Below are 144,179 nucleotides of genomic sequence, written 5' to 3'. Positions count from 1 at the left end.
CCTCGTAGGGGACATAAGCTTTCTCCATATTTATAGCACTATTTTATTTGACATTATTTTTTAAAGTAACCAGAAGATCACATTTTAATCCTACTAGCTAAATGATTTAAAATATTTATAAGGGCCATTTGCAGCCTTTGTTCTAAAAATGGGAGGTGAGGTGGGGAGCCGACTAGAGAAGCCATACATGAGTTAGAATTAGCAGAGCTGATGATCTGAAGGACCATCAAAAGCTGCCACTCTGCCCACTTGAAAGATGTTTCTCAAAATAAAAGACATGCCACTGACACTTGCATAGTCTTGAAACCATGCGTGTTCAGCCTCGTGCCAAAAGAGTTTGGGAGTAGAAGGAGCGGCTGCTCCTAGCTCTGTAGGCAGCCGCTTCTGAAGCTGCCATAGCAACAAGTATAGACTAAAAGCGATCCTTCCATATTAGGTGTGAACTGACTCCAGACAAGGAAAATAGCTTGCAGAGAAGAAGCCAACTTCTCTGGGAAACTCCTAGGAAGTAATTTTCAGGTGACCCACTCCCCTATTGTCTCCTTCCCTAGTTACCCTACAAGTAATAGCATGGAAGAATTAAAAAGCAACAAACAAACAAACAAACAAAAAACTTTTCGCTCCTTCAGACACCCAGACATACAACCTCGCTTGATAAAATTGCACTGGAGTCCTTCCCCACCCCCAAAATCCCAGCACTCTCCTCTCTTGTTCTGATTCTCAGCTGCCTCCGTAGCTCATCCATCTGTCAGTGCACATATGGGTAAAAGAGGCAAGCCAGGAAGCAGAGAAGAGAAGAGGATTTGTATTTCATAAGCATGTTCTTAGCAGATGAGTAGAAAATGCCTTCCACCAAAACTGAGAAGAGGGTGGTAGGACTAGGGTAGTATCTATTCAACTTGGAATGACCCTTCAAATATAGAGGCTACTCTGTCATTTGGTTTCCAGTGGCAGAAACTTTTTCCCTTCTCACTATATCTCTCTACTCTGAGAACTCAACCACTTTCAATTACTCATCCACTCCCACCCAATAAGAAGACTCTGTGTGGCACATTGAGTCCCAATCTTCTAGGTGTCCATGTCTGCCCTTTTCCAGGTTGTCCTCAAATCTGAACTCTGACACAGAGTGCCAGTGCAACCTTGAGCAAGCCCTTAATAACTGAACATAGCCTTCCTTGGTTATAAAACAGGGCTAATCACATTGTCAAACTTACATATAAACTATGAGGATTAAATGAGATAATGCATGTAAACCTCTTAGTACAGTCTGGCTCATAAAGAAGGATCAGTAAATGTTAGTTTTTTTCCACCCACACACTTTACCTTCCAGCTCACCTTGGAACTGCCCACAATATCTAGTCTTGAGAGATTTTGTCCTCAGGGCAAGGACCATGTTGCCTTATTCATCTTTGTCTCAATGATTTGCCTATAATCCTAGATACCTAATACATAGTGTCTGGCACAGTATAGGTATTTAGCACGTTACTAAAATGTACAAATTGATGAATGGGTGGATAGGCGGATGGGTAGGTGGGTGAATGCATGAATAATAAAGGGGGGAAATGCACCTTTCTCTTACCACATTGAATCAAAGACAATATGATGCTCTGACAAGCCACTCAACAGAGACAGGTTGCCAAGGTGGATTCACAGAATTGCCTATTCTTCAGGTCTTTTCTGACCAGAGGCTGCTGCATGGAGTTGGCTCCATGTTTCTTCTCTATCCATATGGGAACTGGGGAATTTGGCTAAAGTTCTGGTATTTTGTTTTGTTTCTCTTTCTTATCTTGACACTGAGGTTCCTTTTCCTTTTCTCCTTGAGTGCCAGCACAGATGCCAGCTGGCCCATTGGCTCAGTTAACCCCTTCCAACCTGCCCTTGGATGGCTTTGCCAATGCTCCATATTGCTTGGCTTTGCTGTGAACCCACATGGCTCTCTGCCTCATGATATTTACACTGCTAACCTGCCTCTCTCTCAGTTCCCCCATCCTGGCTTCTTCCATTGCACAAAGCCACATCAGAAGAGATCTGGAACTAAGCATAGATTTGGAAGGAAGGCAACACCTAAGGCTGTCAGGTGCTTTCCTTTGTGCCCATGGCATAGCTAATGTTACAAATAAGGAAGCTGATGCTCAAAGAAGTATAGCTGGAAATATGGAGCCAGAACTCAAACACAGGCTTTCTGACCATGGAGCCAGTGCGCATTTCACCATACCAAAAATGTTCTCACTGTCTTTACAGTAAGATGGCAGGGTTTTTTCCTATCCTTCTTTCTGTCCCTCTATATCCTACCCTAGGTTTGCCTCTAATTTCATGGAGGGGTAAACTAAGGCTTAGAAGTAATAAGTGATCTATGCAACTATGAAGTCTCATCATTGGAAAGAAAACTGAAGGATAATGGGATCTCTCCAGATGATGAAATCCTGGCCAACATTCATAAACAAAAGTAGCAAAAGTAATCCAATTTCTGACTCCTTGGGGTCTATGCTAACTCCATAGTATCCTCTGCTTACACTGCAGTGGCATTCACTACATTTACTGAAGTCACCTGTTCATACATCTGCCTCCCATTCTCTGACTGAAACTTTCTTTATGACAACATTCCAGATATTTATTGCCATGTAACAAACCACCTCAACATTTGCAAGCCTAAAACAATTTTTTTTTATTATCTCTTCACAGTGCTGTGGTTAACTGGGCTCAGCCAGAGAGTTCTTCCATGAGATCTTTCATGTGGTTACTTTAGTGACTGAAGCCAGGATCACTTAAAGGCTCATTTGGGGTGGATGCTCAAGATGGCTCATTCATATGGCTGGTAGCTGATGCTGGTCCCTGGTTGGGAACTCAATGGGGGCTGTCAATCAGAGCATCTATTCATGGGCCTGGAGCTTTTCTCAGCATAGCAGCTAGGTTCCAAGAGCAAGTGTTTCAAGAAGCCCAAACAATAACTGTAAGGCTTCTTATGCGAGCCTCATAAGTTCTACTATGTCACCTGCTACATTCTATTGGTCAAGAAAGTCACTAAAGTCAGTCAAAATTTGAAGGACTAGTACAGAGCTTGCTGCCTTCTTTAATGTATCCAGAAAGAGAAAGTCTGTTAGTTGTCTCTGTTGTCTAAACACCTTGAATAAAATCTGGCATATACAAAGAATAAATATTTGTTGACCATGCTCAAACTGACAATTTGTATGGGATATAAGAGATTATACCAAAAACAACATCAATGGCCTCTACTTACTCCCTTGGGATCTCTTGTTAACTTGTACTCTAAATAACATACATGAATTAAATACAGTATGTCTTTCAGCTCATCTTTAGGTTCTATCTGGATCTCTTTAGTAACTGGGAAGACACTCGCACAGTAGTATTATAAAATGGAGAATTTTCCAGTCTGACTGGTTATATATATGGACTCTGAAGTCAGACTGCTTAAAGATTCCTGTCTTTACCCCTGTCTAGCATATATGTTTAGGCTAAACTTCTTATGTTTTCTTAACTCATCCATATTATAGGATAATAAAAAGCATCTATCTTTAGGGTTGTTATGAAAAGTTCATCATTTAGTATAGTGCCTGATGTATGAGTGCCTAATAAATATTAGCTATTATTTCCAGGCTTTCCCTCCTTTTTTGCTGCTGCATTGAAAAAACATCTCCTTAGCTTTTGAAATCCACTTTCCCATATCTTTCTCTTTTCAGCTACTGGTTTCTACTTTTTCTAGGTATCAGCTTTGTGCATGGATTTGTATAGAAATTCACACTTTCCAAAGTACTCTTGCATTAATTTAGTGTATCCCCTTAGCATCTTTAATAAAGGTAACAGTGTTGTTTCAATCATTCCCGTGTTATAGATTGTTGAATAGAAGCTAAATAATGTAAAATGTCCTGCTCACAATCATCAACAAAGCAAATTATCAAGGCAGGAACAGAATATCTCAGTATTGTGGTTTAGATTCTAATCATTTTCCCTAAAAACCACATGATCTCTTGTGATGTCACTGAGAGTCCAATGGCACATGACTTTAAATTCTGAGGGAAATCATTAGAACTTGAGTTTTCATGGGCTTGAGATTAAAAGTGAATGTTTACCCCTACTGAATAACCAAAATGGATTTAAGCTTCTAGAACAATTTGAAAGGCAATTAATTTTCCTAAAATAAGAGCAGCTGTTCTTGCCAGTGGATATTAAATAGAAGTCTTGTGATGATTTTGAATTTGCTAAGGATACTTGGAAGCCAGACCATGATTACTTTGTAGCTAATTCATGGAGGCAGGTGCCCTCTCAGTCCTAGATCTAATTCATGGATTATGTGAATTCTCTGGTTTGGAGAGAATATATGCCAAAGGCAGTATGACAAACCATCTTGATATGAATCCAGTATACTCAAAAGATGACCCAAAGCACACTAAGTAACTAAGTAATCCCTACAAATGTGTGGCATTGGCAAATGAAAGCATTCATAATGACAGCCAATAAAAATTTCCCAATAAGTTAAAGACAACACAATATGGGAAGAGGGCACTGAACCAGGAATAAAAAAAGAACTCACATTCTTTAAGTCCCTATCATGTTCAGTTCAAAATAAATAACATTAAGCATCCACCTGGTGAAATGTATTGTGCTAGAGACTATGGCACATGGCCTCTTCTTCCAAAGAGCTAATAGTCTAGGAGGTCAGAGACACCAAAAAATTCATGATAAGTAGTAGGTGTCTTGATAGAGAGATATGTAAAATGATAAGCACAGAGTGACATAAGAGGACCTGGAAAGGACAGCTAATCCATATTGGAGGAGGAACAAAGAAGGGCAGAGGAGACTTTCTAGAAGAGATGTTAGCTGATCTGAATTGTGAGCAAGTTTGAATGTTATAAAGGCAGAGAAGAACTTGTAATAGTAAAGTGGCATGGTGTGGGGTAGGGGAACCATAAATTATACCATATTATTAAGGCACATGTTAGGCAGGAAGCATCAGGAGTTAAGCGTAGAGAAGGCATGAGACAGAGAGTGTGCTAAGGACTTAAGACACATTATCTAATCTATATGTCACAGTAGTTGTCTAAAAAATTTGGTCTTTCTCAATTCCACAGATGAGGAAAATGAGGGTCATGAAGATTAAATAATTTTCTTTGCTTGACTCTGAAACTCCAAATACGTGTCCGGAGAAGCTGTATTCTGATCTCACAAGAGATGTATACCATCCTTAGCTAAATAACTCTTCATTTCTGTGTCCTTGTTTTTTTGTTTTTGTTTTTGTTTTTCCCACTGAAATAAAAGGAACTAGACAGGATACTTTCTCAGGCCACTGCCTGCTGCTGTATGTTAGGATCCTATGTCAGGATCCTAAGCAGCTACTGCAGAGCTAGAACCGCGTGCTTGTTTTCAGCACCATGGAGAAGTGCCACAGTGCTGAGAGCAGCAGACACAAGGGTCAGCCAATGTAGAGGAAACCAGGAGATCTACAAATCTTCCTTTAAACAAGACATCAGCAAAGACAGAAGGGCAAGAAGAAGGAATATCAGGAGAGGAGAGAAAAAGAGAAATTGTCCATCACCATTGTTTTCTTGAACAGCCGCTGAGTGATATGCTGAGTGAGACAAAATGAACTAAATAAAGGGAATAAATTGTAGCAGCAACATGTCCTCGACATCATAATATGGATGCTGTAATCTACAAGGCTAATAGTCTGAGTCACTCCACAGCCAGTGCAAACAAAAAATTGATGGGACATGCCTTGCAGCTGCTCACAAAAACCAATAAATTAAACTTGCTGACCATGGCCTGAAGACAGGGGAAGCATAGCAAAATTATGTAACTGGTGGTTTATTTCCTGAATCACACAGCTTTCTTTTCCCTTTCTTTTTCTTACTTTTCTGTTGCCTCATGTATCTCCCTATCACAACCAAACCTTCCTCTCCAGAAAGGATCCACTATCTAATTTATACTAAGGTGTAAGTGGCCACCAAAATGTAAAGAGCTATCTCTCATAGGAAAATCAGAAGCTGAGAGATTGATTCACTATATTTTAAGTTCCATGAGAACAGGATAAGTTTCATTCTTGTTCACAGCGCCTATAATGGCATCCAGTATATGATCAATAACAACAGCAATAACATTAATATTTATTGAGTGTTTACTATGCAATGAGTGCTTTTGTGTGTGTTCTTTTAATCTTCATTAAAGCTGTATGTGATAAGTAGTATTATTATCTCATTTTCATATGGAGAACCTGGAACACAGAGAGGCTATTAACTTCCCAAAATCACATAGCTAGGAAATGCAAGGCCAAGAAATTTGAAATCAAAATCCATATTCTTAAACACTCATTATAAAATTATGAGAGGAAAAGGTGGAGAGATGCACAGAGAAAACCAGAAAGAGACATAGTGAGAGTCTAGTCAAAACTTTAAGATATTATGAAGGCCTATGAGGCTATTAAGAAAGAAAAATAACTCATCAATTCCATTAAACACATAGGCACTTTGCTGAGCACTGAAGATACAGAAATAAAAAATAACCTGCCCTCAAAGTATTGATAACTGGTTAGGGGCAAAGACAAGTAAAAAGACAAGAGCATAAGATAGTATGATGGGTGTTTAGATAGAGGTTAACTCTGCCACTACAGAAATTCAGAGAAAAGGTACTTCTCAGGATTGGGGAGTTGGAGTATTGCCTATGATATGAGATCTTAGCATAAATTCTAAGAGGCTAATGGGACACACACACACACACAGTTCAAGAGGTGGAAAAAATTCTCAAGTGTGGACCTGAGAAGATTACTGGATCATGTTGGAATATGAGAGGTCATATGGTGTAACCTAATGCACTCTATAATCTGTTTATTCAACAAATAGTCTGGGGGGGAGGAGCAAGATGGCGGAAGAGCAGGGTCTCCAAATCACCTGTCTCCACCAAACTACCTAGAAAACCTTCCAATCATCCTGAAAATCTATGAATTCGGCCTGAGAATTAAAGAGAGAACACCTGGAATGCAACAGTGAGAAGAGTTCGCGCTTCTATCAAGGTAGGAAGACGGGGAAAAAGAAATAAAGGAACAAAGGCCTCCGAGGGGGAGGGGCCCCGCGAGGAGCCGGGCTGAGGCCGGGGCGAGTGTCCCCAGGACAGGAGAGCCCCGTCCCGGAGGAGCAGGAGCTGCACCGACCTTCCCGGGTGCAAAGGGGCTCGCAGGGAGTTGGAGCAGGACCCAGGAGGGAGGGGATGCCCTCGGGCTCCCGGGGACAGTAACAGCAACTGCGCGCCCAGGAGAGTGCGCCGAGCTCCCTAAGGGCTGCAGCGCGCACGGCGGGACCCGGCGGGACCCGGAGCAGCTCGGAGGGGCTCGGGCGGCGGCTCCGCCGAGGGGGCTGCGCGGCCCCGGGAGCAGCTCGGAGGGGCTCGGGCAGAGGAAGAGGCTCCGTGCGGAGGGGCCTGCGCGGTTCCAGGAGCAGCTCGGAGGGGCTCGGGCGGCGGCTCCGCGGAGGGGGCTGCGCGGCCCGGGAGCGCGAATCCAACAGCGCAGGCTCCGGAGCACAGGGCGCCGGGACACAGCCCAGGATCCGGCCTCCTCCGGGACAGGCAGAGGCCGGGAGGGCCCAGGACAGCAAGGACGCTCCTGCCCCAGCTGAGCAGATCAGCGGCCCCGCCCCGGAGCCTCCAGGCCCTGCAGACGGAGTTCCTGCCGGAGCTGAATCCAGGTTTCCAGAGCTGCCCCGCCACTGGGGCTGTTCCTCCTGCGGCCTCACGGGGTAAACAACCCCCACTGAGCCCTGCACCAGGAGGGGCACAGCAGCTCCCCCAACTGCTAACACCTGAAAATCAGCACAACAGGCCCCTCCCCCAGAACACCAGCTAGACGGACAACCTCCAGGAGAAGCCAAGGGACTTAAAGTACACAGAATCAGAAGATACTCCCCGGTGGTTCTTTTTTTGTTTGTTTGTTTTTGTTTTTGTTTTTGTTTTTGTTTTGTTTTGCTTTTTGATTTGTTTCCTTCCCCCACCCCCTTTTTTTTTTCTCCTTTCTTTTTCTTTCTCTTTTTCTTCTTTTTTTTTTTTTTTTCGTTTTTTTTTTTTCTTTTTCTTCCGTTTTTTTTTTCTCTTTCTCTTTTCTTTCCTTCTTTCTCTCCTCTCTTTTTCTCTTTTTCCCAATACAACTTGCTTTTGGCCACTCTGCACTGAGCAAAATGACTAGAAGGAAAACCTCACCTCAAAAGAAAGAATCAGAAACAGTCCTCTCTCCCACAGAGTTACAAAATCTGGATTACAATTCAATGTCAGAAAGCCAATTCAGAAGCACTATTATACAGCTACTGGTGGCTCTAGAAAAAAGTATAAAGGACTCAAGAGACTTCATGACTGCAGAATTTAGAGCTAATCAGGCAGAAATTAAAAATCAATTGAATGAGATGCAATCCAAACTAGAAGTCCTAACGACGAGGGTTAACGAGGTGGAAGAACGAGTGAGTGACCTAGAAGACAAGTTGATAGCAAAGAGGGAAACTGAGGAAAAAAGAGACAAACAATTAAAAGACCATGAAGATAGATTAAGGGAAATAAACGACAGCCTGAGGAAGAAAAACCTACGTTTAATTGGGGTTCCCGAGGGCGCCGAAAGGGACAGAGGGCCAGAATATGTATTTGAACAAATTCTAGCTGAAAACTTTCCTAATCTGGGAAGGGAAACAGGCATTCACATCCAGGAAATAGAGAGATCCCCCCCTAAAATCAATAAAAACCGTTCAACACCTCGACATTTAATTGTGAAGCTTGCAAATTCCAAAGATAAGGAGAAGATCCTTAAAGCAGCAAGAGACAAGAAATCCCTGACTTTTATGGGGAGGAGTATTAGGGTAACAGCAGACCTCTCCACAGAGACCTGGCAGGCCAGAAAGGGCTGGCAGGATATATTCAGGGCCCTAAATGAGAAGAACATGCAACCAAGAATACTTTATCCAGCAAGGCTCTCATTCAAAATGGAAGGAGAGATAAAGAGCTTCCAAGACAGGCAGCAACTAAAAGAATATGTGACCTCCAAACCAGCTCTGCAAGAAATTTTAAGGGGGCCTCTTAAAATTCCCCTTTAAGAAGAAGTTCAGTGGAACAGTCCACAAAAACAAAGACTGAATAGATATCATGATGACACTAAACTCATATCTCTCAATAGTAACTCTGAATGTGAACGGGCTTAATGACCCCATCAAAAGGCGCAGGGTTTCAGACTGGATAAAAAAGCAGGACCCATCTATTTGCTGTCTACAAGAGACTCATTTTAGACAGAAGGACACCTACAGCCTGAAAATAAAAGGTTGGAGAACCATTTACCATTCGAATGGTCCTCAAAAGAAAGCAGGGGTAGCCATCCTTATATCAGATAAACTAAAATTTACCCCAAAGACTGTAGTGAGAGATGAAGAGGGACACTATATCATACTTAAAGGATCTATTCAACAAGAGGACTTAACAATCCTCAATATATATGCTCCGAATGTGGGAGCTGCCAAATATATAAATCAATTATTAACCAAAGTGAAGAAATACTTAGATAATAATACACTTATACTTGGTGACTTCAATCTAGCTCTTTCTATACTCGATAGGTCTTCTAAGCAAAACATCTCCAAAGAAACAAGAGCTTTAAATGATACACTGGACCAGATGGATTTCACAGATATCTACAGAACTTTACATCCAAACTCAACTGAATACACATTCTTCTCAAGCGCACATGGAACTTTCTCCAGAATAGACCACATATTGGGTCACAAATCGGGTCTGAACCGATACCAAAAGATTGGGATTGTCCCCTGCATATTCTCGGACCATAATGCCTTGAAATTAGAACTAAATCACAACAAGAAGTTTGGAAGGACCTCAAACACATGGAGGTTAAGGACCATCCTGCTAAAAGATAAAAGGGTCAACCAGGAAATTAAGGAAGAATTAAAAAGATTCATGGAAACTAATGAGAATGAAGATACAACCGTTCAAAATCTTTGGGATGCAGCAAAAGCAGTCCTAAGGGGGAAATACATCGCAATACAAGCATCCATTCAAAAACTGGAAAGAACTCAAATACAAAAGCTAACCTTACACATAAAGGAGCTAGAGAAAAAACAGCAAATAGATCCTACACCCAAGAGAAGAAGGGAGTTAATAAAGATTCGAGCAGAACTCAACGAAATCGAGACCAGAAGAACTGTGGAACAGATCAACAGAACCAGGAGTTGGTTCTTTGAAAGAATTAATAAGATAGATAAACCATTAGCCAGCCTTATTAAAAAGAAGAGAGAGAAGACTCAAATTAATAAAATCATGAATGAGAAAGGAGAGATCACTACCAACACCAAGGAAATACAAACGATTTTAAAAACATATTATGAACAGCTATACGCCAATAAATTAGGCAATCTAGGAGAAATGGACGCATTCCTGGAAAGCCACAAACTACCAAAACTGGAACAGGAAGAAATAGAAAACCTGAACAGGCCAATAACCAGGGAGGAAATTGAAGCAGTCATCAAAAACCTCCCAAGACACAAGAGTCCAGGGCCAGATGGCTTCCCAGGAGAATTTTATCAAACGTTTAAAGAAGAAATCATACCTATTCTCCTAAAGCTGTTTGGAAAGATAGAAAGGGATGGAGTACTTCCAAATTCGTTCTATGAAGCCAGCATCACCTTAATTCCAAAGCCAGACAAAGACCCCGCCAAAAAGGAGAATTACAGACCAATATCCCTGATGAACATGGATGCAAAAATTCTCAACAAGATACTGGCCAATAGGATCCAACAGTACATTAAGAAAATTATTCACCATGACCAAGTAGGATTTATCCCTGGGACACAAGGCTGGTTCAACACCCGTAAAACAATCAATGTGATTCATCATATCAGCAAGAGAAAAACCAAGAACCATATGATCCTCTCATTGGATGCAGAGAAAGCATTTGACAAAATACAGCATCCATTCCTGATTAAAACTCTTCAGAGTGTAGGGATAGAGGGAACATTCCTCGACATCTTAAAAGCCATCTATGAAAAGCCCACAGCAAATATCATTCTCAATGGGGAAGCACTGGGAGCCTTTCCCCTAAGATCAGGAACAAGACAGGGATGTCCACTCTCACCACTGCTGTTCAACATAGTACTGGAAGTCCTAGCCTCAGCAATCAGACAACAAAAAGACATTAAAGGCATTCAAATTGGCAAAGAAGAAGTCAAACTCTCTCTCTTCGCCGATGACATGATACTCTACATAGAAAACCCAAAAGTCTCCACCCCAAGATTGCTAGAACTCATACAGCAATTCGGTAGCGTGGCAGGATACAAAATCAATGCCCAGAAGTCAGTGGCATTTCTATACACTAACAATGAGACTGAAGAAAGAGAAATTAAGGAGTCAATCCCATTTACAATTGCACCCAAAAGCATAAGATACCTAGGAATAAACCTCACCAAAGATGTAAAGGATCTATACCCTCAAAACTATAGAACACTTCTGAAAGAAATTGAGGAAGACACAAAGAGATGGAAAAATATTCCATGCTCATGGATTGGCAGAATTAATATTGTGAAAATGTCAATGTTACCCAGGGCAATATACACGTTTAATGCAATCCCTATCAAAATACCATGGACTTTCTTCAGAGAGTTAGAACAAATTATTTTAAGATTTGTGTGGAATCAGAAAAGACCCCGAATAGCCAGGGGAATTTTAAAAAAGAAAACCATATCTGGGGGCATCACAATGCCAGATTTCAGGTTGTACTACAAAGCTGTGGTCATCAAGACAGTGTGGTACTGGCACAAAAACAGACACATACATCAGTGGAACAGAATAGAGAATCCAGAAGTGGACCCTGAACTTTATGGGCAACTAATATTCGATAAAGGAGGAAAGACTATCCATTGGAAGAAAGACAGTCTCTTCAATAAATGGTGCTGGGAAAATTGGACATCCACATGCAGAAGAATGAAACTAGACCACTCTCTTTCACCATACACAAAGATAAACTCAAAATGGATGAAAGATCTAAATGTGAGACAAGATTCCATCAAAATCCTAGAGAAGAACACAGGCAACACCCTTTTTGAACTCGGCCATAGTAACTTCTTGCAAGATACATCCACAAAGGCAAAAGAAACAAAAGCAAAAATGAACTATTGGGACTTCATCAAGATAAGAAGCTTTTGCACAGCAAAGGATACAGTCAACAAAACTCAAAGACAACCTACAGAATGGGAGAAGATATTTGCAAATGACATATCAGATAAAGGGCTAGTTTCCAAGATCTATAAAGAACTTATTAAACTCAACACCAAAGAAACAAACAATCCAATCATGAAATGGGCAAAAGACATGAACAGAAATCTCACAGAGGAAGACATAGACATGGCCAACATGCATATGAGAAAATGCTCTGCATCACTTGCCATCAGGGAAATACAAATCAAAACTACAATGAGATACCACCTCACACCAGTGAGAATGGGGAAAATTAACAAGGCAGGAAACAACAAATGTTGGAGAGGATGCGGAGAAAAGGGAACCCTCTTACACTGTTGGTGGGAATGTGAACTGGTGCAGCCACTCTGGAAAACTGTGTGGAGGTTCCTCAAACAGTTAAAAATATACCTGCCCTACGACCCAGCAATTGCACTGTTGGGGATTTACCCCAAAGATACAAATGCAATGAAACGCCGGGACACCTGCACCCCGATGTTTCTAGCAGCAATGGCCACTATAGCCAAACTGTGGAAGGAGCCTCGGTGTCCAACGAAAGATGAATGGATAAAGAAGATGTGGTTTATGTATACAATGGAATATTACTCAGCTATTAGAAATGACAAATACCCACCATTTGCTTCAACGTGGATGGAACTGGAGGGTATTATGCTGAGTGAAGTAAGTCAGTCGGAGAAGGACAAACATTATATGTTCTCATTCATTTGGGGAATATAAATAATAGTGAAAGGGAAAATAAGGGAAGGGAGAAGAAATGTGTGGGAAATATCAGAAAGGGAGACAGAACGTAAAGACTGCTAACTCTGGGAAACGAACTAGGGGTGGTAGAAGGGGAGGAGGGCGGGGGGTGGGAGTGAATGGGTGACGGGCACTGGGTGTTATTCTGTATGTTAGTAAATTGAACACCAATAAAAAAAAAAATTTAAAAAAAAAAAAATAAAATAAAAAAAAAAAAAAAAAAAAAAAACAAATAGTCTGAGTACCCAATGGGTGTCAGGCCTCATGCTTGGCACTAGGAACACAAAAATGAACAAGCAGGCATGTATCCTTCCTTTATTGAAATCACTTTCCAAAATCTATGCTTGAGAATAGTGAAATAGAGGCCCAGAGAGGTAGAGTACCCTCTATAAAATTGCACAATGAGGTGATGGTAAAGCATAGATTAAAAGCCAAGGCTCTGGTCCATTACTATCTCCCAGGAAATGTTTATTGAACGAATGAGTGAGTTCTTAACAAGGGTGTATTTTAAAACTCCTTGGTAGGCAAAGAAAAAATGTCACTTAGTTTAGCAATTCAGCAGAAGTCATGGCTTGAGTCTGAATGAACTACATGGATACTGTCAGGATATCAGCTGGTGATCCGAGGAGCCTGGAACACCTGAGTCTCTAACATTCATCTTGGACATCGGTTTTCCCACTCCAACTCTTCAGCAATTCCCTATATTCTACTGAATCTGTACATTTTGTTTCCATTGTTGTTTGTATGTTTGTTTCTGCAAATCTGCAGCCATGCCAATGAAAATCAAAATCAAAAGTATAACTTACTGAGACAGCCTCAGAAAGCCCCAGGAGAGACAGCAGCCATCATAAGAGGAACAAATAAACCAGCAGAGCATAAACAAAGCCTGCAAAGCAATAAAGAGGCTGATTCGCATATCTCTTCCCCACTCACCCCTGGAAAACCACAGGAGACCCTAATACTGCAGAATAATGTTTAGATGACCCAGATGCTAGCATGCCCTAGCTCTCTAGTATCCAGCATGTCCCAGCACCTAGAGTTTGAGTCTGATATAAAGAAGGGGAATTTGAAAGTGCCAGGTAGCCCAATAGGTAGAAGCCATAAGCACCACTGCCTCATTTTCTCCCAAGGGGGTCAGAATTAGTAAAGTTCAAAATAAAACATTTCAGGAATGCCCCAGTGTAAAGTAATCAATGGGTATTTTGATAACATTTGTTCAGGAGAACTCCTTAGGGCAGAACTGACCCCTCAAAGCACTCCTTGAGCTCATGGTTATTTGAGCCCTTACGGTACAACTTTGTGACAACAGAGCTCTTGCTCATAGGTCCTTGGGCCCCTTATAAGTGGTGGCTTATTTCCTGAATCATTCAGCCTTCCTTCTTTCTCTTTCTCACTCATAGCTGAGTCCTTTAATGTTTTCTATCTCATTAGATGCCAGGATCTAGTCTAAACCCAGTAGACTCAAGCAGCTGACAGCCTCCTAATTTACTCAAGATCTACTGATAGATAAATGATATCATACTAAAGAGATGAGATGGAACTTCATCAGATATTTCTTAACCATCTTTGACTATGGATAAACTTCCCAGCTGCCTGAAGCAATTTGAAAGTCTGGAAAAATAACCCATCTGTATAAATCCTATAAAAATTAATTCTTAAAATATCCATTCATAGCATTTTAAGCAGTAACTGGCTGAAGAGAAATTTTGATTCAATCCTTGCATGCTATAGATCCACTCAACTCAATTAAATTTGAGCAAAGAAATATTTATTAATCACCTACTTTGTATCAGGTACTGTACGTGGTCTTAAGCATACAGAGGTGAAGGGAACACGGGTTCATCTTGGAGGAGTTTATCATCTAGTTAGGATGTCACAGAAAACATAAATCCAATTCCAGAAAGAATGTACCATGGGCATGATATAGACTGCAATGAGAGCTTAGAAGAGAGAGAGGTTAATTAAAAGTAGAACAAAGCAAGGAAGTCTTTCAGAAAACACAAGATTAGCTATGATAGACAGGATTGGGTAGCCACACATAAGGAGAATGCATTCTAGGTAGATGATACAGCAAAAGCAAAAGCTGACATGTTGGATGTGCATTGTTTTAAAGAGTGAAATGGCATGCTTTGCCCAGAACATTGTGCATGTGAATGTGTGTGTGTGCACACATGCGCATGCACATGTGTAATGAATGATGATAAGAAAGATGTAAGGCTAAGTGAAGACCCATGTTGGATCTCCTAGTGATTAGTGAAGCATTTTACAGCACTTGGGTGCTCAGAGATCACATTCTTTGAAAAGCTCTCCCTGACCACCTGTTGCTGGCTTAAGTGCCTCTTCTGCACGACTGAGATTTGGCATTGTGATTTTTCCATTGCCCATGCCTTCTCTAGACTGTGAGCACTTGAGGGTGATGGCTGCCTTATTCACTGAACTTTCATGCCAACAGATTTCCTGGCACACAGCAGGCACTAGAATTATTTTTTAAATTAATGTATCATTCTTTGCCTCTGCCAAAACTTCTTTGTGCTTTTGCCACAACGTCTCACGCAGGTGCGGATTCTGAGGCATGGAGAAATTAGACAATTGGCTTTAGTCACAGAGACAGTGATAGGAAAATTTATTTCTACATCTACTTGTTTCAAAGGATGGGAGGTGGGGGCAGGGAACAGTAGTGGATGAGTGAGGAGAGCATGTTTGTAACCATCTGTCAACTCTAGAACTAGAGAGACATGTAGTTTTTGGAGTCATTGATCAAAATCTCCCAGGTGGTCTTTCTTGATCACTTCCACTCTCCTCATTCTCTATTTCCTCAAGCTATGTTTTCTCTATGACTTATATATTCATTGTTTTCCACTTACTACACTTCTTCCTCCCTAAGAGGAGAGTATAGGAGAATTTTTTTTTTATTTATTGCTGTATGCCCAGCACTAAGGTCATGGCTGGCCTACAGTAATGTTGAATGACTAAGAGAACAAACACCAGGGGATGCAAGGGGCAGAGGTGCTACAGAGAGGAATGTAAATATCAAAAGAAGTGAGACAGTCAACAAATCCTTGCAGTGTGTCCACCATGATACAGGGTCCTTTAGCAAGCATGCAGCCAGAGAGCAATGGTTGGTGTGGTCCCCCCACCAAAGGACCTGGTAATATGATCATCCAGAAGAGGCTATGCACAGAAACACCAAATGGCACAGAATGTCTTGTGGAGGTAGGCAGCTGCAGGGGTAGTGAGGAGTGGGTCAAGGACAGCTGGGAGGCAAAGCACACCCCAGGTAGCTTCCAAGAAGGCCAGACACCAGGAATGTAGCAGAAAGTGTGAGAAAAGGGAACTGCAAACATTAATAACTAAGAGCTTCAGTGGTATGTCCTGTCAAACACTCACATCTACTTGGCTGTCTCCTGCCTCTGTGCTTTTGCTAATGCTATTTCTTTCACTTGATACACAGTTGTTCTCAAGTGCTTGCTTCTTAGCACCCACTTAAACCTCACAACTGTGCTTAGGCTATTCTTTCATGGGAAGCCTTTCCTTCTAGCTTATTTCTCCTCTAGGTCCCCATGGTACTGTGAACACATCTTTATAGTAACACTTGCTATGTTGGATTGCAGCCTTAATACAAGCCAGAACTGCTGAATGTTTAAAAACTCAGGATACAGCCAGACTACCTGGGTCCAAATTGCAATTTCCCTCCATTTATCCATTGACCTCGGGCACATTACTGAATTCTGTTTCATCTACCAATAATTAGTACTTACTTCATATGGTTGTCCAGAAAAGGGAATTAGTTAATTAAATATTTGAAGTACTTTGGACTGTACTTGACAAATAGTAAGAATTCAATAGAATATTAGCTCCTGGAGAGTGAAAACTACAATTCCAAAGCATATTCTCTGGGTCAAGTAGTATGATAAGACATTTCACATATGGTATTTCATTGTTCTTAACAACCATGCAAGGTAAGTATTACTATCTAAATAGTTTTTCACTTGATGAAATTGAAGTTTAATAGGATGAAAAAAGGTGAGTACTTAAGCTTCTTTATTTGAAAATAGGGTTAATAATGACTAACTCAGAGTTGTTATGATAATTAGGAAAAGAAATAAAAACTAGGATGAGTGTTTCAAATGATCTGTCATTTTGCTATTGGGATAGGTTGCTTCAAGTTCAAATAAACACCAGGCTGTAAAGGTGCAATCATGAGTATAAATACTTCCTGCTCTTGAGCAGCCCATCATTCAGCAGGCTATTTTAGGGACTTGAGGACAATGAGCAGGTCTTTCCCATCTCAGTAACCACTCCCCTCCCTGCCAACCCTGCAACTCAACAGTACAATGCCTGGTACAGAGCTAGTAGTGCTCAATGGACAGATCTTGCATTGTTTCCAGGCTCTAGTTCCAAGTGGCTTTTGCTCCACTTCTCTTTGGGTATAGGAGAGAGAGAAAGTCATGGGAAATGGACAGGACAGACATATCTAATAGATATGCTCATCTATGCCCTGGGTCAAGTTGGATTATAATAAATGTTAAAACAGGAATCCCAGCAGAGTCATATAGATGCATGAGGAGGAGGAAAGTAAATCTGACTGGTTGGAGCAGAGAAGCCTTCCTGAGAAGGCTTTCTGAGATCTGAACTGGGACTTGAAAGATAGCATGACCTCATAAGGAAGGTGTTTGAGAAAATAGAAGATTGAACAAAAGTTTTAGGGCTCAGCCAATGCCAGACTATTTGGAAAGACTCAAGTGTGGTTGGATAGGGTTCCCCGGGGGACAGGGTAGAGAAGAGAAGAAGGAATATTGCAATAGTGAGAAATTGGAAGGAAGGCTACCATCAGTCAATGCAGAGTTCTCTCCACTGTCAGATAGAATAGATGACCCTCAAAGCACCTTCAGGTAAAAGAGTTTGATAAAGCCAATATTATACATTGAAAGAATATTGAATAATTATATGGAATACTAATTACTGCAAGGATGTTGAGGCTATCATTCACTCTCTTGTACATTAGATGCTTTACATCTTCAGTCCTAAGAAAAGTTTTACTTTTCCTTGGCAACAGTTCGACTCACTCAAATAGATGCCATGAATATTATAAAACTAATAGTTGTTTCCCTGTTGGTGCTGTCTACTAAGAAGCTCAAAGCCAAATGTTGGCCACTTGAAACAGCTGGGCAGGACCATATGTTAAATAGCTTGTTTACTGATTCTACTGATGTCTTCATCTTATTTTCTTGCCAGTATTATTTCTTTGCCCACCTTTGCTCATTTATCTTATCTTTTGACATGTGTTATTTTTAACCATTGAGGACACTTCAAATCCTGTTTTGGAATAATATAAGGGTGTAAATAAATTACCAACACTAAACTCTTTGTTGTAGCTCATGGCTTTCCATAGAGCAACAATGTGCATGGCCTATGGAAGGAACCTATGCCTTTTCAGCACTTCTGTCATTACTCCAAGCCTACAGCAACTGATAGAATAGGCATTCTGTAAATCTGGATGAGATTTGTCACTACACCATACTAGGGGTGGTAAGGGAGGCTGGTAAAAGAAGGAAGACTCAGAGGACTAGGGCTGAACCAAATATTTTGAGATTGGACATGGTCCAAGCCAATGCCTGACCTCTAAAAGTGAGATAAGTCTGAAATAGGCAAGAACCATGCCTTGTACCACTTTCTCCAGGCAGCTGCCCATTCTGAAGCAGGTACCCCTCCTGTAGGCTCCCAGACACATCAGAGTTATCCCTTTTTATAGCATTTCTTATTACTTTGCATGATGCTGTGTCACAACATCTATTTACCACTCTGATTACCACTCTCACTTTTATGTACATATGAATCACAGGAAATGTATAAAATGCATACTCTCTGGTTCCATTTCAAGAGATTTTGATTTTGTGTCTAAAGTGAGGGTCAGGAATCAGTACCTTCTATTAGCATCCCAAGTTATCTAAAGTTAGTCGCTGCAAATTCTTGGAAATTTTGTCTGGATTGAACTCCTGAAAAAGGGGCCTGTACCTTATGTGTAAATTCATAGCATCCAGGACAGAGTCTGGCTCAGAGTATCACACCTCATTTTATGGACAAGTAAACTAATGCCCAAGACATTATGTCACTTATCCAAAATCCAATAGCCATAGATGGGGGAAGATAGGATCAGAACTCAGATTGGACTGATTTCAAAGTGTATGTACTTCTCACAGTCCCGAGCAAGGAGGTGATATGGTTTTCCTGGGCAAGATCTAAGTAGGCTGTACTTACCAGAAGGTGTGCAGGATAATCAACTGGGGTGTGGGAAGAGCATACTAGAACTTCTATTCATATTTATTTTAATAATCCTTTCTTGTTTTTATTTTCATATGACATCTGAGCACTAGTACAAATGGTATGAATGCATAAATAAACGTGTTTGTGGGCTACTTGCTCAAAAAGACCTTACTGATAAGGATGTACAGTCAAAATCTTGGGAGGTCACTGGTTTAACTGCCTTTACTCTGATAGAGTAACACAGTGGTACCTAAACCCATGTACCTTAAAGATGCTACACACAGCATGTGACACCCCCTGCTGAGACTTCTTGGGGACAGAACAAGAGATGGATGAGCATAATTACTGCATGGGGATTAAGCACCACTGCTTAGAATTTCTAAGGACTGTGCATTTGTCTTCTTGCCTACCAAAGGCTGATTGTCATGTATGGGGCTTGCTGGGATTGCCTTCCTCTGCCATATAACCAGGATCTGTCCAGTCATGTGCTTCTGGGAGGCAAAAGCAAGCAGCTCTCTGCAAGGAAGTGGGACATGGGGCTATAGGCTCAAGGATGAGATAAAAAACATACCTGCTTCTCCCCTGCATTCTGCATCATTTGTGGCTCAACTCTAAGAGGTTGCTGGAAGAAAGAGCCATATTTAGAAATGAAATTTACTCAGCAGAAAAGGCTAGGTTTAAGGAAAGAAGTGACTTCTCTGATGACTTATGATAATGTAAAAATAATGGGTAGAAATGGACCCTGCTTTAGAAGTAAGAGGGGGCTCTGAAATATGTTTTTCAAGGTCTTGTGCATGGTGAGAAATCTTACCTTGTTGGAACTGAGCTTTTGGAAGGTGCTGCTGCTTTAATGGACTAGCAGGGAGAAAAAGCAAGGAAGTTGGGTTGGAGTCGAGATGGCAGAGGTGGGACTAATGCATACAGTTCTGAACACAGTGCCCTGCATAAGGGCCAGGAGTGGGGACAAAAATCCAGCCCACTTGCACTCTGCCTCCCAAGCTAGGGTCTTGGTGTGGTCCTATGCTAGCTTAGAGGGGGCAGATTTTGCATGCCTAGAGGGGACCATTTTCTAATTGGTCCCAGGGATGGTAGGGGAGGACTTTTTCTAATTTGTCCAAAGATGCAGTATGGACACCAGGTGGCCATGAATAGAGAGCTTTGCCCATTGTGATGTGACTCCACATATTATGACTCAAAAATATTCAGGAAAATTCTGATGGACTTTTCGCTTAGTATAATACTCTCTAGCTCCATCCACATCATTCCAAATGACAAGATTTCATTATTTTTTTATGGCTGAGTAACATTCCATTGTTATGTATATATCTATACATATACTTCTTTATTTATTTATCAGTTGATGGACATTCGGGCTGTTTCCATAATTTGACTTGTAGATAATGCTACTGGGGTACACTGGGGTGTATTATACTCTCTAGCATTGTACAAGCCATTGAAGATGGCAAGATTTAACTCTTTTTAATGGCTGAATAACATTCATATATATATATGTGTGTGTATATATATATATGTATATATATATATATGAATCCATTTATCCATTCAGCAGTCAATAGGCATTTGGACTCTTTTTGTAATTTGGCTATTGTTGATAATGTTTCTATAAACATCAGGGTGCATGTATCCCTTTGAATTAGTATTTTTGCATTCTTTGGGTAAATACCTAATAGTGTAATTTCTGGATCATAAGGTAGTTCTATTTTTAACTTCTTAAGGAAATTCCATACTGTTTTCATGGCTGCACCAGTTTGTATTCCCACCAACACTGCAAGAAGGTTCCTCTTTCTCTATATCTAACACCTATTGTTTCTTGTATTATTGATTTTAGACAAATACCATACGATTTCACTCATAAGTATAATTTAAGAAATGAAACAAATTATCATGGGGGAAAAGAGAAAGAGAGTCAAACCAAGAAACAGACTCTTACCTATGGAGAACAAACTGATGGTTACCAGATGGAGGTGAGTAGGAAGTTGGGTTAAATGGTTGGTAGGGATTAAGGAGTACACTTGTGATGAGTACTGGGTGTTGTGTGTAAGTGTTGAATCACTAAACTGTACACCTGAAACTAATATTACACTCTATGTTAACTAAGTGAAATTTTTTTAAAAACTTTAAAAAAGTAAAAACTAAAAATATGATGTGCTAGGAACTACTGAAACATCTCCAGAAGCCTGAAAAGGATAGAGTTTTGAGTGCTGATTGACATACACCAGTTTCAAGATGAACAGAAGAGCAGAGACAGAGAAACCATGAAATAAATTAAGTCAGGAAGTCACAGAAGTTCCTGGAAAAGGACTAGACTCATATAAGACTGGTAGGTTTGAGCCAAGTTTACCTCAATCTCTGAGAAGAAGGGAAGGTCCATAAGACTTCTGGGGCATGAGACTGTAGGGACATTTTTCTTCCCCTCCTCTGTATATCACTGGAGCCTAAATTGCTGATATAAAAGTTTAAAATATAAAGAGCACACACAAGGTAACTGAGGCCCAGAGAGCCTACTATATCATTTTGACTCAGGACCCAGATGCCTTAAGTTCAGATTCTGACTCTGCCACTTAATAGTCCTGTAACTTTGGGCAAAATAATTAATCTGATTATGTCTGAGGTTCCTCATCTGTAAAATGAGGATAATAATACCACCTACTCAATAGGGTTGTGGTAAGTGAATTCAGTGTAGATGCCTGACAAATAGTAAGCAATATAGAGATGTTAGCTTTATTATTATTATTATTATTATTATTATTATTATTATTATTATTCCTTCTATTACCTCATTTAATCCTCACCATTACCTTGAAATCTAGGAAGAGTCTGGACTCCCCATTTTATAGCTCAGGATATTGTAGCTTAAGAGCGAGAAATGAGGGCTGGGGTATGAGGGAATTTGGCTCCCCTGAAACTAAGGGACAGTTTTGAGATTGATGCATACTTAGGCCTTTGATGACTGCAGATGGCATTGAAAATGTCACAAAATTAATCCTTCTCATTAAAAACGTTGCACTAAGACACAGCAATAACAAGAGACTAACACATTCTCATTAGTCAAGGAAAATCCATTTTCTCAAGAACGTTGTCTATGTGAAGGGGAAGAATGGCCATGAAATGTCAAAGACAAACAATGGATGGTAGTTATGAACCTTAATGAGGCCTGGTCCAGGAACTAGGACCTTAAGAAAGACAAGGGAGGGATAGAAGGTAAAAAGAGGAACCTCAATCAGATCTGACCTAGAACACAGCTCACACATTTTCCCTTTCCAAGGGTGGGGAGAAATAATTTAAGCATAGAAATTCCAATGTAGTTTTAATGTCATCTATGTGCCAGACATTGTATTCACAGTCTATATGCATTACATAATTTAATATTACAATAGCTCAGTAAAATAAGTAATATCATTAGTTTTTCTAAAGTAAGGAATTAACAAAGAAATGGTAAGAATTCTGCAAAGTCGAACAGCTATTAGTTAAGCTACTGGTTACCTAGACTTCACACCTAGATAGGAAAGCATGGCTAAACACATGTGCTGTTAAGCTGCCTATGTTCAGTTATGGACTTGGCCATATTCTAGTTATGCAACCCAGAGAAAATAACTTAGCTTCTCTGAAACTCCACTTTCTCATCTGTAAAGTGAAATGATAAAAATAGAGAGAACTTCATAGGGCTATTGTGAAATTAATTAAATTTGTATATGTAAATTATTTAGAACAGAAAGTGACTAATAAATATTAGCTCTTGTTATTTTTATTACTGTTGTTATTATTATTTTTATCCTTGCCCTAGAAGGCTTCGGTTTCATCTTACCAATGAATGATCTTACCAATACCAGATTGGTAAGTTTTGAATGATCTTACCAATACCAGATTTTTAGTTGTACCAGGCATGTTGCCTGCTGGTATCCAGATCTGTTCTCCCACTTACCATGTTCTGCTCTTATCACTGAGGGATGATTCCTGCAAATTACACACACAAGGATCCTTTACTAACTGGCTTTCAGCTGAATTTAAACAGTAAATAAAGGCTGGGGACTGGAGGGCAGGTAAAGCTGGTCCGACCTCCTCCAGGATTCTATCACCTGACATCTCCTCCCTCTGTGGTCCCACCTCCCTTCAAACAGCTTCCATTCTGTATTCCAGTTCCCATTTTATGGTCCCTCTCCTGGGCTCTGGTATGGTACCTATTTGTCCTTTCATCAACCAGCATAAGGATGGTAGCTCCTTCTGCTGTTGCTAATTCTTGGGTACCTCACTTGGCCTTACTTGACTTGTCAATTCTTCCAATACTTTTGTAAAGTTTATCATATTGAATTCCTACCGTGATGGTCCTATTCAAAGGCTGGCTGACGCACTTATAGTATATGGGGATGAGCAGAACAGGTAAGAACAAAATTAGGCCTGGTCCTAAGAGATTATTATCAGGACAGGGCCTCAGGCTCTCCAGAGGCCAGCAGAGGAGCCCAGTCAACGGAACTGAAACCCAAAAGGTGAAGTCCAAACCAGAGTAAGGTGGCATGGCACCTACATATGGAATACAGATGGAGTCACATACCACTCCTTCATGAAGGGAGGTCCATGCTCAAATCCCAGGGCAGGGGACACCTGGGTGGCTCAGTGATTGGTATCTACCTTTGGCTCAGGGTGTGATCCCGGTCTGGGGATTGAGTCACATATCTGGCTCCCTGCAGAATCTACTTCTCCCTCTGCCTCTCTCTGTCTTGAATAAATAAATAAATAAATAAATAAATAAATAAATAAATAAATAAAATCTTTAAAAAAAAATTCCTAGGGAAGGACTTAGCTTTCAGGCAGAGGTCAAGGGTTTAGTCTAGGAGAAGAGAGAACTCAGCAAAGCTTGAGAGAAAGACTACAGGAGGGTTAGATGTTAACCAGATTTTGGTTAATTTAACTACACTGTAATGCATAGGAGAGCTCACAGTTTAAAGGAGCCTTGTGGGGAATATTTTTTGTTCTGCAAATAATTATCCACCTAATTTATTTGCTTATGTTTGGATTTTCATATATTGTGTTTGTTTATTTATTTATTTATTTATTTATTTTTACCCAGGAACAATAAGGCCCAACTCATCTGGGGATGAGCAGTTGCTTTGAATTAGGCACTGTTTGGAATAAACCACAATCAGTTTAGCAAACTTTTGATTATATTAGCCTTGCAAATAGCCTTGCCTAGAATAACTAGAAATATGTAATGGGTAAGTGGTGGGACGGTGGGGTGGATCATGATTCCAGATATATCTGGTCTGGAAAGACTCTAGAGATGTTAAGAATCATCTCCAATATCTGAGATCTCAAGCCTTGTTTAAAACATCTTGGCCAAGTTTACGCCAAGTATGGCTTTGAAATCCATCATTTGTCTAATAGAAATTTCTGTTCACTGGTCCTGGTTTTTACCTGCTGAGATCTTGGGAAACAAATTTCTCCCCAAGATTTACTCTATTTTCAGATTCCTTTGCTCTTAAAGTGAAAATATCTCATTTCTTCAGCCATTCCTCCTGTGATACTTCTTCCAGAGCAGAGGAGTGGATAATGAGTTAAAGTATATATACCAGGTTGAATAATATGTAACAACTAAAATAATTGTTATGAAGTAAGAAGAGAAACTCTTAATGCTAAAAGACAAGCAAGACTAGATTACAAAATTGGAAGGAAGCCATTTCCATACTGCTGAATACTTAAAATCATACGTGCTTTTGTATTTTCTATTGTAAAAATAATTTGCCAACAACATATAGATATACATATAGATATAAATATAGATACCCAAGTCCCCAAATGACAGTAGCTATCCAATGTTGTACTATGGATAAATTGTATTAGAATCATTCACTCAGTTATAAAGATACTGTTCACTCAATTTTGGACATGAAGTTTTTATGACATTGAAAAGTAAGTGTTCTTTGAACTGAAATGTTTGCTTAATGTAAAAATGCAGAAAAGTCAAGAGAAGAATACACCTCCCATAATCATAGCACCTTAAATCAACCACCATTAACATTTTGATATAAAATTCTTATGTTTTTTCTAGGCATTATTTATTTTATTTATTTTTATTGATATGACTGAATTGAACACATGTATAATAATACATGAAATCTATATTTTCACTGAAAATTGTGATAACACAATTTTTTCCCTATTATAAACTCTCTATAAGCTTTGACCACTGCTCTGTTGTTAGCCACCATTTCACTTACAAATAATTTGGTGACAAACATTTCTGTATGTAAGGTATTTTATATTGGATTGGTGTATTTCTTTATAGTACATGCCAAGAAGTAAAGTTATTGAATCAAAGCATATGAATTTTAAGACTTCCTTTTTTGGGCACCAGGATGGCTCAGTTGGTTAAGCATCTGCCTTTAACTCAGGTCATGATCTCAGGGTCCTGGAATCAAGCCCTGAACCCAGCTCTCTGCTAGGCAGAGTCTGCTGCCCCCTCTCCCCCTGCCCCCTCCCCCCTCACTTGTGCTTGCTCTCTCTCTCTCTCTTTCTCAAATAAACAAATAAAATCTTTAAAAAGTCTTCCTTTTTCAAAAAAGATCAAGTCATCATTATTACCTAAAAAGTTCCGTCAAGTAGGTCAGCCCACTCTCTAAGCATTTCTGTTCCCAGAATATTTCATTCTATACCACAAAACTAAAGCTGATTTTGTTAGGGGAAACATCTCAAAGATGCAAAGAATTCCTGGAATAAGCTACAGAGAAATTTTATTATAAAGCTGAATCTAAGATGTCTCGGGCATGGAACTAATATGCAGGGGAAAGCTTCATAATTAAATCTTTCCAGATATCCAGATCTTTCAAGTAGAGATGGTCTATTCTAGGAGCACCCCCACTGTAGTCCTCTTTCTGTAGAGGAAAGAATAAGCCCTCCCACGGTGCTCACACATTGGCTGGAGCTTGCCTGTGTTAGGTGATGGGGTAATAAAAGAGGAGCTGGCTCTTGACAGAAAAAACTCTGAATGAGCACTCATTATTAGAGGCCTCAGATTCTCCTGTAGAAATAATGAGGATTCTAGTGCTCTGTGGATTCCTCAAGGACCCTTCAGGAGCAAACAAGCTGGGTTTGATTAGGCTAATTCAACAATCATACACCAGAGGGAGGCAATAACACCAGCTAATGTCCCAGGGACAATCTTCAACCGATTGAGAATGAAGATAATGGAGCAATACCCCTAGCTTATCTCCAGATACAGTTTTGAGGCACATTCTACAGGGTTTCTCCAGAACATCCCCAGCAGAACTGGGCTCACCTTGTCCACTGTAGCAACCCAACATCAATGCAGATGTTATTTATCCCTCTTCCCTATCTCACCTTCCCTACTCTCTTTTGTGCTTCCCCAATAAACCTCCCAAATAAATGATACAGCCCAAGTCCTTCTAATAGAACCTACTTATGACAGAACTAAACTAAGAGTAGAGAATTTTTATATCCATTTAACAGGTTAAAATATTGAGCTTCGAAGAGCCCCACTGACTTTCCTAAAGTCACTAGTTGCCATATAGCAACATCAGAACTAAAAACTGACTCCTCTGCTATAGGGTTCTCTTGACTCTGTAAGGTAGTTTATTTTCCAAATCAAATGATAAACTATATGTTGAGTATATATTAGGCACCATGAGGGATACTGGAAGCTCCAATCAGTAAAAAAGAGAGAAAATTATTTACTATACCTAATATCTTAAAATTAACAATCATCTAGCTCAATTTTTTTATTTATTAGTATTTATGTAGAGTTTGCTGCATGCCAGGCACTTTTCTAGACAATGAAAGCTTAAAGGTGAATGAAATCCAGCCCTGGCCCTTGAGAAAGTTAGAATCTAATGGTGGGGAGGGGTGGAGAAGCTAGACATAGACAGACACTTTTTCCAATATAAAGTGGTAACTGCAAAAATTAGCATGGCATGATCAAGGAGCAGAGAGGACTGACACCCAGCTCAGACTGGGGGGATGAGCATCAGAAAAAATATTTCTTGGAAAAGATTCATTCATTCATGCATGTAACTAGTATTCCCTACATTTCTACAATTCAGGTGGCATGCTAGCAGCTCGGGTTACACTGGTGAATCATAAAATTGCGGTCCCTGTCTCTGGTCAGAGCAAAATCTTGGAAGATGCCTGGAAGTTAGCCAGGAAGAGAACGGAGTGGGGAAAAGCCTTCCAGATGGATGCAGCAGAGCACCAGGCACATAGCCGGGGAACCATGAAACAGCATTCTGGGGACAGGTACTTCTGTCATTTGTATGTGGGAGGGGAAGAATAGCATGATTAGAGCATAAAGGAGAGGAAAGTTGCCAAGAATGGAGCTGCAGAGTTGGCCAGGAACCACATCAGGATGGGACCTGAGCAAACAATACATGACAGGAAAAAAGAAAGGAAAAGGATGGTTAGTTCTACGGAGATGGAATAGGCCAACAGGGAAAGCTTCACAGAGACAGAGGCATTCAAACTGGGTCTTGAACAGTACAAGGGATTTAGCCCCATATGAAAGGAGAAAAGGAAACTCTAGGAAGTGGCTTATTCTGCTATGCAAATCCCATTCACTATGCATATAGAGTGACAATCCAGTGAATTTTTCAGGAACACATTCCTTCGGGGTGAGATTCAAAGATGCCATATATATTTGTGTAGAGCCCAACCTACAAAGCTAAAAGTGATAGCCTCAGTATGGTTTGCTGGGGAGGCCTGATATCACAAGGGATCTCCCTCATCCTTTTACTCAAGTATCTGAAAAGCATCCAATTAGATATTAATTCATTTGGATGGAACTAGTTGTTCTTCAATGAACCTCACTAAATGCAAATATGCTGAGCAGAAGGGAAGCCATGACACATGAGACCACAATACTACCTGGGTTAATCAGAAGCCGTGAGCTGCTGGGAGACCAATTTCCTAATGTTCTACTCTATCCTTCCACAGTTGAAGCATCTGACTAGCCTTCTCTGCCCTACCCCCCACCAAGTTTAGGTATATTCCCAGTTCCTAGAATGCATCTGAGTCTCATTCAGGAGAGATCTGGGCAGATGCGTACAGCCCCTTTCACAGCTTCTGAGGATTTCTTTTTTATATAACCGTTTTGGATAACCAGGCTTCAAATACCTCAAACAACCCCTTACTGAGTTCAGCAACCTGCTAATTAGTCCTAGAGCACTGTTGCTGCCACTTTGCCCTCCCTCTGTGCAGAAATCTCTAGACCACATGGCTATGGATCTTTCCCAAGGGGAAGTATCATCCTTTACCACCAATAGCTAGATAAGGATCTACTTCTTAGAGTGAGTTCCAGCCATTCCCCACATTCCAAGGTCTACCTGATAAAGTCCCCAGATGGAAAGACAGATTTAGTCCCTCAATTAATTGATAAGCCTTGTAGGGGGCCTACTATGTGCACAGCCTCAAAGAGGCCTCAGGGGTCAGGAAGTGAATGAGTAATTGCCACACAGAGTGACGTGGGAGACACTGGCATTGAACTGAAGAAGGGTGATAACAGGGAAAAGTTTAAGCTTAGAGTCTCTTTGAACACTAGTTTTCTTCTTTAAAAAAAAAGATTTATTTATTTATTTGAGAAAGAGAGAGTGGGGGGAAAGGGCCGAAGGAGATAGAGAATCTCAAGCAGACTGCTCGCTGGGTACAGAGCCCAGGGCTCGAGCTCACAACCCTGAGATCTTGACCTCAGTCAAAACCAAGAGGTGGATGTCCAACCAGTTGAGCAATCCAGGCACTCCGAGCATTACTTTTTTAGCTATAAAGTGGAGATGACCATTTCATTGCAGGGTTGCTGTGAGGAGTTAAGATAATGTTATATGAAGCATGTAGCAAATATAGATGTCCCATACACACTTGATCTTATGTTGTACCTAGCTAGGATGAGACTGCTGAAGAGCCTGTATAAACTATAAAAGCTTCACTTTGGGGGCCTGAAATGTTTGGTATTTAGCATATCACACCTTCCATAGGAGGCAAGTATTTTAATAGAGAAACTCTTCCCAACCAGTGTTGCCATAAATGCATTATAGGTGTTCCCAGATAAGGAGACCATCATTCCTATAGGTGACTGGAAGAGGTAGGAGTTGGAGTTGGGTGATAAGCCTTACTCCCAATCCTTCTTTGGCTTTTATTAAAGAGGGAACTAAGGCACAAGCAGGTCCACTAATGTGTCCGGGTTATATAGCTGCTAAGAGCTATGGCATATATTCAAACACAGGTCTTCCAGATACAAATCTACTTCTTTCTTGCTTTCCCTTGCTACATTCCTTATTCAATGCAGGTCCATGTATTAATCTTGGAATGGTGTGAAGTGAGCATTACTCTGCAGTGGGCTTCTTTCCCAATGGTAGTAAAGGCCCTATAATGGACCTGGAACCATGAATGACTGCTTCAATAAATGCCCCAAACATCTTCATAAGTCTGTATGCAGATGGACAGAAGCAGACATGAAACTGCCTAGAGAGGTAGTATACTTCAAAAAGGTAAGGAAAGGGAAGCTCATCCTAGAGACTAATGAATGAAGTAAGTAGGTTGTTGAATTGGAAGACAACTGAAGACATTTGAATCTTGATGATTCTTGTCTAGATTTTACTTAATTATTTCTAATACAATGATTTCAAAAATAATGTGTTCCCCCTCCACTCCAGGACAATTTTGATCAAGGCAATTAGTCAAATGACTATTTGGCTGATCATTATCTGTCTATTCACACACATATACACACACACACACACACACACACACACACACACATAGAATCCAAAGAGAGTGTAGCATGGGGCTGGGGCCAGGAGTTTAGAGTCCAGTTTCTGATTCTTCTAGGGACTTATTCTCTGACCTTGGGAAAGACCTGTGCTCTCTCTGAATATCTATTTCTCCATATAAATTGAGAGTAGATATAAAAAAAACTTTTTTTCATATAACTTGATATGGAAAAGTATTCAGAATAAAGCTGAGTGTAATGGATATCCTTCAAAGAAATTTGTGGAAATTAAGATGGTCCTCAAAGACAACATTATAGAAAGGTACAATGTATGTAGATTTTTCAATATTCAGAATTATTTGCTGAAAAGAAGTTAAATTTAGAAGGGAAGAATTTGGAAGTTAGAGTGAAGTTAGTGATTGTTTACTTAGGGCTTGGCACTGTGCTGAGGACTTTACATACTTTAATAGCTATGCTAAAGGTACAACACTTCCTAGCAGCTGTAACCAAAGACTGAGCACAATGGAATACTAAGTTTCTACCCAATGCAAAAATCATCTATGGGCAATCTTGGTGTCAGAGATCCCTATCAGCCTTGCCAAGATTAACTCAGAGCTGAGCCATAGTCTGGGATTCTTTCTACCCAACCTTGCTTCCTTCTCCCAACCTTACATAGATGTCAGACCTGCATCATTGTCAGTAGGCTCTCACTGATGACTCCTGCTCTCTTTCCCCTTTATCTTTCACAGGTATTACTCCCCCAAAGTATCTTGCATTTCAACTCTGTGCTATCATTCACTTTTTTGGTAGTTCTGAAATGATAATGATTGTATACATTATCTTATGTAGTCCACACAACAACCTTATGAAGTGGATGCTACTATTATAACCACTTTATAGATAAAGAAATTGAGACACACAGATGTTAAGCAATCCATGCACAAATGACAAAACAAGTATTCAAATCCAGGTATGACTTACTGAAATAAAAACATTGGCATCTAACTAGTTCTATAACCAATATGAGATAAAGAAAGCAAGCAAATGGTCCAGTAAGAACTTGTGATCACCAGGTAAGAAAGCTAGTGGACTTGCAGAAAAATCAAGGTGCTACCAAGCAAGCATAATCCCTGTTCTGTGTACAGATCTAAGAAAAGAGAGAAAGCTTTCCCAAGAGAGCTGGGAGATGCCAAAAGGCAGTTCTGATGCTACCACAGGAATGGGTTCCAAAAAAAGAAGAGTATATAAAGAAAATAATATGTTTTTTTCTGGATACCCTCCAATAAGATCTGAATTTTAAAGCATATGTCAAAACCATTCATTCATTCATTTATTCAGTAAGTGTTTATCACGTTAGTACCATGAAATAGGCACTTGAGTATGGCAGTGAAAAAAGACAGATGCTGTGCCTGCCATAAAAAACTTCAAGGTTATGAGATAGAATAGAAAAGTTCAGGAAGTAAGCCAGTCGGAGAAGGACAAACATTATATGTTCTCATTCCTTTGGGGAATATAAATAATAGTGAAAGGGAATATAAGGGAAGGGGGAAGAAATGTGTGGGAAAAATCAGAAAGGGAGACAGAACGTAAAGACTGCTAACTCTGGGAAACGAACTAGGGGTGTTGGAAGGGGAGGAGGGTGGGAGGTGGGAGTGAATGGGTGACGGGCACTGGGGGTTATTCTGTATGTTAGTAAATTGAACACCAATAAAAAAAAAAAACCTTAAAAAAAAAAAAAAGAAAAGTTCAGGAAGAATTGAGTATAAGGTCAGTCTCCACCATCCTCTTGCTGTGGAACTCTGAGCTGGATGTTTTAGTATTTTGATGAATATAAACACCCTGGAACCCATAAAAAGTAAATCAGAAATGTGAGGTTCAAAATGTGTTAAAGCTTACTAAAATACTAAAGTCAATGCAAAGTGTATTATTAGCAATCTTCAGACTATGAACAAAAACAAGGAAGGGATAGGCCCAGTACTTGGAACTGCATAATGAATATTTATGCAATGGAGGATTCACAATTAGGACCATTGACTCTGGAATGGCACTATCTGCAGTTAGATCCCAGCTAAAACTACTTACTAGTTGTGTGATCTCAGGCAAGTTACTTGACCTTTTTGCCCTCACTTTGTAAAATGATGGCAACAGCACTACCAACTCAATAGCATTGCTATGGGGATTAAAGGAGTTCACAAATATACTGCACTTAGAGGAGTGCCTGGTATAGAGTAAGTGCTATGTTAAATATTGTCCATTTCCCAACCCATGGGATCTATTCTTGTTAACACCCAAGACCCTAGCATGTCTACTTACAAATCCTGACTCTAGTCTGCTTTACCCTGTACTGTGATTCTGCCCAATACTGTCTCTCTAAATTAGGCTGACCCACCCTGTTTAACCAAACTGAACCCAATAAGACAGAGTTTTGGACTTAAGTCCTGGAGCTTCTAGTCAGGATCCCAGAAGAAAACAGATGGTACACATCCAAACGCAACTGAATACACATTCTTCTCAAGTGCACATGGAACTTTCTCCAGAATAGACCACATATTGGGTCACAAATCAGGTCTGAACCGATACCAAAAGATTGGGATCGTCCCCTGCATATTCTCAGATCATAATGCCTTGAAATTAGAACTAAATTACAAGAAGAAGTTTGGAAGGATTTCAAACACGTAGAGGTTAAGGACCATCCTGCTAAAAGATGAAAGGGTCAACCAGGAAATTAAGGAAGAATTAAAAAGATTCATGGAAACTAATGAGAATGAAGATACAGCCATTCAAAATCTTTGGGATACAGCAAAAGCAGTCCTGAGGGGAAAATACATTGCAATAAAGCATCCCTCCAAAAACTGGAAAGAACTCAAATACAAAAGCTAACCTTACACCTAAAGGAGCTAGAGAAAAAAACAGCAAATAGATCCTACACCCAGGAGAAGAAGAGAGTTAATAAAGATTCGAGCAGAACTCAACGAAATCGAGACCAGAAGAACTGTGGAACAGATCAACAAAACCAGGAGTTGGTTCTTTGAAAGAATTAATAAGATAGATAAACCATTAGCCAGCCTTATTAAAAAGAAGAGTGAGAAGACTCAAATTAATAAAATCATGAATGAGAAAGGAGAGATCACTATCAACACCAAGGAAATACAAACGATTTTAAAAACATATTATGAACAGCTATACGCCAATAAATTAGGCAATCTAGAAGAAATGGACGCATTTCTGGAAAGCCACAAACTACCAAAACTGAAACTGGAAGAAATAAAAAACCTGAACAGGCCAATAACCAGGAGGAAATTGAAGCAGTCATCAAAAACCTCCCAAGACACAAAAGTCTAGGGTCAGATGGCTTCCCTGGGGAATTCTATCAAACGTTTAAAGAAGAAACCATACTTATTCTACTAAAGCTGTTTGGAAAGATAGAAAGAGATGGAGTACTTCCAAACTCGTTCTATGAGGCCAGCATCACCTTAATTCCAAAACCAGACAAAGACCCCACCAAAAAGGAATTATAGACCAATATCCCTGATGAACATGGATGCAAAAATTCTCACCAAGATACTAGCCAATAGGATACAACAATACATTAAGAAGATTATTCACCATGACCAAGTAGGATTTATCCCCAGGATGCAAGGCTGATTCAACACTTGTAAAACGATCAGTGTGATTCATCATATCAGCAAGAGAAAAAACAAGAACAATATGATCCTCTCAATAGATGCAGAGAAAGCATTTGACAAAATACAGCATCCATTCCTGATCAAAACTCTTCAGAGTTTAGGGATAGAGGGAACATTCCTAAGCCTCTTAAAAGCCATCTACCAAAAGCCCACAGCAAATATCATTCTCAATGGGGAAGCACTGGGAGCCTTTCCCCTAAGATCAGAAACAAGACAGGGATGTCTACTCTCACCACTGCTATTCAACATAGTTGAATAGCCTCAGCAATCAGACAACAAAAAGAAATAAAAGGCATTCAAATTGGCAAAGAAGAAGTCAAACTCTCCCTCTTCACTGATGACATGATACTCTACATAGAAAACCCAAAAGACTCCACCCCAAGATTGTTAGAACTCATACAGCAATTTGGCAGTGTGGCAGGATACAAAATCAATGCCCAGAAGTCAGTGGCATTTCTATACACTAACAGTAAGACTGAAGAAAGAGAAATTAAGGAGTCAATCCCATTTACAATTGAACCCAAAAGCATAAGATACCTAGGAATAAACCTAACCAAAGAGGTAAAGGATCTATACCCTAAAAACTACAGAACACTTCTGAAAGAAATTGAGGAAGACACAAAGAGATGGAAAAATATTCCATGCTCATGGATTGGAAGAATTAATATTGTGAAAATGTCCATGTTACCCAGGGCAATTTACACATTTAATGCAATCCCTATCAAAATACCATGGACGTTCTTCAGAGAGTTAGAACAAATTATTTTAAGATTTGTGTGGAATCAGAAAAGACCCCGAATAGTCAGGGGAATTTTAAAAAAGAAAACCATAGCTGGGGGCATCACAATGCCAGATTTCAGGTTGTACTACGAAGCTGTGGTCATCAAGACAGTGTGGTACTGGCACAAAAACAGACACATAGATCAATGGAACAGAATAGAATCCAGAGTCCAGAATTGGACCCTCAACTTTATGGTTAAGTAATATTCGACAAAGCAGGAAAGACTATCCACTGGAAAAAAAGACAGTCTCTTCAATAAATGGTGCTGGGAAAATTGGACTTCCACATGCAGAAGAAGGAAACTAGACCACTCTCTTGCACCATACACAAAGATAAACTAAAAATGGATGAAAGATCTTAATGTGAGACAAGATTCCATCAAAATCCTAGAGGAGAACATAGGCAACACCCTTTTTGAACTTGGCCACAGTAACTTCTTGCAAGATTCATCCATGAAGGTAAGAGAAACAAAAGCAAAAATGAACTATTGGGACTTCATCAAGATATCCTTTGCACAGCAAAGGATACAGTCAACAAAACTAAAAGACAACCTACAGAATGGGAGAAGATATTTGTAAATGACGTATCAGATAAAGGGCTAGTTTCCAAGATCTATAAAGAACTTATTAAACTCAACAGCAAAGAAACAAACAATCCAATCATGAAATGGGCAAAAGACATGAACAGAAATCTCACAGAGGAAGACATAGACATGGCCAACAAGCACATGAGAAAATGCTCTGCATCACTGGCCATCAGGGAAATACAAATCAAAACCACAATGAGATACCACCTCACACCAGTGAGAATGGGGAAAATTAACAAAGCAGGAAACCACAAATGTTGGAGAGGATGTGGAGAAAGGGGAACCCTCTTGCACTGTTGCTGGGAATGTGAACTGGTGCAGCCACTCTGGAAAACTGTGTGGAAATTCCTCAAAGAGTTAAAAATAGTTCTGCCCAACGACCCAGCAATTCCACTGCTGGGGATTTACCCCAAAGATACAGATGAAATGAAATGCCAGGACACCTGCACCCCGATGTTTATAGCAGCAATGTCCACAATAGCCAAAGTGTGGAAGGACCCTCAGTGTCCATCGAAAGATGAATGGATAAAGAAGATGTGGTCTATGTATACAATGGAATATTCCTCAGCCATTAGAAACGACAAATACCCACCATTTGCTTCGATGTGGATGGAACTGGAGGGTATTATGCTGAGTGAAATAAGTCAATCGGAGAAGGACAAACATTATATAGTCTCATTCATTTGGGGAATATAAAAAAATAGTGAAAGGTAATAAAGGGGAAAAGAGAGAAATGAGTGGGAAATATCAGAAAGGGAGACAGTACATGAAAGACTCCTAACTCTGGGGAAGGAACTAGGGGTGGTGGAAGGGGAGGTGGGCGGGGAGTGGGGGTGACTGGGTGACAGGCACTGAGGTGGGCACTTGATGGGATGAGCACTGGGTGTTATGCTATATGTTGGCAAATTGAACACCAATAAAAAATAAATTTATAATAAAAAATAATAATAAATTTAAAAAAGAAAAAGAAAAAGAAAACAGATGGTACACTTGATTAGGATAATAAGATTATTTACAAAGTTGTTGGGAGGGTGTAGGGAAGCTACAGGGGAATACTGTGGCACCCTGGGGCAAGTAAGAGATGGGACTTCCTGAGGTCTCTAGGTCTGAAGGGGTAAAGGGAAGGAGTGGTTAACAGAACCCAGAGAGCAAAACAGGTATAAAGACGTGATTGAGGGATGGAAACATCCTACAATGGTCTAAAGAGAGAAACCTGAGGAACAAATCCCTTGACCTCCCATCCCTCCCTCCCAGCCTCCCTTTAGTACCTTGTCTGTCTTCCCCATCAGCAGAACTCATTGAGAAACCAAATGATAAGAGATCTGTTGACTCTCAATGTCAGTCTGCTTCCTGGGGCACAGAACAGGATGAAGAATGGTAGAGAGTAGATCTGAAAGGGCTTATGGAAGTCACCTAGCATAAATTTTAGCCTCAAAGTGTAATTTGTTCTTTGCTTCATGCTCCTTTCTTAAGTTTTCATTGTTCATGGACTGTTGGTTTTATCTTCCAGTTGCAGCTTTATTTTTTTATTTTATTTATTTTTTATTGGTGTTCAATTTACCAACATACAGAATAACCCCCAGTGCCCGTCACCCATTCACTCCCACCCCCTGCCCTCCTCCCCTTCTACCACCCCTAGTTCATTTCCCAGAGTTAGCAGTCTTTACGTTCTGTCTCCCTTTCTGATATTTCCCACACATTTCTTCTCCCTTCCCTTATATTCCCTTCCACTATTATTTATATTCCCCTAATGAATGAGAACATATAATGTTTGTCCTTCTCCGACTCACTTACTTCACTCAGCATAATACCCTCCAGCCAGTTGAAGCTTTAATCCCACTCCATGAACCTGACTATAGACTGAGCCCTCTAGTTATATTCTTGGTAATATCTCTCGGATGTGGTGTTGGTTCTAACTCATCCCTTTAAGCTTGGCTTCATGCCCATTCAACATGTCCAAATAAACACTTATAGAAAGCTGTAAGCTGTTTATTCTGTTCTGGTTATCTGCCTGATTCCAAAATTCTGGTTCTATGCTTTGGCCTTGACAGTTTTAGTCCTTTTGATGTGTGTTCTTCCTTTTGTTCAGTTGGCCATGCCATTGGCTTCTCATCTGGTTCCTGAGGCTTTCAACTTTTGTGGCCCCCTTTGGTCATGTAAAAGCTCCCCACTACCTTGAATTTCCCAACTGCTGGGATAGTGCACAGCTTTGAGCCTCAAGATCCAGAAACATAATATTTTGCACTTAACTTTGAGTTGTACTTACTATCACAGCAAGTGACCACCTCTCTGATCTCACTGGATCTTCAAAACAATCATATGAGGTCTGTGTTATTTTTGCTCTATTTTTAGTAGACTTGGTCTTGGTAAAGTGACCTGTCAAATGACACATGGCTGGTAACTACTAGGCACTAGGCTACTTTCTCCGTGTAGATTATCTCACCACAATCTAAGCTCCATGACAACAGGGGTTTTGTTTGGTTTGTTCACTACTTTTTCTCCAGTGCTAAAGGGAGTTTTGTCATAATAGAAACTCAATGAATACTTAATGAATGATTGATTGCATTGGATCCTCATTACAACCCCATTAGACAGGTATTGCTCTTTTCCTCATTTTATAGGTGAGAAAACTTTGCAGGTTGAGAGAAGTTAAGTAACTTTTCCCAAATCACATACACCTAGTTAGTAGGACTCTAACCTAACTGTGAGTCCAAGCCCATACTCTAAAGAGTGCTATTCTCAAGGTGATCAGAGACCAGGGCTGGACTATAAGTGGTTTGTTTCTGGTTTCAATGAGTTAAGTATAAAAATCAAGGGTGAGTGTCAGAAATTTTTTAGCAATTTGACATTGCTGTGCTTTCCCAATATGAGATTAGTACCTTGTCTCATCATATAGGATACCAAGTAGGGTGCTGTTGAATTTAGAGAGATAAGTTGCTGGTGGTGCAAAGCACCTACTAGTAGTAAGGCCATGTATCACTCCACAGTTAATTAGGGATAAAAGATGAGTGTTGGCCTTCCCCACAAATAGTTTGAGAGGCACTGCTCTAATTTACTCCATGTGTGCCAAATTTCAATACACTATGATTTTACACTCACCTCCATTGCTAAGCACAAGGGCAATGCTTTAACTTTTTTGGTTCTCTTCTTCATTCATACAACAAACATTCACTGAGCAATTTCTATGTGCCAGGCCCTGCGTTGGGTACTGGGGAACAGAATGGATAAAACAGGGCCTTGCTTGATTAGGTAACCCCTGGAGTTTATATGTACTTCATATAGCTGTGTGTTCATAGTCTTCTCTTGGGTAAAAAAGAAATGATTTGAGGAAAATTCTTATCAATGGAAAGTAAGCTGATAAAGTCACTCCAGCTCTCTGTGGTACCCTGGAAATGTACTATCCCTTTTATTGTCACAATAACAGGATGGCAGCCCTGAGATGGGCAACTGAGAAGACATAGGGCAGGAACTGATTTACACATAGGAACCAATCTTTTATTCTGATAGATCATGGCAACATCATTGTGAACTGGTTTATACTATTTGCATCCATAACATAATAACAAGATTCAGACTTTCTCCTGAATGTTTTTAAAGCATATCAAAGACAGTGATTCCATGACTGCTAAAAAAGTCAGTCATTACAAAAGAAAAGGAATGATCAGCTGAATGAAAACAACTGGTCAACGCAATAAATCCTCCCTTCAAAGAGCCCAGGTTTAGAATAAAACAGATCGTATAAGTCTTGGGCCCACTGCATGCTGGCCTGTGGTCACATGCAAATGACCTCACATCTCTGAGAGGCAGAATTTTTATCTCTAAAATAAAGGTAATAATTCTTACTCTCTAGTGTTGTTGTAGGAATTTGTCCTACAAATCCAATACAGGAACTGTGCAGCAATACTTCGAACATGGTTGTGGTGATTGTTTTTATCTGTTGTCATTATTGTTGCTGTTACTCATAGTAGGTATGAAGCTTGGCATGAAGATCTGAAGGTGCACACCTACCTCTGTGCAGCAGACTAAGTGTGAATCGTGGTTCTGCTGCTTACTTACTGGCACATAACAGGTGCTATGCAAATGTTTATTAAAACTAACCTAAACTAAAATGGTAAGTTTGATCCAAAGAAGAAACCAGAGTCTAAGCTAAGAGCCCATTGATTCAACGCTCATTTTCTGAGGGCTAGCCAGGGTGGTGCTGGGCACTGGGGACACAAAATGAAGAGACTACAGTCTCTGTCCTGTGGTGCTCAAATGCAGGGAAGAAAGTAGACAGGACAATAGGAAATTAATTGAGAGGGGGAGGGAGAGGAGGGAGAGACAGCACAGTACAATGAGGAAGGCTGAGGACTGGAGGGGGATGTCAACCTGAGGAGGATGCTTGTGCTCAGTCATTAGGCAAGCAAGAAGGAAACAACCTTCCAAAGATCAGACTTGTGAACAGAGTTAGCACCTGACCATTGAAGCATTTGCCACACTCGCACTTGCCACACTTTGCAGCTGCCCCTATACTAACATAAATAGTAAACTCAGTGGGGTCAGGATCATCTGCTTTGCTCTCCACAGTCTTCCCAGCACCTCACACTGGCATTTAGTTTGTTCTTAATCAGTGTTTGTTAAATGAGTGAATAAATGTTCCAGATCTATTTGTAAAAGTTTTCCTGTCTTGACTTATAGGATAATTAATAATTGTATGATAATAAATATAAACATGTAGTTTGTTTCAAGCATTGTTCTAAGTACTCTCTGAGTATTATCTTATTTAATAATTATAGTGACCTATAACCAGTTAGTTATTTGTCAAGAAAATGTTGCAAAGTCTTACATGCTCAACACTGGGTTAGATTCTGGGGAGGAAAGAGAGTACTGAGCTTTCTGTAGTGCTCTTCCCTCCATTTTTTCAAAGCACCTCCTTCACTCTTCTTCTCTCGCTATTTAACTCTAAGTCATCCTTAGAAAATCTAGTCAGACAACTTCTGCCAAGAGGCTTGCCCGTGATTTATTTCATGGGAGTTGGGGTATTTGCTCCTACCTGCTCTATGCCCCCTAAAATCCTCTACACACTTATGGCAGGCAGAATTTCTAGGGAAGACCCGGACAATCCCACATGCTAAGCCCTGGAATCTGTGAATGTGACAAGATATCATTCTCATGACTGTGTTATGTTATAAGGCACGGCTGAGCTTTAAAAAGGAAGAGTAACCAGATGAGCTAGATTTAATCACAAGAGCCCTTAAAAGTATGGTAATTTCTCAGGTTGGTGGTTGAAGGAAAAGGCAGAAGAGGAAGCAGAGAAAGTCAAAGCATGAGAAAGACTCCACTCCTGCATTGCTGGTTTGAAGACAGAAGAAAGAAGCCATATGAGAAAGAATGCCATTGACCTCTAGAACAGTGAACGGACCCTGGCTTGACAGCCAGCAAGGAAACAAGAACCTTAGACCGACAACTTCAAGGAACTGGGTTTTGCCACTGATTTTATTGAGTTTGGAAGTGAATTGTTCTCTTGAGCCTGCAGATAAAAGCTCAGCCCAGCCAACACCCTGATTTTGGTCTTGTGAGACTCTGTTCAGAAGGTCTGAACCCATCTGGATACTGACCTACAGAACTGTGAGCTAGTCAATGGGTGTTATTTTTAGCTGCTAAATTTGTGGTGATTTGTCACACAATAATAGGAAACAAATATATCCCTCCATCTTGACATCCTCTGTGTAAACATCTGTTTGTCTATATCCCTCCCCAGACAGTGAGTTCTTCAAAGGCAGGGACTGTGCTGGTCTCTTTACCGTTATGCATGACAGAGAAGCTTCCCTATAAATATGTGCCCTTGAAGTTAAAATAAATTCAAGCAAAGTTAGGGATCTGAAATGAGCACACATGAAAAATGTGAGAACAATTCAAGAGATAATGTGATCTACTACCTGATTATGTGGTTCAGACCACAGCTGTTGGTCTGCGGTGAGCACTGGTTGGAACACACAGGGAAGGCTTTAGCTTGTTCCCTGTTAAGTAAATGCCACCTCACGTCACACTGCATGCTAGCCATACCTTATTCCTACTAATGCAAATTGAACCTGAGCCAGTGGAGGAGATGGATGCTCCTGTAAGTTCCAGATGGACTCTTGAGGCATTACTCCTATGCCTTTGCTGAGGTTATATGCTGGGTAAATAACCCATTGACATGTAGCCTTCAGTGACTGTGATGAGGCCTGGGACTACTTCAGGGCAGTCTATAAGCCTGGTCTAAGGAGCTGTCCAACAAGTGATCCATCCTCAGAGAGTGCAACCCAGACCCAAAGCCATGTTCCTTGCCTATGAGAATCCAAGAATTCAGACCAACAGAATCACCAAATGTGAGACCTCTGTTGACTAATGCCTGTATTTTACAGGTGAGGAAACTGAGGGCAGAGAGGGGAAATAAATAGCCTATGCCTAAAAAGCAAATTAGTATGAGAGCAGGGTAGCCTAGGGTTTCTGATTCCCTAATCCACCTGTCACTGCCTCCCAGCATCCATTTGATTAATGGCCTCAAGCTCTTATTCCTCTCCAGGGAATCTAGATCTTTACTCACCTCAAAATGTAAGACCAGAAAGGCAGAAAGAATGAATTTTTTTTTAGCTAATCCAAGCATGCATTGTAAATCTTTGTCTTCTTTCTGACGTGCTGAATATAACCCTCTCTGCAGCTAACGGACATTTGGCATCTTTCCATAGTGATAGTATTAGTTCTAGAAGGACAATTCTCTCACAGCCAGAGAACAGATCACTGGAAAAATAAATTTGCAAGAAAGGAAGGTTGTGGAGTCCAGGAAAAGTATCATGGGCATTCATGTGGGTCAGAGGCATTTGTGGGGGAATATGGAAGAACACATTTCTGAGATTAGTTAGTGATTAGTGCTTTTAAGCTGCAGAGGCGACAGGGAGAGAGATACACACTTTGTTTAGGTGTCAACCAGGGCCTTTTCATTTAATACAGACCATTTCATTTTACCTCCTTCCTCAAACACTTGCAAAGGCTGCACATTGCCTACAGAATAAAATCCAAAAGTTGTATTTTGGCATTCACGGCTACTGATATTTTAGTCTCAAATTATTTTTCTGCTTCATATTCCATTTTCACACTTTTTTGGATTAAGATGTGTTTGTTGCAGATAACAGAAACCAAACTTGAACTACCCTAAACAAAAAAAAATGCAGCTTTATATAAAACTTTTGTATGATTCATAGAATCCATAGGCAGAAATGTGACAAGGACAATTTGAAGTGGGACACAAACACTCTTAGATTTCCTCTCCCCTCCCCCCATAAGTTTTTTATTATTTTCTCTAAGCAGGATGACTTCTCTTTACATCACAAGGAGAAAAGCATGGCTGACAAATGCTTCTGAGTATTATATCTTACATCTTCAGTCACTGGTTAAGTTATTGATTTCTCTGTATAGGTATCCCTTCTAAAATTCAAAGGGATTAGAACTTATTGGCCCTATTTGGGTCTCATACCTTCCATGAAGGTAATAAACTAAGAAGAGTGTTTGGGGGCTCTTTATACATGCATGGAAGCTCTGATGGTGGCTCTTTCTAGAAAAGAATATTCATCTGACTTCCAATAGATGTCCACTATCTTTCTCCCAACTGGCTCTGGCTAACTCTTATACTTTCCTCATTCTTCTCCAATCTCCTGTTCTCTGGGTGATCATAGACTCACTGTGCTGTTCAGGATTATCTCAGAAACCAGGTAAAGACCCACATAATAAAGAAGGAAGGAGGCAGATTACCATAGTTGGGGAAAATTGTTCATCTTACTTTTAGTGAGTAAATAATAGAAACTGTTTATTTATTCATTCAAAAAGCATTTGCTAAGCTCCTACTCTATGCCAAGAACAATGCTAGATATGATGTGGAAAGAACAATCTATACTTTCCTGCATGGAAGAAGCTTACATTTTAATGAAGAAAATAGAGTGTCAACAGATAATTCTTTTTTAAAATAATTTTTAAAGATTTTTATTTATTTATTTTAGAGAGAAAGAGAGCTCATGAGTGGAAGGGGCAGAGGGAGAGGGAGAAAGAGAGAATCCTGAGGCAGACTCCCTACTGAGAGTGGATCCCAGTGCAGGGCCTGATCCCAGGACCCTGAAATCATGGCCTGAGCCAAAATCAAGAGTCAGCAACTTAACCAGTTAAGCCACCCAGCTGCCCCAACAGATAATTCTACAATGGCATGCAATGTGCCTAATAGAGGCATATCCAGAGTACATTGAGGACACAGGAAGGACATCTTGGAAAGGCCTTATGGGGGTGGTGTCACTTCAATTGAAAGAGGAGTAGGTTTCACTAAAAACAGCAATCATGAGGGTAAAGTCATCGCCAACTACTGATAATAATTTCAGACTAGCCAGGAGCTCAGCTTCTCCTATATGTCAGACACTGTCATGTATTTAATATTAATTTTCTCGTTTTACCTTCACAAAAATCTCTGTGAGGTAGGTACTATCATTACTATTTTAGAGATGGAGACATCGAGGCTCAGAGAAGTGAAGTAACTTGCTCAAGTTCTTGATGTAGCTTAAGCGGCAGTGCTGGGATTAAATCTAAATCTGTTTCAACAAAATCGTATTCTCAAAACTTTTATATTAGCAGAAGCTCAAAGTATTTTCTATGAACAAGATTGTGGGAGAAAAAAAAAGATACCAGTTTCTCTAGAATCCTTACAATGTTCATGATTCCAGATCTGACCAAGTTGAACATAAATGTGCCAGATTCCTATTTGCTCCTGTGCCAGTGCCAGTCCTGAGTCCTCTACCCTCAAATCCATCTTTACTTTTCCTCTCCTCACTGTTCTATCTCAGAGGTACTGGGACCTGAGACTGTTTCTCAGATTCCTATATCAGCTGATTTCAAATGAGTTCAGATAATGGGAGATAAGAGATTAGAGAGTGAGGAAAGGGAAAAGCCAGTTTTTTCTCTATCTCCCTTTCTCCTCAGGGCGGTGTCTCTGGCAGTGGTTGCATCCTCCCACCCCCTGGCCACCTGGCATGACATGCTATGGCTCCAGCTCCTCGCAAGTGACCCTAGTTCTAGCAATACCACCACTTCCTCCCTCTAGTTCAAAGCTGTTGTGGCTTCCTGGTGTTGCTAATCTCTGAGTTCTCTCACCATCCCCTTTTACCTTTTTAGATCCTCCTATGGAGCTAATTCCCTATGTTAAATTTCTTCCAATTTCCATAAAAAGGCTTCCCTTAGGCAATAATAACACTCTATCTTGAATAACCTTTCCCATCTTCCAAATCCCCATAAGCCAATATATTGATGGAATAAATTCAACAAACTCTCTGTTATTATACATCTAGTATGTGCCATGCACTCTACCAAGTGACCGATATTTTAAGATAAATTAAGACTCAGTCATTGTCCTCAGGAAGCTGAGCATCCAAGTTCTTTTGAAAGTTAGTAATAGCAAGCAGTTTACATTTCCAAGTGTTCTTATTGTATCTGGTAGTGTAAACATGCATCCATCATGGTCTCTATTTTGCCCTGTCTGTCAGGAAACTCAGATCTAATCTTAATTCTCAACCATAGAAACTACTTAGTCTATATGGTTAGTGATTTTTGCCTCTGCCTTCTTCCACAGATATTGTCTAATTCTATTTTAATGGTGTGTGTGTGTGTGTGCGTGTATGATGATAGGCCCCCTAAAATGCCTTCTATATGTAGATTGAATACACATTATAAATAATACATAATCTTCTTTGTAGGAATACCTAGTATTAGATATACAGTAGATGCTCAGTAAAGAATTGATTGAGTTATAGCCAAAATCAGATGGTAATTCAAATCATAATCTAATGCATTCACTAATCTATTCATAACAATTGCTTGTGCCAATATCCTCAGGCCTCAGCACTGAGTTTTTCCTCATCATATTTAACAAAAAAAAGTTCTCATTTCCTGGTGCCAATTATGCCATCTTCATAGCTTCTTGAGAAGACTAATTGTCTCACTTTTTATGTCCAACATAGTACTCAGCAATTGGACCCCCATCAGGCCATCTCTAGTTGAGTGAGTATAATTTGAATCACCCTCATCATGCTTGGAAAAGCAGCCACTCTCTGGCCTCTTAATATTCAATCTGGGGGAAAAAAATCAACCCAAAGGGTTTTATTTTTCTTGCTGTGCTCTTCTGTTCCAAGACACCTGCCTGTTGGTTAACATGTCTAAATGTTAAAATCAAACATCTCAAAGTCCCTTGAGGAAATGGGACATGGTTAACTAGTGAGTGTGTTGTATAAGCATGCTGGAGGCTCCTATAGAATTCAGCTGTTTTGACTCCAGGCTCAGGAGAATTTAATTCCTATATATATTCACTGGACAAAGAGAAACTAGAGGAGCAACGGCAATCGTCAGAATGTAAGACAGGCATAGCCAATACCTGGAATGTATGTCATCATTCCACTGTGCTGTGGCCACCACAGATATCACTAGCCAATTTGTCCCTCTTTCCTACTGATCCCTAATGGGCCTCAGAATCTTTCTCACCCCAACACCCTAGGCAGCACTACCAGTGGGTCAGATTCAGCATTATGAGGGATGCTTGTACGTTGTCCTCTCCCTGGTTGTAGCTCAAGCTAGAGTCTCTATTACAGTAGAGATAGAATTCTAGATTCACTGAGATAGGAGAGCAGACTGCAGACGTTGAACTTTGACCAAGTCTCCTGTTTGAGGAGGACTGTTCACCCGAGGGGAAGAGTTCACACCGCGTTGGTGTGCTTTTTGGATTTTATGATTTTTTAATCAGGGCTAATATTTCTCTGTAATTATTTTCTCTGTTCTCATTTTTACCTTTCTCTAGACATATGACATGTCCACATAGTACCTGGTGAATTTGGGTGAACTTACTCTCTAAGCCAGGGTGCCCCCACCTCTAAGAATATACCATCTTCCATAGGCTTTTCAAGATGAATTAAACAATACAATTCAGCAAAGCAGTACAGCATAGGAGGAGCAGTACCAACTCTGGAGCCAGAAACATATTAATTTATAATACACAATATACTCTGATTTGCCAGTTTCTATCTATAAGGCTTTAGGAAAGTCCTTAACCTCTCTGAGCCTTGGTTTTGAAAGAGAGAGAGAGAGAGAAGGAGGGAGGAAGGAAGGAAAAGGAACAAAGGAAAGAAAGAAAGAAAGAAAGAAAGAAAGAAAGAAAGAAAGAAAGAAAGAAAGGACCTCATAGGGCCATTCTTAGGATTAAACTGGTGCTGGGTTTAAACATAATCACAGGAAAGGTACTCCATGAATATTTGTTGCTTTTGGTTATTCTGATACCAGGCTCCAAGCACGCATGTACCAAATTTTAGTTCCCCTTTGTTTAATTCCTTTCTGAAATAATCTCATCACTTCTTTTGCCTCTTATAATTAAAGTAAGAGGTAAAGCTTTGTTGATTTACGGAGAAGTGAAAAACTTCTGTCAGAGAGGAGGTGGGACCTGTCAGAAAGGAGGCTGCTCATCTCCTGCCCTGGGAGGTCCCTGCATTGGCGGCAGGTTTCAGGTACGGACTCTGCCACACCCCTACCCCACCCTTCTCTCTGGCTGGTGGCAGGCCCCTTTTGCCTAGGGAATCTGCTCCTTCCTCAGTCTCCAGGAGACAATGTATTCAGCTTCATAATTGCGTGCTTCTCCCCAATCACATAGCATTATACACCACATCACCGCACTGCCGAAAAAAGCCCCAAATGCTAATTAGTCCTCAAATTATCATTGATTTGATTTGATGTTGAATAAGCTTTGCCGTTTATATTTAGGCAAGAACTTCAGATTCAAGATGCTCTCTCTCAGATCAGGGTTTTAAATAACTCAGTGGGGCCTGTCTTGCTTATTCAGTGTGTTTATGTCAAGAAATCAGACTGGCTGCTCTCCCTGGCTGCAGATGAATGCCAGGTTGATTGAGTGCAAGGGAGGAATTATCCTCTCGGCCAATGCTCAAAGCCCAGGGCTCCCGGGAGCCCCTGAATGCAGAAATCCCCATTTTGCAGGAGGTCTAGAGAAGGAAAAAGATAAGAGGAGAAGAGGAAGTGTCTCAAATCTTAAATGCCTGAAGATGAAGGAAACGTGTTTCTGATTCACATTCAGCGATGCCTCTTAGTACCTATGGGGAGTCAGGCTCTCTCCCAGGCACCATCTCCTTTAATTCTGACAACAACTCACCACAGGAGCATATTTCATTTGTGGAAACTGAGGCTCAGAAACATGAAGAGACTTCACCCATCACAAAGCAAGTATGTGAGGGGAAGTGAACGTCCTCTGATCAAGGACCATGTTGTCCCTTCTTTCATCACTATTTGTCTCTTGGGTTGCCACATTCCCACAGCCCACTTCCAAACCCCTCAGCACTTTTTCCCCATTCCAGATACTTTGCCAGCTCCTCATTAAGTGAGAATATTATAAAAATCACTCAAAGCCTTTGTCTTAGAAAATATCAAATTACGTTTGTGTACTTTAAATTTTTCCCCATGTGAACCGTGCATATCACTTTGAAAAAAGGGAAACAACAATCTTAAAAACCTAAGCATTAAGTGGCAACCTAAGAACACAAAAATTTGCCATTGCTAACTAGTATCTATTCTTGTCATTTGATAAAAATTATTCATAACTCCTGTGGATAATCTTTTTGAAACATGGCTTCAAAAGCAAGTGCTTAGGGCACAATTTCACCGAAGTCTGTGTTTATTTTATTAATCCCCATGCTGAACTTTGTTTAATAAATCAATGTGTACTTTATTAAATTTCACTTCCCTTCCTATGATAATAAATAGTATATGAGGAAAAAAAAGAGGGAGGGAAGGAGGAAGAGGAGAGGTAGAGAGGGAGGGCAGAGGGAAGATTAGAAGGCAGAAAACATCACAATCATCAGGCTGTTGTGTTACAGAAGAACCGCAGAACTGTCAGAAAAAGAAAAAGAAAAAAAAAAGAACTATCAGGCCCAGTCCAATCAGGCCACTAGTCCCTTCCCCCCACCCCCAACATACACACACACATTCAGTGATAGGCAGTGTAGGCCAGTGGTTAAGGACATACGTGCTAAAGCCAAATTCTAGAGGTTTTAACTTAACTCTATCACATACTAGCTGAATGATCTTGGGCAAATTTACTGGTTTCTTTGTGCATCTTCCATTTATAAAATGGGGATGATAGCAGTGGCTTCTTCATAGAGTGGAGTGAAGCTGAAATCAGCACTGTAATAGCACAGTTGTTAGCTTTCACAGATGCAGAGATATGCCACTCAGACCTCCCTTCAAGGAGAGCCTTGTTTCCTGGACTCCAGCTCCTTTGGGGGTCTGCCTGCAAAGAGCCACCTCACCTATGGTCACACCCTTCCTGGGGTTGCCATAACTCATGACTGAATGAGGTGGGGGTATAAAGGCTTGGCCATTTGGGCCCTATGTAATTCATCTCTGATGGGCAATACTGGCTCCTGAGTGCTATGTTGGCCAAAGCTTTGTCAGGCCTGCATTGTAGTCAGACTTCTCCTTCTGGCCAGCCCTGCTTTGTATCCCTTCCATTCACATGTGGATCCCTAAAAAAATCTTGTGCCTAAAAGTCCATCTCAAAGGTCTGCTTCCAGAGGACCCAGCCTGCAACAGCTATCATTGCTGTTACCAAACCCTATAGATTTCTCTTCATAAGAAACTCTAACATGCAGCCCTGCTTCTCCAGCCCTTCTGCCATTTCCCTAGCTCAGTTCTCACTCTTTCACACCATGATGTATAGCCTCCTTGCTGACCTCATCAACCTCCACTACAGCCTCTCTATCTGCATCTGAGCAATGGTTGTTATATACACACCTGCTTAACTCCCTGCTTTTTCTCCATCAACTCACTACAGAATAATGTCCTCATCCTTAATGGACATCAGAGGCTGTTTGCCCTAGCAGCCACCTTTCCTCTTGCTCCTGCCCTTCTGCCCTCAGATTGCTCAAAATTCTTTGAGCACTTGATGGACTTACCTAGTTTATGCTTGTTTCTTTGCATTCCTTTAAGCCAGACCAATTCTTGCTCATGTGTCAAGTCCTGCATGAAACGTCACTTCTTCTGAGACGTCTGCTAGCTGCAGTAGGCAGATATAATTATTCTCCATTCATATAAGCACTTGGCTTTAGATTTCACAGGTAGCACTGAGTGCATTTGATTGGTTCATCTACTGGGTCTTCTATTATGGGTGACCAACTTCAGGGTAAAAATAAATATGTACTTATTTTTATATATACAAATACATTGTCTTTGTCTATTTTTCTTACTATACATGTAGTATAGTTTAACATAGAAACTCTAGAAAATACAGATAAGCAAAGGAATAAAATGAAAGTTACTCATAAATCTCAACACCACTACTTAACTTTTTTCTGTGTATTCTTGCAGCTTTTTTTCTATGTATACATATCTACTGTGATGTATACATGAAAAGATTGGACTATATCTACATGCTGGTGTATCTACATGCACGTATATCTACATGCTGGTATAATTTAATCTGATTTTTTAACTTAATATTCCAACAGATTTTATCATTTAAATAGTCCTGTTATAACATCATTTTTAGGGCTGCTACTTTTTCATTTTATGGCTGCACCATAATTTATTTAATCTTGCCTGTGTTTTACTCACCTTTTATTTTCAACACATAACACAGTATCTGAAATATAATATGTGGTCAGTAAATGCTTACTGACCATATCTCTTCATATTTAGAGAGGGATAAAAGTAAAAATCTTCCTCAAAAGAGTGCCCTATACTGATGCTGAACTTTTTTCTTCCTATCTCTTGACTGTCAGATCTCTGAATGCTCTTTTTACTCACAGTCTTAACTTCTTTGGCTCCCATTTGCTCTCTAATCCATGTTACCTAACTTCTGCACCCACTATTCCTCGGTATATGCTTTATACTGAGGTCATCAATGAACTCCTTATGACTAAATCCAATATCTTTTGGTCCCCATCTTGCCAGCTTTCTCAGAAGTGTGTGTGACTACTATAGAGTATGTCTTCTTTCTCAAAACTCTCCTCTCTACGTCATCTATGACCCCACTTCCTCCTGGTTTTTCTTTGGCTTCTCTGTCAGCGCTCCCTTCCCCAGTCTATCCCTGAAATATTTATGTTCTCCTTCAGTCCTCTTTTCTCCAAAGACTGTTTTTAAAGTGCCATTATACTCTAACAAATGACCTGTTTGCAGGAAGCAGAAATACAACTTAAATTATCTTTTCCCAAAAAGGAGGAGGGGGAATGAATTATTCACAGGATCCAAGAAAGGAATGAATAATCAAATACACAGAACAGAAATATGGCTGGACATCAACAACAATTGGACATGGGACTTAAAAACTATGCATAATGCCATGTGCTAGTGTCTTTTCTCTGATTCTTTCAGTGCATTAGCTTTATTTCTCTTTTCAGGCTATCTTCCTTCACAAGGGAGAAACTGTGGAGGCCTAAACTTTCTTAGGCTCACATCAACCATTTCTCCCCCTTGTGGAAAGGGGGATACATTCTCTTAATTCTAATTCTACAAACATAAAGCAAGAGCTCCTATTGGTCAAGTTTAGACCAGACGACTACCAATGAACCAATCATAAGTGGTCAGAGGAAGAGCCATGGAGAAGTCAATGGTTCTCATAGACTGTATAACTGTAGTGGGCGAAACGGGAAGAACAGTTCTCAGACGGAAAAAGAAAAGGTGATCTATTCCCAGAAAAGTGAGAGGGATATTGCTAAATAAATAAAATTATAGTTGTCCACTAAAGCCTTGATAAAGGATGTTAACTGAAGAGTTAAACACAAAGTCTAGGAGAAAAGATGCAAAAGAGTGTGAATATTCCAAGGCATCTCTAAGGCTGTGTGTGTGTGTATGCTGATACACGCGTGCATCTTTGTGTGTATGTGCACATATGTGTGTCAATGCTTCAGTAAAAACTCTGAGGCAACACTTTAATTCCCTTTATTCTAATACTTTGTTTGCCAAGGCTATTTTGTCCTCCCAGGGTTCAAGAGAAAAATATCTTCTGGACAGTGTACCAATATACTACTCTGTATAACTACCAGCCATCTTGGGATAGGTAGGTGATAATTTACAAGAGTGGAAAACTCATGGGTGATGAAGCCCATCAGACTGATACCTAATGTGACACAGACTTCTCCTCTCTGCAAAATTCTGTTAATTTGTAAAAATGAAGATCCCATCATTGTGAGGATAAAAGGAAATGATGTATGTGAGATGCTAGATGCTAGCACAATACAGTTTGTTGTTAAATGATTTTTCAATGACAGAAGAGAAGAAGGAAGGAATATGTGAACCAATGAATATATTTCATATCCCATCCATTCAGTCCCTAAATATTTATTGAACACAAATTATGCACTAGCCTTTCTGGGAATACAGTGGTGAGTAAAATGAGAAAAAAAATATCCCTACCCTCATAAAGATTAAATGCTCATGGGAGAGACAGAGACCAACCAAAAGAAATAAGTGAATATATAAGGTAAGAATAAGTGCCATAAAGAAAAAATAAAACAGGGTAGGTAAGATAATATCAAATTAAATCATAGGATGATCATGAAAGTCCTCTCTGAGAAGGAAAATTTGAGCAAAGCCTTGACTAAAATGAGAGTATACCCAACGATACAGATGCAGTGAAACGCTGGGACACCTGCACCCCGATGTTTATAGCAGCAACGTCCACAGTAGCCAAACTGTGGAAGGAGCCTCAGTGTCCATTGAAAGACAAATGAATAAAGAAGATGTGGTTTATGTATACAATGGAATATTACTCAGCCATTAGAAACGACAAATACCCACCATTTGCTTTGACATGGATGGAACTGGAGGGTATTATGCTAAGTGAAATAAGTCAATTGGAGAAGGACAAACATTATATGGTCTCATTCATTTGGAGAATATAAAAAATAGTGAAAGGGAATAAAGGGGAAAGGAGAAAAAATGAGTGGGAAATATCAGAAAGGGAGACGGAACATGAAAGACTCCTAACTCTGGGAAATGAACTAGGGGTGGTGGAAGGGGAGGTGGGGTGGGGATGGGGGTGACTGGGTGACGGGCGCTGAGGTGGGCACTTGACGGGATGAGCCCTGGGTGTTTTTCTATATGTTGGCAAATCGAACACCAATAAAAAATAAATGTATAAAAAATAAAATAAAATAAAATAAAATAAAATAAAATAAAATAAAATAAAATAAAATAAAATAAAATAAGAGTATATGCCATGCAAATACCTGAGAGAAGAGCATCCTAGGTAGAGACCCATGAAGTCAAAGGCCCTGAGATAAATATACCTTAGATGGGCAGAGACAGCAAAAAGATTCATGTGGCTAGAGGACAGTGAGTGAGCAAAAGAAGAAAATTAAATAAAAGAGGGGTGGCCTGGAGCCAGATTCTGTGGCATCTTATAGAACTTCAGCTTTTACATGGGTGCAAAAGGAAGTTCTGGACTATTCTGAGCAGAGCAGCAACAGGCTTTGACTTAAATTAGAAAATCCTGCTCCCTAGAAAGTAGACTAGAAGAAGGAAAGGAGGATCATCTGTGCTGTCCAGCTGCAGGTGCGTTCTCATTGAAGTCTCTATGAATGGTGGCCCTGGAGTAGTGCTGTGCAGGATGTATGTGGCTGCAGACATTGGCCTTGAGGCAAGGGTAATGCGTTGCTCAGGAACCTAGTGCAAAAGACCAAGCAAAAGGGCAGCCCGGGTGGCTCAGCAGTTTAGCACTGCCTTCAGCCCAGGGCCTGATCCTGGAGACCCGGGATCGAGTCCCACATCGGGCTCCCTGCATGGAGCCTGCTTCTCCCTCTGCCTCTCTCTCTCTCTCTCTCATAAATAAATAAATAAATAAATAAATAAATAAATAAATAAATAAATATTAAAAAAAAAAGACCAAGCAAAAGATCACTGTTTGGGGCTAGGATGGTAGCGAAGGGGGTTCAGTGGGAAATAGGTGGATTGGGTTTATATTCTGATGGTTAAGCTAATGATATTTGCTGATGTGTTGAATATAGGATGTGAAAGAAAGGCAAAGTCCAATTACTCCAATTTTGGCCTAAGTAATTGAATGAATGATGGTGCCATTTACTGAAATGTGATATGATGGGAGGAAAGCCCATTTATGGAGGGTGGGAGGAGAAGAGGTCAACAGTTCTATTTTAACCACTTCACCTTTGAGATGTTTCACACCTAAATGAACATGGAAAACAGGAAAGTGAAGATGAATCTGAAGGTCAGAGGAAAGGGTGGAACTGAAGAAATAAATGCCCATCACAGCATATAGATGTATTTAAAGTCATGGAATTGAATAACCCCTCATCTCTATAATGTGGATAGAGGAGAGATCTAAGGTTCTTCCCATTTGTCTTTGTGTTTTCCATAGTGACTAGCACAGGATTGGGCATGCAGTAGATTCTCAATAAATGACTGGTACATTGTTTATAAAAGCTTTGGACCAGGGAAAGAATAAGATGCAGACACAAACATCCATGACATATAAATGACCTTAGCACTTTGGAGTCTAGGTTCTAAGATCCATATTGTTAAACACTGTTACCATGTTCTGGTCTAGTGTTTGAAAGTTACCTTAGTTCTGATCCAAAAGAAAGAATCCTATGCCCAACTGGCATTCACCTTGAGCATCCTTTCTAATCTGATCTCCCAATCTGTGAGACTGGGAGGGTTTTGTTTTGTTGTTGTTGTTGTTGTTGTTGTTGTTGTTGTTGTTTTACAGTGATACTATTTATAATGATAACAGTAGCTTCTACTTATTGAACACTTTTTATGTCTCAGCATCTTTATAAATATCCTCAATAAGACTCCAATGAGGCAGGTAATATTATCCCTATTTTGCAGTGAGAAAAACAAATCCATACTGCTAGGATGTTGCAGAAAGAGAACTGGCACTTAACTCTATTTGACTTCAAATTCTGGACTCTTTCCATGGTTTCTAGCTGCAAGAATTCAGTCCTGTACCAAAAATGAGTTCAACTGAATAAAATGTTATTTTTTATATTTAGGATAATAACAATAACATCTGCTATTGTTAAGTACTTCCTATGGGCCAGGGAAATATACAAAGCAATTTTGATGCATTATCTCATCTATTCCTCATTACATCAGTGTAAAGCAGATACTACTAAATTACCATTTTTCAGAGAGGGGGGCATTAAGACTTAGAGAGGTTAAATGACTTCTCCAAGATCATAAAAGTAATTTAGTGGCAAATCCAGGATTCAAGTCCAAATTTGGCTCTTAACAACTTAACACTTATGGAATGCAATGGCTACAATTTGCAAATCAATAATGCTCAGAACAATAAATAAAAGCTGAATAAGAAAAATATTTTGGATTAGAGCAGCTGTTCAGAGAAAAATAAGCAACTTATATGGTGAATTTCTTTTAGATATCTTGAACAAGAATAATGAAGTGTATTTTATATTTTGAACGAGAATAATGACGTTTTTTTATAGGTATTTTTCTCCTTTCCCAGAAACCCAAGAGGAAGTGCTAAAGCACTCTTTAATGTTATTTGGAATGAATCACTGTAGCATGATGCATTGGGTAAGAACTTGCCTTTAAAAACCAATTTCAAATCTTAGTTCTGTCACTTACTGGCTCTGTGACCTTGAAAAAACTACTTATCTTCTCTTGACCTTAGTTTCCGCATTTGCAAAATGAAAATAATCACAGTTTAGGAGAGGATCAAACAATGGGATAAATAGGAAGTACTTAATAAGGTATAAGATACCTATAAGGAAATTTAAGAAAAGCATCTTGCATTGCAAAGCATTATAAAAATATATGTATAATTATTAGTAGTATATATATAAATGGACACAGAATACCCAGATATAAATAGACGAAGAGAAAAATCACCCAGACAGACAATAGCTTACCTTCATTGCAGGTATGTAATAGGTGTTTAACAAACACTGACACGTTCAGTGAGTATAGGTTCAGTCACACATGATGAAAAGTTCCAGAGACCTATCATACAACATGTACATATAGCTAACAATACTGTAATGCACATTTAAAAATTTGTTAAGAGGGTAAATTTTTTATGTGTTTTTAATTCAATTTAAAAAATAACAGTGACTAAAATTTGAAGACAATTCTCCATTTCAAAAGTTGATTTCTAAAAGCCAAAGTCACTCTTGAACATCTGGGGAACACCTTCAGAATTCCACACAAAAGCAAACCTTTATTTCAGAAATAAACTTTGATGTTTGAAAATGAAAGACAAAAAGCTATTTCCTGGGGGCAGAGAGGACTTCCCTCAGCTGCTTGAGACACAGATAGTCACCCTGGAGCTGCTCCAATTTCTTCATCTCTGAGCACCTTCTCCCCCTGCTTCCTCTGCCTCAGCCCTCAATGCACCCCTTCTTCCCCCATGCTTTTCCGCCTCCTCCTCCCTGACCCTGCTGAAATCCTAAATTCCTTTCATCCACCCTCATCTCTCTTCTCTCTCTTGCAGCTAATCTTTGTATGGAATTAAGGCATAGTTGTTTTTTATATTTGTAGCATTGTTGAATTTTTAAAGGCTGTGTTATCCCTGTTTTTAAGAAATTTCAGTCATGCCCTTTTAATTAAAAATTCAAGAGATTTGGAAATTTCGTATTCAGTCATTCATTGAACAAATATTTTCCAGGCCACAGCTTGGTCTAGGAATAAATTTGTGAACAAGACAGACTCAATCTCTGCCATCATAGAGTCCATGATTTTGTAGGGGAGACAGATTGGAAATTAAGCAATCAAAATATGGTGTGAACCAATACTTGCATAGGACTATTCATAGCAGCGCTATTCACAATAGCCAAAAGGTGGAACAACCCAAATGTTCATTGACAGATGAATGGGTAAACAAAATGTGGTATATACATACAACAGAACATTACTCAGCCTTAAAAAGGAATGAAGATCTGATGTGTGCTATGCCATGGATGAACCTCGAAAACATGCTAACTGAAAGAACCGAGGCACAAAATGTCACCTACTATACCATTCCATTTATCTGAAATACCCAGAATAGGTAAATCTATAGACATGGAAAGTAGATCAGTGGTTACCAGGCATTAGGGGTAGAAGAGCATAGGGAGTGATTGCTTAATGGCTTTATCGCCATTTCTTTTGGGCTAATGATCGTGTTTTGGAACTAGATGGAGGTGGTGGTTGCACAACATTGTGAATGTACTAAATGTGCTAACATTGTAATGTACCACTGAACCGTACAGTTTAAAATGATCAATTTTATGTTACACTAATTTCACATTTTTTTAATGTATAGTGTGAAAGTGCTATGATGCAGTAAGTACAAGATGAAGCTTGTTTAGGATAAGTTTCATGGAAGAGATGCCCTATAATATGGGATTTTAATATATTCCACAAATATTTATCAAGGTTTCTCTATACAAGGTACCTCTTCTAGGTGCTGTGGATACAGCTGTGATAGCAACAGACAAAATCCCTGCCCTCAGGAGCTTACATGTGGTAGGGGTGCATGGGGAGGCAAATGGAAATAAAATTAAAAATATTTTATATTATTTTAGAAGGTGATAAGTGATGTGGAAAGATATAGTAAGTAGAGTAAGGGGAATAGGGAGCTCCAGAGAATGCCGAGATGTGGAGAAATTATCCAGGCAAAAGAAAAAAATGTTCAAAGGCCCAGGAGAAAGAGAGTCCGACAATTTTACTAAACCTTGTAAAATTTCTTTCTACTTGTATAGGGCAACATGCAATTTTTTTCCCCACCCTGAGCCAGCTTAATCTTTCTTTTTTATTCCTGCCTCAGTTAACATTATCCATCAAGCTAAAACAATAGTGTTATCCTTAGCATGTTCCTGTTCTGTAAGATTTTAAGATAATTTTCCAAACAGAAATGTTTTAGTTGCATTTCACTGAAGATTTTGTAATGTTATTCAGGTTAATATATTCCATCTAAAATTAATATTTAAAAATTTAAATATAGGATTTGATAAGACATTCTGCAATCTTAAGAATGATTATTTTATATATGAGGTCAATAAGTTTTCCAGTGAGTACTTCTCCAATTTGATAATTTGAGTTAAGAAGAAAGAATAGGATCTGCTTTTAGAAATTCTAATCACAGCTAATTTTTTCAAGAATATTTCTGCTCCGTAAAATAAACTACCATTGATTTTATTAATTTTGCAGTAAACACTATAAAAATAAGGAGAGAACTGATCAGTAAAAGGAAGATATCTCTAACCAAAACGTTCTGGTGCTTTTCTATAAAGGCTGTTTCTTTTATGCATTTGCCAGAAAATCTTAACAGAAAGAAGTTCCTGCCCTCTACTTCAGCCATTCTCTCTGTCCTTCCCCTCTCCCCACAAGTCTTCCTATTGTTCTTTATTAGGTGCTAGAGACATCCATCCCTCAACTGTTCTAGGACAATAAAGAAGGGCAGGAGTGAGAATAAGGAGAGGAAGATATGTCATCCTAATGAGCCAGATCTCTTGGACCCAAAAGAGACCTCCTTCCAGCTTAGGAGTCCCTCCCTGGTTTTCTGCTTGTATTGAAATCTGCCTCCTTTGGCTCTCCCTCCCCCTGATTCCACCCAGTGAAAGAATGCATATGGTGAGGCCATTCGAACAATAACAACACAATTTCAGAACCCCAGCCTCATAAGGGGCACCAACTGGGTTAAGGTGGAGCTGTGCCTTTTAATCATCATTTAGAAAAGATAAAAGAACTTAAACTGAAAGGAGTGTGAGGCTTCTCAAATCCCCAAGTCACAAAACTGCATGACAAGCAGTGGTATGCTGTGCCTGTGACTACTCCAGATGGAAGCACAGACATAAAATTCTAGGGCAAGAATGGACTAAGATTTGACATTGGAAGTTGAGCTGGAATCCCTATCTGCCCTTTCTCATGAATGTAGCCTCAATTAAGTCTCTTTTTTTCAAAGCTTAGTTTCCATCTGTGAAATATAATATCTAATTTTCAGAGTTGTTTTCCACAGGTAGAAAAATTGGACACATAGTAGGTCCTGGGAAAGGATGAATCTCAACAGATGTTTGTTGAAATTTCCATCTTGTTCCAGATTGCAGATCTAAAAGGCTGTGCATTGGAGGGCTGTGCTGAGGAAACAGCTGGGTGACTACCAGTATCTTCTCAATTTCTGTCCAGATGTTCTGGACCTCATGCAGACCCAGCTAATGTCAGAGTATTAGCCATGTAAGTATCATCTATTGCATAAAAACAATGTGGGGTAACTGGAAGCGTAGAAATTACAAGTTAAGGGACAGGAAGATGGAAGAGTCAAGCTTACTTTGTACACGTCTCTCCTTATACTATTAAAAATAAGGCCTATTTCCCTCATTAGTCTATCAGTTAAAAAGAAGACACCTTAGAGATTACATAGTCTGAACCATCATTGGAAGATGGAAAAATTATGCCCCAATAAAATTACATGACTGTGAAAACTGACAGTCACTTAGGAGCAAAACTTGGACTGACACTAATAATCTTAATTCCCAGCTTTATGTTCTACTCTTATCCACAGCCTCTTTTAGCAATTAAACAATTGCTACAATTAAACAACAATTAAATACTATTTTTTAAACAAAAAAACTCTTGAAATTTATCTAAAACACAAAAATTGCTACCATTTAGTAAACATACTATCCCGATGAAGTAGGGATTATCTGTATTTTACACATGAGTAGAACCTAAAGCTCAGATGGGTTGAGTAACTTATCCAAGGTCACAGAGGAAGTAAGTATGAGTTCGGATTTGAATCCAAGTAGTCTGATCCATGCCCTTAACTACTCCGCAACCAGGATTTGAGTAAATTCTGTTACCTACTAATAAAGGAGGCAACATGACCCTTTGAAAAGGATTTAGAATTAGGATTTGACAAATCTGATATCAGGATCCTTGCTCTGCTACACACTGCTACTCATCACCAAGAGAATTTTTTGGTTTTTTTGTTTGTTTGTTTTTGATCTGCAAGAGCACTTCCTACTCTGAGATTCTCTGAATATTTTATTTTGGGATGGTCAGAAATATGAGTTGCATCCTTTGGAATATCTGCATATGTGAACTACTTGAAGACCACAACACCGGAGCTTCCAGCCAAATTGGGCCAAGGAAATTAGGTATCTATAAACAAGAGAGGACATAACTCTGCCAGAATCTGAGGAACTGCGGAGATGGCTGATTTTGGGGGGTGGGGGGGGGCCTAAACAATTTAAAAGTGTCTCAGTGAACAGGTCAGCTTGGATTTACAACTTCAAGCTGCATGGATTTGCCATTATTAGGCAATGCCTATGGGCTCCAGTGATCAGCAACATCCTAATGAGAATGTGGATGAATCAATAACTAGGATCTGAGCCAGATTAGCATAATATAGCAACATAACAGACATTCATTCAGTGTTCATTATACATCATCCTCTCTTCTGAACTCCAAACCCAAATACTTAACTGCTCACTGGACATTTCCACATGAATGTCACACTAACATTTCAAAATCAATATATCAAAGCTGACTTCAACAATTTCTAGCTCTCAATTTCCTTATTTCTCCACTATACCTCAAAGCTCAGAGCCCAAACAAAAATCCTGGAGGCATCCTAGACCTCGTTCAGGCTTCTTCCATTAAAACCGATTGATTCCAATCTCCTTATTCTCTCCCAAGTCTCCCCCTTTCTCTCATCCTCCATCATATATACCCTCTCTTCTTGCTCAAACTGTTGTGACTCCCTCTTAATGATCTCTTATATTTTAATATTAGCTATTTAAATATGATCTCCATACTACACCCACAGTGTTCTTTCTAAGATTAAAATCTGGTTGTGTCATTCCCTGCATAAAACCTGCCCATGCCTCCTTTACTTATAGGCTTATGTCCAAAACTCCTATCTTGCCATTCACGACTTGGCCCTTATATACCTCTCTAGATTCATCCATCAATCATCTCCCATTTGCTTTTATGTTCCAGCTCTGACTCTTACCCTTTTTCCAGAGGTCTGGTGAACTGAAATACCAGGTGGTTTTCTGTTGCATCTGCCACTGGAGTTTTTTCTACTATTGGGATACTGGACCCTCTTGTTCAAATGCTTCTAGAACTCTTAAGTTTTTCTTTACTTTTATTTTGTTTTGATAAAATCTTTGAAATTTGTTACACAACAAAAATAGACTTTTTTCAGGCTTACATATTTAGTTTAGGCAGTTCTATTCGTATCTCTGTTTTTAGTGTTTCAAAAATAAAAAGGGGAAAGATATTTATGTATCTGTGTACCAATATGCTTTGGTTTGTTCCCATAAACATTTATTGATTATTGATTATCTATCAAGATACTGGTAGCACTGAGTCAAGCATTAGTCAAAAGAAGCAAAAAATATTCTGTATCCTCTAAGAGTTCATAGTGAAGGGAAGATGCAGAGAAGTAAGTGAGTACTTCCCTAGAAGAAGTACACTGGGGAGAAGACAAAATGGAGGGGGTAGAGTTAGCACTCCTGACTTCAAGTTCAACTAGGTCACCTGTTCCACTACCCTTCAAGAGAAGAGTTATTATGCAAGGCTTAAGAGCTGGAGTGCTCAAATCAGATGGCCTAGGTCTGAATCCAGCTCCACCACTTACTGTCTGTGGGACTGGGGCAAATTACTTAACCACCCTGTACTTTGGGTCCCTTGTCTCTTTAATATTTAGGTAATAATAACAATACGTACCTCATAGGGTTGTTGGGAGAATTAAAGCTGTTGTGTTTAAAGCACTTAGAATAATTCCTGGCATAACATAACTATTAAATAAATGTTAACATTATTGTTTTGCTTATTTTTCACTTTAGCTTTTATGTCACTTTAAAATTTTATCATTACTAATTTGTGTGTGAGACAGAAAGACAAAGAGAGAGAGAGAGAACACTAAGTTGTACTGGAAAAATAATTTATGCATGTTTCCTCAAGTTAGTATGGAGTTAAACTTAGAACCCAGGGTTCCAGATTCCTTTTCCAGGGTTCATCCCTTTATTTTTTTGTATATTTTATTGGGGTTTGATTTGCCAACACATAGCATAACACCTAGTGTTCATGCCGTCAAGTGCCCCCCTCAATGCCCGTCACCCAGTCACCCCATCCCCCCGCCCACCTCCCCTTCCACTACCCCTTGTTCGTTTCCCAGATTTAGGAGTCTCTCATGTTCTGTCTCCCTCTCTGATATTTCCCACTCATTTTCTCTCCTTTCCCCTTTATTCCCTTTCATTATTTCTTATATTCATTCCTTTATATCACATCATGTTATCTCTGCTATTACCATCCCTGGTAATCATGAGAAAGGCCCCTGAATACACTTTTCTTTCATCATCTTTTCAATAAAATGAGATTGGGTAAACAAGGATCCTTGCATGTTTTCCTTTGTTAAGAATATTGAGAGAGCCAAGTGGATCTTAATTGGATGAGTTGATAGTGCAAGTGGGCAGAAAATTGTCTATTCCCTCTAACAGATTATTCCCCTAGATCTTTAAAGAGCTGGTTGTAGTTCAAACGTCCCTTAGCCCAAAGGTCTTCCTTGAGCACTCGAACTAAAGCATCATCCTGCAATCACTCTCTATGTCACTATTTTATTTTATTTTTTCATTACAATTACCACTATCTAAAATTCTTACTTATTTTCTTACATTCTCTCTGCCCTACTATATTTGTAGGAATAGAAAACTTGTATGTCTCGGTATCTGCTTTGTTTTCAGGACTTAGAACAGCTCCTGAGACACAGTAAATGTTCAGTATATATTTGTTGAGTAGGTGAATATATAGGTAGTAGTGAGGAAAGAAAGAAGGATGAAATAGGAGACGGTAGTTGGATAAATGCACATACATACAATAAATTAGTAGATATATATATGTATGTATATATCAAAGGATGGATGAATGGATAGTTGAGATCATGAATGGTTATACAGATGGGGAAAGAGATAGATAAAGATAAGAATGAGGGAGAACTTTGTGCATTATAGTACCTGCTCTAGTCCCTTAGACTTACACCTGGAAATGAAGCAGAAATGTTTTCAGGGGTCACTCAAGTGAAACAAAATCTAAAGGAGAAAAGTGGGGCACATAAGGAATCACAGGTCTGAAGAGTATGAATATAGACAGGCTGATTTAGATTGATGAAGAACAAGATGTTAGTTTATAGCTAAACGAAAATTATAGAGAAAGTTTCACCAGAGGTAAAAGAGCCAGGTTTTGCTGTGGAAAAGTTGGGAGAAGAAAAGACAAAAAAGAATCCATTTTGTGCTGCGTGGAAAGCAATAGGCAAGAAGTCAGACTGCCCTACCAGCTGTGTGGCCTTACACACTGCACCCAACCTCTAGGAGCCTGTTTACTCTATTTCCTATATTGTTTTCTATATGGGGAGAGAGGGATGGAAATTATGTGCTTCCAAGGGTTATTGTATAGATATACTAAGATAATGAATAGGATACACTTTGTGAACTGTCAAGTGCTGTGGACACAAGCACTCTCTCCATTATTAAGGGCAGAAGAAGAATGGGAACATTGCTGTTTAACCTCTGTTCTTCCTTTTATGGTTTCAGGATGAATCTCTCATCTTTGTTGCAAGTCTCCAGGGCTTGTCACTGTCCTTGACATGTAGTGGGCACTCAAAAATGTTTGCTTAATAACAAAATGGCATAAAAACAGGAAGAGAGCCCTTTTTCATTAAGGAGGCTCTGCAATGAGACTCCTACTGTTTGAATCCTACTGTGCTGCTTCCTTGTAGTGTGACCTTAGACAAGTAAGTTAACCACTGTGAGACCCAGTATGCTCAGCTGACAAAATATCGTTTTGTTATAAGACTGTTGTGAGGATTAGACTAATTGATTTTATACAAGGGAGCTCCTGAGCACATAGTAGGTGATTTTTTAAAAGTGCCTCTTGTGATAACAATTAAGGAAAATCATTGTGCATCAGAGGTAAAAGGGATGAGAGATGAAATTCGTGTCCCAGTGAGAAGAGGGGGGAATGTGATGGGATTCTTGACAATTCTTTTTTTTTTTTTATTCATGAGAGACACAGAAAGGGAGAGAGAGAGAGAGACAGAGACAGAGACACAGGCAGAGGGAGACACAGGCTCCATGCAGGGAGCCTGATATGGGACTTGATCCTGGGTCTCCAGGATCGTGCCCTGGGCTGAAGGCAGGCGCCAAACCGCTGAGCCACCCGGGCTGCCCGATAATTCTTGACTTTATCTCCAGCTGCCCCAGGAACATAACTGCTGTAAGTCAATCTCCTGTCTGTTGGGAGTGTGATGTGAGCTTCAGATGAGAAGAGGGCTTGTACTGACAACTGAAAATAGGGAGCCACTTGACCGAATAGAGAGCACAGACCTGAGCTGTCTCTGTTTCTACTACCTGCCTCAGTCTTTTCTTATATATGATATATAATATAAAATATATATTAAAAATATATATTTATATATTCAAATATATTTATATATTTAAATATATTATAATAATATAATAAGTGGGACTAGATAATCTAAAAAGCCCCCCTCTGGATATAAAACCCTATGTCTCAAGAGGAAAAATAATGGAAGGCTGAGGTTAGTGGACTAGAGAGAAAGATGTTTTATTCTCAGAGCAGATGAAACTGTCCTGGTTAACATCATGTTGAGGGGTTAGTTAACATCAGTGAGCTTGTTTTCTCATCTGTAACTGGGAATATTAATGCCTATCTTGTAGGATGGTGCAACGGTCAAATTAGATATGTAAACTATATGTATATATGTATGGGCATGAGTTAGTCTCTTAATAAATACTAAAAATATTATAATTCCATACCACCCTCTCACTCTCCTTTCCCAGTTGAGCGAGGTCTCTTAGTCTTTCCCTTATGCTACTACCATGACCTACCATGACTAGCTTCTTGTGGCCTACTTGCCTGGATATTAGTTGCATTTGTTCATCAATGAAGTGAACAGGGGGGAAAGCCCCCTTCAGCCCCTTCAGCCCACCTGCCACTAGTCTGTCGGAATTATCCTCAAAAGCCTGATCCTGTCATCCCCCTGTTCAAAAGATGTTCATGGCTCTCCATCACCCTGAAATAAGGACAAGCTAGCCTACACTATCTCAGTCATTTTATTTCACTGCTACTTGAAACAACCTGTTTCCTGGCTCAACCAAACTCAACTGCAGGCTCCTGTTTTTCCCACCATCCCCATGTCACCTATAACATCCTGCACAGGAAAAGAATTATGTCTGCTTTTGGATACTGAGAGGCACACAGGGATATTTCATCCCAGGGCAGTCCAAGTCAGAATTTGCTGCATCAAAGTGGGGGAATTTCTGCATTATTTGTTTTTCTCATGAAAACAGTACTCCCTCAGTAATGAATTCAGCAGGGGCTCGTCCATCCCCTAGTCTCAGGGGTTCCCCTAACAGAACAATGCTTAATTTCCTCCATTTCTCCTCCTCTAATGGGGGCTGTCAAGTACCCTCCTCCCGGCATCCTGGCAAAGGATGCATAAATCCAACTGGAAGCTTTGCATGACTGTCACATTTTCATTCTAATCAGCAACCCCTTCCCCCACCTCCTCTTCACCCAAGGGATGAGAGATACTCCAATCCTCCTCGTAAGCTTTCCCCATGCTTAAGAGGACCTCTGGCCTCCCCTCCTTGTCCTTCCCCCATCCCAGGAGGTTGCAGCCCCTCATTATCCAAGAAGGCTCCTGCTCAGAGGTTCATTTCATCTATCAGTTCTGAGCCTCACCTCTGACCTCAGCTTTCCTTGGGATCACAATCTGCCCTTCCTCCCTCCCTTTTCCAGGTCAATTCCATAGATTTTTGCTGCTGCCAAGAGTAGCTTCCAGAGAGCTGACAGGGGTGGGGACAGGAGAGATTGCCTGTCTCAGCTTTGAGTGAGACACTGAGGAGAAATGGGACTTTTAACAACTGCACTCCAGTGATGAGAAAGCGATGGGAACCCACTGCCATCACTCAGACCCTCCTCTGAGCCCTTTGCACTTACCAGGTGAAACGGAAAACATTTTGATTAGGCCTAACTGGATGATAAATATGGGAGTCCAGCCCATACAGACTCTAAATCCATTTCCTGCTGCAGATGAATGGGCAGACAGCCTGCAGCCTGATCAAAATTTTCTTGGCTAGTAGCGGAAATGAAGGCTCCTGTGCCATCACCCACTGAACTTGGAATGGCTGTTTATTCAGCTTTTATTAGAGGATTCATCCCTCTGCATAGGTCCCCCATATTGCAGTTCCAACAACAATGTGTATTGGTGTCTGTTAATTCATGGTATTGTAGAATTAGAGCTGAAAAAGGGACTTTGAAGGTCATTTACTGGTAGACTCAAACTGCTCTTGCTTTAAAGCATTGGAATCCTTTGTTTTTGGCAAATAACATCTTACATAGCAGCTCAATACAGGAAATAGATGGAAATGAACTCCTCTGAACAAATAATCTTCTTCAGAAACTTGGAGCTCCAGAGAGTCCTCTGAAATGCAATGATTCATTCTAATCATCAAGCACACACAGGCGTCCTTGCTCCCATTTTCAGGCACTAGCTTGATTAGTTACAACAATGAGAAGCTCATTGGTTTACAAAAATGTATTATTCCCTTCCTAGAATCCCTTCCTAATGAGTTATGTGACAGTGGGCGTCATTTAACCTTGCCAGACCTCAGCATTTTCATGAAGAAGTGAGAAAAAAATAATAGGACTGCCTGTTGGAAGGAAGAGATGAAATACTTATATAACAAGAACTCAGTAGGTACACTCTTAGAACAGACAACAATCTTCAAGTCAAAAGAACCAAATTTAGAGTCAAACTGCAATCCGAACTTGAGTCTGCCACCTATTAACTGACTTTGGGCACTTGCCTAACTTCTCCGTGCTTCAATTTCATTGTCTATTTCATCAAATGATTCACTGGGTTGTTTCAAAAATTAGATATGTGATAGAAAGGCACTTTTTAAAGCATAGGGGATGGTAACGATGTGAAGCTAGCCCCAGCCTCCATGATCTTGGTGGGGGGTCAGAAGTTACCGCACTCAAGCCAAAACATTATTAAACAGCTGGTAAGGATAACCCTCTGAGGTTTAATCAGGTGTCCTGGAGCACAGTAGTTGCATCATTAGGGGGAAGAAAACCACACTAAATGCACAATTTTAGGTGCTTTATGTACAGGACATTATTTAACTCCTGTTTGCTCACAGATCCAGGGAGGCTAACCCCTGACAACTGCAGAGCCACGGCTCCCTTGCCAGAAGGCAAGGTCTAGCCAGTTGGAGGCAATGGAGGGAGATCAAAGGAAGGGAGGAAAAGAGAAGTTACAGCATCTCTCACCCCAGTTCTTAACTCTGGCCAGAGTCTCCAGCAGTAGCTGCATATTCCCTCCAGGCTCCAGTTCCTAACAGTCAGCCCTTCAAACCAGGACCAGAATTCCTGACAGATGACTACCCCAGGCACTCCAAGTCCTGACTGACCATCCCTAGGAATGGGGCAGACTGCAAGGTCCCAGTTCCCAGTGGGCTCCATCTCCAGGGCTCTGGTTATACTGCCTCCAGTCTAGTGGTGTCCCACCCTTTTGAATCCTGGGATTGCCTCATCTTCTCCAGGTTGCTCTGTTGGTTGTTCCAGCCCTTTGCAACCAATTCATATTGCATTCCATTTATTGAGACACCCAATAGGAGTTCTGTTGCATAAAAATTTTGACAAGCACATCCTTAACAACTCTGTGAGCTTATTATTTTTCCCTATTTACCTTTGAATGAACTGAGCCTCAGAGAAGTTAAATAATGCACTCAAGATTAAAAAACAGATTTCAGTTCAGTGGTTGAACTGAATCCAAACTTAGTCTATGAGACTCCCAAGGATGTATATGTTCTTTTTACGAAACCACAATATTAGTTAAGTCATAGGAGGCTAGAAGTCTCTAAATGCTGATAAAATCCATGTCTACAGCTGTAAAAAAAAAAATCTAAGGATGCTCTATTATTTGAGACTTAAGTTTGCTTTTTAAAAAATAGTGATATAGAAAAAAAATTAAAGATTATGTGGGCTCTGGTTTGGGTCTGCCCCTAATTTAGCTATGGGATCTCAGGTAACAGCCCTATCTTCTTGGAGTCCCAGTTTTCCTACCTTTAAAACTAGATCTTTGGACTCAATAATCCAATATTCTGATTCTGTGATTCCACTGATGTGATTTTATAGTGATTTTTGCTTCACCCTTCGGTGAGACTTTATACATATAGGAATGTTCTTTTGGCCCAGGAACACCTAAATTAAAGTGAATAAATGAAGTATTTGGCATGCCACTCCTGAAAGGTTTTTAGATCCCGAATTAGAATGAACAAAGGAAGACTTGGCAGGATACTTCAGAAATTCAGATTCCATTTTTGACTATCAAAAATGTCATTAGGGAGACTAGAAGATGAGGCTAGTACAGCTCATCTGGAGAAGTTTCATGAAAAAGGTGAGCTAAGAACAAGGCTCCAAGTGAGGGGACTATCACCCTACAGACTTCTCACTTCAAAGGAAGCAACTATACTCCACTTTCAGTCCTAGCCCCACCTAAGTCCTTGGAAATTTACAACATCTCTACTCCAGAGAAATTCGTAAGCCCAGTTTAGTGGAGCATGATATTAGGATGCTGACTGTGCTAGGACCTTGGTATTGTTTGATTATGTGAACTCTGTGGTTGCTCTTTAGCCTAAGTCCCTGCATTTCCCTTAGTTCCATGAAATAGTACCCAGTCTGGTTTCTTTAGTGCCTGAATCACTATTTTGGTGACTGCATCCAAATCACGTTTCCACATCCTATGATACAGGCCAATGGGTCTGAGCCAGGGCCCATTAAGGAAAGTGTTGTTAGTAGCAATTGTTGGTAGTAGCTATTCAAGCCCTGTTCAAAGAGAAATTCTCTAGTTCAATATTTTTTGGACATGACTGCTTCAAGGGAATAGGTATCCTTTTAAGGAAATCAACAATTTAGGCGTAAGCAGCATTCTTGCACAAGCCCATATGTAATCATGGTTCCTACCTTCATAGAATAAAACACACACACACACACACCAGCTCAGGAAGTTCAAAGAGGGGGTTATAGGCTAAAATAGCTCTTGGAACCTCACTTTCATCTATATCTCTGAGGTCAGGGTCCACACTAGGCAATAGAGACCCCACTAGAAGCAAGAGAATTTTAGATTAACCAGAATACTTGTAACATCAATCACTGTACAAGGCAGGAAGGTCAATTTTGATCTTCTTATGAAGGAGTGGGGGCAGTTGAGATCCTTAAAGGGACTGCTTGAGTCTTCCTGGATGAATATTCTTCTAAAGAGGGTGAGTCTGGATAACTACAGGACTGCTCCTGCAGGTGGGGAAAATGCATAAGGAAGTCAGTAGGGTGAGCATTCAAGCTGAGGGCCAGAGGGAAACTGCCAAATTGCTCTGGACAAATGAGGAGCAAGTCAAAGGACTGGCTCTCCACTCCTCCACTTTGAGGTGCCAGCCTCTCCTTTAAATCCATTAGTGTGAAGGGATGCCACATTGTTGGCCTGCCTAGGGCACCCACTTTTCCCAGACACGTCTGTCTGGCCTGATTCACAGAGTTATTGTAATAGCACATGGAAGGCATAGCCTCTAGTCAACACTCACAGGAAGCACTGATCTCCTCTGTAGAAACCCCCACTTTTCTTCTTCTGCCTAGATACCTCCACTGCCTTCTCTAAATTCACCTGTGCTGAGTCCACAACATAGGGAAATGGCAATACGAGTGTACATGCTGCTGTCTTCCTCAAAGTGCTATACCTGAAATTAAGTCTGTAATCCACTCTTCCAATTAGCAATAACAAGAAATGTTTATTGAAGATTGAAAAATGCCAATAAAGAAACAGAATTAGTCACCAGTTGATGTGCTCTGACCTCTGATATAAACAGACCTCAGGTATGATTCTAACATTTGCAGAGAAATGAACTGCCTCTTAGGGATGAATGAACTTAGACTCAAGAGTTTAAAGATTTGATCAAGGGCAATAGCAATTGGATGCCAGTTCTAATTCTCCACACTCTGCTCTTCTTCCCTCATCCCAGTAGAGTAACAGGAGACTAGCAAGGGGAAAAATGAGCCTAGCCAAGCCCAACACATTTGCACAATTCCAGGAGGTGCCATTCATATTGTAGTCTGCATAAGCCCCATTATACACAATGCTGCAGAACTAGATCTGTACCAGGAAACATTTTTCTAAAAGCTTCTTTCTTTATTCATGCCCATTTCACAAATTCTATGTTTTGAAATATACAATGTATCAAATAAACTTAATTTTTAAGGTACAAATCAATTATATTCCCATTGTTTTAGTGATTCAAACACAATAAAACACCTATTGAGGTTTTGATCACCAGGAGATGAAGGAAGTCGCAATTTTGAGTTGATTTCATTCCAGCCAACCACACATAGACTTGACGTTTGAATTAGCACGTGAAACCTTAAAACAGGTAAACATCTGATATAGTAAAAAAAACTAGAGAACTCCACTACTATCTTGTCATTAGTGCCTTCATAGAAGATTCTGCTTTAGAAATCCCCAGACTGCATTATGCCCAAATAACAGGGCCAACCAATTGTTCATTGAGTCTGAAATTAGTGGAGGGGGAACAAAAGAAAACCAGAAGGTAAAGCCTTCGCAGAAAATACCACAAAACACACACGAAAATATTTGCCATATTTAGTTATATTTGTTAATACAGCAGAATAGAATAGTCAGCAAGAAAATGCCAACAATTATACTTTCTTGTTAGTCAAAATGAAGAAGTGAAGGGAACTGGATTTGCAATGCATTTTATCTAAGTGCCAGGGACTGTAAAAGGATAATCACCTTAAGTATTTCTTTCATTTAATGAAAAGGAAATTGAATTTCATTTTGATAAATAAATTGCCACATATCTTGTAAATGATAAAAAAAAATCAGGATTTGAATTCAGGATCTCCTGGCTTGAAGTCTTTTTGTATTTTCCTTTATTATGCCATTTCATCTCCTTTTCTTCAACAGATTATTACCAAGTTCTTGCTTTGTGTCAGGCATTCATTTTCACTCATTTGGTAAATATTTATTGAGCCTCTAGTATGTCAGACACCCTACCTGTTATCTAGTATTCGGTCTAATGGGAGAGACAAGCAAGCAACTCATTGGAGAATGACAGAAGTGCAGTGGGGACAAACTAATGTAGGGGTACAGAAAAGAAAGCTTTCTTAGGTTTTTTTTCTTTTCTCAATATTGTTATCTCAGTGCTTCCAGGTATATAAGAAAGGACGGTCAAGGCATCAGACCTATTCAAGTTCAGCCAAAGGATAACACTTGAGACACATCAACACAGGCAAAGGTCCTTCTCCTTGTAATATGAGAAAACATGGAGCATGTAAACTTGCCCCATCAAGGGAACGAGTGTAATTGGTGCACTTTCCCTATAGCATTTAAGGTGTTATCTCTATAAATACAGTGCATTTTGCTTTAATAAAAAATGAATTTTCCAGAACAGTGACAGTATTGACCTTACATATTATCCAAATAGAAATTGTAATGAAACAAGTCGAACAGTGAGTAGTTATAATAGATATGCAAATATTGGTCTTTTCTTAAAGGTCTTTCGGCCTACTCACACGTGTCTCTTATGTGTCTGAAAGGGTGAATTCAGTCTGCATTCATAATCTAGGAGGACATAGAGGAGGAGGAAGAAAGAGGGAGGGGGGAACGTTTGTCAAACAATTGTGGAGGGGTAGAGTCCAGAAAGATTGCTCTCCAGTCTGCAGCTTCAAAAACGCATTTTGGGATAACTGTTGTGTGCTCAGTCCACTCATAGGTACTGCCTTATCTGATCCAGATAACAACCTGTGACACCGATATAGTTGTCACTATTTTATGGGTGAGAAGACCAAAGCTAAGAAAAAGTGGGTGACTTGCCAAAATTCATACAACTAGCAAATAGCGTCATTGCAATCTGAGTCCTAATTTTCCCACCCTAAAATAGTTGATTTTTCGACTAACTAGCTATAACAATAAGCTGAATCTAAAAATTCACTTCCTGATTAACTCAATAGATAGTTATTGAGGGTCTCTTGTGTGCCAAGTACTGTCCTAGGTGTTATAAGAAATCACAAAATAACTGAGAAATTATTTCTGATCTAAAGCATTCACAGGTTGATGGAGAGTTGTTCTACAGATCTTAAAGAGACATAAAAATGAAACCAAGGGAAGCAAATGTAAAATGCAACCCTCCCTAATACCAAAAGCCTTTTGCCAAATTCACCAGCTAGCCTCCATCTAGGAAGTGGAACGATTCTGGCTCTGAGTTCCCACACAATGGAAAATGTGAATGAGAAGGGCTCTATGTTTAGTCCTTGATTATTTCTGGATAGAGCATACACCTTGCGGTCTGTCATTGCAAATTTATACCTGGTTTATTGACCAGATTGAAGTCGATGGGATGCAGCCATGGAAGAGTTTATGTTTCTCCTACTCTCCTTTTTTCTCAAGCTCTGGTAAGTCTATCCCTTAACAACAACTCTGACAGATCTCTAGGCTTTCTGATCACTCACATGAATTAAAATGCCCAGTAACCACATTCCAATCCGTTGCTCACTTCTTCTTCTCACTCTCTCCCTAAGTAGGCTTGTGCATGAGGGACTTATGGGTGAAGAGAAGGCTGGTATGTTCCTTGGACACTTCCCTTCCTCACATTCCCTTCCTCCTCTGTAATGGTGGGGTACAGGGAAAGAAGGTGTAAGTATCTCTTATCAAGGGCCACTTTTCTCTATTCTTGAAAAACTCTGGTTGCCATTAATACTGCATGTGTTGTAAGAAACCAAGTGATGCTTCTATCATAGACCATGCAGTCTTAAGGGCACCGTGCTTAGACAAGTAAGGGTCAGATCATCCATTCCACTATAATAATGAATAGCACATCCTAAAGTGAAATACCAATCTTCCCTTCTTGAAAGTACCCCAGTCTCTGTAATTCCTTTGGAAATCCCCTCACTTGCCTGGAGGGAACATCCATTTAAGAGAGAAGGAAAAAGCCACAGCATCTTCCTAAGTCAGTAACTTCTGACCATGGCCATACTCCTTCTCAGTCTTTTATATATGCAAGTTTTATATAAATAGATGGAGATGGGGAAGAACTGAGATGATGGCTGAGGTTTCCAGAGTCCTCAAATTAGCATCTGCTCTCATTCATTTAGAACTTGATTTCCCTTTGGCCTCAGGTTTGAGTTCTAGTTGCCACTTCTAGGCAACTGGAAAAGTTCTATGCAATAATCTATATGTAAAATAATAGTATTGTCCCACATATTGCCTAAAATCAGCAGGCATCTGCCTGTTTGTATGCAACACTATAGCTGTTATAAGACAGGCAAGTCCTTCTCAAAAGGAGCTACTGACATTCTAGGAGGTATTTCTAGGTATTTTCTAGAAGAGAAATACAAAACATAACCAATAATACAAAAATCAATGACAAGTATGTAGATTATTATCATAGAAAGTAACTGAAACAAATTAGGTTATATGATCAGGAAAGATTGTTCTAAGAAGGTGATATTTTGTGCTGTGCTTTGGGAGAAAGGTAAGTAGGGAAGGTGGCTCAGGACTGGGACCTTTGAAACTCAACAAAGTGCAAAGATAGGTAAAGAAGGAGCCAGAAAAAGAGATGTCCTCCTTCCCCTCCCTCAATCCTTTCCAGTCTCCCTCCTTTCCTTCTACCCATAAACTTTTATGAGACCAATTAGATGTCAGGGACTGTGTTGAACAGTATCTTATGTTCCTCCTTGACTAAAAGTTGCCAAACCTTAATTCAGTCTTTTATTCTGCAGGTAAATTTCCCACTCCCTGCTGCTAAGACCTTTCAGCTGAACTCAAAGCCTCTGTTTACTTGTTTCCAGAAATATCCAGATTAGAAATTTAAGAATATAAACACCTGTTTGAAAAGATCCCCTCAGGAGCCTTAACTATCTCTGTGCAGATGAGGCAGAGGGAGCATGAAAATGTGAGAATAGAAGCTTTGGCTATGCTTGACCTTGGGGATGAGAACAGTTGGAAATTTAGAAGTTGAGCCATCAACCAAATGCAGCCAAGTGTGGAGTACCTCCTACTAATTTCAGAAAAGAGAAGAAAGACTGTTTCCTTCAAAGCCAGGCCTACTCCATCAGAACCAATAATGATTTTGTTTGACAAGGACAAAAAAGAGAAAGAAACACAATAAGAAGGGGAAAAAAAGTACGACTAACATTTAGTTAAGGGAAAACAACTCAGATTGAACATAACTCCTCCAAAAGCAAACAAGTCTATTAAACCAATGATGTCTCTGAAGCAACTCGGTCCCCCTCTAGCCCAGCTACTAAATTGCATTTTGCTTACTTCTCAACTCAAAGACAGAAAGGAAACAGAAGGTGGGGACACAGCCTCGATTTATGCATGAAGAAAACAGTGATAAAAGAAAGGGCTTTGAAAAGCAATCAGAGCTGCCAGCCTCCCAACTGAGAACTGTTTAAAATAGCACCATCAAACAAGAGCTGCATATATAGGAGTCAAATCCTAAGCTCCCCTTTGGACATGCTTTCCAGAATTCTAGAATAATATGGCTCTGTCTCCTTGTCTTTTTCATTCTTAATCTTTTTTTTTAATTTTTTATTTATTTATGATAGTCAGCGAGAGAGGCAGAGACACAGGCAGAGGGAGAAGCAGGCTCCATGCACCAGGAGCCCGATGTGGGACTCGATCCCCGGTCTCCAGGATCACGCCCTGGGCCAAAGGCAGGTGCCAAACCGCTGCGCCACCCAGGGATCCCTCCTTGTCTTTTTCTTTGTCTCTCTGTCTCTCCCTCTCTCGCTCTGTTTCTTTCTCTCTTTCTCTGACACACATACACACAAAGACACACATATCTGATACTGGAATCTAGGATGGCTCTAAAAGAGGAAAGTGAGCTTAAGATCTATGATTTAGCAAAATGCCAGGTCGAGTAAAGAGAAGACAGGTTGTTTCATTAGCCCATGACTCTGTTCTCTATGTTTAATAATATGAATGCCTTGCCCATGTGAAGGACTTCTCAGAGAGAAAATCGACTTCACACACATGATCCTATGTAAGTCTTCACACCACACCCGTGAAGGAAGTCAGAAATATTACCTGTCCTGTTTTCATAGCTAAAGAAACTAAGAGATTCACAAATATAATGAGATATATCTAAATTTACTTTACAAGTCAGTGAAAAAGGGCATAAGGCAAGAGCTTTGACTTTCAAGTTCAGGGTTCTTTCCACTATACCATACTAACTTTTAGCATTCAGTTGTAGATGTAGAAAGACACAGCTTCATCCTTAGGACAAGCTGTGCACCCACTTCCCTGATGTTCACTGAATTCTCAGCTGGGGGACATTTCTGCATTCTAGAACATGAAGGACAACAAGTCAATACGTCCATTAATGAGTGTTGATATGTCAGAATTGTTCTAGCTGCCACAAGAGATACAAAGGAATTTAAAATGTGCTGGAATGCTTTAGTAGTCACCGGTGCTCATGTCCAGAGGTATGAGAGAGGAATTCTGCCACATAGGAAGAGGAGGAGAGTAATGATAATATAAATGATAGGAGTACATTTATTTTTTTTTAAGATTTTATTTATTTATTCATGAGAGATACGCATAGAGAAAGAGAGAGAGAGAGAGAAAGGCAGAGACATAGGCAGAGGAGAAGCAGGCTCCATGCTGGGAACCCGACGTGGGACTCAATCCCAGGTCTCCAGGATCATGCCCTGGACCGAAGGTGGTGCTAAACCACGCCACCTAGGCTGCCCTATTAATTCAACTATAGTATTTCTTATGTTCTTGGCCCAATGCTATCACTGAAAAGATGATGATGATGATGATGATGATGATGATGATGATATGATGATGAGGAGGAGGAGGATGATGATGATGATGATAATGGAAATGATTGTTAATCATGCTGCTATAAGAGCACAGATTTGGGAGTCAAACCAATCTAGGTTCAAATCCCAACTTCATCATTTACTAGTGGAGAGATTTTTGGCAAGGTGACTCATCCATCTTTGACTTTCATTTATACCTATCTTGAATGGAAGTGATATTAACCACTTTGCTTGTCTTTGCATCATGTCAACCAAGTTAGCCACCTACTCTGTGCCAGACTTGATGCAAAATGCTGAGTACACAGACATGAGTAAGACTCTGCTCCCACCATAGAGAAGGTCACGTTCTAGTGAGGAAAACAGAGCATTATCTAATACCTACTATAAACTACCTATGAAAATGGCAGGTATGTACAATGTGCTTGGGGATCACAGAAGATGTGATTAGTTCTTCCTAGATTTGAGGAAAAGCTTTTAGAAGGAGACATTTCAGATGGACCTTGTAAAATTTTTACAGTTGGAAAAGAGAGAATGTGAATGCAAAGGCAGAGGACCTTGAAATAGTGTCTTATTGTTGCAACAGCAAGCTGTGGTTAGGACTACAAAATAATTTTGTGAATGTGATGGCCATAAAGCCATAAAGCACCATCTCTGCACACATAGGAGCACATTACATTCATGTGGATCCACAATCAGCATGAAGCACTGAGGCTACATCTGGTCTTGCAGCTTTTTCATCTTTATAGATGCCTTACTCTGCTTTCCACTACAGTTTCTAGAAAAACATAGCCTCCCTTCCACAGCCACAGGGCTGGACTCCTTCAAGCAAAGAAGACAGAGAACACGGATTTTGTGAAAGGAGTTAGAGGAATTTTGTGAAAGGATGCAGAGACACGCTGCAAGAAGGTGGACTGCTCAAATAGCCCACAGGAGCAATCGAGTACATTGTGGAAAGTCAAACACTATACTGAGAGGACTTCAAACTTAGGAGTAATCACATTAGGAACTATCATGATTTATTTTCTAATTATAAAAATAATACATATTCCTTACAGGAAATTTAAAATATAGCAAAATACAAAGAATACTTAAATCTTATCACTTAAGCAATAACTTTGATATTTTTACTTTTTTTTTCCTAAAACTGGAATTATTCTAAATAAATTGCTTTGTAATCAGACTTATTTTAACTAGAACTTTTTTGGGAGTGTTCTCCTGTGTCATGAAATTCTTCTGCAGCATGATTTTTTTTTTAATTTTGAAATATTTCAGGTATAAAAAATGATTTAGAACACATAATAAATGCCCATGTACCTATCACCCAACCTAAAAAGTGATATGGTGTAGACACTGTTAAAGCCCTAGTGTCCATCATGATTGCCATGGCAACTAATCTGCAAGGCGGCAGGCCATGCCCCTCTGACAGACTGCAGCCTCGGCCCTCCTGCCTGCATCTTTAATACCAAGACTCTCTTCTTAGGAAGCCCAAGATCAAGATCCACTGAGGTTTAATTTCATGTGAGGGCTCTCTTCTTTACTTGTTTACCTTCTTGCTCTGTCCTCACATGGCAGAGAAAGAGAGTTCTCTGATGTCTGTCTCTTCCTACAAAGACTAATCCCATCAGACTAGAGCACCACCTTTATGATTTCATCTAACCCTATTAACTCTTACAGCCTCATCTCTAAAGATGATAACATGGGGGTTAGAGATTCAACATATGAATTTTGAGGGGACACAAAATTTGGTTCATAACATACAACTTGATAACTTATGGGGCTGGAAATGTCTTTAAAGATCACTTGGGGGCAGCCCCAGTGGCTCAGTGGTTTAGTGCCGCCGACGGCCCAAGGTGTGATCCTGGAGACCCAAGATCGAGTCCCACATCGGGCTCCCTTCATGGAGCCTGCTTCTCCCTCTGCTAGTGTCTCTGGCCTCTCTCTCTGTATGTGTCTCTCATGAATAAATAAATAAAATCTTAAAAAAAAAAAAAAAGATCACTTGGTCCAAATTCCTTATTCACCAATGGAGAAATTAAGGTCCAAGCAATACAAAGATTTTCCAAGGGCCTATCATGACTTATCATGAATACATATAGGTTATTAAGCTAGTGCCTTAATCCAGTAGATTATTCTCTGATAGGCTAAGAAAACGGGTAAAAAGGAGTACGTGAAGCCACAGGGAGACTGTTGGTATGGCCCGGTAATGGGGTCAGAGTAATGATAAAAATTAGACAAGTTTTTTCAGTCAATTTTGGAAACCTCACAGTTTTGTTAGGGGGAAGTTGGTCATCACAGGTTAGCACACAGGCAAGAGGATTTTGGAAGTCTTCCCCTTTTTTTTCATTCTTCTGCAGCCAACCACCAGATAGCAGTTATTTGTTCGCTCCACCGCCCTGAGTATTTGGATATGCAAATCAACTGTGTCCATGCATAATTAAGAAGACACTGTGGAAAGTTTCATTTTCCAGGGGAGAGCCTGCCAGGAAGCTGGAAAGAAAGGTCAGCATAGACCACCACCTCACCTTCTTGTTTCAGACTGCGTGTGGGTTGAGGGTAATAGCATCTGGCTTCCTCCTGCCCTTTTATTCTCTTCTGCTGCTTCACTGGAGAGCCTCAGGGCTAGACCTTGTCTCCTTCATAGGTCTGGGAGGACTCTGGGGCTTCCCACTGAACTGTGCTGAGACAGAGTGTTCTCTGCCTCCAATAAGAGCAGAGGTAGATAGCTATTCTCCTAGAGGCAGAAGTCTGCCCTCTTTCTGGAATCACTTTATGACCCTGGAGGAAGGAGTCATTTCTGAAGTACAAACATGTGGGGCATGTTTTCAAAAGTAGGATCCCTAGGTTATTAAGGTAGTGCCTCCAACCTCCAAACATACCTTTAATACTCTATGATTCTGGCACAGAGATTCAAACCCCTGAGGAGGGAAGCATGGCCTTTCTGGGCCTGGTACCTCTGGGAAGGGATGAAGAGGCTGGGTCTAAGAGCTTGAAACAGGGTTGAAAGCTGAAACCAACTGCTATGGGAACCAACTACTGCTTCCAGGGTAATAAGCTATCACTAGGCTGGCAGCAACGGAAATAGCAAACAAACTGGGAGCAGGAAGTCCTTCTCCCTCTTTCAGTCTTCCAGTCTGGCAGAGACTAACAGAAAGCTAGCTAATAACAGAGAAATATATTTTCATAGTCCCAGTCCCAGTATCTTAAAATGGAGCCAAAAATGACAGGTGTGGAACTAAGAGACCATAATGCCTTAATAACCAGACAGTCCACCCCTTTGGCTACTCAGCATCCATACCCACCTTGCTCCACATATCTGAACTTAATGATATCTCAAACTCAGTCAGTTACTCCTTAATATTCTGTAAAGCAAACACTATGTTAATTGCCAGCATCAATTCTGATATAAAATAAGGGAGAAGAAGGAGAGAGAGAGAAAAAAAAAGACAACAATATGTGAATATAAATATATGTGGGTGTGTTTATGAGTGTGTGTGTGCGTATTTATAACAAACAAGGGAGAAAATCTTCATAAATGCTACCATCCTTGTTTCTTTAAGTGGGCAAAGACCATAGTTGGTATTAAGATATATATATCTGCTTCACTGACACTACTATATATGACAGCAACCAAAGCTGCTGGTTTGATAAAATGTTGGTATGGCTCTTAAAGGCACAGCTAAGACACCTTACAGTGTTAAAGTGCCGTCATCCTAGATGCACTTTATACTTGGAGCCAATAATCATTACGAGGAGCTGCATGCCTCATAGGTGAATACTTGGATCCAATAATAAAAGTATAGAGGGAAGGCTTCTAGAGCCATCACTCTCAGTGACACACCTAAGGAACTTGTGCAAAATGTTTGCTCTCTTGGTATTTTGAACCCCTTGTACCAGTAGATAAGCAGATTTTAAAAAGGAGTTACGATGCTGGTAGCAATGATTGATTATGGTTATCATGAGGAGCTAGGATTGCTGCTACTACCTATCAGGGTCATGGAGGAGTATATCTGGAACTCAGAAAATTTACTGGGACATCTCTTAGTATTTCTATCACCAGAGATAACAATAAATGAGCAATCACAGAAACACTAGCCTGAGAAAAGTGATAACCAAGGGTTCTGACACCTCAGTGAAGAGAAGCTGGGTTACCCACTGGTGAAGTGATGTAGAGGAGCAGAAGTGATAGCCAAGGATAAGTCAAATTTGAATGTGTAGAGAGGAGGGAGATGATTATCAATATAACCTTAATGACAGCTGTGGTGGCAGAGACTCTATATCCCATTGACTCTTAGGTTGTAGGATTTTCATTCAGTTGTTTGCTTTTAGAATTATAATAGGCCACACTCTTGAAGAATCATCGAGAAGATGCAGTGAACTTGGGCAGAAGTGGACCGAAACAGTCCAAGGGTAGACTATATAGTGCATAGTCCTATTGCCTCATCCTTATCATTTCCACTGAGCCCAGTACACCATCCAACTGCCAGCATGAAACTCTACTCCATGGTTCTCTTTGGCCACTGAAAATTTCTCCGTCCACATGTGGACAGGAGGAAATATTAGAAAGTTAGCAGCCCTCAAAAGTAGCCCTCAAGCAAGGACTAACAGAAGTTAGTGCATAAGTATCATAGCTCCCTTGCACCTTGGGTAAAATAACTCTGAAGTGAGTGTTCAACACTGGATCTCCCAATGGGATATTGTTCCATTTATTCACAAAAGTAATATATTGAATGAAGCCCGTTTACTGGCTTTCTTTCCTTTCTTGCTTCACATCCCCTCACCTCTACCACTGAGTCCTATACTGCCTCCCAAATAAAGTATTAGCATCTGCATTTTAGTCTCAGGGTTTACCTCTGGGGAAAGCAAAACAAAGACAACACCAAATTTGATTGATTTTAACACCTAGATTTTTATTTTTTTTATTTATTTTATTTTTTTTAATTTATTTTTTATTGGTGTTCAATTTACTAACATACAGAATAACCCCCAGTGCCCGTCACCCATTCACTCCCACCCCCCGCCCTCCTCCCCTTCCACCACCCCTAGTTCGTTTCCCAGAGTTAGCAGTCTTTACGTTCTGTCTCCCTTTCTGATATTTCCCACACATTTCTTCCCCCTTCCCTTATATTCCCTTTCACTATTATTTATATTCCCCAAATGAATGAGAACATTTAATGTTTGTCCTTCTCCGACTGGCTTACTTCACTCAGCATAATACCCTCCAGTTCCATCCACGTTGAAGCAAATGGTGGGTATTTGTCATTTCTAATAGCTGAGTAATATTCCATTGTATACATAAACCACATCTTCTTTATCCATTCATCTTTCGTTGGACACCGAGGCTCCTTCCACAGTTTGGCTATCGTGGCCATTGCTGCTATAAACATCGGGGTGCAGGTGTCCCGGCGTTTCATTGCATTTGTATCTTTGGGGTAAATCCCCAACAGTGGAGAACCATTTACCATTCAAATGGTCCTCAAAAGAAAGCAGGGGTAGCCATCCTTATATCAGATAAACTAAAATTTACCCCAAAGACTGTAGTGAGAGATGAAGAGGGACACTATATCATACTTAAAGGATCTATTCAACAAGAGGACTTAACAATCCTCAATATATATGCCCCGAATGTGGGAGCTGCCAAATATATCAATCAATTATTAACCAAAGTGAAGAGATACTTAGATAATAATACACTTATACTTGGTGACTTCAATCTAGCTCTTTCTATACTCGATAGGTCTTCTAAGCACAACATCTCCAAAGAAACGAGAGCTTTAAATGATACACTGGACCAGATGGATTTCACAGATATCTACAGAACTTTACATCCAAACTCAACTGAATACACATTCTTCTCAAGCGCACATGGAACTTTCTCCAGAATAGACCACATACTGGGTCACAAATCGGGTCTGAACCGATACCAAAAGATTGGGATTGTCCCCTGCATATTCTCAGACCATAATGCCTTGAAATTAGAACCAACACCTAGATTTTTAAATTCTGCTGATAGTTCTTTATTTCCCTCAATTCCTCCTAACACTCACACTGGTCTCCTAGTGGCCACAAAATAGTGAACACAAAGTAGGTGTTTAATATATTGTGGGCCTTGTATGAGTCATCATACCAGAATTACATCATTTTCTGTCTTGCATGCCTTGGATGATGTCCTTCCTCTTTGACTGTTCTTTGCCAATACCATTTTCTTCATCTAAAAAAAAATAATGAAATAAATAATGAAATAATGAAAATAATACCCACCCACCAAACACAGTTGCTGGGTTCATTACCAAATTTCATATATGATCTTTTAGTACAGAGACTCAATAACATTGTTATTAACAAGTACTACCTTTTAAAGTACCTATTCATTTTTAAAACTCAGCTCAACTATCTGTCTTTTCCAAGCCTTCCCTAAATCCATATTCACAATTACCTCCAAGTCAAAAGTAATATTCCCCTTTTCTCTGCTTTCATTGTAATTAGTGTACAGAACTTCCTTAACATCTTACCTTAGAGTTACTCCTGCATATGTATGCCTCCCTACTAGACTCCCATGGACAAGATTTTATTCATCCCCACAAAAGCATGTATTGGTTGATCATTTTGAGATCACATGTTTTTTCTTTTTCTTTTTGTTCATCCGTTACCCTCACCACACTGCTACAAGCTCCTGAAAAGACCATGTTCCATCCAAAGCCAACATTCTTCCTCTCAGGACAGGAGGATTTTATTAAATCCTCACATGGCAATACCGGGGCGGGGGGGGCTGCACTTGGCTGGCTCAGTCAGTAGGGCATACAACTCTTCATCTCAGGGTCATGAGTTCAAGCCCCATGCTAGGTGTAAAGATTATTTAAAAAAAATAAACTTTTAAAAATATAGTAATACTAATAATTTCTATCTGATAGCACTTTATAAGTTGCTTTCACTTCCATTATCCATTTGATCAATCATGTTTTTTTGACCAAATTTTGTCCCCACGTGGCTAGGAAGCAAAGAAGGAAAATAGCCACCCCTGCTACTGTGTGTTGCTCTGAGATGATAATCAAACCTTCCCACTGCTCAATCTTAAACGAATGGAGGAAATAATCAAGGGAATCAAATGGAGATCAAGATACCAACATTATTGGTTGCAGAACTGCATGATGTATACTGCTTGAGTCAAATGTCAGAATCAGGCTTCCTTCCAGGCTACCCCCTGCCCCTACCACCAGGTATATAGTCCTTGAGATCTAGCTGAGGAAAGGGTCCATGAAACAGATATTCACTCAGTCACTATGTGGGAAATAGCACCTGTCTTGCACCCAAAAGCCCAATTTATAACATTACTTCCTCCAATCTAGAATTTTTTTCATATCAAGGAACAAAAAAAGAAAGAAAGGAAATTCTCCTTCCATAGGGTGGGATGAGTAAGGGATAAAGGCCTGGGATAGAAGAGTTATTCAAGTATTCTTTCCTCCTAAGAAATGGCGTGGATGTCCCTTAGTGACATGTGAGCCCTAAGAAATAAGTTCTCCTAATACATGTCCTCAGGGATCTCTCAGTTTAGTGGACATTATGTATCCCTTGTGCAAGGGGAAAATATGTAAATAGTTTGCTAAATTTTAGACTCAAGATTAATGAAAATGAGAAGTTCAAGAAAAGATGGTAACTTGCTTTGGAGATGATCAAGGAAATGTATTAAAGTCCATAGAATGCTCACTGTCATTTTTACCGACCACTTCAAATATACAGGGACAGGGGGTCATTGAGTTCTCTCCTCATCTTTCTTTATCATATCAACAGAACTCTGATTCTGTTTCAAGATTCCATGTACCTAGTTAGAACTATTCACATCCCAGACACCCTTATGGCCATAGGTAGCCAGCCACATGACCTTTTCCACACAATTCCATGTAAGCAAAAGTCTATGGGGTAGAGTTTCCAGGGAATTTACTGTGTCTCTGATAGAGACCAAAAGACTCCAATGTCATGTAGTTTTTTGTTTGTTTGTTTGTTTGTTTTATCCTTTACCTTTCTTCCTGCCTGGAATGCAGACCTGATGCTTACAGCCAAGACACCCATCTTGCAAGCAGAAAGACAAAAGTTACATACTGTTGAACAGCATGGGTTTAAATTGCACAGGTCTACTAAATGCAAATTTTTTGCAGCATAGTACTATAAATGTATTTTCTCTTCCTTATGATTTTCTTTTTTTTTTTTTTTTTTTTTTAAATTTTTATTTATTTATGATAGTCACACAGAGAGAGAGAGAGAGAGGCAGAGACACAGGCAGAGGGAGAAGCAGGCTCCATGCACCGGGAGCCCGATGTGGGATTCGATCCCGGGACTCCAGGATCGCGCCCTGGGCCAAAGGCAGGCGCCAAACCACTGCGCCACCCAGGGATCCCCCTTATGATTTTCTTAATAACATTTCCTTTTCTCCAGCTTACTTTAAGAATGGAGTACAAAATACATAGAACATAAAAATATGTTTAATCAACTGTTTATTATCAGTAAAATATGTTAATCCAATTGTTTATTATCAGTAAGGCTTCTGGTCAACAGGGTTTTGTGGGTTTTTTTTGTTTGTTTTTTGTTTTTTGCCCACTTGATTTTTTTTGTATATATATATTTTTTATTGGAGTTCGATTTACCAACATATAGCATAACACCCAGTGCCCATCCCGTCAAGTGCCCCCCTCAGTGCCCGTCACCCAGTTACCCCAACCTCCCGCCCACCTCCCTTTCCATTTCCCCTTGTTCGTTTCCCAGAGTTAGGTGTCTCTCATGTTTTGTCACCCTCACTGATATTTTTCACTCATTTTCTCTCCTTTCCCCTTTATTCCCTTTCACTATTTTTTATATTCCCCAAATGAATGAGACCATATAATGTTTGTCCTTCTCCGATTGACTTACTTCACTCAACATAATACCCTCCAGTTCCATCCATGTTGAAGCAAATGGTGGATATTTGCAGTGTCTTTTTATTATTATTATTATTTATTCATGAGAGAAACAGAGAGAGAGAGAGAAGCAGAGACACAGGCAGAGGGAGAAACAGGCTCCGTGTGGGGACCGGATCCCGGGTCTACAGCATCACACCCCGGGCGGAAGGCGGCGCTAAACCGCTGAGCCACCTGGGCTGCCCATATTTGTCATTTCTAATGGCTGAGTAATATTCCATTGTATACATAAACCACATCTTCTTTATCCATTCATCTTTCGATGGACTCCGAGGCTCTTTCCACAGTTTGGCTATTGTGGACGTTGCTGCTATAAACATCGGGGTGCAGGTGTCCCGGCGTTTCACTGCATCTGTATCTTTGGGGTAAATCCCCAGCAGTACAATTGCTGGGTCGTAGGGCAGAACTATTTTTAACTCTTTGAGGAACCTCCACACTGTTTTCCAGAGTGGCTGCACCAGTTCACATTCCCACCAACAGTGCAAGAGGGCTCCTCTTTCCCCACATCCTCACCAACATTTGTTGTTTCCTGTCTTGTTAATTTTCACTATTCTCACTAGTGTGAGGTGGTATCTCATTGTGGTTTTGATTTGTATTTCCCTGACGGCAAGTGATGCGGAGCATTTTCTCATGTGCTTGTTGGCCATGTCTATGTCTTCCTCTGTGAGATTTCTGTTCATGTCTTTTGCCCATTTCATCAACAGGGCATTAGAAGTTAATTTGGAGGGGATCATAAGTTGTGCATGTATTTTCAACTCACAGGAGGCCTGGGGGCACCTAACTCCCATGTTGTTCAGGGTCAACTGTACTTAAAATGTCAGAGCAGAAAGCTGGAAGGAGCCTGGGTCCTTGAATATTTGCTAGAGGAGTTTCACTAGTTCTAGATCATCTATCTGACCCCTACTCCCTGAAAATATGACTCTATTTGTTTATGCCTCTGTGGTCAGATTACTATGAAGTACAATCCCAGTTGACAACAAGTGTTAATTATAGCAACAAGAGAAGTGTTAAAATGCATTCTCAAGTTCTTCACTACAATTTTTCCTTCAGAATCATTAAAGAATGTGATGCAATATGACACAGGAGGAAGAGCCAGATATTTTTAAAATGACTTTTACACCTGGAGAAGCCCTAGTGTGGATTCTGCAACTGCTATTAACTAACTGGGTAATCCCAAACAGGATCTTAACTGTAAAATGACAACAGTAATCTCCATTTCACAATGAGTTGTACATGAAAAGGGCATGATGCATACTAAGCAATCAACAAATGTTTATGGTACTTTCGATGGGGGCAGAGGAGACCCGAACAGCATTTCAAGGTTCAGATTTCAACTAGAGGCCATGAGCCCTTAATGAAAACATGAGCTTTCAGGTTGTTTGGTCAACTCTTGTTTTAATGCAGTACTAGAAGACAATAAGAACTGCTTATTAAGCCAGCAAGCCAGAACTTCAACAACTAAATTAGTATCAACCATTTCAGAGGCAGCATAGCACAGGATTAAGAGTTCTGGGTTTGGAGCCAGTCTCAAGGGGTTTGTACCCTGGCTCCCCCTCTTTCACCTTACATAACCTGGGATGGATTACTTCATCACTCTGAGGTTCAATTTCTTCCTTGTCTATCTGGTGCATTTACCTCATAGAAGAGCCTCAAATGAGATAACAGATGTGAATCTGCACAGGCTTATTATTATTGTTATTTGTATTCTCCAGTCTGGTAGTAAGTCCAGTGTTGGCAAGGGAGGGAGAAGAGGGCAGGGGAGGGAAGAATGGGTTACAGGTATAAACTGAATTCCAAAGATACAAAATGACTGGTCTGCAGAGAACCACAGAGGAGGTTGTTTAGGTCAATGCCAGCCTTGAAGCAGACCTGACCACTAAGTTTGTGAGGTAGCAGCTGCCTGCCAGGCAGCAGCACTTGGGCAGATGTGGGGGCAGGTGCTAGAGGAGGGATTCAAAGTCCCTCATAGCTCCCTGGCTCTTCTCCGTGGTAGCATTTCCCTGAAGACCCAGCAGGGCTGAAAATACACTTTGCCTCCAACACAGCTCAATATATTTTGGGCTGAGGAGAGATTGGGGGAGGAGAGACCCAAGCTGAGTGCTGCCTGTTGGTAATAAAAGCCTCCAGAATGCAAATAGCTCCTCGAGCACTGGTGGAGGGAATCTGCCTAGGCAGAGACACCCCCTCCCTGGCCAGCAGCTGTCCTCCTCATCTGTGAATCTCTGGCTGCCCTTCTGCTAGCCAGGGCCTCTCGGGGGACTTATTACCAGGATCAAGTCCATCCTGTTCTTAGGGCTGAGGCTTGGTTGCACTAGGGTTTAAATATAGAAGCTATACAAAGGAAGGGAAGGGGAGCAGAGAAGCCAAGAGCTGCTCCATGTAGCAGCTGCTGCTGCTGTGGCCCTCTATCTGCCCAGTTAGACATAACCAGCATTGGAAAGGGAGCAAAGGAAAGAGCACAATCTGGGGGTCAGAGGGACCTAAGATCAAGTTTTATAATCTACTATCTCTGAGACCCTGAACAAATTATGTAACCTCACTGATTTTCAGTTTCCTTGAGCTTTCTGTGAAATAATTTTTAAAAAGCAAAAATAGTGGCTAAAATTTGTAATAATTATACCTAATGTTCACAGTGTAGTTAATATGCGCCAGACTCTGTTCTAAGCATTTCATGTGTAAGACCTCACCCCAATAATTCTATGAGGTAGAGTTTCCCATTTTATAGATGAGGAAACCAAGGTACGTAGAGTGAGCTAAGTCACCCAGGGTCACACTTATGCAGTAAATGCATTAACGAACGAGAAGCGTCTGCATACTGGGATTCACTCAGTAGTAGTTATCCTAGAGAGGTGTGCCTAAATTAATAGAGTAGCTCTTACTACTTTTCTTCAAATGCCGTATAATACATCCATCATCTCACAATAACCCTGGGAGGTGGGCAGTATCAATGCCATTGTACAGATGAATATATCAATCAGAAAAACAGAATCCACTCTAGTATTTCAAACAGAAAAGATTTCTTACAGGAGCCTCATTACATGGGTGATAGAAAAGCTGAAGTGGTAACCCAGATTGCTGCCATTTTCAGACCTTCTGGCTAGACCAAGGACCATGAAGGGAACAGCTGCTGGCTAATCAGAAGCGGGGACCCTTAGGGAAGAGGCTATTTGTGGAGTCAGAGCTATAGAGAGGACTCTATGGGACTACAGGTGGCAGATACCCTAGCTTTCTCCCTTCTCCCCATCTGGTCTTCTACTACCACCATACATGGGCCCGGACTATTTGGAACTTGCCCCAAGAATTGGGGAATGCAGTTTCCTGGAATATAGAGTAGAGGAAGAAGTAGAACAAATAGGCAAATGAGAGCCACAGAGGGGAAAATATGTGACTTATCCAAGGCTATCAGGCTGATGAAGGATAGGTCCAGGATGAGAATTCAAGCCTCCTACCTTTGGCATTCCTCCCAGCCACCTCCCAACCCCTTGACTTGTCCAGTAGAGTTCTCTCTACTTGTTATTCTGCTTATTATACACTATTTTCTAGAGCTTTTCCAAACTTTTCAAGGCTCAACCTTTATCCCTCAACCTTTATCCCTTCTGCAGTTGGCCTGGTCCCTACAACTTCATGTGACCTAAATTCCTTTGACATCTACTCCTTTACTCCTTTTCTGCACCCACTCTTAGTGCCTTCTGTTGATCTGAATAGTAGCACCCCATCCACCCCATATCCGTCAGGGCTCAATAAGGGAAGCTGAAATTCTATGAGTATTATGGAATAAAAGATTTACTGTAGGAAAGCACATTCTATAACTGTGAGAGAATCTAGGAAGTAAGGTCCCCAAAAGTGGGAGTTGGACAATCAAATAAAAGTCACTATCCAACCTTCCTGAAATACGGGAATGAGTGGGGATGTTGGAGCTCATAAAGGAATATGGAGAGCCAGGCACACCTAGCTGCTAGAGAGGGTCTGCAAAGGAAAGCTGATGGAAAAGTCTTTGGAAGACTGTTTAGAAGATGCCACTGCTTCTGGCTGTGGGTCTGGGATTGGTATTGGAGAGCAAGGCAGGCAGGCAGAAGCAGCACAGAGTTGAGGGTAATAAAGGCAAGCTGAAATTTTCTGATGTTTCTGCATTTGAATCGCACCAGGAAATTGCCAAGATAAGCTGGTGTCCTCCTACACCTCCACAGGTACCTACCCCTTGACCCATTTAACCACAGTGACTTTCAGAGCTTGTATCTTCCAAATTACATGCAAATCTCTCTCCTAGTCAACTCTAACAGAATTGTAAAGGGTCACCTTTTCCAGCTTAGCTGGCTGACACAGTATAAAGCCACCTGACTCCCCTATTCCAGACTAATCCTGTCATCTGGATGCCATACCTTCCTCAAGGGACTCATGTTCTCCATTAACCCCTCTCTTTTGTGTTTTCTTTTTTAAAATTTATTTATTTATTTATTTATTTATTTATTTATTTATTTATTTATTTATTTAAGAGTGAGCACACACAAGCAGAGGGAGTGGCAGAGGAAGGGGGAGAAGCAAGGAGGCCCATGTGGGGCTCAATCCCAGGCACCTGAGCCAAAGGCAGACACTTAACCAACTGAGCCACCCAGGCGTCCTCTTTTGGGTCCTTTCAAGTATTTGCTCTCCATTGTTTTCTTCTTTTACCCTACTGTCTAAGAATATGCTTATTCTGTCCCATACTATAAAAAGAAAATTTCCTCTACAACTGCTACCCTCTGAGGAAAGCTGTTATCACCATCTCTTCCCTCATTTCTATGAAAATTAATCTGGTGTTGGGGGGATGAAATACATGCTTGATACTCCTAAAACCTGATCATTTGCTTACTTCTCAACCCCTGCTCCCCGCCATCATTGGACTTCCTGCCTTGCCTCCATTGAAAGCAAGGCTCAGTAGGTAATGATGACCTGGTTTTGTCCCTTCTTTAGGGCTCACCTCCTCTATAGCATTTGACATTGTTAGTGATTCCTTGTGTTTTAGATCTCACTCCTTCCTCAGCTTCTATGACTTTGTTCTGTCTTGGCTTTCCTCCTCCACCCAGGCATTATTCTTCATAAATCTCTCCTCTTTTGCCCATCCGTTAGATGTTAGAATTGGCCAGAATTCCAGCTGTGGTCATCTCACTATACCGAGACTCAGTCAGCCCCAACAGACCCAGGACTTCAAATGACATCTACATGCTAAGTACTTCAAAAGATTTCTTTCTAGTCCCAACTGCTTTCCTGAGCTCTACACAGTTATTTCCAGCTACCAGTTGTCAATACTATAAGGTAATATCCAAAAAGGACTATTTGAGTGAGCAAAGATGGAATGAATAAAAATCAAATAATAATTAGCTGAGGGTTTTCAAGCTCTAGGCATTATGCTAAGAGTTATATATTCACTCTCTCTTTGAATCCTCAAAACTTTTAAGAAGCAGATACATTTTAGGAGCATTTTACTCTTACAAGTATTCAGATAAGAATATTTAGATAATAAGCATATTCAGATAAGAAAACTAAGGCTCAGAGGGATAATAAATGAACCTCAGGTCCAGCCATGATGAAGTAAATGGTATTGGACATGTCTCAAAAAAACTAACCATAGGGTGGGAGAAAATATTTGTAAAACATACTTATCATTAAACTCTTGCATTGGAAATATGAAAAGCATACCTGCAACTCAATAATAAGAATAAAAACAACCTAATGAAAGTGGGCAAAATATTTGAATAGATATAGCACCAAGGAAAAGATTCTCAACATCATTAGTGAAATGCAAATTAAAACTACAATGAGTACTCACCCTACTATGATTAAAAATAAAAAGATTAATAATATCAAGTGTTGGCAGAGATGTAGAAAAACTATAACTCTCGTGCATTACTGGTGCTAGTGGAGAATGAATGGTCCAGCACTTTAGGAAACTATTTGAGAGTTTCTTAGAAAACTAAACGTGCACTTATCATAAGATCTAGTAATCTAAAAAAAAAAAAAAAAAAAGATCTAGTAATCTTACCCCTGAAAATTTTCTCAAGAGAAATGAGAACATATGGAAATAAAACAAGAACTAAACATAAATGCATAGCAAAGTAAGAGTCAATAGCAGAATAAGAGTATTTACAAGTCAAAAAATGTAAACAATCCAAATGCCCATCATCTGATGGTTAAACAAATTGTAGTGTATCCACACAACAGGGACAGAATGCTATCTTAATTAAGTATTGCTAGAATGAAATAAATTTCATTTTATATATAATTTTATAAATAAAATTTCATTTTAATGAAATAAAATGGAAAGAATTGCTGATATATGTAACACCATTAATAAATCACAAAAACATTATGCGAAGTGAAAGCAACCAGATACAAAATAATTCTTAATAATAAGAGCTTCTAGAAAAGGCAAAACTATAGCAGCTGAAATCAAATCGACGGTTGCCTAGCGCTGGCTATGGTAGAGAATTAAGTGCAGGATATGGGCTTAATTTAGGGGCAGGAATGAAAGTATTCTGTATCTTGATTGTGGTGGTAGTCATACTCCTGCACACATCTGTCAAAACTCATTGAGTTATATACACAAAATTGATTAACTTTATTACATATAAATTATACATCATAAGCCTGATTAAAAGGAAACAATATGAGAAGTCCAAAGAAGAGATATGTATAAAATATAGAGGAAGCAGAAAACAGGGGGCATGCCTTAGAATGGGAGGCTTCAGGGAAGGTTGACTCTTGAAGAATAAGTAGGCATGAACCAGGCAGCAAGCAGTTCCTTGTGGCTGATTCTGCAAAAGTGAGAGCCTGTTTGCCTGTCGGCCAAGGATTAGGAGTGCGTCCCACCATTAGACTGTATTTAGAAGGATGGGGAAGATTTGGTTCTCTGTTCTTAAGACTGGAATGGAGGGCACCCCCGGTGGCGCAGCGGTTTAGCACCGCCTGCAGCCCGGGGTCTGATCCTGGAGACCCAGGATTAAGTCCCACGTCGGGCTCCCTGCATGGAGCCCGCTTCTCCCTCTGCCTGTGTCTCTGCCTCTCAGTCTCTCTCTCTCTCTCTCTCTCTCTCTCTGAATAAATAAATTAAAAAAAAAAAAGACTGGAATGGAGAATGGGGTTCTGTGGGGCTTATACTGACCGAGGCATAGGGGTATGTAGATATAAAGACCAAAGATAATGTTTGAAAAGCTTTGAGAGATTGCAGAACCCATCTCTCTGCCCATCTCCACCACAGGGACATGCTACTCTGGGCAAGCATTCCCTTTCTCTAGAAGTTTGCCATCTGTGAAATGGGAGGTAGAGGAGCAGACCTGAGGATCTCTGAGGTCCTTCCTTAACATTCCAGCCCAAGTCCAGGCTGCTGCTGTTATGTGCATTCTTCTGCTGGTTTTGTTATGTCCCAGAGGTCAGTGTTCTATTTTTCCTCCCTGTGACTCCCCGCCTTTTCTCTTTATCCCCCTAACATCTGAGGGTCACACACAGGGAGGAGGGAAACAAGGAAAGGATGACAGAGCTGGGCAGGAAGATCTGGAATCTTAACCAGAGCTGGCACCTTGGGAAGGCAGAGAAAGAAAGAAGTCAGCCAGGTACTTCAGGTGTAGAAGCAGTCAGGTCCATTCATTTGACAAACACGTATAGGTTACCCACTGTGTGTGATGCTACATATGTTTATTAAGCACCTCCCATGAGCTTGGTGCTAGGATGCAGCAGTGAGAAAAACATGTGATCCTTGCTGTGGGAGTTTAAGTGCAGGAAGCACTGATCAGATTTGTTGTTGAAAAAGAAAACTGGCTGCCTTGCTCAGAATGGATTTCAGGTATGAGTCTCCCTCATTTACCCATGAGGAAATTTGGGCTTAGCAGGATGAAGATTCTTGCTCCAGCTCAAGACTGATTATTAGCCAACCCCACACGTGTGCTGGCTACAATCTCTCCCCTGTCCATTCTGGAGATTCTTTCTATTAATGATATTCCAGAAGTAGTACCAAAGGGGAGGAGGGCCAGGGAGGGAGGGAGAGGAGGTGATGGAAATGAGGCGCCCCAGGGGTCAGGGTGTGCTGGGCTCACACTTCAGGTCCGCTCCACTGTGATACACTCTGTTTGAGCCTGGTCGAGGGGCCAGCCATTCCCAGGGGCTCCGGTCAAAGGAAACTGCCGGCTGCCACTGCCCAACAAAGACATCTAGTTGCATCTTGTTCCTATCGATTACCCACCAAAGTGTCTCTCATTGTTAGGCATTCCCCAGGGGCAAGCAGGAGAAAAGGAGCCCTTTCTCCTTTTTTTGCTTTTAATGACTTCCAATCCTACCCAGTGATCTCTGCCCTCTTCCTAGAGGCAGGAGAGGGGGAGGGAGAGGGAAAGGAGAGAAAGAAAACATGGAGGTAGTGAGGAGGGGGAGAGGCACAGACAACAAAGCACAGAGATTGAGACAGACAAAGGGAGAGACACAGATGTAAAGAAAAAGGGATATAGAGACAGAGAGAGAAGAAAACCAGCACACAGAGACAAATAGAAGGAGCAGAGAGACTCAAGAGACTGAGGGAGAGATAGAGGAAGGCAAATAGAGGCAGAAAAAGAGTTGAGAAGGAGACAGCAGCAGATCCAGTCAGAGGGAAAGAGAGAGGGGGGATAGAGAGAGAGAGACAGAGACAGAGACAGAGAGACAGAGACAGGGAGAAGAGAGAGAAGTAGAGAGAGAGGGAGGAGGAGAGACAACAGTAGGACAAAGGCCAAAACAAAGCAGCACAGAAACAGAGAAAGTGTAAATGAGAGAAATAGGGAAAGAGAACAGGAGGGAGGGAGGGAGGAGAGGAGGGGCTGAGAGATTGAGCCACCAGCAGCAGCATCCAAGGTTCAGGGGTAGAGAGGAGCCACTGGCGGGGAGCCCCAGACACAGCCCGGCCACAACATGTATGTGGATTGCTGGGCTGGTTGTTTGGCCATCTCACCTGTGAACCTGTGCTAACCCCTGTCAAGAGGAAATCAGAGCTTCTGAGAAGCATACACAAACTGCCTGCAGCCACACCCTTCCCGGCACTCTAGGTCCCAGCAATGGGACCCATGCACACCTTGGACGTGGGAGACAGAAAAGACCTGTGAAGGTCCCATGCCCCGGAATGCAGGCCTTACTTCTCTCACCACCTCTCAGATTTCCCAGAGACATTTCTCTCCCTCCCGCAGCTTCAGGACTCCCCAAGTAACCTCCACAAGCACCAGAGCCCTCTGAGTTTCACACACCTGTGCTCCCACATGCTGGTCCCCGCCTCCCCCCAATACCCCACAGCCTCCCATACAGGCCCCTGGTGCCTTCAACACAGACACAGCTCCTGCCCCCTTCTCTAGCCCGCTCTTTCTCCCAGACCCTTTGGCTCCAGCCCATCATCCCAGCCAGAACTCTGCAAGCCACCGACTCCTTCACTCCATGTCAGATCCTGCACCTTGTCCCATGAAGTCTGTCTCCTGAGGCTTCCTTAGCCTCTCTGTGCCTCCATCTCTGCACCTATAATAGAGAGATAATACTATTCTCTACTGTACTGGGTTGTTAGATAGTTAAATGAGCTAATATATGCAAAGCCCACGAAGCAGTAAGATCCCGGCCTACAGTAAACCCTCAGGAAATATCAGCTAGTGGTTAGTGGTCACAGAAGCTATTAACCATATTTGGGGTCAGGGGCCATTGTGTTACAATATATATATGTATCAAGTCATTTTGTTGTATACCTTCGACTCACACAATGTCAAATATCTATATCTAAATAAAGTGAGAAAAAAAAGGAAAAAAAAAAAAGAAGTCATTCCATTCTTCCCATTCCACTGCATTGGCCTCCATCACCCACCATCAACTCTCACCCATAGCTCTCCCTAGCTGAGCCCTGCCTCTAGGCGTGCAGATGCCATCCCATCCTCCACAGCCACCAGGATGACAGTGCAACAAGACAACTCTGTTCCCACCTTCCCTGCGTAAGAGCATTCTGGGGCTCCACACAGACACAGGATGGGGATCAGGGTCCTTTGTGATTTGGACCTTTCTACATCTCTCCTTGTCATTCCCGCCATACCTTGCCCTCCTAAAGACACATTTGAGCACACCAGGCTGGTCTCAACCTCCCTGCTATTGTTCTTGCTGCTGCTGCCTCCTGGAAAATCTCTCCTCCTCCCAGCTCCCTACTTGATCCATTTAAGTATCCACATATGCTGAGCACTTTATATATGTTTATAATTTCTACTCTTCCCAAGATAGGCATTGTCACTCTTCTGTATAGAAGGCAGGGAGGCTCCACGGAGTAAGTCACACAGCTGCTGTAAGAGGGGTGGAGCCTTGTTTTAACCCCAGGGCCCTCTGACCTCATGTCTGTACTCACTGTGCCACATTGTCAGCAGGTAGTAAAAAAAGAACAGCCCACACTCATAGAACAAGTACCATGTCTTAGCCACCTGCTAAGCGCCACATGCATTACCTTAGTGAATCCTCCCAATTACCCTATGAAGCAGGTGCTATTTTGTAGAGATAATTACTCTCCTTTTCAATCAAGCAACCAAGGCACAGAGAGGTTGAGTGACTCATACAAGTTACCATGCAGGAAGCAAGGATAGAAAACACAGGCAGGCCAGCTTCCAAGCAGACTTCCTGACCTGCTGTGAAGGGATGATCGGAGAGCAGGTTTCCAGGTCTGTCTCTGCCACTGCTTGCAAAACTGTGCTGAGTCACTCGGTATCTCCAAGCCTCAACCTTCTCACCTGTGAAATAATTCCAAGAGCAGGCTAAAGACCAAGTAGGAAAAGAAAGGTAGTGAGCTGTTTTGTAAAACCAAGAAGAAAGGAGGATGGTCATGTGTTGGTTCACAATTAAGTGCCAGGCACTGGGATTGTGTTTTCATACATTGTCTTAAATAATCACAACCGCGCAGCATTGGCATTATTAGTACCATTTTACAGATGAGGAAAGTAAGGTTGGCATGGAAGACAGACATGCATCTAAATACTTAAAATTTCATTTGCATTCATAAAATGCTTTACAGTACACAAAATGGTATAGATTCCTTTTGATCCTTAATAACCTCGTGAGGCAGGCAGAACAGAGATTCAATATGTTTTTCAGATAAGCACTTTCCTACCTCAGGTCCACAGAGATCCTATGACTTGCTCAGGTTTACACAGCCAGTGATGAAACCAGGGCTTTCTACCTCTTAGGCCAATTTGACCATTTGAGAGTCAGAATGGGTTAAGGTCTATGTGCTTTCAGTGCCAAAGATGAGAAAAGGGTAACTGTCTCCATTTGCAGATGGGGAAACCAAGACTTTTTATGAGTCAAGTAACTTGCCCAGCCTTGTGTAGCTGGTAATGGTCCGTCGGAGAACCAAGCTCTCTTGTAGTCAGGTGCTGGAACCCAAGCTCTAACAATTATTTTTTTAATTTTATTTTTTTATTTGAGAGAGAAAACACAAGCATAGGGAGAGAGCAGAGGGAGAAGCAGATTCCCCACTGAGCAGGGAGCCCTATATGGGACTCGATTCCAGGATCCCGGGATCATGACCAGAGCTGAAGGCAGACTTCACCAACTGAACCACCACCCAGGTTCCCTTGAACCTCAGAGGTAGTTTTAAATGATACATATTGTATGTATGTATGTATATATGTATAATTTATATATGTATATGTATTTGTGTGTGTGTGTGTGTATATATATATATATAGCAAAGCCTTTAAGCTCTTAATTATAATTTTATATTATGAAATAGAGGTATAATTCTTTGATATTCACAATTGAGGAATATTATTCAGATACAGTTGAGAGAATAATAAAATTTTGCTATGCAAAATTAATGTGTAAAATTCAAAATGAAGACAGGCCAGGTAGATTTTTAATTTTGTAACTATGATAAAATAAGGTTGCAAGGCTGCCAGGATTAGGGAGGCAGTGTGATCTCATGGAAAGACTGCTTTTATCAGAAACATGTGCCTTGAAGCCCATCTCTGAAATGTATTATCAGTGTGATGCTGTGGAAGTTATATACCCTCTCTACTCCTCATTCCTCATCATAAATCGCGGCCAGTGATACCACTTGTAGGGTCCTTGAGATTACTGAATGGCATGATCAGTGGGAGTCAGCACATGTCACTCCTCTGCTCAGAAGCCTCCAAGGCTTCCCATGTCCTGGAAATCCCAGCATGATCTTCCCACTGCCCACCCTGTGCCATTCTATATCTGCCCTCATTCTCTGCTCCACCTCATTCCCTCTTTGAGTCCCCTACAGTGACAATCACTTCCATACTGTCTCTCAAACACTCCATGGGCTGACACCTGCTGTTCCCTCTGCCTGGAAGCCCTTCCCCTTGACATCTTGAAGACTCACCCCTCACCTTCCCCAACTCTTCGCTCAAACATCACCTTCTCTGACCACCCTGTTTAAAACTGCAACCCCTCCCCCCAGCATGTCCTATCTCCCTTGCTGGCTTTTTCTCTGGTATGTGTGGCCTTTAATTGACCAGGTGGTTTCCTTATTTATTTTACTTACTGCCTGGCTTTCCCCACCAGTCTGCAGTCTTTATAAAAGCATGGATTTCTAATCTGTTCAGTTCACTGCCTAGAGTATCTCAGCATCTGAAACAGTGCCTAGCACATAGTAGGCAACTCAAGAGATTCATTCAGTGAGGGAATGAATACATGAAAGCACCTAGAACAAAACCCAGCACAGAGTAGGTACTCAATGATCACTTCCTTCTTTCCTTCCACATCTTCTAAAATGATTGCTTTTCCTCCAGTCTTAGTAAGACAGTAACTGATGTTTTCTTTAAACCCATATAGCATATCCCATATTCAGGCTACCAGTATGACAGGGGTTTTTCTCTCTTCCGTATTTCCATCCTTGCTTTTTTTTTTTTTACATGTTGCATGGACATAGAAGGTGCTCCATAAATATCTGCCGAATTGACTCACATATCTAAGCCCTAGAAAAGGAAATAAATGTTCTGCCCACAGCTGGCAACACTTGTAATGATCAATTCTTGATGGAGTCTTGATTACACTGAGGAATCCGTATACTGAGAAAGAATGAAGATGAGCATATACTCTGGCATCAGGCATGAGAAAGACCCTGTATTCATATGTTCCTGGAGTGGACATCTGTTGTTTTGGTCTGTCAGCTCCCTTAAAAGAGCTACTACTCCCCACCGCAGTCATATCATTCCAGCAGAGCTGTCAATTTTGGACCAGCTCTGCCTCCTGCCCTCTACTTTGATACCTTAATCAGCCAATTACAGTGTTCCTTTCCTCTGGCCCAGTGAGTGATACTGTGGTTGCCCAATCAAAGTCCTTTGCCCCCTAAAAAAAAATATATATATTTAACTGGCAGGTAGGGGCCTAGGGTTTTGGGGAGGGGTTTCTACTTTTGTTGTTGTTATTTGGGTTTCTTTTAGCAATGAAATAAAAAAATTTGTACCAATGGCCACAAATAGCCATCTTTTCTGCAGCACAAAGAAAGTCTATCTGCAATGGAAGAAGAAAAACTCAGAGAGAGAGAAATAGAGAGTGTGTGAACAAAAGCAAAACCTCCTGTATCTCAAAACTTAGAACACCTACTGACACACAGAAAGTGCTCAATAAATATTTGTCAAATGGACTATTGAAGAGGAGGAGGAGAGAAAGAGAACTGGTGACTTCATTTGTGTCCAGATTCAAACACTTACTCATTTTGTTCTGCATTTATTTATGGAGTCAGCACCACATGCTACACACTCTGCTGGGAGCTGATACGAAAATAGTGAACAGACTGGCATGTTTCCTGTCCTAAAGGAGCTTATATGCTAGTGGAGAAGGTAAACAACAAACAAAATAATTCAGGCTTACCGTAAGTCAAATTCTTCCATGAGGAAGGCCTTGGAAGACAATGAGACCACTCATGTCCTGGGCCTCTTGGACACAAGTTCCCCAGTTCACAATTATTGCTTAGCCATGCAACCTGTCTCCAGTTTCCAGTGATGATGTCTATTCCATGTGAGCCCACACTTTGGCCTATGCTGAGACATTCCATCTCTCTCCAGCAGGAACTGGGAATTTTGACCTTAGACACAGACTGGGATTCACTGCGGTTGAGTTGTGTCAAAGTCAAACTTTTAGAACAAACTTTAAGAATTCTCACTGCTGAGGTCCAAAGACTGTCCCTGATCCTTGTCCATTCTGAGGCTTGGCTGGTTGATTCTTTTGGATTCTGTAAACTTCCCCTGAACCCCTAAGTACATTTCCAATTTTGCTTGAGCTAACCAAAATGGGGATCTATTTTTGTAACCAAAAGAGGCTTCACTAAAGCAAAAATTTTTTCTCAACTCTCTGGAGAATTGAGACCAACAGAAACAAAAGAAAGAACATAAAATAGGAAGAAGGCATCATTATTTACTCTCATCTACAGATACAGAATCCTACCCTTGGTAATGTTAACTATTATTTTAGAGGTTTGAGAGTAGAGGGGCTTCATTTTAAACTCAAGTGCTGTCACTGGATGTATGATTTGAGCAAGATGTTTAAACTCTGTGGGTCTCTGTTTCCTCAAGGGTAAAATAGGGAGAGGCAGTTATATCACTTCTGCAGAGTTGTAAGGATGAAATCAGATTGTGGATGTGAACCTCTGAACATAGACTTGGCCTTTGATAGCTGCCCAGATGCTCAGAATCTGCTGTCACTACCCTCATACACTCCATGTATGTTTGCAAATGTGCATTCACATGTACATATGTGCGTGCATGCACGCCACACACACACACAGACAGAGACACACACACACTTCAATGACTTGAATAGGCACAAGTGACTAAACAGGGTTTTGAATCTTGGTTTTCTGACTCCAGAATCTCCACTCCTTTTACTACACCCAAGTTTGTCTACATTATAAAAAAAAAAAAAAACTTGGACTTATCTAGTCTAGAGAAGACTTAAAAGAACATTTGAAGGGTCATCACAGGGAACAGCAACCAGACTTGGTCTGTGAATTCTCAGAAACAGAACTAGGGCCAACAGGTGATATTACCAGATTTCTGCTTAATATAAAGAACTTTCTCAGGGCCAACACAGGCAGCCTCCCAGAGAGGTGGTGAGATCCCCATCACTGGCACTGAGTGAGTTGGTGGAGTGACCTACTTGGAAGGTATGTCAACAGAATGCATGCATGAGACATAAAGTCCCCCAGGCCTTGAGATTCTAAGAGCCTCTTTGGGTACAAGGTGTACCATTGAGATTGCATAACAAGACACCATGTCTCGGGGATCAAATCTCACAAGCAGTAGGTTCCTGTGGAAAGAACAAGGCTTTACTGGACTGTTCCAAGATGAAGTGGGGAGGTTGGGCCATTTGTTGTATTTGACTTGAGTCCTGGATTCCTCATGCCTCATCTTTCTAATAACTGAGACCAACTGTATGATCATTACATGGTCCCCCAAAGTAGCTGGGGACAAGCATGACCAATGTCCCTTGATAGCCCCGAGGGCCACCTGGATTGATTTGTCTCCTCCACAGGCCTCCTAGAAGAGTACCTGGCCCAAGCAGACTGTCAGAAAGAGACAGCCTCCCTCCTTTTGACCAAGAGCTATAGCTTTGAGTAGGTAACAGTATATTGTGAAAGTTGCAAACCTCTTAGGATCCCTTAGGATCTCAGGGATCTTAAGAATCTGGTTTCAAATTGAATTTTGTCTATGATCCAAGCCAAGTCATTAAAGCTCTCCACTGTTAAGTTCCTCATCTGCAGCACCCAGAGTGTCTGGGTGGATGAAGTGTAAAGAAACACCCTTTAGCACGATGCCTGGAGGATAGTGGATGCCCAGGGAGCAGCTGCCCATCCACCCTGCATCCCCACCCACCCTTCTCCTCATCTGTTTTTGCTTGTTTTTCCCTCTTCCTCCAATTCCTATTGGGTTGGTGGTCCCAGCTAGGCCTAGCAGGCTCGCTTGCCATATTGGTCATCCTAACCACCTATAAAGCCCCATTCACACACTTGGCCACATTTAGTCCTACAGGATCATTTCACACCACTGCCTCTTGCACTTACTGCACTCCTGGTAATACCCACTGCCCTCTACTCTCCAACATGCCAGGCCCTTCCATCATCTCAAGTCTTTATACTTGTTGTTCTCTTTGTTCAGGATACTCTCCCTAACCCCCCTTTCTCCTTGTAGCTGGCTCCTTGTCATCATGGGAGCTCACTCACATGTCACCTCCAAGGGGCCTTCCCTGACCACTCTAGTTAAAGAAGATTCCTCCCAAGTAGTCTTTGTTGCATCATGCTATGTTAAGTCTCTCAGAGCACTAAGCATAATTTATAAATCTATTCTGTGTCTACTTGTTTGTTTATTGTAAGGCACCCTTTCAGAGTATAAACTCCCTGAAAGAAGGGCCATCACTTGCTAATTGCTGTTTTCCAGAGCCTAGCAGAGTGAGCACACTTAGAGGATGGTGAATGAGGGAATGCATGAATGCTGTCATTATTATCCCACTTTATGGATGAGGAAACTGAGGCTCAGGGGAGACTTGCGCCATCTCTCATAGGACTGTGTAGCTCTCTTCTAATCACCCTGTGTCCCTCTTGCTTTGCTCTAGGAGGCTGCTGACTGACCATGACTCTGAGAAAGAATAGATCACATCTCAGGAGAGCATCCCTAGCCCAGAGCCCCAGGAACACAGACAGTACTTTTAGTGCTACCAAGTGCCAGGTACTGTGCCATTCGTCTCAGAAAAGGAAACAGAGGAACAGAGAGGTCAAGTGCCGTGCAAAGTCATGGCAGAGCAGCTCTGCAGACCCAAGACCATCAAGACCTAAGCCAGTGAACCACTGTGTGGTGCCGCCTCCTCTCTCCAAGCCTGCTCTCTCCTTTGTCCTCTCCCAGCTCTGGCTCCTGTGACCTGCAGGCTAGCGACATACCAGAAGAGACACAGGATTGTCTTTGAGTTAAATGGAGCCAGAAATCTTAGAATCTCTGAAAGCAAAGGAGAACAACCGCTTTGGAGAGGTGCCCACCTGTAATTGGCACAGCCCGGTCGCATCTCCCTCAATTTGTAACAAGGCAGAAATCCCGTTGAAGTCCCTGGAAGGCCGTCCCTGCTTAACGAGGACACGATCCAGCCCTGGGCGGTTCCGGCCGCTTTCAAAGCTGCAGCCCAGAGCCAGTTTTAATGATCACGGAAGGAACTTCTGAGAGAGTTGTAAGAGGAGGACGGGATAATTGCACTAGAAATATACACCACCGACGACAATGGCCCACTGGCCCTGGGCTCTTCAGGAGACGTGGCCTTCGAGGTCAGCTCCTCTAACACCTGCTCTGATTCTCTCTGACTCTCTGCTCCAAGATAATTATGAAAGATAGTATAATCCCCCTCACCACCATCTCACAGATCCCTACCACCCACCACAATGAAGCTGCCGAAGAAAAATGATTCTTAGTGGCCAAGTTTCATGAAAATACAATGGGTTCAGGAGTAGGAAGATTGACCATGCTCCTCACCAGCTGTGTGACCTTCAACAAGTTACTTAACCTCTCTGGACCCATGTTCTCAGCTGGAGCAAAAAAATATCAAATGAGAGCTATCTGATGGTCCATCTAGAATGCCGGTGACAGTGCCTGGCGCAGGGCAGGTGAGCTAATGTTATCACTGCTAGCGGCAGAGCAAGAGAGATGTGACATTTTGACCTAGTGCTATTATATATTTCTGGTCTCCAGAAATTCATTCACGCCTGCCTGCATGACAAAATTATTAATATGTAAATGTTCTTCCTCCTGTCCTCTCCCACCTCCCCCAGCCGCATCTCCTACCAGCTAAAGATGATGTTGTCTTTGTACATTTAACTTCTCCCTGGCTCCACCCCCCCCAATGCCCCCCACCCCTGGTGGCCTTTACACACCATCCCCACCCTCCTGACACACACACACCTCTTTTCTGACTCCAGAAGCATGATAGGGATATGGTCTGCTTTGTTCACAGCCAGATACTGACACCTACTACAATCTCATCACGTACCTATTTGTTAGCATCAATAGATGTTTGTTAAATAAATGAAAGAAAGGTGAATGAATCCCTAACACCAGTGGCTCTCAACCAGGGATAGTTTTGCCCCTTTCTCCAAGGGATATTTGGCCTTGTTTGAAAATATTTTTGGATGTCACATCTGGAAGGGGGCATCTAGTGGGTAGAGGCCAGGGATGCTACTAAGCACAGACAGTACACAGGACAGCCCCTACAGTGAAGAATTACGCAGCCCCAATGTCCATAGTGTCACCGTTGAGAAGCCTGCCCCACCCCAAGTCCAGCCAGAAATCTATCCAACATCCTTGGTAACCACCCTAGGCCAAGACACTGTTATTTTCCACTAGTTATCCTGTCACCTCTCCATTTCCACTCTTGTCCACCGAAATCCACTCTGCTCTCCACAGAGCAGCCAAAGTAATGTTTTAAAAATCAAGTCAATTTCCCAAGAAACCTTTGGCTTCTCATTTCCCTGTGAAGAAAATCCAAACTCCTTACTGTGTTTTATGAAACCCTGCATGATCTGGCCTCCACCTGCTTCTCAGTCCTAAATTCTACTATTCGCCTCCTCACTCAGGTCCATCCACACTGATGTTCTCTCTGACTGGTGGTTCTCAAAGTATGGACCCTCAGTCTAGCAGCAGCAGAAGCACCAGAAAGTGGTCATATGTGCAATGTCTCCAGTCCTCCCCTCATACCTACCACCTGATCAGAAACTCCAGGGATAGTCCTCCAGGTGATTCTGATGCATTCTTCAGTCTCAGATCCAATGACCTAACAGAGAGGATTACCCCTACCTCAGGACCTTTGCTCTTGCTCCTCTCTTTATCTAGAATGTTCTTCCCCCATATCTTCATGTGATTAAATCTTTGTCATTCAGGTCTCAATTCAATTGATACTTCCTAACATAAGACTTCCCTGAACATTCTATAAAGAGTTGGCCTCAAACCCAAATGAATATTACATTACTTCATTATGGGCATTACTTTATTAAATTGTAATGGTCATTTATTTCTATTTATTTCTCTCTCTCCCTCACTAAAAGCAGGCTCCATTGGAGAGCAGGAACTTTGTCTTGTTCTTTGCTCCATCTCTAGTGCTCCAAGCAGTGCCTGTCAAAATGTTTATTAAAGGAATGAATAAGTAAGTGGAAGATCTAGTTATGCTGAGCAGAAGAGAAACTCAAAGAGAAACAAAAGAAGCTACCAATGTATTTTTTTTTTGAAGCTACCAGTTTATATTGTAATGAGAAGTGGAGAACAGAGAAACAATATTCAAACTAGGACATTTAAGAATTTTGGTTCTGGAGAGGTGGAAGGAGTAGGGACATGGAGAAAAGGGAGTTTTGAGAAATCTTGCTGCAGATGCTGCAAGACACACACAAAGACTCAGCTCCTGAGTAGCCTCCCACCTGTACCCTGTACGCTGTGGAATGTGGCCCCACACAGAGGTGAGGAAGGGCCTTGGGACTTGAAGGGGTTTATTCATGAACCTCCTGCACTCATTCCACACATCAGAGAAATCTCTCCAAAAGCCAAGTCCTGGGAGGGACAACACAGAAAAGAATTAGACATGAACCCTGTCTTCAAGAAGCTTAAAGTGTAATATGGGGCCAAAACATGCACAGAGGAAATGGTAGGAAAAGAGAAAGCATCTCCTTGGTGCTTTATGTAAAGTATTTCATGTGATACCCACAAAATGTAAGTATCCCCATTCTACAGATGCTCGTAAAAAGAATAACATTCATTGAGCTTCAGGTCAGTTTTAAGCTAAATGCTTTCTAGGAAGTTTCATTGAATTCTCACTGCTCTCCTAGGAAGTATTTATATCATAGTCTTTGCACCGACAAGAAAATTAAGCCTCAGAGAGCCGAAGTGATTTGCACAAGGTGATAGAACACCTCTGCTCAAAAGAAAAAAAAAAAAAAAGCAAAAAAAAAAACTATGGACTCCTATTCCCAATGCATGTCCTGCAGAGACCATTTTCAGCTTTATACAAGGAAGAAATTGCCAAATACTATGGCTATCTGATGATGCAGTGGGTTAGCTTATGAGATAGTGAGCTCTTTTTTGGTATACGCATCCAAACAGAAACTAGACATTAATTTGTCTGGGATAATGTAGTGTTTGCTGTGAATAGAGGGATATTACACCTATGACTTCTAAGCTTCTGGATGTAAGATCCCATGATTCTATTCTTATATACACGGCTTTGGGACAGTCCTTCTCCATAGATCTCATTTTCCTCTCATGAGATTATATGACGATTCAGACTCCTTCCAGACCTTCAAAGGCATTCAAAGGTTCTTGGTTTTAAAAACCAGACATGGAGGCCAGGTTCACTGAACTCTGGCCAGGTTTTTGGCAACCTTCAGGGAGAGTCCTGCCCAGCCAAGGGAGCTGGGAGCTTTGAATCATTCCTTCCTTCCCAATTTTGCCTCCAGCTGCCCACAAGCAAATCCATATTGTGGAAGATTCCAGGCAGCAAAATACAGGTCTGATGACAAAGTGTTTTGGAATCATTCCCACAGCTGGATTGGGAACTTGTACTTCCCCACACACCACCTCCATCCCCACATCACCCCCCAAAAAATTCACTTTATTAGAATTCCAATTATGCTCCAGTGATCTCAAATCCCCAGAATTCCTTTATCCCAGGGCAAGAGTAATTGGATTTTTCTCCTCCTAAGCCTCAGCCGCCCCTCCACTTCATCAGCATGCTGGGCTCTGGGCCTACCCGGCCCTGGGAAGGAATTGAAAAGATGCCATGCAGCTTTATGAAATCATATATAAGATCTTTAAGGATGCTTTCTGCAGTGGAGGGGGAGTTTTTATTTTTCGATAAATCACTTTCAGTCTTCAGATAACAATTTTACAGTCTGTTAAGGGCCTGAGGTAGATTTTATGATTCTGGGGCATTGCTCCTTCATTCTGATATGGCCCTTTCTTCTGTCTTCCTCTGCCCCTACCCTCTTCTTGGAAGATCCAGGAAAGCGGTGGTGGGCAGGAGGAGAGGAATCTGAGCTGATTACTGCCACCACCTTTGTGTGCAACTCCTCTACACATATTGTGCTTTGTATCCTAGAAGTACTTTAACATCACTCATGTTGTTTCATCCTCATGAAGAGGCTGAAAATAGGCTGAACGGATATTCGTGGTCCCATTTTCCAGATAAGAACACTGAGGTTCCCAATATAGACAGGAATCAAACTCACTTCTTCTGATTCCAAGTCCAAGACCCTTTCCAACACAACCTGATGACCTCCTAACTGCCATGTGGCCTCATTTCTATTCCTGAGTTCAGAAGGGGAAGGACTGAACTTCCCAAATGATAGGCCAAGAATCAAAGACTAATTGTCTTTGATGATAGGGAAGAATTGTCCTCCTTCCCAATCCTACAGCCAGGAGAAGATTGAGGTGATAACCTATTAACCAAACATTTGCAATCTTCTTTAATCCACCTTACATGCCACTGCCAGAGTTATTTCTTCCAAGGATGAGTGTGATTGAGTCACTTGATTGCACAAAAGCCTTCAGTTTCTTTTTGCTTTAAGGGAAAATGTACAGAGTTGAAAGGAAACTTGAGAACCGTCTAATCCTACACGCCAAATTATGCAATAATGTGCTCTACTAAACACACCTATATCCCCCAGGCCTCTGCTAGAATAACTCTACTGATAGGGATCTCATCACCCCTTCCTATTCCATTCAGTCTTTCATTTACTTGCCTTCTTTTATCCAAATAACAGATATTTCCTGGACAGGCATGGCATTAATCCTGAATAGGACATACTCAAACTTTTTGCGGATAAGCAAAAAGTTCTGAAGGCAGACTGCCTGGGTTCAAATTCCAGCTCTGTCACTTTGTTGCTACATACCCTGGGTAATTACTTAACTTCTCTTTGGTTCAATTCCCTTGTATGTAAAAGGAGGATAAGCACCTTGTAAGCACTGAATACATGGGAACTAGCAACATAGATATGTAAATAAGCATCCACGATGAAGTATGTAGGCAGAAAGCTGTGGGAGCATCCATTGGGGTGATAGCCTGGGAAGGCTTCCTAAAGGCAGTGACCTCTAAATAACACAGTATAGCCAAGCAGGAGTTGAAGAAGAGAAGGAGAAGAAAAAAGAAGAAAAGGATTTCAGGAAGAGGAAATGGAACTGCAGACACTGTCCTGGAATAGAAAACACAGAGTATTCAAAGAATTATGAGTTCAGCATATCTGGAGCAGAGAGAGCAAGACAGGGATATGAGCTAACCATTTCCTCTTGGGAGAGCTTGATCATGGGAAAATCCTCAATGACTGGATCCCTGGCATAGCACTTAAAAGACTTCTGCAGTTTGGCCTCAATTTACTTTTGCAAATTTATCTCTCAGTTATGTTCTGTTCACATGTCTATCAACAAGAATTACACCTTTCCACATATAGGCCTTTGCTTATGCTTTTTCCCTTCCCAAGAAGTGGGCATTTGGGATCCAGATTTTCTCAAGCTCCCTTCACACCGTCTTATCTTTTACTTATAGAATATTTCTTTCTTATAGGGCACCCATTCCATGTGATTAAGGTGAGCTCACCTTAATCTACCTCTATCTCTAGGCTTGTCCCACAAAGAATGACCCACTGTCTGGCCACAGCAGTGGCTTCAGAGATGGGCAATAACCCAGGTGAAACTATCAAGAGTTTTCCCTTGAGTTTTCCACTGGGGTTGCTATTCTCTTGGTGTTGCTCAACTGGGAGGACATGAGTTTGGGGCTGCCAGGCCATCTTGCCTGCCCCTCAAAAGGAATCATTCTAAACTGAGGGTTGCTGGATGGGAAGTGGGTGGGGGATGGAATAACTGGTCGATGGGCATTAAGGAGGGCACATGATGTGATGAAAACCAGGTGTAACATGCAACCAATAAATTATGGAACACTATATCTGGAACTAATGATGTACTACTATATGTTGGCTAATTGAATTTAAATAAAAAAAACTTTTTAGAAAAGAAATGATTCTCATGAATAATGTTGAATAGGGAAACACAGGGTCATAAGATGGCAATAGAGGGAGAGGTAAGTTCATCTGAGCCACTGGATGGACAACTGCCTAGAACCAGCTGCATCACTGGACTTCCAGGTCGTGTGATCCAATAAATTATCTTTTTTCTTAAACTCCTTTGTATTAGGTTTTTGTCACTTCAAACCAAGAAGGGTTCTGACTAATTCACTATCTGGCCCCTTTGTTACCTGTCATACCTTAGCATAGTCACCAACTTTTCCATAATTATCTCATCCAGGAGCAATGTCCATCTTCCTCTCCACCTCACCATGTTCTTTTTACTCATAGACACGCAGATTTGCAGTAACCAATTGGCCTTTATTATATCCTACCTTCCCTGTTAGAATTAGGTACATATATCCTATTTACTAGCACCTGTAGGCAAGTAGCCTTGTATCCCCATGGAGGGAATTACAGTATCCACTACAGAGATGCTCAGTGCATGTTTGTGGAGAAAAGGAAAAGAAATATGAAGGAGGACCACTGACATGGTGATTCAAGCTCCAGGTCTATTCTCTCCTAAATGGGTATCCTTGAAGAAGCCATTTATCTCCTTTAGACTCAGTTTCTACACCTCTTTAATTCACATATAAAATGAGATATTTTAAAGTCATTTCAGGATAGACTAAAAGAATGCATGTTACATATTCATAACTGCCAAAAATTAGAAGCAACCAAGATGTCCTGCAGTAGGTGAATATAAAAACTGTGGTCCATCCAGAGAATGAATATTATCTAATGTTAAAAATAAATGAATTATCAAGCCATGAAAAGACATAGAGGAAACTTAAATACATATTACTAAGTGAAAAAAGCCAATCTGAAAGGCTGTAGACTGCATGATTCCAATTATATGGCATTCTGAAAAAGGCAAAACTATAGAGACCTTAAAAAGATTAGTGATTCTAAGCAGGTGTGGAGAGTAGAGAGATGAATAGGTGTAACACAGGATTTTCAGGGCAGTGAAAATACTCTGCATGGTATTATAATGATGGATATATGTCGTTAGACATTTGTCCCAACCCATAAATGTACAACACCAAGAATGAACCCTAATATAAATTATGGACTTTAGGTGATTATGATGTGTCAATGTAGGTTCATCCTCAGTAAAACAAAACAAAACAAAACAAAAAAATAGACCATTCTGGTGAGTAATGTTGACAATTGTAGAGGCTATGCATGTGTGGGGGCAAGGGTAATGGGAAATCTCTTTACTCTCCTCTCAATTTCATTGTAAACCTCAAATATCTCTTAGAAAAATAAATAACATCTTAAAAATAATAAAATGTTAAATGCTATTCAAAGATTTTTAAAAAGGAATGCATGTCACATGCTTTGTAAAATGTAGAGGCACACTTAAGAAAGTCAAAACTTCAGTCAAGGAATAAAGTGTTCTGGATTCTGAGTTCAAGACATCTCGGAGACTAATGAATTATGTGACAAGTTGGTTATCTTTTCTGGACCTCTATTTAGTCATTTATATAATGATGTCAGAAAGGAGAGGACTAGGTTAGTTTCAGGAACATTCTACAATTCTATGATGTAATAATGTCATTCCTAACACCTTAACACTTGGCATCTTAAAACTTCCCCAAGGAGGCTAGATACTATTCCAGGAATCTGAAGATGAGCAGGATCCCCTTTTGTCATTACTTCTCATCAGTGTAATATTGTATTGAGGGCTTAAATTTGACAAAAACCAGGAAAGGTAATTACCATTATCTCATTTATTCTTAAAAATTGTGAGATAGAATCTATTCTCTCCTTTCTAAAAACATAGAAACTGAGGCACAGAAATATTAAGTGACTTGCCTGAGCCCCAAAGCTGATAAGAGTTAATGCTGTCATTCAATCCTGGGAAGCCTCTTCCAAAGCCCATGTTCTTAACCATTGTTTTGCACGGTCTCCCTGTGATTGCCATCGTATCACCTGAAAAAGGCTGAGAAGGAAAATTCTGTATCTGCTTCAGGCGGCCCCTGCAGTCTGGGCCATGCTGACAGTCCAGGGTGCCGGGGGCCTACACTGAGCCAGAATGCCATGGTGCTAATGGAAGAAAATGTAATTATAGAGCATAATTACAGTGTATCGCATTCTGTAATTACACTGACAGTATTTAATATAGAACATATTCTGGAGCTAAACGGAATGGAAACACCCCTCAAACAGAACAGTCAGAGCTGCTAAGAACCTGTCTCTTGACATTATGGAATCATAAAACCTCAACATCACGTTTCCCATCTTAGTGGAAAATATATTGTCCACCCATAGTCCACACCTGAACTTGATGCTCTCCAGCCCTTATCCCCACATCCTGCAGACCTTACCTCTCAGAGCTGCCCCAACCACTCCAATTGCACTGCTTCTTTCCTATTTCAGAAACTATCATCTCTCCCCTACTCTATTTTTACAACTTTCCAACTGGTCTCTTGGCCTCCCAAGATACTCTGTGGGTCATCCTCTACACTATAGTTGAAGGAATCATCCCGGGATGCAAATCTGACCATGTTCTATCCTTGCTTAAAATCTTTCAGTGGCTGCTCATTGCTGAATGCAAGCACCTTTGCTCAGCACACTGAACCTTGGCAATCTGGCCTTCGCTCTTTATCCTGACCTCACCTCCTGATGCTTGTTCCATGTCCCCATGTTCCAGGCATTCTGAAGTATCTGTGCAGATTCTGGAATCTCTCATTTCTCTCCACATTTGTGCATGCTGCCCTCTCTACCTGAAATGCTTTCCTTTCACATCTTCCTTAACTCACATGCGTCCTTCAGGAGCAGCTCATATGCCATCATCCCCCAAAAGACTTCCCTGACTCCCAAACTGGGCTGGTTACTACTAATTAGTGCTTCTTCAGCATCTTCTAGCAGAAAATTCACCCCACTGTGTCCTAATTTATTTTCTTCTCAGTCTCCCCATAAAAATTAGGAACACTTAAGGGCAAGGACTCTGTTTTGTTTTCTTTTTTTGTTGTTGTTTTTATTTCTATGTCTCCAATGCCTAGAATGATGCCTGGTATAGAGTATTCCGTGTTTCTTATATAAATGGATGGGTGGATGGATGGATGGGTGGATGGATGGATGGATGGATGGAAGGAAGGAAGACATATTCAAAGAATTGTCTACAAGCAGTAAGATTTTATTTCTTTTTTTTTTTTTTTAGTAAGATTTTATTTCTATGACTAGCTATAATTCCACAGAATTATGGAGGGTCACAATTATGGAGGAGACACCTTTTAGACTTTCTTTTCATTTTAAAAAGTAAGGAAAAAAAGAGCACCAAAGAAGTGAGGAAACTTGCCCAAGCCCATACAGCAAGTATATGAAAGTTTAGGAAAGAAAAGAGGTCTTTCAATCCCACGTGAAGCACTGTTACATAATATGGTAAAATATTTACCGATTTATAGGCAAAGATCTAGGCTATGGGAAATGGCTGTCAAAAAATTTTATATGTTAATATCAGAAATAATTTGGGTAAAAATTTTGTCTCAAAGTTGCCCGGGTTGTAATATTTGACATCACAACTTTTATGATTTTCCTCATCTAGGTTCTAATAAAAGAAAAAAGATCCATTTTCCACTTAGGTATGGGCTCTACTAGGCTTTCTCACAGTCACTGGTTGCCCAAGAGGCACAAACATAAGCTAGAGAAAAGGCAAAAATGAAGGGAGTAGCTACAGAAATCACATCTCCAATTCATCTGAAAAGATGAATGTATTCAGGAATTTGTTTATTTAGAATACCAAATATCTGCTTGCGCTTGTGAAACACCCCAGACACCAAAAAATTCAAGAACTAAATTCATGCAACATTGGGCTCTCTCTTCCTCCCATTTATTCATTCATTTCTTCATTCAACAATTATTAATCGAGTACCAACTACATTCTAGGGACTAGAATCCCAGTGGTGACTATAACAGAACTCCCGTACTCATTGAGAGTCCATTTCAAATGCCATGTTGCCATTGATTAAATACCTGCCACTGCAGCCAGATAGCCTGGGTTCCAATATCAACTCTGCCACCAACTTCCTGTTGAATTTGGGCAAGTAGCTTGACGTCTTGGTGTATTAAATGGGGGTACAATTAGATTCCTCCTCATAGTGTTATTGTGAGGACTAAATGAAGCAATATAAGTGCCTAGAACCATGGGTGGCATGTGCTTAGCCTCAATAAACACTAGCTTCTATTTTCTACCTGCATGCCCTCAGAGACAGAATGATAAAGCTAGAAGTCAGAGAGGAGGCAGTCCCATGCTCTTGTTTTACAGACAGGGAAATGTCATCTCAGAGAAGACAAGCAATGTGTTCCAGGTCACAGCATATTGGTGTCAACTTCATTTGTACTCTGATTTAAGGCCATCCCTAATGTGGAGGACTCAGAGACCCTGGGCTAGCACTGCTAGTCACACAGACCTGAATTCAAGCCCTAAACCTAGTTCTTCCCAGTTCTGTTACCCTAGGCAGGTTATTTAATCTCTGAATCTCTGTTTTTCCCATCTGGAGAATGGGCATGATAATGTTACCAATGAGGAGGATAATGATGTTGATGATGATAGTGTTAATTATAGTAACAATTATTCCCCCGCAGTTGGAGGAGTTTACTATAAGTGTGATATGGGTGTAGTAACTGTAAAGGGCTACTCTGTCCAAGACAGTAGCCACTACCTAGTGTCCATGAGCACTTGAAATGTGGCTAATGTGGCTGAGGAAGAAAACCTTAAATTTTAGTTAAATTCAACTTAAATTTAAAAGCTAATACTCAATTCAGTTATTGGAAAGCATCCAAGTATTCACAATTTGGTTGTGTGAATCTATTTTTTTCAACTATTTTATGAAATCTTAATACAGATCAAATGTTTCTGATGAAAAATTAGCATTCAAATTGAAATGTAAAAGTATAAAATACAGGCAGGATTTCAAAGACTTAGTGTAAAAAAGAATATAAAGTATTTCAATTTTTATCCTAGTAACATGTGCAAACGATAATCCTTTGATTATATTAAGTTAAATAAAATTTATTTTTAAGATGAATTTCATCTGTTTCTTTGTACTTTCTTAATGTGGTTACTAGGACAGTTTAAATGTCCTATTAGCTCACATGATATACCTACTGGACAACATGAAGAACGGTCCACACACTTGGCAGGATTATTATCCTTCTTCCTCTCCTTGCCTTCTGGCTGTTCTTAAAAATACTGGTTGGGAAAATGGACCATTTAGGATTCTTTGGTCACAACTAGTAGGAATCAGGCCTGGTTATAGTAACCAAATAAAGAAGGATATGAGAATACTCACAGGCTCTATAGAAAAACTTAAGCAACAGGCCTAGGAAAGGACCCAGGGCAGACCTAGGGTGTAGGATGCAAAGATGGTCCCTGCCTCCTGGATGCAGATCTCTAACTCTTTTTAATCATCATATCACAATACTCCACATTCTAGGGAAAAGAAATCCAGTTGCCTGTTTGATTCACTTGTCAACTCCTTGGCTGGGGATGGCTGGGGGATGGAAGAGCACTTGGAATGACAGACCAACTAAGATGGTACTTAGTGCAGAAGGACCAGCCCCTCAGAGGAGATTGGGGCGCTGCTGTGAGAGGTGAGAAAATGGATCCTGGGCAGGCAAGAACCACAGATGCCACTTAGCACAGAGGCCTGCATGCAGGTAAATGCTTAAGAGGTAAATGGGATAACTGGGTGAGGGGCATTAAGGAGGACACATGGTGTGATGAGCACTGGGTGTTATATGCAACAGATAAATTGTTGAAAACTACACCTGAAACAAACAAAAGAAAGGTAAATGGGAGAATCTCTGCTCTGATACTGAGTCACTGGCACCTTGGATGAGTTACTCTGCCTCTTTAGGCCCCATTTGCTAAGCCAGAAAATGGGAGAAGTGTGTACATGCTGGATTCCCTCCCACTGTGAAACTGTCCCAGTTGCTTCAATCCTGCTTGTCTCTGAGGTGGACCTCACCTGAAGAAACTAACTGAGCTTTGCACCCTGTTGGAAGGGGAAGGAAGACTCAGTTTGGGCTGCAGTCCACCCTCCCATCTGCCTCCAGCCCCCACAGGGCACTGTAATTCTGCCTCTCTCCCTTGTGTGCCTGTGACCCTCTGCCACCTCCTTGCTCTCTTACCCCCTTTTTGTTTTGCAGCAAAATAAAAAATCAAGAGCTGGCATGCTCAGAGAAAACCCTTTAGTCTAATTGATCAGGGATTGCTAATTCAGCAAAACTAGTCTCAGAAAGAGAACTTAATTCTTTGCATGAACTCTCCTGTTAAAAACAAGGAAAAGATGGCTTAGAGCTTTACACAGACCCATTATATCAGCCCCAATTATGCTCTCTGGTCAGCAGCTTCTTCCTTCCACTGTGCAAAAGTGCCGCTTTGGTAAAGAGACCAGTGGCAAGAAGGACCCAGGAGACCTGGGTTTGAGTCTCAGTTATGCATCCATGCATGCATTCATTTATTCAGCACAATGTAGGGAAACAGAAGTGATTAAGACATACTCTTTGTAACCCAGGAGCTCATAATCTACTAGTGTCTACTAGAGATGGGTGAGTGAGCAAATTATCACAAAGCAATACAACAGAGGCAAGATCAAATTGTTTCAAGAGCTAGAGAAGGAGCCAACTAATTCAATCAAGTAAAGTTCTATGTGGAAGGAGATCATTCCAGACAGATGAAATAGTAAATGCAAAGTCATAATGTACATTATCTGCTCGGAGAGTAGAACTACATTTGGCTGAAGCATAAACTGCATGATGGGGTGGTAAGCTCCAAGTTAAGTTACTTCATCTTTCGTGACTCTCTCTTACCATTTGTCCCCAACATTACTACCTCTGAGAATGGTTGGAAAAATGAAATACAATTCTTTGCAAGCATCCTTTGAAAACTGTAGTGAATCATGGATACTGGTGTTATAGTGAGTTCATAGAGTGCCCTAGTGGCCCCATGTAAAGAAGAGGAGCTCGTCAGCCATGCAGAGAGCTTCCTTTGGAAGAAGAGCAGGCGGTGTGCTTTCATCTTTACGAGTTCTGTGTCTCTATGCTTATGCAAATCCAGGAGCCTCTGTATTTCAGCATCTCCTCCATCCTTTCCATGAGCTCCTTGGGTTGGGAGTAAGATCTAACCAGGGCCAAATGCTGGTCTGGTATTTATCAGGTGTGAAACTGTAAGACTCTCTTAGTCTCTCCTAAATTCTATTTCTTCATCTATAAAGTAGGATTAGCAATGTCTATCTCACAAAATTTGTAAGGATTAGATGAAATATTTTATGAGAAAGGTCTTGAAAAACCTAGTCATAAAATACTATGGGAAATAAGCAAATATTTCTAAGGTCATCTTCATCACCACCCATATTTCCCTCTTAGTTGGTAAGAATCTCCCATAAATAAACCACACTCTCATTTCAATATGAAACACACCATACTGGAAGTCAGAAAACCTGGATTCTATTCCTGGATTCTATTCCTGCTTCTGCCTCAGACTCCCTCCCCAGCCCTTTTTCTGCTCCTTTCTCTATGTCTGGAATTACATTTTCCTGGCTTTTTTTAAACTACTGGCTTCCTGGTTAGTGTAGCCATTGAGATGCTCTCATAGAAGACAGGAGGGTGGGAAAGAGGAGAAAGCCAGGTATTTCTTCTCTCAACTTACCTCAGGTGCTGTATCTTACAGATGCTGTATAACCAGCCTAGCCACACATCTCACTGGGTTCCAGTACTTCTAAGATTCCCAGAGTCCTAATGTTCTAGCTCCTACCAGATGGGCCTGGCTTCTGACCTCTGATAACTCCACCTCTTCCTATTGGTCCTTCCACCCTAAGGAAAGTAGCAGCTTTTGACAGTCTCTAGATTGCCTCTCTATCTCAATTGGCTTCTGGGTTCTTTCCCATGAGACTGTTTGCTGTATTGAAAGACATTCCTACAGTGGTTTGACTATCTGGATCCTGACTGAGACCCTGGGTAAGTTATTTCAGCAGTAAAATGAAGCCTCGGGATGATCTCTAAGACATCTTCCACTTTTGACATTCAAGTAATTTTTTTGTCAAAGAATTTCACAATTGAACACACCTGAATCTCCTGAAAGTTTCTTTCTCTCCATCTACAGCCATATCTCTGGCTTCATCAACCTGCTCCAAATCAGAGTTAATATCCAACCTTCCTGCCAATATTAAAAACTTGGCTGTATAACACCAACGTGCTCCCACCGCAGTCTTTTGAGTAAAAGACTTAACTGTATCATTCCCTTTGTTCTGTGTTGGCCCATCTGATCTTTCTCTCATCCTCCTAAGGCTGATGGTAAGCAGCTCAGATAAGTGTGTTTGTAGAATCTATCGAAATGATCTAGCCCATAGCAGGGGCTCACAGAAGGTACTAACTAAAGTTTGGTAAATAAGTACTTGCTACATTATGGTCTGCTTGGCCCTAAATTTTTAGAGTGGCCTACCTTGAATTCTTTTATTAACTACTGTCAGACAAACTGAGTTCAAATCCTGATTCTGCCACTTATTTTTATATGACCTTGGACAACTTTAGTTGATGTCTTTGAGATGTTGCCTATTCTGCAAATTTAGGGAACTAGTATCTTCCCCGGGGGGTTGTTCTAAGGATAGATGGAGTTGAGGGCCACTTTCTTCCCACTTCCTTGAACCCTGAATTCCATGCAGACTCATGCTGACCTTAGCTTCAGCCCTTCCTTGTTTCCATGTCCAGACTTGGCTCCTCTCCTCTGCTGTGATTTGGAACAATAAACTCACCACTCTGGTATACCAAATGTCTTTCTGGTGGCTTCCATCCCACACTCCATTTCTATTGAATTTATTCTAATCTCTGAAAGAAAATCAGAAACCTCTCTCTTTGAAGAGCTACAAACAGAGATGCCAAGATGTTAAGTCTCATTTCTAGACTACATAATCTCCTGGCCACATCTAACATATCTAGTCAGGCCAATCATTCAGATTCCAAAGACAGACATTTCTCTCCACAATTTGCAAGCAAAGCAATAATGCTCTAATTATGTGTCTATTATCGTCATCATCATAATGCACCCACATGGATGGTGGCAGCAAGGCTGGGTTAATATATTCATTAGGAACAGGCACGAGCTACATGACATTAATACTGCTAATAATACCTAATTGAGCTTAATTACAATGTGATGCCTAATATATTGTGATGAATTTATTCTCAAAGTATTTACATATTTGTAGTTAAGTAATTAGCATTCTGCCCATAAATAACTCCTCAAAAGTCCACTCCAGTTCCGCAGAGGGAGAGTGAATGCACCCTCCTGCTTAGAAGGGCCTGGTGAAAAAAAAAAGCTCTTAATTTGTGTGGAAATACATATGTCACGTCTTCCTCAAAGGCAAAGTGAATTGGTTCCACCGGGAAGGCATTTGGGGGAAGATGGTGGCAAGAGAGAGATTTGCTCCTCTCAACTTCAAGAGTCTGACCGAGATTAAGAGCTTTCATGCTGGGGGTTTTTCTGTGCTTGTCAGACCACACAGAGAGCTCTGTGATCTGTCCAAGATGACAGACTTGAAGAGGGACAGTCACAAACTGGGGAGGGTGATCCAGGTGGAGAGAGAGCTCAGAGAGGTACAGCTGAAAGTACTCAGCATGTTTGACTTGCAGCAAAGATTTGCTGAGATATGAGAGCTGTCTTCTCAGATTTGAAGGGCTGTCATGGGGCAGCAGGAATAAATTTAAGTGGACAATAGCATAGATTTTGAAGTCAAGAAGATGTGTTTGAATCACAGCTTGACCGCCCACTATTCACGTGACCTTGGGCCAAATATACAATGTGTCTAGGCCTCTGTTGCCTCTTTGGGTTGTCTTAATTATATCTTCAAAATGGGAGATGATGCCTGAGATCTGATATCCCAGAATCCTCAGCCTGTCTCATCAAACAAACGTTCAATAGCCCAAACACGAGAAGCAGTCATTGCACTGCATATCTCCTCTCACCACTTAAAATCTGGTAACATGGGGCAAGTTATTGGGTCCCTGGAGTCCTCAGATTTCTCACCTATAAGATGAGGATCAATATCACACCTAGTTCATAGGATTGTCAAGAGAATTGAATGAATAAAATAATTCATGTAAAGTGTTTAGAGTACTCAGCGCATAGTAAGCACTTAAGTGTTAGTATTATTACTAAGACCATCTATTTTGCTCAAGTTTCAGCTTCAGAAGAAAAATATCCACCCTACCTAGTTGAGGCAGAAATGGAATTTATTACAGAGATTAAATGTCTAAGAGAGTTGCTGAGTGCTAAGGACAAGCTCAAAATTGAATTTTCAGGAATAAACTCCCAAAATCATGCCACATGCCCCAAGAGAGCTTCTGCCTCTTACACCATACAGAAGCCACCAGCTCCAAATCCACCCTTAGGGCCATGATCAGGAAGTCACTGTAATCAGGACATTACTACTGTGTGGTGGCTATTTCTACTGCTGCTACTGCGGAGCCATGTGGTGCCTATTACAATCTCTACCATCTGCATCACTGCCAGACACCCTGCTTCTTAACACCCATGAAGCTTGTTCGTGGACAGTGAGGCTTCTGCTAATGCTGCTTCAGAAAAATAAATAAATAAGCTTCTGCAACCATGGTTTCCAGAAGTAGCAGAAGCAAGGCTCTCCTCACTTCTAAATCTCATATGAGCCAATCCTGATTGGCTGGACTCCAAAGGCATCTAGAACCCCAACTGCAAGGGAGTCTGGGAAAGGAGTGTTTAAGGACATCGTTCAAAATGCTGCCACACAGGAAAGCACACTATAAGGAGGGTGGAATGGATATTGGGTTTTTTGTTTGTTTGTTCTGCTATATTCCCTATGTTATAGCTTTCCATCTCCATGAGTTATTTACTTTATAACTGGAAGTTTATACCTCTTAATCTCCTTCACCTATTTCACCCATCCCTCACCCACCTCCCCTCTGGACGTTAAGAGTTTTTTCAACTTATCTGTCATTCTACCTCCGCCCTGTTCCAAGGTGAATAGGCAACCTTCTAGGAAAACATACTGTCCACTACTAACCAGGACTTCAATCCCAGAGATCTCTCTGGCTGTCTATATAAAATCTCTTCTGTTCTTTTGTCTTAAGAACCAGATAGGAATTTGGGCAGATAACTGCTCCTTGGGCCTTTTCCTTGACCACATCCCAATCTTAGACCTCTAGGTCTTATCACTTCCACAGTGGGAAGAACCTTGCCAAGTTCGACCCCAAAAGAGAGAGCACTTCTCCCTAAAGCATTGAGCTGATCACCTAAGCATAACATCAGCTCCTCCTTTTGTGATCTGTTTGTGCTCCAAGAGAGGGAAAGAGAAAAGGGAATCTCCCAGTGGAGGCAGACTTAGGTCCATCTTATAACCCCCGCCCCATGCAGGTTATTCTCCATTGGTCAATTACACTCACACAGACCCATTATGCACTATCATTCTGCCACAAGGACAGCATCCCAGAGCTCCCTACCCTTAAGATTCCAGTTGAGCTTGGTCAATGAGGGGCACTGGCTGAAAATGCAAAGCAAGAGGAAAGAGAGGAGGGTATTTCTTCTTCTCTTCCTCCATAGTTCAGTCCTGAAGTTCTGGCAGTGTCTGTGTCCCTCTATGACTATAGTTCCTGCCAGGAAACCCTACTTCCTAAACTCCAGTAACATCTTCTTCCCTTTTCACTTGAAATCCTAAGGAAAGTGGTGAATCTGCTGCCCCCAAGTACATCAAGATCACTTGCTGGTTCATTTAACCCTGCCCATACATCTATTCAATTCCATCATTAAATTCTCTTTGGTGAAACACTATTTCCTGTATGGCTCCTGACTAACACTGGCCTTGAGGAAGGACTATCTAAAGCAGAGCATTTACCCTTTTTTCAAGACTTATTTCATTTATATTCCCTTTATTCCACCCACTAGATTCCACATTCCCTCCTAAAGGAGCTCTGATGTGTTCTTGAGTCATATCAGAAGTATTCTCTCTTAGCAGAGAAATGAGAGGTCAGAAGGAAGATGTCTTAGCTTTCCTTGGAAGTTAGAGTGTTCAGGCAACATGTGGTTAGAGGAATAAAGTGAGGGGCTTCTGAGTGGCTCAGTGGTTGAGTGTCTGCCTTCGGCTGAGGTCGTGATCCTGGGATCCTGGATGGAGTCCTGCATAAGTTGCCTCACAGGGAGCCTGCTTCTCCTTCTGCCTGTGTCTCTGCCTCTCTCTGTGTCTCTCAGGAATAAATAAATAAAATATTAAAAAAAAATAAAGTGAGACAACATACGTTGCATCTTTTACAGAGTTCTAACACCTAGTAATATTCAGTAAATGAAGTTCCCTGACCCTTTCATTTTTTCCCTTGTCCCCCAATCCAGAAATCAGACAATCATAGACAGAATGGCACATGATTAAACAATGAACTCTGTAAACAAAGGACCTGAATCTAAAACCTAGCTCTATAGTCTGTGATGATGGGCAATTACCACTCTATGCCTCAATTTCCCATCTAAAAATAATGATGATTAAAAAAAATTTTTTTAATTAAAAAATTTTTAAATAAAAATAATGGTGATAATAGTAATATCTGTATTTAAGATCATTGTAAGGATTAAATGAGTAAATGCATATTAAGAATTTGACACAGAATGGGTGTTCAAAAATTATTGGTATTTTAATTTGAACAATTTGCGTGATAAGACAGAAAGCATTTTAAAACCACAGTCTTTTTTTTTATTGAAGTTCGATTTGTCAACATATAGTATAACATCCAGTGTTCATCCCATCAAGTGCCCTCCTCAGTTCTCGTCACCCAGTTACCCCATCCCCTCACCCACTTCTCCTTCCATTACCCTTTGTTTGTTTCCCAGAGAGGAGTCTCTCATATTTTGTCACCCTCTAATTTTTCCCCACTCAGTTTCCCTCCTTTCCCTTTTGGTTGCTTTCACTATTTCTTATATTCCACATATGAGTGAAACCATATAGTGATTGTCCTCCTCCCATTGACTTATTTCACTCAGCATGATACCCTTCAGTTCCATCCATGTCAAAGCAAATGGTGGGTATTCGTCCTTTCTAATGGCTGAGAAATATTCCATTGTGTATATAGAGCACATCTTCTTTATCCATTCGTCTGTTGATGGACACCGAGGTTCCTTCCACAATTTGGCTATTATGGACTTGCTGCTATAAACATTGGGGTGCAGGTGTCTCGTTATTTCACTGCATCTGTATCTTTGAGGTAAGTACCCAGTAGTGCAATTGCTGGGTCATAGAGTAGTTCTATTTTTAACTCTTTGAGGAACCTCCACACTGTTTTCCAGAGTGGTTGTGAAACCACATTCTGGGGAAGGGAAGGGTATTTATCAGGTTTTAATACTCTAGACACAATTTTGCCTTTAATGGAAAAGAAGGGTCCACGTAGTCCAGGAATTAATTATAGAGCAATTCCTAGAAGGGTTTTTTAAATCCTTAACATTCAAAATATGCTAAAAGAATGAGCTAAGAAAATAATAAACCCCCAGCCTGAAAAGAGAATTACATACCTGTGTATATAAGGAGACACAGTGGACACCAGTATCCCTCTCCTCAATACTCTCTCCCCCTCAATAAGGAAAGGGTCAAGGATGACCTGGACTTATACCTCAGTCTACCACTTGGTAGCCACTATCCTACTTAAGTTACATAACTACCAGGAACCCTCAGTTCTCCCATATTTAAAAAAAAAAAAAGTGGATTCTATAATATCTTCATCATAGGTTGTCGAGAGGATCAAACAAGAGAACCATTGTGAAGTCTATGAAGACCACCTTACACATTTCTCCCTCACATTCCTTCTGGTAAATAGGCTTTGTGTATGGGCTCACTCCAAGTATAATCCTCAGATGCAAGATCTACTATCTGTTGAGCTCTTCGGGGCTTGACTTTTGCCAACAGTGGAAGGTAGCTACTCCCTATCTCCATGACTTTGGGTTCTGGATCTTCATTTCCTACATATGTTATATTTTGCCTACATCATCAGTGTCCTCAGTCTCAATGGAAGAGGTCTCTAATCTCCCTTTTGGGGGAAATAGATTCTTCTTGATACCATATAGGATCTATGCACAGCCCAAAGACACACCCCTGGTGCATCACAATTGAGCAAATCCTGGAAGCTTTTAATGAAAAATGCTGCTAAACCATAAGAGTAACATTGTGTATGTTTCACCAGGCCCCAGAGAAGGAAGTTAAAAGGAGGGTAAGCAGTCTAAAGTAACTACCCATTATTGGGATTCTCTGTGTTCTGTTGTGCATGCACCCTATCTAGCAATTTCTCAGCATAATGAGATCCTCTAGAAAAATGGGGGCAAGGATGCTCTAAGGCAAACATGCAATCTTTACCATTGGATGTATTTCCCCAATCACATTCCTTTTGTTCACAGAAGCTAGAGAAAAACCTAGAGTAGTTTCTGTTTTCTAGCTGACCCTGACTGACCTAGAGAGGAAAAACGGAGATAAAGAGGCCAGTTGGGAGCTATGGCTTGTGTCTTGAGATAGAAGGATGGGGTTATTATATTAGCAGTGAGGGTGAAGGAGAGAGAATGACAATCAGGAAGGATTTTAGAAATAGGATAGCAGGACATGGTCAGCAGTCTCATACTAAACATGAGGGAAGAAGAAGGGACAGACACAGTAAGTTCTACCTGGGGTTTGAGCGCTGCGCAGATGTTGAGGTCACCCAGTAATCAGAAAACCAGAGCTGACTAGTTTTGGAGGACTCTTAGTTGGTATCTAATAGATAATGAAGTATACAGCTCTGTAATGAATATTTATAATTTTGTATCCCAGACCCTATTCCTGACAGAAACAGCAGCCTCCCTATTTACAGATATTGTTCTAAATAATCAACCTGAATGGAAACTGATATGTTTGTCTGAGATTCTGCTTGCCTGACTAAATTAAGAGATAGGCCCCTGAACCAAGGCAAGCCCATCTGGATTCTTCACCAGGACTTTCTAACCAGGTCAAGAGAGGCTCTTTATTCCATTTTTATTTTAAAAAAAGTTGAGCCTAGAGATATGGGCATCCAGAAAATCATGGAGAACCCAGCCTAAGAGAGTGGTGCCAACCTGAAAGGCAAAGCATAACTAATACAGTAATGATGTCCATCTTGTATGTGGTTGTGAGAGCAAAATGAAAAAAGCCACATGGAAAGTCTAGCACTGTGCATGGCACCTAGCAGTTATTCAATAAGCTCTCCTGACTGAGGGCACAAACTGTGAGCTTTGAATGGCAAAGATAGGAATGAATGATTTCAGCCACAGAGGAGATGGTCTTTGGATTGTGTTTGAAAGATGGGTTGAATACAGTCTGGGAGGACTGAATTTTAGGAACTCTGTGGCTCCAGAAGCACCCAGGCATCAGGGAGAGTGGGCAGTAAGAGCCTCCTGGAGAGAGCTGGGTGTTCACAGCACCCCCGCGCCACACACACACACACACACACACACACACACACACACAACCACCATCGCAAGCAGCTTTCCTCTTCTCCACAGGAGGGGTTTGAAGAACAAGCCTGCCTGCCACACTCAGGCTGCAACCGTGACCTTGCTGGGCCCTGAGAGTGACAAGAACGAAGCCCATAATTATTAACCTTGCCACTTGTTTCTGTAGTTTATTGTGACAAGACAATGCAATAAGGAGGGAGGTAATCAAAAAGCAATTTTGTAGCAGTAAGCTTAAAGTGACAAACCTTGCTTTTCCTAAATAAATCACCATTATTCCCATATGGCTCAGGACTGACAACTTGGGTTTCCTTAGTAACCGAGTACTTAGCTAAACCTGTGGCCCAGTGTGAGCGGGAGCCAGCCGCATCTGGAGAGGAGAACTAGTTGCCAAGTCTTTTCCAGAGGGCCCCCCCATGCCTTCCAGGTGAGCACGGTCACCATTAGCATTCCGCTTTAACTTTCTCTGTTTGCACTATTCTCTGGAGATCCCTGAGGTCTATGACACGTAGTAATTTGTCATTTTGCAGCATCATTAATTTGGTTTCTGAGAGTCATTTGCTTTGCCAGTGAGTAGGTCTGAGAACCCCAACATTCATATCTCAGCATGGCTTTTGAGGTTTACAAGGCAAGGCTCATGAACTGAATTCTAAAAATGTACAAAAAAATGATTTCTCTGTGAATCGTAGTTCTAAAGTAGAAAGCCAAGAGCTAATGCTGGTGATGGAAGTGAAGAAAAAGTAATAAAGACTAGAAAGCAATGGCTCTTGGGAAAAGTTTTGTGGCAAAAAATAATATATTCCAGATTGACATTTGCAAATATCTGGATTTATAAGGGTTTCTGAATTATCCTTTGCGAGGGTTAAATATTTACACTGTTTTCTAAGTTTACACCTTCCTTTCTCTCCTCCTCCTTCCTTCCTCCCTTCCTTTTTTCTTTTTTCTCTTCCTACTCTCATCCCTTATTCATACACATTAACTGAGCCCCTACCTAGTCTAAGCCACGGGCTCTGCACACAGGGGCTGCACCCCAGCTCTCAAGTCTGACAGCCTGGCTGGGGAGATAGACATGTGGACAGATGAGTTACACTCCCAGGCCAGAAACTCGGAGGTGAGTATGAATACCCTGGCCTGCAGGCTTTAGGGAAGAGCCTTGAGGGGTGCTATTTGGGCACAGCCCTGAAGGACAAGTGAGGTGTGACATGTGGGACTATATGCCAGTGGCCTGAGGAGAGGAGCCAAGTTGAATGTGGCTTAAACATGGAGTCTGCACAAGCTCAGGATGGGTGGGTTCAGAATAGGAGTAGAAGGGCCTGCACTGGGTGCTCACAACGCTGCCATGCCCAGAATGCCTCCTCCAGGCTGCCCTCACCTGATCCTCCCATTCCCTGGCTCTTCAAGCCTCAGGGTCTCTCCTTCCCTACCCATTTTTTGTAGGGCTTCCCTGGGGACAGGAGAGACCCTCCCACTAACACTTCCTCTAAAGCTTCTCCTACGTTTCTTCATAGCCTTTCACCAAAACACAATTTTAATGTTACATTTATTTTTTAGTTTACTTATTATATCTGTCCTCTGGCCTGGACTCTAAACTAAGTTCCTGGAAATCAGAGGAAGCTTTTTTTGATTCATTACTGTATCCCCTGCAGCTGAAGAAGTGCCTCTTTGCCTACAGCTGATCCTCCACAAATACCATTTGAATGAATGCATGAATGAGTCAAGACTCAGTTTGGAAGAGGAGTATCCCTTTGCCATGTGCGTTTCCTAGTGCCTGTGTTTACATCATCACAGGTCTTTTTGATAACACAGAACTGAAAGCATTTACTTGCCTGCTCTCCTCCCCCCACAGCTCCCAACCAAGAGCTCCCCCTGAACCTGGCACATGCATAGGTTGAACTGAGACTTTTCCCAATAACAGGACCATTTTCCGGGGCAGTAGGAGGAAGTTAGGAACTTTCTGTGAGTCCCTCCAAACACACCTCACCCCACACCTCCCCTCCCACCCAGTGCTCTGTGGCCTCAGCTCCCTTCTGGTTGAGGACATCAGGAAAGAAGGGCTGGCCCCTCCTGCTGGCTGCCAGCTCTGCCTCAGCATCCTGTCTGCTGCACAGGCACTTCTCTTTGCAAGCTGACTCTCATACCCTGAGGCAATTGCCTGTGCTCCTGTGTGTGGATAATGAGGTTGTAGGCTGTGTGAAGAAGCAGAGCTTGAGCAGTCACAAGGGGCCTCCCACATTCCCACCTTTTCTATTCTCACCCAGGGGGCCCACCCGACTGGAAGGTGCAGTAGGTGCAGAATTGCACATTTGGCCGGCACCTCGCATGGGGTGGTCTCAACTCCTCCTAACAAACAGCCCAATGAGAACAAAGCAGGGAGGATAAGGTGAGTCAGGAGCGAAGGGAAGGGGAAGCTTGGATAGGTTGCAATTTTAAATAGAGTGAACAGGGTACTCACAGGGAAGGTGACATTCGAGAAGAGATTTTAAGGAAGTGAGGGTGTCAACCCCATAAACAACTGGTGGAAAAGCATTCTAGGCAAAAGGGAGAGCCAATGCAAAAGCCCCAGGGTGAGAGCTCTCTAGAGTTTTTGAAGAACAGCAAGGAGGTCAGTGAGGTTGGAGGGAGAGTGGGGGTGTAAGCAAGGGTAGTAAGAGGTGATTTCAGAGAAAAAGTTGGGGGTGCAGATTATGCAGGCCCCTGAAGGACTCTGGCTTTGACTGCGTGAACAGGGTCCATGGCAGGGTTTTGAGCAGAGGAGTGATAGAATCTGACTTGTATTTCTGAAGGATTGAAGGATCGATCTTGCTGCTGTGTCAGTAATGGACTACAAGGGGGCAAGGAAAGGCAGCAGTAGTGTAGAAGGCTATTGAACTAATCCAAGCAAGGATGACAGCTTGAAGGAGGGTAACAGAAGTGAAGACGGTGAGAAGTAGTAGCCTTCTGGATATGGAGGGTAGAGCCAACAGGACTCCCTGAGGTATTGGAAACAGGCTTTGAGAGAAGGGGAAATACCATGGATGACTCCATGGCCGCAGAAGAAAACAAGAGGAAGGACCAGGGTGCTGAGCGTGGAGAACTAAAGTCTTTTCTCCACCTATACTCACTATATTATGACCCACCAGAACCTCAGAATCACCTGACACTGTTTCATGAGCACTCCTACCTTCCCGAAGCTCTCCTCTCCAGAATAGATATAGGTAATCACAGATGGCCACAAGGACTCTTATCTTTGAGAGTTTGCCCCTGTGGATGGCATTACTCAGGACCCCTTGCTGGGACTTCAGATTGGGTTCATCCAATGGGAGATTGGTGGGCACAAGGACAGAGAAGTCAGAGTTTGTTTTTTTCCTCTGCTTTCTCCTCCACAAAACCTTACGAGTCAATGAGATTGCTCCCTGGGGCCTATTTTCCTTGGTTCTGTCATCCCTTCTGCCTAGAATTCCCTCTGACCTCATCCCTTGTCCTCTATTTTTATCCTGGCCCTCTTCTCCATCAGCCTTTCCCTAAAGGAGGAAAACAGTCTGCTTCTCTGCCACAATTCCTGTGTTTTTGCCTTTAGCCTTGTGTCCTGTCACTGGGTGGAGAGGCTTTGTTATTTATGTCTCAGGCCTAACTCAGTTAATCTGTTCCATAATTTATAAGACAGCTAGCCTTAGCATGTCTGAGCTATTGAACAAATATCAGTGGGAATTTAGATCTGGTCTCTGACGAGCACAGGATCTGCCATCTGTGGCCTGGGCAGGGCCACCATGGGGGGAGAAGATCAGACTGCTACCTCAGCTTCTCAAACTAATATGGTCCTCCACCCCGGAATGGAGCACATCCCCAACTCTAGCAGTTAAACTGAGGTCCTGGCACCCTGCCCAGCCTTCACCTGCCTGGGGGTGAAAAATACACAAACTGTAGAATCCAAATGGCAAGGATTTAAAGCCAGATCTTCATTTTGGTTGTGTGATATCAGGTAAGTCATTTTACTTCTCTAAGCATATAAGTTGGGCCAATAATACCCGCCCAGTCTCCTTCATTGAGAAAATACTATGGATTCTACTGAATGCCATGAATCTCACCAACATTATCTCATGTAGTCCTCACACCCAATCATCTAGTTAGACCTAGGGCACACCCACTGAAGATTTGCAGAAGAGTAGTTAAGTGGAGATAACTTTATTATTTATCTCTTAGGATTCTGAACAGGGGTGAGCAAATGGGAAGCATCCCCCCCCCCCTGGAGTGACCGGCTTCACCCAAGACATCCAACTGGAACAACCAAAAGTCCTAGGCACTGTATTCTTAGTCCGTCAGATGTCTTGGCTCCTCAATATCATTCACTATCTCTCCTTCCCATGCCACAAAATAAAGCTTGCTCCTTAATGGTTTCCCTTGGCAAATGAATTATACAAGAGACAAAATTAAAAATGGCAAGCAGTTACTATCAACCCCTTTCAAGTAAAATTCCAGAAACTCAAAAAAAAAAAAAAAGGAGGAAATACTAGAAGAGAAGAAAAAGAAACAATTAAAAAGTCTTTAATCATTTGTTGAATAATAAAATGACACCATTATAATATATGACTCTAAAATCACTCCTTGGGGGGTGCCTGAGTGGCTCAGTCAGGTAAGCATCTGCCTTCGGCTCAGGTCATGATCCTGGGGTCCTGGGATCAAGCCCAGTGCTGGGCTCCCTGCTCAGCGGGGAGTCTGTTTCTCCCTCTCCCTCTGCACTTTCCCCCCTGCTTGAATAAATAAATAAATAAATAAATAAATAAATAAATAAATAAATAAATAAATAAATAAAATCTTTTTAAAATAAATAAGTAAGTAAGTAAGTAAAATCACTCCCTGGATACAGAATAGGTAAAGAAAGAGATGCAATGCCAATGATGCCTATAGGTAATTGTTCCTAGGTAAATGGTCCCAGTACCCCCCAGCACCCCAGTCAGAGCACAGGGAGCCTTTAAACAGCTCCCTCTCCTTCACCCACACACTGTACCAGGCACAAACTCTGTCTGTCCACCACCACCTAAACTTTTTGATCTACCACCTGGCTATGTGTTCTCTCCCTGTCTCCAAGACCTTTACACCTGGCCAGCCTCCAGCCCATCCTCAATGCAGTAGCCTCTAAGACTTACTCTTCCATAACACAACTGAGGTCCACTTTCTTCCCTGTTCAGAGCCTCTCTTATCTCTCCGCTGCCTCAAATATTAGTTTTCAAACTTGAATGTGCATAAGAATCCCCTGGAGAGCTTATTAAAAATCTAGATGCTTAGGCATCACCCTAGAGACTTCTCAATCTCTGGGTCTTCAGAGAAGTCTGGAAAACTGCATTTTTAAATAAATGCCCTACCCCTGCTGGGGCAGTCTGAACAGTACATTTTAAGAAAACCTAGAAAGGAAGGAAGGAACTCAGGGAGGGAGGGAGGAAGAAAGGCGGGCAGGCAGACAAGCAGACGAGGCATGAGGACTTAGTTCATGTCCCTCAGAATGGCGTAGTTGATTCGTCACCATCGGGCACCTGCCTGCACGGTCTTCCAAGTTGCCCTCTCTGACCACCCGAGGAAAACAGTGTCTCCTCAGCATGTGCTATCATCTGTACTCTCTGCTTTTTTCCCAGAACAAATCTGACTACCTGACACGTTTTTGATTATCAGCGTGCTTATTTTCTTTCTTCCCCCAAAAGAGCAAAAGCTGTGGTGCAAGCAAGGCTTAATATATTTATTTCCTATATTTCTTATTACCTATAAGAATGGCTGACACGTGAAAGGCAATGGCTGTAAACATCTGTGGGAGACACACCATCCAACGAGGCAGAGACGTGGCACCCCCAGCTCCTCTCCTGCACGTTCTTCGAGAAGTGAGCATGGCCCTTGCCAATCATGCGACTCTGAGGGGCCTGTCAGGGCACTGCCCTGTCCTCCCTCCGCAGCTGGGCAAGCACATGACCAAGGCCTGGCCAATCACGTTGGCCCATGTCCACTTGGGCTGCGGTGATGGTTCTACAGGTGGGCTTGTGCTCTCTTGGGTCAGGTGGGGTGTCTTGCGGTAGTGACTAGGATGAGAATTTGGAGCTGCCTGAGCCCACATTCCCTCCACATCTGCAATAGCAGAAAGAAAGGAGGCCCAGAGGAAGAAGCCGAGTTTAGAAAAGAGAAGAGCCCAGCTATGTGGAGGCTGCAGGTCCAAGCCCGGCGGTCTTGTGGGCTGTGGGCAGTGTGGGTCCTGTTCTCCAGTCACACCTCACACCCTTTCCAGCTGCAGAAGGCACTCCCCTGTTTTTGCTTCAGTTCATATGACTTGTTTTTCTGTCTTTGGCAGTTGATGGAGTTTTGCCCCATACGGAAGAACTGATTGGATATGTAATTGGTTACAGTTTGTTTTGAAGTGCTGGGAAGAAAAAATGTAGGGTGCCTTGAAAACAGTTGGCAGGCCTAATCCAGTCTAAAGGGTCAGACTGTCTCCTCGATGAACAGCATTTAGCTGCAGCTCGCAGGATGAGAAAAGTTAGCCAGATTAAGGAAGGGAGAGCGCTGGGAGCATTCAGGTTACCGAAAGCAGGCCAATGTGATGGGCACTGTTGGTCTCCACGCCTGCCCTCATGCCCTGGGATCACTTCTGTTCCTGTGTTTTGTGGCTAGCCACTTACCTTAACACCTGTGATCTTCACAGGCTGGAGGCACCTCACCTGTACCAAGACCCAGAGGTGCCTGGGAGTTTATGTCCTCCTCGGGTGCCCAGTGCCAATAACCAATTGATATGGATGAATTGAAGGTGGAGAAAGTCTACGGCTTCCTGTGGAATCAGGAACAGTTTGAAACTGCACCTGAAATCACACTCTTTCTTGGCTTCCACCACTTCTTCCTGGGTTCCTCTTGGGAATACTCATAGAAGAAACCATCTGTATCTGAATCTTGGACTCAGAGCCGGTTTTGCAGAGAGCCCACTAAGCCAGCCAATGTGGCTAAAGCAGCAGAAGGTGGGATTGAGGGTGGTCGGTAGGGAACAGCGCATTGGACTTCAATGGGTCATGTATAGGACCCTGGTCTAGAGCCCAAGAGCCATGAGATACCACTGAAGGATTTTGAGTAGTAGCAGAACGCTTCCCTACTCTCCCACTCAGTGCTATAGAGCCAAACTTTTCAACATTTCTCAAATAGCTCACTTTTTTTTCCAAGCCCATCTGTCAGTGTTGACCTAGGGTGTTCTTTTCCCTGGAAAGCCCTCTCCTACCTTCTCAGATAACTCTGATGTGTCCATGAGACTTATTTCAAGTACTGCCTCTTGGGGAAGCCTTCCCTGACTTCCACCAGTAACCACTCCTACCCAGCTCTGAACTAGACGCTGCTTCTCTATGCTCCCCCAGCATCCTCTTCCTATTTTTTATCATTCAGCTCTTTTCAACAAACAAATGGTAATTGGGGGAACCTGCTCAAACATTTCTCTATACGTGGGCAAGTGAGCTTAGCAACGTTGACTGTATGTTCTGAGCTTCCTGAGAACAAAAATAGTCTACCTTTTACTCCTTAAAGTCTTATTCAGTGCCTACTAAAAACTAGCATTTGCCTACTTGCTTACCATGTGGTAAAACACTTTCCCAAGCACATCACATGCTATTTTATTTCTGACAGTCCTGTGAGGAAAGTATGTGTTATCCCCATTTTACAAATCCGACAACAGACTGAGGCACAGAGAGACTAAATAGTTCACCCAAGATCATACAGCTAATAAATGACAGAGGATTCAATCCTCAAGGATTCCTAAGAGGAACTTAGGTTCTTAAACAATGTGTTGAAGCCAATATATAGCACACGCTTTAAAGAGGTGGGTATGATTACCAGTTATCAGTATCGTTATAAGACCCTTGCACTTCTAGCCTAATTTTGGTCTCCTCCTGCTCCAGTGGGCATCCTTCCAGTCATGTTGATCCACAGTTCATCTCCTTCCTGCTTTTTCTCACACTCCTTAACAGTCCTTGAAAGCTTTGCTGCTCCAGTGTTACCTCACAATGGAACAATTACTGGGATTGGATGCTCATGTGTCTCTATGTGGTAACATGTGAGATCCTTGTCTCCCTGACAAGATTTTAAGAGCGACTAGATGCCTTGATGAAATTTTGGAATACCCAAGAGGCCCATCAACCACATATATAAATCCTGTCTGCAGCAGGAATGGGAGGAGAAGAGTATTTCCTGGGAAGATTTCCAAGATGCTTCCAGTTGAAATCTGAAGACTGTGAGACACAAACATGGACTTGTGCCCTGGAGTTTACTCTGGGCGCCGCCCCCCCACCCCGCCAACCTTGCTGGCTGCCTCTTCTGGTTTCAAGTTGTGTGCTTATTTATTCAGCACTCACTGGAAGCCTACTATGCACAGGACACCAGGCTAAAAGCTGAGCTCCCAGAAATGTCTGAGGGAAGGTACTGGGCTTCCCAGAGCTAGAAGCCTAGAGGGAAAGTCTGACAAGCAATACACTGGGACAAGTCCTGTGACTGAAGTAGTAGGAGCACAAGAGGAAGGACCCTTGACCTTGGCCCAGATTGGAAGGATCAGGGAAAACCGCTTGGCAGAGGTAAAAATGGAAGGAACTTCAAAGATGAATCTGTGTTTGGGTCTTGACATTACTTCTTATTAAGCTTCATGACTTTGGGAAAATTACTTAGCCTCTCTGAGCTTGGATTATCTTATTTGTATAATGGGAATAATTGTGTGTATACAGTGTGGAATTAATAAGATAATGAGATAAGCATGTGTCAGCTACATAGCTATTTGTTGAATTTTCACTGTGCATCAGGCACTGTTCTTTGCAACTTCAGCCCATTTACCCCTAACAGCTACTCTTTGATATAGAAACTATCATTGACATCATTTTATAAATGAGAAAGTGGAGGCACTGTCTTAGTTTGGATTAACAAACCATTTGCAGATGCTAAGACAAGGATTTGAATGCAAACAGTTAATGAAGAGATGCAAAGGACACAGTACCAGTGAGCAATAACACAGGCATTATTAAGCCAGCCACTGTGGTGGGTGAATAGAGCCTAATCCTGCAGGGAACTCTGGAGAATGGTATAAAACCCATGCCTGGGAACTATCCTGAGCAAGAAGTAAGGAAGCTGGGGCATTTATCCCCCCACATCTGTCAGTTGTTGGTCAAAGGCCATCCCTAGGAGACTCTGGGCCTGCAATGGTCATTGACAGAGCAGACTCTGGGGGCCCAAGGATAGCTCTCCAACAAAGATGCAGATGCTGAACATGGAAAGTTGGGCTGGAAAGGGTGAGGACACTAAGGGGATGTGAAGGGACAGGCCTCAAAAACTGACATTGTTGGCCTAGGCTCCAGAGGTTAAGTAACTTACCCAAGATCACACAGCTATTAAGTGATGGAACTGGGGGTTTGAACCAGGCTATCTGGCTCCAGAGCCCATTCTGTTAACTCTGCACTAAACTGCCTCTCCTACATTGCTGGTCACATGAGGTGTAGCTCCTGTGGTGGTCGTCATTGTCATGATTATTATCCTTTGGTCCCACCTCTAGAGATTAAATGGCAGGGGCAAGTAGGTCATTTGTTTTACCTTGTGTTGTGTTGGAAAGATAGAGTTTGGGAATTGGAGCTCCTTAGTTCAAGCCCTAACTGTGCTCTGCCTAGCTAGACAGATCATTTACCCTCTCTGGCCCTGATTTCCTCATTTATAAAAGAAGTGTCAGATTGGATGATCTCTAAGGAAGTTTCTCTGTCTGACATTCTTTACTTCCTTCAAATGACTTTTCCCCCAAAGTGCAGGGTGCCTTTCCTCTTGGTAAGTCCAGGTCAGTGGGTGTATCCAACTTGACCATCCCCGCCCCTTCAGACAGCAAGCTCCTGATTAACCAGGACTGACGGTAATTTATGTACTTACAAAATCCTCCTTGTTGGGAACAAGAGAAAATTAAATTGCTCACTGGAGTCGGTAACAGATGGTTGGCTCCATCTTCTTCTGACTGGGACCCCCCCCTAAAGAGAGTAATTGAGGGCATCCTGTCACACAAAAGGGGCCGAGGGGGTGAGGGAGGCTGAAGGATGGTTGGGAGTCCTCTCTTTGGCACATAAGTCATTGTGATGTCTCCCCATTTCTCAGTGAAGGAGAAAATCAAATACAACCCAAAAGGAACTAAAGCACTTTGTAAATAGGGCATGCTGGGGTGCCTCCAGCTTTTTTTATTCCACTTCATTTATTTTGGTTTTGTGTACCCCCAAAGCCAAGTTGGAGGTTTCCCAAGCATCTGGCCCAGAAAACTCAAGTTGGCCTGTCCCAAGGGAACCCCAGATGGATCTGGACACTGACTGGGCCATACTCATTCATCACTGCTGGCCCGCTTCCAAAACCTCCAAAATGCTAGTTTTAACCAAGAGCAGACACAAGATTCCTAGTGATTGATCAATTGAGGAAAAGAGGAAGGAGAGGTTGATATCTCTGCTTCAAGCAATGGTTTACACCCAGCAACCCCACTGGTAACACATATGCACACAATCCCACTAAACTTTCTGGTATTCCTTCAGGCCTCTTAACCAAATACTCAGCAGAATAGAAGGTTCCTCCTTTGATGCCAAACTCCAAAGAGGCTTTTTTTTTTTTTAAAGAGGATGTCAAAGGAGTACAATTTAGGGCATAAGAACAATAATGTCACACAGACCTGGGTTCTAATCCAAACACTGACAGACTATGTCTTTGGGAAAATCACTTAGCCTCTCTGACCCCACCCTTTTGATCCTTAAAATGGGAATAAGAGCATCTTGTTTTAAGGAGTATAGGTATGGAGTAGTGGAAGGGGAAATGGGCGGGGGGGGGTTGGGGTGACTGGGTGATGGGCACTGAGGGGGGCACTTGGCAGGATGAGCACTGGGTGTTATGCTATATATATGTTGGCAAATTGAACTTCAATAAAAAAAAAAAAGGAGTATAGGTATGGAAAGTGTAGGTAAAGCAGCCAACAGAGGGACTGCCACACTATAGATAATTAATAGACTTTTGTTTGAAGAATTGCAGAAGCTTAAATTAAAAAAAAAAAGACAAACAAAACCCAAAAAGCCTTTGAAGCCACTCCTCTAGATTGACCAACCACTGGATTATGCCCCGCCCCCCGTCGCCTCCCCCAGCAGAATTTAAAAGCATCCAGCCCCTCCCCCTTTCTGTTCCCTCCTTCTTGTGACAATGATGGTGGTTCAGCTTCCCTATCACCTGGCTCCCCCAACACAAACATACATGCTTCTCCCTTACTCCATGGGGCCAGTAGATAATTGAAGGACTTTTCTAATCTACAATCTGATTTGCACCAGACAGTACCAAACGCCCATGGTGCGAGAGACTTCATGTAATAACTATTCCCTTATAGTTAACGTTACAAGAGTGTGAAAGTTTTGACCATAGAAGAAAAGTCACTTATCATTCTACTGCCCTAATACCAAATCCTTATTCCCTAAGTAAACAAACTTTTCCATCATTGGCAAGGCTTTCCTTTACCTAAAATTCAGTTAAACCTGGACTGTATCCTAGAATAAAGGACATTAGTGGAAAAAACTGGTGAGACCTGAAAAAAGTCTAGAGTTTAGTTAACAGTGATGTTCCAATAGTTTTGTCAAACATACCATGGTAATGTAAGATGTTAACATTAGGGAGAGCTAGTAAAGGTATATGAAGACTCCCTGTACTGTCTTTGCAACTTCTCTGTAAACCTAAAGATGTTCTAAAATAAAACGTTTATTTTTTAAAAATTCAAAGTATAGAATAGTGGATGTGGTATGAAACACTTGTATAAATAAATGTTTCCTCTTCTAAAAAATTTGTAACCACCATTTTCCATTGTTTAAAGATAGTAATCATAGTTATTTTCCATTGCAAAATATTTCATCCTGAAATATCTCATTTTTGTTTCCTTCTGACTCTGCTACCACTTACTGCTTGTGAAGTTTTATTTCACCTCTTTTGTTTGCCTCTATTTCCACATCTGTATAATCAAGATTATCATAATTTCCAGATGTATTGTGAAGAGTAATAAGTAAGATAATGCAATGCCAGGCAACAGTAAGTGCTGACTTAGTGTTGTTATCATTCTTCTGTATTAGCTTTTACTCCAGCTCCTAAACTGAATCCCCATGGAATCTGAAAAACCTGTGAAGTATCTCTGGACTTTGTTTCCTGTCACTCTATTGTGACAGCATTAGCGCCCTTGATAATGGGTTGTCATACTCCCAATTGAGGCAGGGTAAAGCAGGAGACATAAAAATAAATGTTTTTTTAAAAGCCCACTTAACCATGTGCCAAACTGTTACAAGAGCTTTACAGGCATTATGCATTTAATCCTCACATTAATACTATGAGGTAGGCTTATCCTTTTTAAAGATGAGGGAACTAAGACTCAGAGAGGTTAAATAACTCATTCAGGATCACACAGTCATTCATGGCAGAGTTGGGCTTGGCCAAGTGGGCTGGCATCAAATTTTGTGCTCTTAGCCCTGCTAGGTAGGGACAGCTGTGAGCTATTAGCACTCCAGCTGTCACAGCAGCTGCAGGGTGAGCATACCAGCCAGAAAAAAAAAGGGACCTGGGAAAAACCTACCAGCATCTACTGCAAGGAATGTGGAGGGCTGCTTACTGATCCTTACATTTCTTCCCTGAAGTGATGTGTATCACTTCCAATCACATTCCATTGGTCAAAACAAGTCATTTGGTCACATCTATCATCAAAGGTTCTGGGTCCAGAAGAAAGAAGACTACAAATACTGGTGAGTAGCACTAATGTCTGGAGAGCATTATTAATATGATGGGAAAACAGTCTTTTTAAAAGTCTAGTAGGACTTGGTTCATATTGAAAAGGAAATTGATAGAATAATTAATATATGATTATATTAAAATATAAAAATTATCATAGCAATAACTACATGAATATCCAGTAGGAAAAAGACAGTCTTTTCAATAAATAATGTTGGGGAAACTGGACAGCAACATGCAGAAGAATGAAACTGGGCCACTTTCTTACACCACACACAAAAATAAACTCAAAATGGATCAAAGACCTAAATGTGAAATCTGAAACCGTAAAAATCCTAGAAGAGAGCACAGGCAGTAATTTCTCTGACATTGGCTGTGGCAATATTCCTCTAGAAATGTCTTCTGAAGCAAGGGAAATAAAAGCAAAAATAAACTATTGGGACTACATCAAAATAAAAAGCTTCTGCACAGCAAAGAAAACAACAAAACTAAAAGGCAACCTACTGAATGGGAGAAGATATTTGCAAATGACATATCTTATAAAGGGTTAGTATCCAAAATATATAAAGAACTGATAGAACTGAATACCCAAAAACAACCCAATTTAAAAATAGACAGAAGACATGAACAGACATTTCTCCAAAGAAGACATGCAGATGGCCAATCGACACATGAAAAGATGTTCAACATCAGTTATCATTGGGGAAATGCAAATCAAAACCACAACGAGATATCACCTCATACCTGTCAGAATGGCTAAAACCAAAACACAAGAAACAAGTGTTGGCAAGGATGTGGAGAAAAAGGAACCCTCATGCACTGTTGGTGGGAATGTCAAGTGGTGCATCTACTGTGAAAAACAGTAGGGGAATTCCTCAAAAAACTAAAAACAGAACTACCCTATGATCCAGAAATCACACTACTCAGTATTTAATCCAAGAATACAAAAACGCTAATTGAAAGGGATACATGCACCCCTATGTTTATAGCAGCATTGTTTATAATAGCCAAATGATGGAAGCAGTCCAAGTGTCCATCAATAGATGAAAAGATAAAGAAGTGGGATCCCTGGGTGGCGCAGCGGTTTGGCGCCTGCCTTTGGCCCAGGGCGCGATCCTGGAGACCCGGGATCGAATCCCACGTCGGGCTCCCGGTGCATGGAGCCTGCTTCTCCCTCTGCCTATGTCTCTGCCTCTCTCTCTCTCTCTCTCTCTCTGTGTGTGACTATCATAAATAAATAAAAATTAAAAAAAAAAAAGATAAAGAAGTGATATATATATATATATCACTTTTATGTGATATATATATATATATCACTTTTATGTGATATATATATATATATATTATAATGGAATACTATTCAGCTGTAAAAAGAATGAAATCTTGCCATTTAAAACAACATGGATGGATCTAGAAAATATAATGCTAAGTCATATAAGTCAGAGAAAGACAAATACCATATGTCTCACTCATATGTGGAATTTAAGAAACAAAACAAACCAACAAAGAAAAAAAAAGAGAGAAACAAGAAACAGACTCAACTTTAGATAACAAACTGATGGTTACCAGAGGGGAGGGGGTGAGGAGGGTGGAGAAATAGGGGATGGAGATTAAAGAGTACACTTATCATGATAAAAAATAAATAAAATGAAACGAAAATGCCTAGGGAAGGCTGGGTGGCTCAGTGGTTTAGCATCTGCCTTCGACTCAGGTCATGATCCTGGAGTCCTGGGATCGAGTCCCACATCCAGCTCCCTGCAGGGAGACTGCTTTTCCCTCTGCCTGTGTTTCTGCCTCTCCCTCTGTTTCTTATGAATAAATAAATAAAATCCTAAAAAACAAAAGTCTAGAAGTACTTGGTTTATATTGAGATGGAGGTTGATATAATAATGATTATATGATTATATAAAAAACAAATAACTATATCAATAATTTTTGCTATAATTTTTAACAGTCTTAACAATTCTCTTCCCTGAAATATCTTAAAGTTCCATAACTTATTAGTTGTGTGACTGTCTAACATGACAACTATTCCAAGTTTCCCAGGACTGAGAGTTTCCAAAGAGAGGGGACTTGGCATGCTGAAATTAGAAAAGTCCTGGGCAAACCAGGACACTTAGTCATCCTACCTTGGACAAGTCTCTTAACCTCTCTAAGCCCACTTTTTACATTTGTATTATGGAAGACAATAATCAAGCCTATATATGTAAAGACATAGCACAATTCCTTGGCATGGTAAATTCATTACATTCCAGCAATATTATTTGTTGTCGTTGTTATTAAATTCCCAATAGCTAGTTGAAATAAACATCATTATTTCTGCTTTATAGATGAAGACACTGAACTCCCCCAGCAGGCAATGAGTCACTCATGGTGCACAAGTGCATATGCAAGATAGTTCTTTAGGGTGCAGGACTCCGCACTGCCCTCCAGCCCTCCTCAGGGTCCTGCCAGGGGGAAGATGCTGTTGGGCTCAAGCCCCTCCCAGACCCTGGGGTGAAGCGTTTTCCTGGGCATCATTATGGTCTCCCCCTCACCCTCTGTGATTCATGCCTCCCACACACGCTCCTGTTTTTGCATCTGTGGGAAATGCCTCTTGCTGTTGGATTTAGAAACTTGGATGTGTGGCTAGTGGCATTCTCTGAAAACCTTCCCCCAGAGGAATCACTACCTTCAGGTAGGGATGATTATAGTTCCCCTGGAAGGAAGAGTCACCCCTGACTCTTAGGAAGCCCAAGTGCCTGGCACAGGCCTTCCATTGTAATTATTCCACTGTTACTCCCAACAACCCATGAAGAGCAGAAGAGTCACACCCCCATCCCCTTCATTCCAGATAGGGAAGCTCAGGCCCAGGGGGTGAGGCAACTCCAGAAAAGACGTCTCCACCCTACCAGAGTTCTCTCAAAGTCAGATCGACAGAGTGTACCTCAGAAATCACATTCTGTTAGGGGGACCAACCACCCTGATTTGCCTGACACTGTGTCCCAGTTTGGGAAGTTAAAATCATGAATCACAGTTCACCTCCTGTCCTGGGCAAACCAGGATGGTTGGTCCACAGCTTCTCTGAGAGCTCCAAACTACCTTCCTTATCCTGTTAATGTAAATTTGTATGCATCCGGTGTTTCCCTTTTGTAGCACTCATCACGGCTGTAATTAAGCAATCAATCGGGAAATTTGTTATTTAATTTTGTCTTGTCCACTGAACTATAGCTTTAGGCAGGCATCGATCAAATCTGCACCCCTTGCTCCTAACCCATTAGATTATGCAGAATAGTCTCTCAATGGATCTTTCTCAAATAAATGAATGATTACACGAATAAATGAATTCATGAATTAATTAATTAATTACTCAGTAAATATTATGTAAGAATAACTAGTAACCACCCTTGCTCAGATTAGCATTTCCCAAAATGTCTACCTTCTAGGAGTTGTTAAGAATAGTCACAAAAAAATAATGGTTTCCTGGATGAAATAAGCACCAGAATTGTGGGTTAATCAAAATTAATAAGGTTTTCTTATTTTTCAGGGACCTTTGTATTTACTGAGTGAAGTACATACTATGTTTTCCAAATAGTTTAACCATGAATGAACCCTTTTAGCAAAAAGCATTCAGGGGACTTAGGCTCTGCAGAACCTCTTTTGAGAAATGCTAGACTAGATAACTAAGCACAGATACTTGCCGCCAGCTCCAGTTCTAATCTCCTCTGAGACTCCAGTTATTACTGTTGTCATTAATGACATTGTCGTTCCTTGTTCATGGTTAAGAGAAAGTGGAGGATAAGCCCTGCCTCTCTCATTACGAGCTTTCATTCTCCAAACGCCCATACTTTCACTCTACAAGGCAAACTAATACTTCATAAAAATAAATCACTATGCTGTGCTAGCTTGTTTCCCCAAAATACTCGTGAGGGTTGGCAAAGCTATTCCAACTTTCTTTTCCCAAAGCCCCCATATCTCTCTCCAATCACAAGCCCCATGATCCTTACTGGATCATGGAAGGCAACTCTTTGGATATCCTGTTAGGGTGGTGTTGGTGACAAAACTAGCTAAGAGCTGAGCGCTCAGTGCAAGGCAGCCAGATTCCTACATGGATCAGCAGCCTCCCGGGCCATTATTCACAAGTAATGACTGCTCAGTCTCCTGGAGCCTACAGAGAAAAATCAAAGAAGGGGTTTGCTTAGCTATCATGAATACTAAAAATCCAGTATCAAGAAGGGAGATTGGGGTGCTTCTGAGGGGGTGAAATAAAGATGTATTTCAAAGTATATTTAAAATTGTTTTGAAATACATCAACCAATGATTGGGTACGAAGTTATTTGTTAAAATGAAAAATAAGGAGTTAATCAACTTTTCAATCTCAGAACAGGCATGAAGGTAGACTTTCCTGCTACATGCCAGTTCTGTTCTACATATGTTCATATGTTAATTTCTTCTTTCATTTGACGGATATTTATTGAGGATTGATTATATGTTGGGCACTATGCTAGCCATAGGCGACACAATGATCAAAAAAAAGGAACAGCATCTCTGCCTTCACAAAGCCCAGAGAGTAGTGAAGGATAGTGTAAATAATCAAGTAAACAGAGACTTTGTCATGAAGAAAAATAAGAAAAGATACATGCTGCTAGTGACTAATGTATGAGAGAGTGATATGACTTATGACAAGCAATCAGGGAAGGCTTTCTTGAGGAGGTGACATTTGGGCTGAGACCTAAAGGGTGAGCAAAAGTTTTCTCATTTAAACCTTAGAAGATAGGAATTACAATACCACATATCAGGATGATTTGGGCTGTGAGTAGCAAAACTCAACTAAAAATGACAAGTGAAGGGGAATTTATCTTGAACAATAAATAAACTGAAGGAAGCACACTTTCTGGGTTGCTCGATGAAGTGGCTAAACCATATCATCCAGAACTAGGCTTTCCTATCTTTCTGCCCTGCCATCTTCCTCAGGGTGTGGGTTTGTCCTTTTGTATACTATACAGTCTCCTACAATGGCCATCTCAGCTCCAAGCATCACATGAGAGACAACATTTTGAGGCAGAAATGTGAGTATTACTTTCTCTGATGCTCTTTTTCCATTGAAGAAATCCATTCCCAAAGCCCCCAGAAGACATCCCCCTCATACCTCATTGACCAGAATTTCATCCCATGCCCTCTCCTAAAACAATTGCTGGCAAGAGGAAAGGAATTACCCCCATCAGCTTCAACCAACCTTAACCCACTGAAGGCTTTAGTTTCCTCCCTAGAAATTTGTGATTGCTTAACATCTGAACAAAACCGGTATTCTATTAGCAAGGTGGTAGGTAGGAATTTTGCCCATAATCAATTTTACAACTAGAAAATTGATATTGAAGAGTTAAACAACTTGTCTAACAATATTTTATTTTGAAGCACAGGTAAATCTGATCCCAAATTCATGTTTTATTTTGTTTTATGTTTTTTTTTTTCCTCCATCTTAAAAGGCACAATGAGGAGCAGACCAGATAGATCCAGGTCAGAGGTGATAGGAGGTTTGATACTGTGCCCAAGTCGTGGGGCTGGTCCTGGTGTTAAGTCTGTAGATGAAGGATCCCCAATTATGAGAAAGGACAAGCAACTGGGAACAGGAGGGCCAGACACATTTCAATGGGAGAAACTTGGGGACAGAAAACATGAACAGAAGAAATTACTATAACAGGGTCTCAGAAATGAGGTCAAGTCACAGCTATTAGAATGGAGGCACTAGCAGCCAAGCTAGGTGTCTGAGTAGAACCCCATGTAATTACCCCATCTCAGTGTTGGACTGCACGGCTGCCTCAGCTGTAAGGACAAGAGGGCTAAAAGAGGAGGGAGCAGAACAGACCATGAGAACAGTTCAAAGGTGAATCATACACACACTAAAGAGAAAGAGAATCCATCCAAAGAAAACAGAAAAGGAGGGGCACCTATGTGGCTCAGTCTGTTAAGAATCTGCCGTTGGCTCAGGTCATGATCCCAGGGTCCTGAGACTAAGCTCATCATCAGGCTCCCTGCTCAGTAGGGTGTCTGTGTCTCCCTCTCCCCCTTCCCTTGCTTGTTCTCTTTTTCTCAATCTCTCTCTGTCGAATGAATAAAATCTTAAAAACTAAAACAAAAAACAGAAGGCAATGCTTAGGTTGAAAAAGAATATGAATAGTGTAGGGAGCAAAGCAAGACTTTCATAGGAAAGCAACAGTCAAATCAAGGCCCAGCATTAAGTATGAGTAGAATACACATGGATGTATCCATGCATGCATGAATGAATAAACGACTAACTGAATGAATGATCAAATATAGGAAAAAGGCCAGATAAAATGTAAGATCTGTATGTATCAGAGGATGAATACAGAGGCTCTGAGTTCCCAGGGGTTGGGATCCAAAGGAGATGGAATATCATTGAAGATGAATGATAAATCTCAGCACTTTGTTCCTCTTGAATATAAACATCAAGAATCAGGAATCTAGGAATCAGGTTACTCCCCTACTCCCACCCCATTTTCCAGATACAACTGCAGAGGCAGGTTCTGTTGCCTTCCAATCCTTTACAGATGGCAGGTGAGCCCTGTGACAGACTAGCCAGGCTCCTTGGAGCAAAGCCAACATTTTTTAAAATGATAGAACAGCAAGCAGACAGAACCCACCAGGATGAGTAAGAATCAGATAGAAGAGACCATCAAATATCAATTTTCTAAACTAAGGCGTTATCTTGGAGGAGTCTTATGTTCCATCCTAGGATTGTTTTCAGTCACATGCCTGTCCTGAAATCCTAGGAATGCCAAGGTTGAAGACAAAGGACTTCACTTCTTCAAACATGCTCCCTTCATCTCCCAATCTCATGCTTTAGTTTATGCTGTCCTTTTAAAGTGAAATGTTTGCAGACCTCAGACTCATCTAGCTCCAAATAAGATAACTTCCCGAAGCCATGCTGTCTTCTTTTTTTTTTAAGATTTTATTCATTTATTCATGAGAGACAGAGAAAGAGAGAGAGGCAGAGACATAGACACAGGGAGAAGTGGTTCCCTGTGGGGAGGCCAATGTGGGACTGATCCCAGACCCCAGGATCACGACCTGGGCCAAAGGCAGATGCTCAACCACTGAACCACCCAGGTGCCCCCAGGCTGTCTTCTTTTAGATTCCCTCATTTAAGGCAGTTGTTGTTCCCACAACTCATCCTACTCTAATTGTATTTATTTGGTAATCTACTTTCTCTCTAGCCCAAGATTATTTTCAGACAGAAACTATATTTCATATCTGTGCCTGCAGTGACTTGCATAGCACTTGAGTAAAATAAGTGCTTAAAACAGGTGTATTGATTGAAATGTATATGACTTATGAACAAATAAGTAATAATGAAAGAATTAACAAATGAGGGATAAGCAAATGAGTGAATGGGAGTGAGTGAAGGAATTATTGAATAAAAAGTAAATGAGTGGTTTCTGGTTCCCATCAAAATGAAGCATGCACCCTCTACTCAGCCTCACTCCTGGTGAAAGTAACAGAAACACTAGAAAGCAAGCATGGAGCAGCTCTCTTGAGAACTCTGAAAAGTAAATGGTAGTAGGCAAATCTGCAAAGGAACACCAAACTGGTGCTGAATTGATTTCTCCTCCAGTCTTTCCCTGCCCAGACTAAAAGGCAGTCCAAAATTTAGAACCATGCATTGGATAAACATAGAAGCAGCTCCTTCTAATTCTGGTTCAAAGAGTGGTTTCCCACTGCAGGAGCTAGAGTTTAATTCCTCTCCCCTAGAGGATGGGCTGGCTTTAGTGACTCATTTCCAAAGAACAGAGTATAGAAAGGAAAGCAAACAAGAAAACTTGACAGTGGAGGAATCTGGCAGACAATACTGTAACTAAGTGATCAAGGCTGACATGGGCAGTAAACCCAGAAAAAAGAAAGTCAGTTTGACTGCATGTAAACTTCTATAATAATAGTAATAAATGTATTCATATTTCCAAGTGCTCCCCTCTCAGACTTTTTCCTTCCTCCAAGCCTATCTGAATCTACAGCCATTTCCTCTGGTTACCTTGGATCTCACCGCTCAAGATTCCTGACCTTGTGCATCTCAGCTGTCCCTGCAACCAGAGGCACACTGCAGAGACTTTAGGAAGACTGGGTATAATTGGCCACCCTGGAGCCAGCCTCTTCTCAACTCCCTCAGGTGGCTCTCCAAGGCTACTATGTGTCAGTATGGCAGCTCTCCTCATGCTCTGTTTTCATCAAGACTCTTGATGATGGGAAAGAGAAATGCACTGGAGCCAGCCAGGCTAAAAGGGTCTGGAGGATTGTTCTCAGAGGTCTCAGAGAACCTGACAGGAAATCAAGCAGTCCTCAGGGAAACCGAGGTGTGGCCTCCAGTTCATGGGGCCTACAAGACTCTGCTTTCCTAAGTGGGTCTGTCCCCGTATCCACACCCTTCCTGCTTTCTTCTGCTTACACATCAGCTGGTATGTGCTCCCTTAATCCTCCAGCTGTAGGTCCATAGGACCTTCCAGCTCCAAGGCCTGCCACATACTAGCAGCAGTCTCTTTAAGTTTCCAACTCCAAACTTGGGTGAAATGAATCAATTGGCTCCACTCTTTAAGTCGGCCACACAATTCTAGGCTGGGATTACGCTCCCCCCACTGGCTCAGGAAGCAGTTGGGTGAAGTACAGGGTCAAATGAACCATGAGCTACTCCTTCCAAGGGCAGACACTTTGAAAAGTGCCACTTGAAGTCATGGGCAATGATGTCGAGCTGTTAATATGCGACAGCCTCGCAGACACAAAGTCAAAAACCCATGCATCCAGTAGTTTAGGGACAGCCAAGGAAGCCTCAGTATTTAGACACATTGTCTAGCTGCCTGACTGGTGACCAGAAATACCTTTCAGGTCAGAGCCAGAGGAAGATTCAGGGAGGGGTAGCCCAGGAGGCCTGCTGGTGCCAAAGGAGACCTGGAAGAGTCGCTGACCCAGACTTGAAGTTCACCTTGAGCAAAGGCCTCCAGGGCAACAACAACACAGAACAGCTTTGCTGACAGATGAAGGGGCAGGTTAGGGGAGGG

The 144,179-nt window shown here is 41.2% G+C and overlaps 3 long non-coding RNA genes across 7 annotated transcripts; 1 reads left to right on the top strand and 2 right to left on the bottom strand.

Moving 5' to 3' along the window:
* Positions 1–80,954: 80,954 nt before the first annotated feature.
* On the bottom strand, positions 80,955–132,459 carry LOC112647108 (uncharacterized). 2 transcript variants are annotated; one of them, XR_003128092.3, is made up of 4 exons: positions 132,286–132,459; positions 94,522–94,626; positions 93,327–93,388; positions 80,955–81,153 (listed from the first exon to the last, which is right to left on the bottom strand). It is a non-coding gene; the product is annotated as an uncharacterized LOC112647108 (long non-coding RNA). The 2 variants fall into 2 exon arrangements; XR_007410841.1 differs by lacking the exon at positions 80,955–81,153 and having other exon boundaries at positions 93,191–93,388.
* On the top strand, positions 108,509–126,876 carry LOC112647104 (uncharacterized). 4 transcript variants are annotated; one of them, XR_007410840.1, is made up of 7 exons: positions 108,509–108,648; positions 112,376–112,598; positions 120,027–120,158; positions 122,452–122,827; positions 123,421–123,511; positions 124,659–124,780; positions 126,580–126,876. It is a non-coding gene; the product is annotated as an uncharacterized LOC112647104 (long non-coding RNA). The 4 variants fall into 4 exon arrangements; XR_003128088.3 differs by lacking the exon at positions 123,421–123,511 and having other exon boundaries at positions 112,376–112,532; XR_007410839.1 differs by lacking the exon at positions 123,421–123,511.
* Positions 128,094–130,372, bottom strand: LOC112647105 (uncharacterized). Its single transcript, XR_003128089.3, has 2 exons — positions 130,225–130,372; positions 128,094–128,776 (listed from the first exon to the last, which is right to left on the bottom strand). It is a non-coding gene; the product is annotated as an uncharacterized LOC112647105 (long non-coding RNA).
* Positions 132,460–144,179: the final 11,720 nt, after the last annotated feature.

The sequence above is a fragment of the Canis lupus genome, chromosome 5 (assembly GCF_003254725.2).
Source record: "Canis lupus dingo isolate Sandy chromosome 5, ASM325472v2, whole genome shotgun sequence".
Classification (NCBI taxonomy): domain Eukaryota; kingdom Metazoa; phylum Chordata; class Mammalia; order Carnivora; family Canidae; genus Canis; species Canis lupus.
The sequence above is the reverse complement of the archived record's forward strand: the minus strand, read 5'-3'. Positions and strand labels throughout refer to the sequence as shown.